At 36.8% G+C, this 114,099-nt stretch overlaps 2 protein-coding genes and 1 non-coding gene across 24 annotated transcripts; 2 read left to right on the top strand and 1 right to left on the bottom strand.

The window, feature by feature from the left end:
- Window positions 1-16,745: 16,745 nt before the first annotated feature.
- Hepacam (hepatic and glial cell adhesion molecule) lies at window positions 16,746-28,479 on the bottom strand. 4 transcript variants are annotated; one of them, XM_058575275.1, is made up of 7 exons: window positions 28,008-28,479; window positions 20,824-21,165; window positions 19,637-19,918; window positions 19,287-19,386; window positions 18,381-18,454; window positions 18,024-18,091; window positions 16,746-17,495 (listed from the first exon to the last, which is right to left on the bottom strand). In XM_058575275.1, the coding sequence occupies exons 1-7, from the start codon at window positions 28,090-28,092 to the stop codon at window positions 17,193-17,195; spliced, it is 1,254 nt and encodes a 417-aa protein (XP_058431258.1). In that variant the 5' UTR covers window positions 28,093-28,479; the 3' UTR covers window positions 16,746-17,192. The 4 variants fall into 4 exon arrangements, with proteins under 4 accessions (XP_058431258.1, XP_046288753.1, XP_058431259.1 ...); XM_046432797.2 differs by having other exon boundaries at window positions 18,024-18,094; window positions 28,008-28,474; XM_058575276.1 differs by lacking the exon at window positions 16,746-17,495 and adding an exon at window positions 17,535-17,803.
- Window positions 28,480-49,896: 21,417 nt separating this feature from the next.
- Window positions 49,897-113,473, top strand: Ccdc15 (coiled-coil domain containing 15). 19 transcript variants are annotated; one of them, XM_046432706.2, is made up of 16 exons: window positions 49,897-50,106; window positions 50,430-50,618; window positions 55,794-55,943; window positions 56,975-57,166; window positions 66,419-66,532; window positions 69,884-70,006; window positions 70,245-71,015; window positions 71,243-71,398; window positions 71,899-71,955; window positions 73,868-73,990; window positions 74,432-74,554; window positions 85,112-85,204; window positions 86,822-86,925; window positions 110,986-111,162; window positions 111,486-111,634; window positions 112,715-113,473. In XM_046432706.2, the coding sequence occupies exons 2-16, from the start codon at window positions 50,439-50,441 to the stop codon at window positions 112,834-112,836; spliced, it is 2,634 nt and encodes an 877-aa protein (XP_046288662.1). In that variant the 5' UTR covers window positions 49,897-50,106; window positions 50,430-50,438; the 3' UTR covers window positions 112,837-113,473. The 19 variants fall into 19 exon arrangements, 16 of the variants coding, with proteins under 16 accessions (XP_046288662.1, XP_046288660.1, XP_046288661.1 ...); XM_046432704.2 differs by having other exon boundaries at window positions 71,899-72,012; XM_046432705.2 differs by having other exon boundaries at window positions 49,897-50,132; window positions 71,899-72,012.
- Window positions 101,528-101,600, top strand: Trnav-uac (transfer RNA valine (anticodon UAC)). Its single transcript has one exon. It is a non-coding gene; the product is annotated as a tRNA-Val (tRNA).
- Window positions 113,474-114,099: the final 626 nt, after the last annotated feature.

The following is a 114,099-nucleotide window of genomic DNA, read 5'->3' as shown; positions in this document are numbered from 1 at the left end:
CCAGCTCCTGTTTACAGGTCTCTTCCTTCCAAATCTGGAATCTCAGCCATTTCCTGGAGCTGCTCACGGAAGGCCAAGGCCAGGCTCTAGGCCTCAGCGGAAGAGCGACTAGGCTTTGTTCTCCATTGTTCTGAACAGCTTCTCCGCAGGGCCCCTAACCCAGCTGGCTCCCACCCTTCCTCCCCTTCCAAAACAGCCAGGCTTCAGGGCCAGCCTCAGCCCTAACAGCCTACCCAATGGAAGGCCTCTTTCACTTCTCCTCTTTCCCCTCAAACTGAGACCAAGATCAGTTAAGACTGAATCAGAGCAACAGAACACCATGGTCTCTACGAACTAGGGGCTTCCACAGCATTAAGAACAGACAGAATGAATGTAACAGAGTGACAGCTAGAAGGACAGGCACTAGAGCCAGAGAACAGAATGTGAGATTTCAGAAGTGGAAGTGGTTAAGGGAGTGTGGCCAAGTCCGAGACTTGGGTCCATGTGTGGCCGGCAGAGGGGAGTGGGGTTCACAGGGCCAAAGATCCATAGGGCCAGATTGATAAAGGAACATTCATACAGACACTAAAGTGAGCCATGGAAAAGACAAGAAAGGATGTCAGGGGGAGCAGATGGGCTTACTTCACTAGGGCCAACTTGAAATTTCCCAGCCAGGGAGCCTCCAAGAGTTATTGAGAACCTTGCTGCTCCCTGCAAGAATTTTGCTGTGAACAAAGAGTCACTCCTTAAAGTCACTCCTGTTCCTACATTGTACTTGGGGGAGACCAACCAAGTTCTCTGCTAATGTTTTAATGCCAATTTGATTTTACTCAAGTTTCTATAATCCAGAAAGATGCTATGTGTTGCCCCCGAGGAAAAAGAAGACAGGTCTTAAAGGAATTCAAGTCCACCACTAGCCCTATCCTCAGCCAAGTGAGAATGAACAGGTGAGACAAGGAGAAGTGCTGGTGATATACCACAGGGATGAAACCCCAGAGGTTGTGGCAGCTGAGGAATGGTCCCTATCCCAATAGTCACTTGTCCCATGTCTGGAGGTCACCTTCTGAACAACCACTCCCTGCTCCCAGACTCTGAAGAGCCAAGTGCTAAGAACTAAAGAGGATGATGGAGGGACCAATCACTCTGAGCCCTTCCTGTTAGGCATTAAGGATCCTTCTCAGTCAGTCCAAGCATCCGGGGCACTCAGGGATACATGGAGTAATTGCCAATGGAACTTCCCAACAGGGAGATTTGTCTGGATGGCTCTCAGAGGTCACAATGCCCATTTCCAGCAACCTGTCACATCAGCACCACGATTGTCTCATTTCCACAAACTAAGGAAGAGCTAAATGCATGAGTCATGGGGATGATGTGGATGGATGGGAGCCGCTTCCTCTTGTTATTTCAGGGAAACCATTCTGGGGTTATGCAGGCCCAGTGGCCAGTTTAAATACTACCTTGTGTCACTCCTCGTTGTAGTGTTTTGTTTTTTTGTGAATAACTCCTTAGTTGTTTATAAGAAGGAGGAGAGAGAAGAAGGGTCAGGAGCTCTTCTGAGTGACCCTTCAGAGGAAATTCTTCTTCATCCGGTTCCTGGCTACTCTGGCTTCCTGTAGTGTGTTTTCTGAAGATGCAGCTGGGGGCTCCTGCTGGCCAAGCTGTTTGGGTAAAAGGAATGAGCTCAAGGGAGATGAAGCCTTGCTCGTACATCTTATGGACCAAAAGATTCTGAATAATTTGTATAACCTCTCTGAACCCATTTTGTCATCTATAAAATGTCTGCATGAAGCTTATGGATAGTGGATATGAAAGTGTGTTGGAAACACTAAATCTGGTTGAATTGTCCTTAAGTGTTCTGGGAACAGCATACCCACCTCCCTGACCAGCACAACCACAGCCAGTCTCAACCATACCTAGCCATTTTGGAACCTTGAGATCTAATCCTTTTTTACCTTTTTATTTCTTTTCTTTCCTTTGGGCTTGAGCCAGCTTGGTTCCAATCTCTATATTCTCATCTTTCTTCCAAGTTGCCAAAAAGTGGAGGAAAATTGAGTCAAGAGAGGACATAGTAATTACTTCCTCTTTGCTGGCTGGAAAAAGTTGCCCTGATGGCACTTCACTGGCACAACTTTTATTCCCTAGTGCCTGGTCCCATTCCTGGGACCTGAAATCACATTTAATACCCTAAACCCCACACTTTCTGCACTTTCTCCACAGCAATGATTATGGGTCCCACCTACACGGAACACATGCATTTGAAGATTTCAAAGGCAGCCAACATCAATATTTAACCATCTGCTCACATGTCTAGAAAGAAGGGAAATCAGTTAGAGTACTTTGTTCATCTTGTCATACCCCCCAGCCAAAGACCACCAAAACACACCTGGTGTTGAACAAGTTGGGTTTATTGTTTCTTACCTAGAGAAAGTGCATTCCATGCGGAACTGTGGAGTGTCTCAGTAAGAGGGTTGTTAGAAAGAAACTTATTGGATGGGGGCTATGACTGGATAATTTTGAGAAGGATCTAAGGAAGTTAAGACTTTGCCCTGAATTGGATGCTATAAGGAAAAAAGTATATTCTGTGATTCTTTGCAGAAGAGTGTCTTTAATAATTTCTTTGCAATGTAGTGTCTAATCAAGTAGTTTTTTTTTTTCTATTATGAACAGTGCTGCCCTGCATCTTTATTTTACACATCTCTGTTTTGGTTTGAACATATTCCCCTCAGAAGCATGTGTTAGAAAGTTAATTCTCAATGCAAGTATTGGAAGGTGGGGCCTATTGCCAATTAAAAAAGGGCTTGAGGCTGTGAGTCCATCTCTCATGTTCTCTCTTGTCCTTATACCACTGTTACTATGCAGCAAGAAGACCTGACCAGATATAGACCCCTGGACCTTGGACTTTCCAACTTCCCAAACTGTAAGAAATGAATCTTTATTTATTTTTTATAAATTATTTAGCCTTAGGTATTCTGATTTAGCAGCATAAAATTAACTAAAATAATCTTCTAGTATAATATTAAGTGTTTCTTTAGAAAATAAATATAGGAGTAGAATTTCTGGGTCTTGGGGCATCTGATATTCAACTTTAGACAATACTGACCGATTGTTTTCCAAAGCAGTTGTATGAGACCTTAAAGCACATCCTCAGAACAGTTGGGGGACTTTTTTTTGCCAGTCTAATAAAATAGTATTTTACAGTTGTCCTATTTGCATTGTCTGGTTAAAAAGTAATGACTGAGTGTCTTTCCAAGTATTTATTTACCATTTGTGTTTTCTCTTTTGGTACCTATTTCTACTTTTTGACCATTTTTCTATTGCTTATAAGTCTTTATCTCAGTAACTCTCAGGAGTTTTTATATTCTGGATAATAATTCTCTGGATTAGAGAACTGTTGCAAAAACAAGTTTGACTTGGTATTTTCTTTCTGTACAATATTTTAAAAATTCTTGATTTTCCTCCAGATAACTTTACTAATATTTATTTTTACATTTAGTACACTATTTCTATTTTTAAAAACCTCCTCTACATGAAAGTAAAAATAAGCTTCTCCTATATTTTCTTCTAGAAGTTTAAAATGTTCACATTTGAGTCTTCAGTATATCACTAATGGATTATTTTATATGGCTTGAATAGGAATACACTTTTTAAGGTGGCAAACAATTATTCCAACACAATTTATTGCTTAGTCTCTGTGACCTGTTATGATTCCTTCATCACATATCAAAATATATATATATATATATATATATATATATATATATATATATATATATATATTCATGAATACTGCAGTATCTCAAATTTTGAAGCTGTATAATAAGCTTTTATATCTGGTAGGATGATCTTCTTCTCTCCTTTCTTTCCTTTTTATTTTTAAAATGTCATTTTTTCTTTCATTCTTTTAAAAAATGTGCTTTTAATTTGTCAAATAATAATTGTACATCTTCAGGAGGAATAGTATGAGGTTTTATGTGTTTATACATGGTGCAATAATCAACTCAGGATATGTAGGTTTCCATTATATTAATCATTTCTTTGTGATAAGACCCGTCAAAATCCTCTCTTCAAGCTATTTCCCTGCTTTCTTTTTCAGGGGGGTCTTGGATAGTTTTGGGTCTTCTGCTTATCAAATTCCTTGAAAACCTTGTAAAATTTTTACTAGCATTGATTGAAGATGTAGAAAGAATCAACAGTTTATAACATAGTCTTCTTCTTCATGAACATGTATGCTTCTTTTTTTTAATGTAGAACTTTTTCAAAGTCTTTCAGTAAAGTTATGTGATTTGTTCTATATAGATCTTATACATATTCGTAATTAACTTGTTAAACCTGTGCTGCAGATTAGTTGCAAAGATAGCTGTAATAATTCCTACTGTCCTTTATGCTTGTCCCTTTACAATGTTTATTTTTCTCTTATCAAGAAGAAAATGGTTTTCTCAACCCCTTGAAGCGGGGCTGGCCTTGTGAATTGCTTTGACTGACAGAAAATAATAAAATGATGTTGCAGAACTTCCAAAACCAAACCTTAAGAGGCCTGGAGGCTTCTGCTTTTGCCTCTTGATACACAACTCTGAGACTTCCATGTGTAAAAGCTTGGGCTAGTCACAGAAAGCAGAGACAACTTGTAGCTGGGGACTCCTAAACTTGCCAGCCTGCAGCGTCACCAGACATGTGAGGGAGGCCATGTAAGCTTCTGGCTCCAGTTCAACTGTTAGATGATGATACAGTCTCATAAGTGACCTCAGGCAACAATAGCAAGTGAGTTGCTTGAGTCCAGGCCAAATTGCTGATACTAAGAACTGCAAGCAAATAAAATTGTCATTGTTTTAAGTCACTCAATTTAATTTTGAGGTGGTTCGTTATACATAAATAGAGAACTGAGATATCTTGATATGCCTAATAATTTGTTGATTGTTTTAAATTTGCCATGTGAAGATCACATAATAAAATATAAAGACACTTTGGGCTTTTGTTTCCTATATTTATACTACTGTTTCTCTTGCTTTACCAATATGATGTTGAATACAGGAGTGATTGCATCTTTATTTATTTCTTCATTTTAAAAGGAATACTGCTAACCTTTCACCATTAAGTATCTGTTATTTTTGTAGACACTATTTATCAGGCTTTAAAATTTTCTTTTTTTATTTCCTTTTACTCTAGTTTGGTAAGAGCTCTTAATCACAATTAAGCATTTGATTTTACAAATGATTTTTGTTTTTTGGCATCTATTGAGAAAGTTTGTCTCTTTTTAAATTTTGTTAAAATTTATGAATTTTCTAGTGTAAAATTATTTTTGCATCCCTAGCACAGAGCTTGGTCATGATAGATACCCTTTTAATACATTTTTGGCTATATATATATATATATATATATATATATATATTTTGTGTGTGTGTGTGTGTGTGCTGAGGATTGAACCCAGGGCCTTGTGCATACAAGGCAAGCACTTTACCAACTGAGCTATACCCCCAGCACAATTTATTTATATCTTGTTGAGATGTTTTACATCTTCTGTTGATGAGATTGACTTGCAATGTTTTTTCTCTTTGCTTGTCTTATGTTGATGTCAAGAGTTTTGCTGGCCTCATTGAATGAATTCCAGAATATGCTCTTTTTATATTTCCTAGAAAAGTATGTATAAAATGGAAATTATCCATTCCTAGGATGTTTGGTAAAACTCATCTATATAACCATTTAAGCTGATGTTTCCTTTCTTTCTATTTTTTCAAGGAACATTTAATTTAATTCAAGAGTGTAATACATTAGGCCCAAATACAATGAAGGAACACATTCTCCCATTCACACCAATGACAATGCTCTTTTAACATGTGTCTCTTGAATGCAAAGGGGGTTGCATAAAGTTCACTACTGAAAAAAAAATGCAGTGAGTCTCATCACAATATCTTTATACAATCTAGTAGTGAAATGAATGTTTATAATGCTTTGAACAGTTTAAACTTGAAGTTTTATATCACATCTTTCTTTATGTTTGTACAGTCCTCACAGCTGATGTTTTCTTTGTAGTAAGATTTTAATTTCTGTTTCTGATTCAGTTTCTTTGATAGAAGATCACTCAGGATTTCTAATTCTTTTTGAATCAGTTTTGGTAAGATAATTTTTTTTAAAGGATTTTTTCCATTTTTTCTAAGTTTCAAATTAATTTTGTTCACATTGTCCTCTTATTCTCTTTTTCATATGCATTGGATCATTTTCCTCCTTTTTATTTTTTAATATTTATTTTTTAGTTTTAGGTGGGCATAATATTTTTATTTTTTAATTTTTATGCTGAGGATCGAACCCATGCATGCCAGGTGAGCACTCTACCAGTGAGCCACAATCCTAGTGCTGCTTTTTATTCAGAATATTATTTATATTTGTTCCTTCTTTTCTTACATCAATATTGCCAGAGATTAATGTTTTAAATAGTCTTGTCAAATAAATAACATTTGGTTTTGTTGATCCTCTCTACCATTGCTTTTTCTAATTTTACTAATTTCTACTTTTATCTCTATTTTTTTTCTATTCTACTTCCTTTGGCTTTGTTTGGTTGTTGTAACACTATGTTGGATGCTTTACTTTTAAATTTGCAGCCTTTTTTCTTTGTTAACATAAGCATATAAGGCCCCAAACTTTCCTCTTAATGACATTTTTGCTGCATCTTACAAATTTTTTAATCTTATGTTATAATACATAGTATTTTATTATGGTTTATTTAAATTTAAAATTTTCTGTTGTGATTTCTTCTTTGACATATAAATTATTAAGACATGTGTTCTCATATATATATGTGTGTATATCTATATCTATATCTTTACTTCATTTATTTATTTTTCTGTGGTACTGAGGATTGAACCCAGTGCCTCACATGTGTGAGGCAAGCGCTCTACCGCTGAGCTATAATCCCAGCCCCAAAGACACATATTCTTAAATACAAGTAAATTTAATTGAATTTTATATGAATTTTTAGTTATTGATTTCTAATTTAATTTGTAGTCAGAGAATATAGTCTTATGATCTTAGTTCTTCAATATTGAGCCTTAATTTGTGTCCTAACAAATGATCTAGTTTTGGAAAATGTTTTATACGTTTTTCAGAAGAATATATATTCTTTAATTGATATTGATTTTTACATATTTTTAGAAAACCAAGCTTGTACTTTGAACTATTAAAATCTGGTTAGTCTTTACTATCTTTTTAAGTCTCTTTGACAAATTGGTAATTGAGAGAGAGACACTAAAACCTTTCACTGTAAAAGTAGGTTTGTGGATTTTCTTCTACAATGCTACCTAAATTTTTTCTTTTTTTTTTTTTGAGGCTAATTACAGTTGCCTCTAAGTATATATGGGAAACTGAGTCCAAGAACCCTTTGGGTTAAGAAACTCTGAGACTGCTCAAGTCCCTTATAAAAAATGGTATAATATTTGCATATAACCTACACACACTATATGCTTAAAATTATTTCCTGATAGTTAATGCAATATAAATGCTATGCAAATAGTTTTTATGCTGTATTGCTTGGAGAATGATAACAAGAAAAAAGTATATACATATTTAGTACAGATGTAATCTTTTTTCTGAATATATTGAATCTGCAGTTGGTTGAATCTGCTGGTTGTGGAACCCATGAATGCAGAGGGCTTATGTGTTGGAGGTTTAGTCCTCAGTGTGGTAATGTTGGCAGGTGAGATCTTTTAAGAGGTGGAACCTAATGGAAGATCCTTAAGTCTTTAGAGTTATTGCTTTCACATGGGAATGCTGATCTCCTGGACTGAGTTCTCCTGAGAGCAAGTTGTTACAAAAACCTGAGCCTGACCTCTGAGTCTCTTTCTGGCTTCCTGTTTGGTGATATACTCTCTCACTCCTGCAAGCACTGTCACCATTGTGATGCCATCCATCATGAAGTTCTCGCCAGTGCTGAGTGGATGTTAGTGACATGCCCTTGAACCTCAAGAACTGGAAGCTGAATAACCTCTTTTCTTTATAAAGCCTTCCTCAGGTGTTTTATTATAGTAACAAAAGCAAACTAATGCAAAAGGCATGTTAGTAATAATAATGGTAGAATGATAGGAGTAAGCCAGCACTTTCTCAGACAAAAAAAGAAATAAGGTCATGCTGCTTCTTATCCTAAAGCCTTTTTGTCTTATGTTAATAGTTATCTGAGCTTCCTTTTGTTTAGTATTTTCCTGGCATATCTTTGTCCATTACTTTATTTTCAACTTTTCCAAATCATTATTTTAGATGTATGTCATTCAAATAACATACGGCTAGATTTTAATAAATATAATCTGACAGATCTCTGCATTTTGATTGGCAAATTTAAGCCAGTTGTAATTTAGCCTTGTTTCTACCATTTCATTTTTGGCTTTGTATTGCCCCACTTTTTCTATGTCTTTCCTTTTTCTTGACTTGAAGATAAATGGATTGAGTTTGTGTTTGTTTCCTTTATCTATTTTCCTCTATTGGTTTGGGACCTATATATTTTCATTCTATTCTTTTAGTGGCTACTGTACTAATTTCCCCTGAATATTTAATAAAATATGAAGTTAACATCTTAACTACTTTCTTCCTTCCCAAAGAATTCAAGGACCTGATAGTTCCCCTCCCAATATAAGTCCTATTATTTTCCTGCCTTTTATTTCACAGGTTTTGAAAAATCCAAATTAGGTGTTATTATCATTTTATAAGGTATTATTTAGATTTGCCTATCTACTTACTAATTTATTTGGTTATAATTCTTTCTTACACACCAAACCTTTCTTTAATTTATTTTTTATTCTGATTTGTTATATATGACAACAGAATGTATTACAATTCATATTACATATACAGAGCACAATTTTTCATATCTCTGGTTGTATACAAAGTATGTTCACACCATTTGTGTCTTCATACATGTACTTTGGATAATGATGTCCATCACACTCCACCATCATTTCTAAATCCATGCTCCCTCCTTTTCCCTCCCACCCCTTTGCTCTAACTAGAGTTTGTCTATTCCTCCCATTCTCCCCCTCCCTACCCCACTATGAAACAGCTTAATGCTGGTTATTTTGATAAATCATAATAATAGCCATTATTTATCAGGTGGTTAGTATGTGCCTAATACAGTTAAAACACTTCATAAACTAGATTTCTTTTTAAAGTCATGTTTATTGAGATATAATTTATATATGGTACAATTTGCCCTATTTAGTTTTACAGTTATATGATTTTGATAACACAAATATAAAAAATGACAACATATAAATATGGATATATAGTACTACAGCGAAGATACAGAATATGTTACTTTGTTCTCCTTTACTTCTTTTTTTTAAATAAATAGATAAATTAATTTTAATATATTTTCTGGGCTGGGGATGTGGCTCAAGCGGTAGCATGCTCGCCTGGCATGCATGCAGCCTGGGTTCGATCCTCAGCACCACATACAAACAAAGATGTTGTGTCTGCCGAAAACTAAAAAGAATAAATATTAAAAAAATTCTCTCTCTCTCTAAAAAAAAAAGGAAAAGAAAAAGAAAATATTTGGGGGACAAAGTGTGTCTGTATTTAAGATGTACAGACTTTTAAAAAAGTAAATAAATAAAATATATATATATTTTTTCTTTAAACCCAATGGATTGCCAACATAATTTGCAAAGAAAATAATTGTTAGTAAGATATGTTCATTTTCTTTGTCCTAGTAATTCTTTGGGATCTACTGTCTATTTAACACATAATACACCCCAATTCAGACTAGACACATTTCAAATACTCAGTAGTCTCATGTAACCAATGGCTGCCATATTGGCTCCTTTCTCCATCTTTCACCTTTTGGTGAGAAATATGCTGTAGGCTGCATGATAAATCCCCTTGTTATGTGGTTTCTCATTGAGTTCCATCAGAAAGGGACACCATAGAGATGAACTTAGAATATACAAGTGTAGAGCGAGGTGTTTTATTCCTCCCTATAAGACTTTATTAGACTGTGAGTTGGTTTCTTTTTGTTTGTTTGTTTGTTTTTAAAATAATTTTTATTTTTAAAAAGTAAATTGTATATTAAAGGAAAAAAAAAAAACACAAGCAAAGAACAAAGTCATCCAGTCACAAGAAGCTTAGTTTGGACATGTTCCTTTAGGTTGTATGAATATATACACAATATCCCATTTTGTGTGATTGAGATTGTCTGTGAGTTGGTTTCTACATGCTTTTGGTGGGAATAATTTCAGTTAGATCACCTTCTCCTACAAATTTTTCATAATGGCTCTCTCTTCTTTCACCTCCTACCTCTCCAAGTTTACAGAGGAAAGGTGCTTCACAAAATTTGTTAGTTTCCCTCAACCTTGCCCTTACCTTTATAAATACCTTATTAAACAATTTTTACTCTGATTGATCTTTTTTAATCTTTGAATCTTGAATAAAGGATTTTTAATTATAAGAAAGTAAGATATACCTCATCTCATATCACAGGCAATATATGTATACATATCAGATTAATTATGTATTAAAATATAATGTATAAAATGCTAAAACTTTTAAAGAAAATATTTGTGTAACTTTGTGAAGAGAAATAGAAAACAAAAAAAAACAAAATAAACAAAAACCTAAAAAAATTAGATGATATTGTAGTTAAAATTTTTATGTGTAAAATTTTATCCAAAAGAGTTGAAAGAGACATGAATTGTGTTACCAGTCATTTTTGTTTATTTTTGGCATTTAGCTTGACTTGGTTTCTCCTTTGATTGGGTTTTCATTTATTCAAGTTCTTCCCTTTGCAGCTTTTCATTGTTGTTTTTCATTTCCTCCTCGTGGAATATTTTGCCAAGAATGTTCTGTAGTGCAGGCTTTCTTGCTGTAAATTCTTTTAGCTTTTGTTTGTCATGGAAGGTTTTTATTTCATCATCAAATTTGAAGCTTAATTTTGCTGGATGTAAGATTCTTAGTTGGCATCCATTATCTTTTAGAGGTTGGTGTATGTTGTTCCAGGATCTCCTAGCTTTGAGAGTCTAGGTTGAAAAATCTGCTGTGATTCAACTTGGTCTTCCCTTACAGGTAATGTGATTTTTCTCTCTTACGGCCTTTAAAATTCTGTCCTTATTCTGTATGCTAGGCATTTTCATTATAATATGTCTTGATGTAGATCTGTTGTAATTTTGTACATTTGGTGTCCTATAGGCCTCTTCTATTTGATTTTCCAGTTCATTCTTCATGCTTGGGAAATTTTTGCTATTATTTCATTGAAGAGATTGTGCATTCCTTTTGTTTGAATCTATGAACCTTCCTCTATCCCAATAAATCTTAAATATGGTCTTTTGATGGTATCCCATAATTCTTGGATGTTCCGTTCATGGTTTCTTACCATCTTTACTGTGAGGTCAACTTTATTTTCAAGATTGTATATTTTGTCTTCATTGTCTAAGGTCCTGACTTCCAAGTGATCTAGTCTGTTGGTGATGCTATCTGTTGAGTTTTTAAATTGTCTTATTGTTTCTTTAATTTCAAGAATTTCTGGGTTTTTTGTTTGTTTGTTTGCCCAGTATCTCTATCTCTTTCTTGAAGTAATCTCTTGCAACCTGTATTTGTTCTCTTATCTCTTTGTTAGAATGATTGATTTTTGCCTGTGTCTGCTCACTTAGGTTGTTCTTTAATTCCCAAATCATTTTAATTATGTATATTCTGAACTCCTTCTCTATTTAACCTACTGAGCTATCTATGGATTCTATTATTGTAGTATCTTGGTTTGTTTGGGGCACTTTTCTCTCTTGTTTTTTCATGATGTCTATGAGTCTTTCTCTCTTGCCTTGTAGATCCAAGGTATTACAGCTTCTGCTCTATTGTCTTTTGGTGTCCCTATAAGTTACCAATACCTCACTTTTAAGGGAGAGATCAATATTACAGCATTCAATGTACCCAGTGTGCAGCCATATATCAGTTAGCTTCTATTTTTACATTTACAGTTTCGTCACTATAATCAGAAATGATGAGTTCAGTTATCTTCTACCATATAGTTAATAGGTTTGTGTAATGGTACAGTTTCTAATGGTAGAAGGGGCTCTGGAGGGTTGGCTGAGATGTTTATGAGGTAGGATGTGAGAACACGGAGGTATTAGATTATACGAGTAGTGAGAGGGTAAGCATAAGAAGTTGGCTGTTAGTGGGAGAAACAAGAGATAGGGAACCTCATGCAAGACTCCCTGTTTCCTCAGCAACAGAATAACTGTTAGTACCTCTAGTAGAGAAACCTCTGGTGCATCCAGGCCCATAGGTACCTTGGTGACATCTTACCACATCTTTATTGTTGTCCCTTAATAGAAGCAGCGATATCCCCGTTTCGTGGCAGTGGCAGCCTCAAGCCTATACATACCTTGATGTTGGGCTGTGGAGCCATGCTGTGGTGAATAAGGAATCACAGGGTGAGGTGGCTCACCAAATATCTCTGGGGGGAAGGTGGGCCTCTTCTCTGGATCTCTGGGCAGCTGGTGTAGTGGGCAGGCCTCTCTTCCAGAACTCCTGGCCTCAGTGTGGCGGGCCCAAACCTTTCTTTTGTAATATTTTTTCTTGTTCTTGTCATATATGTCTATTAGAAGTTCCTATACTGTTAATATAAACTCCTATTTTTAAAATATTATCTTTATTTTATTCTCACATTTGAAAATTTGTTTTGTTAGTACAATACCAGTTATTTTTGCTTTGAAGATATTATTCTTCCTGATGACTATTTTACTTCCTGATGATTTTCACCATTATTGTCCTCTAAATGTACAAGATCCACTTTTCTGTTTAAGATTTTTCTTTTTGTGTCTAATGTAACCTAGTTTTAGTACATGTTGTGTAGATGTAGACATCATTTTATATTTCTTGTTTGTTAACCTTCCTGTGTAGGTATTTTTGTTTGTTATGAGTTCTAGCAAATTTTCATTCACTAAATTTAAAATATAGCCTTCCTTTCATTATTTCTGTTTCCTCCTTGGAGGTCTTGATTAAATGTACCACTTTTTCATTATACATACAATACCCTTAACCCCTTTCTAAAAGTATTTTTTATTTCCTTGTCTCTGTGTGCCTTATTCTGAATAATTTCTTCAGACTCATTCTAGTTAACTGACCTCTCTTTAGTCATATTTATAAAATATAACTAAATGTGCTATATAACCTTTTCAGTTACATTCGTATTTCATTATTTATATTTTAATTTATAAAGGTTCATTATTATTCCTTTTCAAATTTGATCACTTTTTATAGTATCCTATTGCTTGTTCATTTTTTTTGTAATTTTGTCTTCTATTTCTTTAAGTATTCCATAATTAGTTTCTCTGATAATTTCAATATCTCAAGGCTTCAGCCATTTAAATCTATTGCCTCTTATATCTTCTGATGCTCATTCATAGTGATTTGTTTCCTTGTGTGTTTAATGACCTTTACTTGTAATTTATTTTTGGTTGGTCTTAATCTGTGAAAATTTTACGAGTTTTTCTTCAGGGAGGGTGTGTATTTTTATTTGTTAAGAATGTGAGATGATGCCAACTAGGGACCCCTTTTTGGATTCCATCTTAATCTAGGAGACTTAGTTTGATTCTCCCACCTTGCCATTATACTGCAGGGAATGTGGCTAAGTGGTAGAGCATTTATCTGGCATGTTTGAGGTGCTATGTTCAATTCCCAGCACCACCACTACCATAAAAAAAAAATTAAAAAACCCAACTGCTTTGCCATCTTGCTATTGCTAAAGTCTAGTCTTCCATTCCAATGACAATATGAACATATTCCCCAGGTGAATCCCTCATTTAAAAAATATTTATTTATCTTATTTTTTAGTTGTTGATAGACCTTTATTTTATTCATTTATTTTTATGTGGTGCTGAGAGGCAAGCGTTCTACCACTGAGCCACAATTCCAGCCCCTGAATCCCACATTTTATAAATACAAAGTACTCTGAACTTGCTGTACTTCTTAATTTTGTTTTGTTTCTGGCCTCTGGGAAATTTCCCCCATCTCTCAAAGGTCAATAATACAAAACAAATTTAGTTTAATCAAGACCTTGAAACAGAAAGACCTCTCAGGTATTTAGCAGAACCGCATATGGATCACTTCTCATCTATTGCAATCTAGTTCTAACTCCCACTACATGACTGAAACTACTTATTGATCAATTGATCAAACTGCTAAATTGATCAATGATCCCCTTGCTGACAAATTTAATGTGGTAATTTTAATGTGTATGTCTGTGGTGATGGGAACCAAACTAGGGGCCTCCTGCCTGCCGGGCAAGCACTCTACTGGTTAGCTATATCCTTTCCTCCTAATGTGAACACTTTTAATTCCTTTTCATATGTGACCCTCCTCCCCCCACTCTGCAGTCCTGGATGCTCCTTCTTTCTGGAAACCCTCTTCTTTGATTGTGTGATGCCGCTATCTCCTATATTTCCTCTTATCTCAGGGGCTATGTCTTTTTAGCCTTATTGGTGAGGTCCTTTTAACATCTTCACATATGATGTCTTTAGAGGAATATATTCAGCCTTCTTCACTTTCCACTTTATACAGCCTCATAAAAGAATCTTATCCACTGCCATGGCTTAGTACCCTAAATTCTCTATGTGTCTTATTCCCACCCCCCACAACTTTTTACCCTTTTTTGGTACTAGTCCTTTTTATTTTTTATTTTGAGACTGAGTCTCACTAAGTTGAGATTGGCCTCAAATTTAGATCTTCCTGCCTCAGCCTCCTATGTCACTGTGATTACAGGTATGCACAACCAGACAGTTTCCCAAGCTTTTATATTTGCTTCCCCCTTTGTTTGAAATGTGTCCTCTCATCCTTTTTATTAACCTGACTGGCTAACTAATCCTTTTAAGACTAAGCTCAGACTTGTTTTTCTCCAAGATATCTTTGCTGACAACACCTAATGTGGGTAGGATGACCTTCCCACGTTTCCAGAGCAACTTGGATCTCCTTGTGTCATTGCATCTTACACACTTTATTATAATATTCTACTTTCTTATCTGTCTTTCTCCATGAGATTTTCTTATGGGTAAAGGCCATGGCATAGTTATGCCATTTTGCCCTATTCTGTAGTACAGGGTCTAGTCCATGCTAGATAAATAAATATTTGTTGAATAAATGAAAAACACATGAATGAAAGAATGAGTGATAATTTTGAAGTAGATAATTTGGGATTTGAAAAGAGGGTAAAGAATGATGAAAGAGAAGAAAAGAGAAAAAGGAAATATATGTTATTCATTTTGTTCTCCTTGATTACGCAGAATAAAGTCATTTCATCAAAAGTTTATTGAGCATCCAGTATGTGCTAGGCACTCTGCTAGATGCTAGTAATACAAAGATGAAGATCAAAACAAAACACAAACACAAAAACAAACAAACAAAAAAATACTTCCTTACTTATCCCCCTCCCAATTTAAGGCAGATTTGGCTTGAACCTGGCAAGCCGGCCCCTCAAGGATTCAGCACCAGGGTGTGGTGTGCTCTCATCCCATCCTAACCTCCATCCCTGTGTCTCAAGGCTGACCAGCAGGTACCCCCTTCTTCAAGTCTTGCATTTCCCACCTACCTAAGCAATTTTCCTCTACATGCATTATCTCCTGATGGATGAGGCACTGGGGAAGGTAAAGGGATGGGTTCTGGCTAAGGGAAGCTGCAAAGACACACCTGCTCACATGAGCCTGGGGAAGTGCACAGATACAGGAAACTAAGAGGAACCTTGTTGAGGTGAGAAGTGAGGAGCAAGAAATCTTATTGCCCTTGGGGCTAGGGCAAAGTGTGCCCCTGGGTGAAGGTCGTGGGTATAGGGATCTTGGGACTGGGATGGTGGAGAGTCAGAGCTGGATTTTAGGAGTTGGAAGGGGCAGAGGATGCTAGAGCCCCTCAGATCATTAGGGAGGAGAAGGCAGAATACCCAGGAGAATGCCTCCTTCTCTTTCATCTTTTTCACTGTCTTCTCTCCTCACACAGTAGATTATTATTGTCTCTCTCTCTCAAACTGTTCTAAGAGGCAGTGGCCTGGGCACGGCCTGGCTACACAGTGGCTCAGCTTCTCTATATTCAGATGTTAGTATGATTAAGGAGTTTGCCTTGTCCAGTGACTGGGATCTGAGCATCTGGGAGCCAGGTAGGCGGGGCAGGAGGACAAGACTTGGATCGCTGTTGCTCTGACATGGTGGGAAGCAACAAGCTTCTCCTCTTCACCCCTCCTCACCTCCTCCCTGCCCCGTTTTTTCTGTAGATAAGAATCTTATTCTCTAATAGTTGGAGGGAGCTCAAGAACCTTCCTGGATGATGATTGTTTGAAAGGCTTGTTTTGTAAGGAAGTCAGGCAGAAGGCCGAGTGTGAAGTGTTAAAAACCCCACTTCGTATAGCTACTGGGTCAGAGGAGTGAGCATGTACTTATCTATAGGAATGAACCCACCCGTCTCCTATTTTCATGAACAAGAACAGAAAGAATGTTTGGCATGGCATTCTGCTGAGGGAGGTTTGGAAAGAGGCCAAGCACGCGAGGCTTGAGTGCTTTGCCTTTACTAAGCCTCAGGTCCGGGGTCAAAGGAGTGTACTTGGGCTCCTCCACTCTTCCTCACCAACTTCAGGGACCCAGGAATCAGGCACCCAGAGGCCGTGCTCTAAGATGCTACCTTTGCAATGCTTCCTCCGTGCTCAGAGTTGCCCTTGTACACACCAGGAACCATCATCAGACTCCCTGCCCCCCATCGGACTTCTTAATTAAGGACTGTCATGCGTTTTGGGCAAATTGCCTCTCCAATCTGGGCTGGTCAAAAAAAAAAAAAAAAAAAAAAAAAGCGCGCCATCAGGCGCTCTTTTGGAGGAAAGGGAGGTGGGTGGAAATCAAAAGATCTCCCAAGAAATAGCACAGGACAGTCATGAGGGATAGGTTACTATTGTTAGTTTTCATAAGACCCTTTCGGGAATTGGGCCAGAAATGTAATTATCTATATGGTCCTAAGAGGGCACGACTCACACCCACTGAGAACACAGCCAGTAAATCCAGAGCAAACGCAACCGAGTTTTACCCTCAGACCAACCTTCACCGTTCTGCGCCGACCAACCCCCATCTGCGCATGCTCACGTACCTCCGCACCCAGTACACCTGCCTCCCCGCCCAGCCTTCCCTTTTGCCCTGGCCCAGGGCACCTGGGCTTTCCGGCCCCGCACCCCAGGCAGTAAGCTTCAGGGGCAGGACGCGTTGCCGAGGTCCCTGCGGGGCTCAGGCGCTGATCTCCACCTGGCCGGCCTCGTCTTGCTCACGGATTATGTGCACTCCCGCAGTCCTTAGAGTGCGCGAGGCGCTGCGCGAGCGGCCTGGCGAGCTCGGAGCCCGCGGTGGCGACGAGTGTGTTCGGCCCGCGGCCGGGGAGCGCGCTGGGGAGCGCGGGTAGCGGCGGGCTGAGCGGATGGGCATCCCTGGCGAGCGGCCCGGCACGGGAGGCGACACCGAGTAACCCGGAGGGCCGGGTTCTGTCGCGCTCCGAGGCTCTGGAGAGGGAGTCTCCTCGGGCTCCGGGGAGTCCTGCAAGGACACGCGCTGCAGGAGTCAGAGGACAGCTGGCCCAATCTGGGAGTTAAGAGGGCTTGGGGCTACCAAGATGGAGTCTCAGTTTCCTCCACACCCTTAATCCCTGGAAGGCGGCATACATGATTTGGTTTTTCTTGGAACACTTCACACTTAGCATGGGATCTGGCACATCATAGGTGCTCAGGAAATGTTGACGTGCGTGAATGCTTTGTCCCTTTATTTTCCCCTTTCCATCTGTCTTGGACAGCCTGGGGCGTAGTCGTGGAATAATGGGGAAATCTCCAGAAGTGGTGTCCAAAGACCTACGTTTGAAATCGATAGCTCCTACTTAATTTACTTGTTTAATACTGTGTACATCATTTCACCCAGTTCAGCCTTATTTTTCAATCTCTAGAACAGGCATGACACAAAGATTTCACAAGTATTCCAAGTACTATAAAGGTATACGAATATGGTAAGGATCTCGAGAATGTGGTAGGAGTTCACTGCATGGGATGGGGCAACCACCCCAGAGCTGCTCACCTTGTCTTTCAGAATATAGAGGGCCATGGGGTTTTTCCGTTCCTGTTCTCCACTTCGTGGGAGGGTGTCTGCTGCACAGGGGAAAGAATGGGGTGGCTGTCCAGGTACAGACCCTCTCCACCAGCCTGCTATGCTCTTTTTCCCTTGTGGCTAGTCAAGACCCACCACAACCTCGACCAACACATCTGAATACTTGAGGTCCTACCTTGGCTGTGCCTCTCCCTACTCTGAAGTCTTGGAGCAGTTGGTGGAGGAAGTTGTGCAGAGCTGGCTTCTTGTTGCCCATTTCTGCCTTTTCCCAGCACCCTACTGCTCTGAGTGCCAATGGCATTGGTGAGTGAGTGGCTAGGAACTCACCTTCTGGTTTTAGGCGGTCATCATTCTGATCCATGTATTCCAGGGAGTTTTGCTTTTCCAACTTCCTCTTCTTCCTATGAAGCAGTCCAACCCCCACCAAAAACAGAGGTATTGAATAGGAGCAGGAAAATATGGGGAGTACCAAAAGATGGTTCTGAAGGCCATGAAAGAAACCTTATGACAGGAAGATGGGTGTGGTGGGAATAGGAGGCAGTCCATGAGCTTTTAAATGGGTCACAGCTAGATTTGCATCTTGAGGCTGTCACTAGCATTCTGACCAGGCAAGCCATTAGTCCAGTCTGAGTCTTAGTGTCTTTATCTGTAAACTGTAGGTAATTAAACTTAAAAGGTAGCTTGCTAATACCAGCCATAATGCCTGGCCCAAAGAAGATGCTCAGCAAGTGAAACTATTGTGAATAGTGCTGGGTGGTCAGAAGTGGTGAGCACAAGATGCAGATTCATGCATAATAGAAGAGCACATCTCCTGGGAAGAGGTGCACAATCCTGGTAGGCAAGTCATGTAGAGAGACTTAAGAAAATAGGCAGGGAGCAGTGGCCTCTCCAGAATAAAAAATAAAAGTAGGGCTGGGGAAGTGGCTCAATGGTTCAGTGCCACTGGGTTCAATCTTAATAATAATAATAATAATAATAATAATAATAATAATAAATTACTATTATTATTATTATACATTACCATTTCCTAGTCATATCAAAACCTCCCCTATCCTTACCCCAGACGTATGGAGTATCTTCCTAGACCTTCCAGTGCAGAACAGTCCTGCAATTGGGTCAGTAGTTTGGGAAATTCACCCAATAATAATTATTATTATTACATAAATAATAGAGCTTGAGGTTGGAATGGACTAATGGACCAGGGAGCTCATGGTGTGGAACTTGAAGAGTTACCTAGACTTTTTGGAGGGTTTCCAGCAGGCACAGACTGTCACCAATGTCACAAGGAGGAAGATGCCGCCTGTAGACAAGATGATATACAGGGAGCTTCTTCCTATGTGTAGACAGAAGAGGAGAGACTTCAGAGGGGCAGCAGATGTGGTACAGAGAGCAGTGGAAGGAAAAGAGACGGACCCTCAGGTAGCATGGTTAGCTGGTAGTGGTACTTGCATAGAGCCCTCTTCCCACCTGTTGTTGTTCTCCATGGATAGCTGACCCAATCTCTGTTCCCTCTCCCTCCAGGATCACTCTCTAGGATGTTCTTTGTCAGTGGGCACCTGCCTCTGGGGGGCAGAGAGACTCACTGTACACGGTGATCTTGACAGGCAGACTGCGGACCTGGCTGATGGGGTTCTCCACCACACAGCTGTACAGGTCGTCATCCTCCATGAGCACGCGGGTGATAGTGAGCACCTTCTGATCGGGGGACAGGAGCATTCTCGAGTCATTGAGGAGAGGCTTGCCATCCTTCAGCCACGTGTAGCTGGGCTTGGTGCCATTCTCATGGGAGCAGTTCAGGGTGAAGGCCTCACTAAGCTCCAGCACAGTGGTTGAAGCCACTAACACCTGTGGCCTTGAAATGGGCACTGAGCCCCAAAAGGTGGAGGAAACAGTAATGGGTTAAAAAGTTTTTCCGTTTTCCTTCTATACTCTCTGTCTTCCAACACACCATACCATAACTCATTCTGTGGGCTAAGTAGACCTTTCAGGAATCATCAGCAAGTTCTCTTCCATCATTCATTCATTCATTCATTCACTATTAGATACCTAGTAGGACCAGGCGAAAACAATGCTAAATGAGGTAGCCATGGTGTCTGCTTTTATCCCTGTTTCCAAATACATTTCCATCACCACTGGTATTTTGTGTGTATTTGTTTTTGGCTTTTCTTTTTAGATACTTGAGATTGAGCCCAAGGGCACTCTACCACTGAACTATGTCCCCAGACCTTTATATTATTGTTTTGAGACAGGGTCTTGCTAAATTGCCAAGGCTGGCCTTGAACTTGCCATCTTCCCATGTCAGCCTCCCAAGAAGCTGTGTTTAAAACCCAGTGGTTGCTAGATGTGTGCCACTGCATCTAGCAACCACTGGGTTTTCATGTCTTAAACTGACTCCACCTGGAAAATATTTTATTAGAATAACTGAGGCCCAACTAACTGGGTTCAAATTTTGGCTCTATTAGTTTTGTTAACTTGGGCAAGTTATTCAACCCTTCTGTGTCTCAGTTTCCTCCATCTGGGAGAATGACATTAACTATCCTTAGATTTTTATAAGCATTAAATGAGTTGACACATGCAAAACACTTAATATAGTTTCTGGCACATAGAAGGATTCTATCCATGTTAGCTGTGCCTGTGTTTAACTTGTAACAACCAGTGGCTCTCTCTCAGCTCCTCAAGACCTTTTGTGTTGGTTTTTGCTGGGTCTAGCTAGTGTGCTGCCCCAGTCCCAGTCTCCTGCCCTGCCTCCTTCCCTGCCAGAACGCTTTACCGTCGACAGTGAGGTTGATGGTCTTCTCCCCGGTGAAGGTGTCATCAGTGATGGAGATCTCCACTTCATAGGTGCCCTCGTCAGCCAGCTGCAGGTCGCTGAGAAGCAGGGAGCCATTTTCAAAGAGCCGGATCCGGTCTCGATAGTCAGGCCGTAGGGTACCAATGACCTCTGTGCCAATGGACTGCACCACGGTCACAGGCTTGTCCCGCTTCAGTTGCCACTTCACTACAGGCTTGTCGCTGCTGGTGCTGCTGTATTGCACGGAAAGCAGCGCTGACTTCCCCACTGTGCCATGGATCAGCCGCACGGGGCTGGTGATGTTCACCCCCTCCAGGGGGTCTGTGAACAGAGGCCACAGTGAAGAATACAGAGTAAGGCTCTCAGCTACTTAGCCCACTCCCACCTTTAAGCTCTCTGATCTCCCAAAGCCTCACCCCTTTGGGACTGTCACTCGCTGCTAGTCCTTGCTTCTTACTATCATCTCTTCTCCCGCAGGAACTCTTGTGTCCCTCTGCTCCTCCCAAGGCCCTTCATTCTTCTTTCATCTGGCCCTCTGCCTCTCTGACACTTTTCCTTATTGCCTCCCTCTTCAAGAAGATTCCACCTAGTTCACACTCCATGTGCTTCATTTGAGGAAATCTTTATTGAGCACCTCCTATGACTTTAGGATAAGCCAAGAGCAAGACAGACAGAAATCCCTACCCCATGAGGTTTGTAGTTCATTAGACATCAAGGTGAATTTGTCAGATCTTCTTGATCGGGGAGGGGGATGGTGGGAGAGGGAGATGGAGGTATCATGGGAACATAGATTCATAAGGAACGGAGTTTATCCTAAGACAGTGTCAATAAAGAGGGGGCTTAAGGGCCTGAAGACAACATTACCATTTCCTAGTCATACCAAAACTTCCCCTATCCTTACTCCAGACACATGGAGTATCTTCCTAGACCTTCTAGTGCAGAACAATCCTGCAACTGGGTTAGTAGTTTGGGGAATTCACCCAAACTCTGGCCCAATCTGTATTCCCTACATAGGAGGGATTTGGCTGGATAGAACAAAGAGTTTGGAATCAGAAGGACCTTGCAAGACTAGGCCCTAATCACTTATTGGCTGTGTGGATTTGGGCAAGCAATCTTTCTAAGCCTCCATTCTTCTCTTCTATAAAATAAGAATAACAATAATTCCCTTATCATATTCTTAAGATTATAAAAGTACAATATGTGTATCATTTATCGTTATATAGCGAGAACACAAGATTAGGCCTCAGTGATTGAGGCTTATTGACCTACGGGACTTTCTCTTTGGGGATCAGATTCCCCAGAGGTAATATGAGTAGTAGGCTAGATAGTCTCACAGGTTCTAATGACTACAGCTCCCATAGATGTGAGTATCTGAATGCTGTATACTTGTTATTGAATGGAAGTCTTAATTTTGGGACAGTAGAATGAACAAAATTAACTATTTTCAAGTATTTTTTTGTAAAAGTTCCTACAAAATCTCACATAAAAATGAAAATAAATGAAATATGGTTCAAGTTCACCTACTTTGGTAGAAGGGGTGGTGAGGCTCTGACCTCTGTCTTCCCTGATAACTTGGGGAGCTAGTAGGAAGTCCTGGGTCTCTGTGTCTCAGACTGAAATATATTTGGTCACATGATCCATAATGTTTCTTCCAACTTCTAGTTTCTGTGATTGTTTAAATGGTATTCCCTGCCTAGCAACTGTGAGGTCCCAGATCTGCTTGATTTGGAAAAGCAAGCTTTAATATTTCCCTGAGTAGGCAAATAGGCTCTAGTATGCAGGCTTTTGACTTGAGGTGGTCCTGAGAAAAATCGTGGAGCTTCACTAAATGCCACAGTGGTGGTTGGTGATCAAATGGCTGAGGAGCACCTATCCCTGCCTTACTCAAGACCCTGTCCAAAACATTGTGGTATATACATCAGGCTTATACATGCAGAGACCTCCCAGAGTTCAGCAAATCTGTGTAATGATCCCATTGTGGTCTGGATGTAGTTTGTCCTACAAGGGTATATGCATTGGATACTTCATCATCAGTGTGGCAGTATTAAGAGGTGGTGAACCTTTAATAGGTGGGAGTTGGATAGCTCTTTGGTGGTACAGACCTTGGAAAGGATTAAAGTAGGTATTGTGGGACCCTGAGTTAATTCTGAATAGTTGTTACAAAAGAATAAAGCTAACTCCTCCTCACTTTCTGGCTTCTCTTCTTACCATGTGATCTCTCCCTCTTGCATATACTCTCTGATTTGATATGTTATGATATATGATATAGTTGGGGAGGGGCAGCTACCAGAGCTGGCACCTTGCTGTTTATACTTTCTGTCTCCAAAGTCATGAACTTTGTAAAATACATAGCCTCACTTATTTTATTATAGCAATAGAAAACTGACTAATACAGATCTCAAGCACCAAACTTTGATGTTTCTTATTTCCTTCTTCCAGGAGGCCGGGCAATGACATTCCAGGTATCAAGGACAACTGGAAGGTACTTTTCTTTCTCTTCTGTAATCTCTGGCCTCCCTTGAGTTTCCCTGGCTTCTACATTTTTCTATCCCATTTCAAAGTTCCAGGAACCCTTTTGTGATGTTTTTCCCCCCTCAATTCTGATCCCCCCCCCCCAATTTATACTTGATTTACTCTCGGCGGGGGAAAAATAGGGGGAGCTGCAGCCTAAGGATTGCCTTAGACCTTACCCTCATCTAGGTGGGGTCCTCCATATGCCTGCGAACATGGGGGTACCCTTGAGTCAAAGGGATGCATGCACACATTTGTAAGTGAATGGAGCAGTCTTTCTCAGATGCTGACAAACACTGTTTTGCTGAACAAACACTGTTTTCCAAAAACTCTAGCCAGAATCAAAATTCTGTTAAGTTCAGGGTTCCACAACTTTCAAGGGACACAGAGAACTGGGACAAGAGCCAAAGCAGGACACAGAAATGAGGAAATGGCTAACAACTCCCATCCAGAGTGGAAATAAAAGAGACAAGAACTATTCAACCTGTAGAAGCAATTAACTTTCAATCATTGTCTCTGAGGCATCATTATGTAGAAAGTCTCCCGTTCCCACCAGAGGCTGAACAAAGGGAAATTAACATCTCAGCAAGCTGTTCCAATCAACATAAACAATGCTGTGTTGGCTTAGGTCAGAGGCATCCCCTCAAGTAGGATTTTGACCTGCTGTGACACGGAGGAGTGCCAAGCTTCAAAATATAAAAAAAAAGTATGTACCTGCACAGAGTTCCCATTTTAGCTTCCTCCCCTATGGGAATCAACATCTCCTCTGTTTTATGGACTCCCTTCGTTTCCTTTTACCAGCGTTTGTCTTAAATTTAACTTTTAAGAAAAGTGCCAGTGGGGATTTGTTCTCTATACACCTCATCCATACTAACACTGACGACAGCAGTTACGTCCCTTTTATCGGAAGGATTTTTTGTTTGGGTCTATTCTCCATGACAAAGTCCCTCAAACCCTTTAGCCATCATAGATACTCCTGCTTGGGCTCTTGCCAACTATATTATCTTCCTTTTAAAGTGTAGTAGTTCTGGGTCAAAACTGCACATAATAATCTAAGGCAGCACATGGCTCTGTCTTCTAAAAGGAAAAATATGTTGTTTTTTGTTTCTCTCTCTCTCTCTCTCTCTCAGTACTAGGGATTGAATCCAGGGACACTCTGCCACTGAGCTACATGCCCAGTTCTTTGTATTTTTTTATTTTGTGACAGAGTTTCTCTAAGTTGTCCAGTCTGTCTTTGAATTTACCATCCTCCTGCCTCAGGCTTTGGGATTACATGTAGCTGTATCCCACAGTAGCTGGGATTACAGGTGTATGCACTGTACCAGGCTCTGCTTTTGGTTTTTAATATCCTCACTAATTAATGATGACCTGAGAAAACAACCTCCCTCCTCTATTATTACTGTATAGGTACATCACTTATTTTGTAAATGTTTGTGTTATTCTTAGGTCATTATCCTGTTGCAGCCTACAAAGGACCACAAGAATGTGAAATCATTTAACGTGTCAATCACTGAGGGATGTAGGAGAAATACAGGGAACAGAAACTATGAAGAAGGACTTTGAGATCCAGAAAGAGAAAGGCCACGGTTTTTTAAATCTATTCCTCAAGAAAAGTAGTTGTCCAGGAGTATGTACCTGGCTGATATGTACTAAGATAACACATGGAGGTTTACTATGTTTGTGGATTAAAACAATCACTATTGTTAAGTTGTCTCCCAAACTGTTCTATGATTTAATACAATACTAATCAAAACCCATGAGGTTTACTTGGTAATATGGCATCAAGACAGATAACAGAACAGAATAGAGAACAGACTTAAATATTATTTCTCAACTTATGGCAATTTCTCTCTCAATTTATGAGTGTTGTGGAGTAGGAAAAGCCCCTCCCTCTCCAATAAATAGTTCTGGGCCATGTAGAAAAAAAATGAACTTGATCATCACATCACGTCTTATACAAATATCAATTCTAGATGGAATGTAGATCTAAATGTGAAAGGGAAAACAACATTTAAAAAAGAAAAAATAGGAGAATATCTCCATGACTTGAGGGAAGACTCAGATCTCTTAAGACACAAAAGTAAAAGAAGCAAATGATAGACTGGGCACATAAAATTAAGAGCATTTGTTCATTAAAAGACATAATTTCACCATTTAGGAAGTGAAAAATCAAGCCATACCACAGAAGTTATTTCCAATACATTAATCTTATAAAAGGACTCATACTAAAACTGTATTTTAAAACTCCTACAAATCAATGATATTTTTAAATTCAGATAAATCCATAGAAAAATGTGCAAAAGACTTGAAATAGACACTCACAAAAAGGATATCTAAATGGTAATAAAAATATGAAAAAAATCTCAACCTGATTAATTATTATGGAAACACAATTTTAAGCCATAAAAGTACCATTAACATACTCACTAGGATGGTCAAAATGAAAAAGAGTAAATACTATTGTTAGTGAAGATATGGGTCACCTAAACTCTCATGCATGTAGAGGAAGTGTAAATTGATACCACCACTTTTGAAAATGTGCTGTATCTACTAAAGCTAAATTTATATATACTCTATGTTATGATTTGGATATAGTTGAAGAGCATTCCCTCAAAGGTGCATGTTTTGGAGGCTTGTTCCTCAGTGTGGTGATGTTAAAACAGTATTGAAGCCTTTGGGAGATCCTTAGGAATTGGGGGTGTGCCCTTGAAAGGAATTAACATGATTCCCATGGGACCTCCAGTCATTTTTTTGGCTTTCTGTCTCACCATGTAATCTCTCCCTCTTTATCCTCCCATACTCAATGATGCCCTCATCAGGGCTGAACTGATTCCGGAACTATGAGCTAAACCAACCTATTCATTTTATAAAGTTACCCAGCCTCAAGTATTTTGTCATAGTAATGGAAAATGTACTAATATACCCTAGAAGTCAATAATTCTACTCTAAGGTATATCCCTAGAAGATATGTGTATACCAAAAGACATATACAAGAATGTTTTAACAACTGTATTCATAAGTCCAATGGGACTGAGTTGGTTGGGTTGGTTTAGAAACAACCAAAGTGTTTATTAAAATTGAATAGATAGCTGAGCATGGTGGTACATGCATGTAATCCCAGCAGCTCAGGAAGCTGAAGCAGGATAATTGCAAGTTCAAAGCCAGTCTCGGCAATTTTGCAAGGACCTAAGCAACTTAGTGAGACCCTGACTCAAAATTTAAAAAAAAAAAAAAAGGACTGGGGATGTGGCTTAGTGGTTAAGTGCCCCTGGGTTCAATCCCTGGCACCAAAACAAAATAAAACAAAAACCCTAAAAACCCGAACTGAACAGATAAATAAACAAATTGTGGTATACTTTTACAGTGGAATAACATTCAGTGGGAGCATCACCCCATCAATACCTTGATCTTCGATTTCTGGTTTTCAGAACTCTGAGACAATGAATTTCTGATGTTTAATCTATTCAGTTTATGGCACTTATTATAGCTGCCATAGAAAGCTAGCAATAAGCTTTCTTTCTTATTTGCTTCTAGTTTCCCCTCCAATGCCCCCTGAAGATCAGGTAATATACCTGAAAGGTATATACGACCCAACCCATCTTTTAATTAAAAGCCACTTAATTCCCCTGCCCAATCCATCATTTGTAGATTATATTCCAGGCTTCTGAATATGGTACAAAGATTTTTTTTTCTAACGAATTTCACACTTTTCTCTCCAGCATGATGAACTTCTAGTCTGTGCCTAAACACATGATGCTATTTCAAGCTATTGCCCTTTGCCCATTTTCCCTACAATAATATCCACTCCCACTCCCACCCATTTTTCTCATCCTTTAAAATTCAGTGCAGACATTCCTTCTACCAGGAAACCACCATGATATTCCCCCACCCTCATCCTGCACCACCAGCACCAGCTTCCTGGATGGGAGTGACTGACCTTTCTGATTCCTGTGCATCATCTGTATATCTGACTCACAGTGTTGCCTGCATTTGATTAAAACGATCTTTGCATCTGTTTGCTCCACTAAGTTGTGCATTTCTCAGCTCTTTGGAATTGTGCATGTGTGCGTGTGTACATATAAATATATCTACGGTATTTAAAATAAGATCAATTCTCCAAGGAGATGGTAGGGGGCACAACAGGAAGTAAGTGTCTGGCCAGGAGTGAATTATGGATAGACTGGTATTTCTATCCTGAAGCAGGAGGCTTATTATCTCCAAAGCTTCTTTCATCTTCCATGCTGTTCTATACTCAGAAGCTGGAGTAGGGGTTTCAGGAGGCTCAAAACCAAGATTTCCCCTGCCCCTCCCTCCAAGCCCCACCATAATCCCTTGGAAAGAATGTTGGACTGGCCCACGCCAGAAAGTCATCCCATAAGAAGTGGCAGAGTGCCCTCCATCTAATGCCGTGGGAGCTTCAAAGTCATGCAGCCTTTGGGGGTAGCGGGCCAGCGAGGCTGTGCAGGAGGCACAGGGAGTGAAGAAATACATTCAACACTAATGCCTGAATTCACTGGGATGCTTCCCACGACCGCTGAGCTCTCTCCCCTCCTCCCACCCCAAAGACATTCAGGCCCTTCACTCTCCCCTCCCTCTCCTTTGAAAGCCCCAGGGTCCCTTCTCCAGACCTTCTTACCCTTTGGGTCTCCTACCTGGCTGAATCAGAAGTAGGCAGACAAGAGGAGCGAGGTGCAGGGCCCTGGAGGCGCTGGACAGGGCTCCCCTTTCTCTCTTCATTTTGGGTGGCGTTCTTCAGCTCTGGTGCAGACAATTAGCATGATTTCTCCACTCTGGGCACGTCCCTTTGTACCACTCGGAGTTTCTCTGCCCGAACACAACCCTGCCAACTTCCCTCTGAATACACAGAGCTCTGTGTATTGCTGGGCTTGTTCTTTCCTCTCTCTCAGACCTGGCATTTTCTAGTTTCCAGGCCCTACATCCCCAGTTTGGATGGGGGTTTCTACTTAGGACATAATCTCCAGCGCAGGTTCCATTGTGGGGGGCGCGCTGGGTGGGGGGGCAGCAGTATTTTTGCTTGTCTGCACTGAGCCCCTCTCCCAGGGCAGATGAGGATCTGAGCTCTGTGAGAGCACTGGGCTGGAACACAAACTCAGCTGGACCTTGTGTCCCAACCTAGCCTGTCTCCACCTCGTACTTCTTGTTCCTGAGGAGGAGGGTCCATGGAGGACAGACCTCCAATAAGCTCTGAAAAGGGAGGGAGAGGAGTTTACAATGCTGCGAAATGAAATACTCCACCAGATTGCTGAAGAAATGGAAAAGCCCTGTTCTACCCCAAAGGAAGATTGGAATATAGCTTGAATTCTGTTACTTTCACCCCTGTCCTCGTCCTGCTTAGGATTCTCTCTATCATAGAATCACATAGATTCTGGGGAAACCTTTCCAGAAGCTTCTCTGTTTATATTTCTCTGCCTTCAGCCAGTGTTCTAGAACATGTCAGAGCAGAGATGAAGGTAATAACCCTACAGCCTGCTTCCTGGGCATCTGTTACCAGTGCAGCCGCCTCTCCATGCCCTTCTTTCACAGAGCTGTACACCCTAGCTCTGTCTTAACCCCACTCATGTGGCCACACCTTCTCCTGAGGGCTTCCAGTGAAACAGATGCTTAATAAACTGTGCAATCTGGAGATGGGCTTATGCCTTTTTGAGCCTTTGATTTCACATGTATAAAATGGGGGAATCAATAGCCTCCTTGGAGAAATTGTTGGATTGGTGAATATTTGTACTGAAGAATGCCTGGCAAGTTTTTTGTTTGTTTGTTTGTTTTTGTTTTATAGAAAAAACATTTAAATACTTTTAAATTTATTTATTTATTCATTTAGCAGTATTGAGGATTGAACTCAGAACCTCATGCTTGTTAGGCAAGCTGTCTATTACTGAGCTACACCCCTAGACCTTTTTATTTTATTTTGACTCAGGCTCTCAATTAGTTGCCTAGTCTGGGTTTGAACTTGTGATCCTCCTGCCTCAGCCTCCCAAGTAATTGGATTTACAGGTGTTCACCTCTACCTATTCTTTTTATGCATCAGACAAAGCTTGACTATTCCAAGTTTTTGGGACTGAAGCATCATTGCATAAACCATCTGTGCCCAAGCCGGGGGAGAAGATTTGGGAAGTGTTGATTTTGAACTTCATGGAAGAACTCCAAAAAGTATTCTAAAATCCACCAATAAGATTTTTCTTTTCATTTTGAATTTCCTTGTCTATGACTTTCCCCTAGACAACTCAAGGCACCTGTCTGCCTCTGGAAGACTGTTGTTACAGCAGGTACATAGAGCAAAAGAAAAAGTCAGCATTTAGCTTCTGACCTTTAAAATCATATTTTAGAGAGACTAGCAAGATGAAAGGCTTAAGAGCCAGTCTTTGTAAAGGACAAAAGGGTATTCTAATTTCTTCTGTCTTTCTCTTTGACATATTGAGGAGCAGCCTGTGAATTAAATCAGAGTTCTTCTATGGTATAGACAAATGGACACTTGCCTGTAATAGGTTGGCCTTGAGAATTATTGAATGGGGGTAAAAGGTAGATATGATCTTCAGGAAGTAGAAAGCCTGAAGTCTACCTGTTTTAGCCTGAAGAGCTATGGAAAATTAATGTGATAGAGGGAAACCAAGAAGGATCTAAGTTCTCAACACCGTTTTTCCTCATCCTATGAGTGATACTTAGGCTCCTTATGCCTGCACAGAATTTGCAAGTATCCTCATGTGCCCACAAGCCCTTGAGAGACTCAGAGGTGCTGAGAGGGTAAAGAGCAAAAAGCAGAAGATGGAGCAAAGGGCCACAGTATCCAGGGATTTAGATGCCAGTGGTGATGGCTGGGAGGCAGCAGGGAGCAACCTGGTGGGAATCCTGAGAATGCCACATAGGTCTGTGGACACTGTCTGTTCTTCTTATTACAAGGTCTTCTTAGTCATGCCACCTATACTCACCCACCTATTCGCACAGAACTGGGGTTGGAGGTAGAAATTGGGAAGTTAGCTTAAGCTGTCCTAGTAGAGACTGAGCCACCTGGAGGAATGCAAATATGGTTGGACTTAGCAGGTTGGATTGACCTTGAGTTTCTCTCACAGGAAAGTGAATAAAAACAGAAAGGTACTACCTTTCCTTGGTTAAGTCTGAGCATAGAATGAAAATTTTACGACCCCTTTTCTGGTTGGTTTTGAGATTGGTAGACTTGTAGAAGCTTATAATCATCAGCTATGTGCCTGTCTCTCTTAATAAAGAGAGGGCTCTTTGATTTAAGGACAATGTTTATGTCAGCTGTCCTGACTTACCTTGTATTATCCTTCTGTGTGTTCTTTGGGTTTTTCCCTCTGTGTGTCTGTTGTTGATGTTGATGATGCTGGCTATTTTTTTTAAAGGGATATCTTGATTATAAATATTATGTATGTATTTTTTTCTCCCTCTTTTTGGCACTGTTGAGGATCACACCTAGGGCCTTACTCATGCAAGTAAGTAAGGCAAGCACTCTTATTATTGAGCTCTATCCCCAGCCTCAATATTACCATGTCTTTAATATCAAAAATATGTTTACACTTGTTAGTCTGCTTGTCCAATTCTCAGGTCAGGTATTGCAGATCATGTGGCTGTCTCCTCAGGCTGGGTGGTTCTCCCAGGTAGGGATTGTAATTCTTCCTATGGGTCTCCTCACAGGGCCCAATTTTGAGCTCTGAATAATGTGGCTTCCAACAATGGAGTAGACTGCCTGTCTTGCTGATGGCAGTCAGACCCTTACTTAGCCAAGGCCATGGCCCCTGCTTCCTGTAAGCATTTCGGCAGATTCATTTCCGATGGCATTGTCCTCTTCTGAGCAGCGTGGCCCAGTTTTCTTGGCTCCTGTGCTGAATGGGGTTGCTTCAGGCCCCTCCTCATTTGGCACCACCTCTGGGGTCCTGGGATCCGGATTCCTCACTCTGTACCAATGGCTGCCCAGGCCTGCCTCAGATAAAGCTCTGCCCTGTGCTCCTACATGGAGCCCCTGCAATATGTACACACCCACCAGCTAAAACTCACAAGTGTGTGTCTCAAGAACAGGAGAACTGAGTCACCATCCTAAATGGCTGTTTTGGGAATTGGAAAACAAACAAACAAACTGAAAAGCAGGCTGGGGAATTATAAAAGCAAGATCTGTCTTCTACAAGCTGAAGGTCTGGTAGGAGTGGTAGGAAAATTACAGAGCAGTAGACTCACTCTACAGCAAGAGATGGCCTTGTCCAATTTATCCATTTTTGTAAAGAAGGATAGGGGACGGGCAGTCTAAGTAATGCGCCCAGAGTTGATCTGCTGTCTATAGATGGATCTAGACTCTCAAGTTACTTAAAAACAAACAAAACTATAAAAGAAAAGATAGAGTTACTTAAAAGTAGAAAGCAAGAAAAGGTGAAACACCACACCAATTTCCTTTTTAAAATTTTTTATTTGTTCTTTTTAGATATACATGACAGAAAAGTGTATTTTGACATATTATACATACACGGAACATAATTTATTCTAATTAGGATCCCATTCTTACTGTTGTACATGATGTGAAGTTACACTGGTCAACACACACCAATTTCTAATAACTACCCTCAGATGTAAGAGCATCCCCAGCAAAGTCTGTTTGTCCAAATCTAGGCCCTGGGAAGAATGATAATACTACTAGAGAGGTTTTAGAATTGCACTTACTAACACCATCACATCAGTAGTTATTTTTATATTTAGCACTCTCCCCTTCCTCCCCTTCAGTTACTTCCTGCTATTATTTGAGTCATATCTGTCTCTTTCACTAAATTGTAAATAATCTTTGGTTAAAAAAAAAAAGACAGAGAAAAAACAATCTTCCAAAAAGTGACACCGAAATTCCCAAGAAAGGAAATTTTCTTTAGAAAAAAAGAAAAAAAATCTTGATATGCCAGATGGAAAAGGTGAGGCCTTGAGCGTAAGGAGTAAAGGGATAAAGTAAAGGAAGTAAAGGGAGACAAATTGTTCTGCATTAGAAATAAATGATTTGGGGTTGGGGAAAGAGCAGAGAGGAGAGAAATGAAGACATTTGATGAGAGAGCAACAAGGTAAGGAGCTGAAGAAAATTTAAGAACAGTTTCCATCTTGTTCAAAACTTTCAAATGCAGTAGGTGTGCATGCTTCTGGCCAATAGAATATGACCACAGTAACAGGCTAGACACTCCTTGATTGCATCATGTTATAGAAGATCAGACCAGAGAGAAATTGTCCTGCTGGTTTTGAAGAAGTACACTGCATGGTGGTGAGGGCCACATAGCAAAGAACTTGTGGCTGCCTCTAGGTTGAAAGCAACCTATAGCCAGAAATAGAAGAGGGATCTCAGTCCCACACCCACAGGAATTGAATTCTTCCAAACAACCATATGAGCTTAGAGGAGAACCCTGAGCTCCAGACAAGAACATGGAGCCAGCTGACACTTTATTTGGAGTCTGGTGAAACCCCTGAGTAGAGGATAGATCTAAGCTGTCCTGGGCTTCTAACCTGGAGAAAATGTAAGATAATAAATATATGAGGTTTTAAGTTGCTAAATTTGCAATAATTTGTTATGCAGCATAGAAAATTAATACAGAGTAGTGTGCATGTGTGTGTGATGCATGTGCTCATGCACATTTATACTGAGACAAAGGACAGTTTTAAGAGTCTGGTTCAACATGGTACGAAAAAGGGATAACATGTAGTACAGTAAATGATCTCTAAAATGTATTTAGCTGAAGCAGCAGTATGGTGTCAGAGGCAGAGGATCATAAATTCAAGGATAGCCTAGGTAACTTAGCAAGACCCTGTCTCAAAAAAAAAAAAAGATAGTATATCAAACAAATTATTATCATGGATAGCTTAGAACTTAATCTTTTTGAGAACTCTGAGAGGTGGTAAAGAATATGCCTCAGAGTATCCCATCTGGGTCATGGTTGCTGGGATACTTATCTATGAACTTCCCTCAGATATGGACTACAAGCTTTTTTCAAGGAGTATGGGGAGGTTTGTATCCCAGACCTGTAACCTGACCCTCACATGGAGGTATCCTGCCCAAACCTTTGTCTAATTGGTATGTATTTCTGTGGGTGTAAGCTAGTCTTTGTGTGTGTGTGTGTGAGGGATGGTATTGGGGATTGAACCCAGAGATACTTTACCACTAGGCTACATCTCCAGCCACCCTCACCCCCCATTTTTTTTCTGTTTTGAGAGAGGTTCTTGCTAAATTGCTGAGGGTCCTGTTTAATTGGCCATGCTAGCCTTGCACTTGGGATCCTCCTGCCTTAGCCTCCTAAATTGCAGGGATTACAGACATGTGTCCCCAGGCCTGTTGGTAAGATACTCCTTACTTGACTTTGTCAGGCATTTTGCATATATTTATTTGTCCATTTAATTCTTCCAATATCCATTTTAGGTAGAGATTATAGCCCCATTATATAAACAAGAAAATCTAAGCTTTCAGGAGGTTAGCTATTTACTAAGATCACAGAGCTACTAAATGGCAGGTTAATTCCTGGAACACAAGCTGATTAACAACAAATTTTTGACCACCCCCTAACTCACCCTGTACAGGAAGTCCTCCTCCTGTGTGCTTGAGCCTCAGCCCTGGTCCAGCCTTTTACCTCCAGCACCTACTCTGACTAAACTCAGGATGTAAGGTGGCCCTCTCTGTCCACTCCTTGTGTGCCTGCTATTGCGGAAGGTATTTTTGCCTTTTTTTGTTTTTTTTTTGTTTTTGTTCTAAAACCTGTATATAAAGATGCTGGAGCTGTCCCTACCATGAGTCCAACTGGCCCTAACGAAGAGAGGTAAAAACCAGTCAGAGGATTTGTTGAGCTGTGGACCATTGCCTGGGAAACGAGGAATTTGTATGAAGCTTTGTATTGTGAGGAGGCAGGGCACAATTCCTGCAGCAATTCTGAACAAGAGGCAGATTAGCTAGCTCCCTCTGGAACAAAACAAGCTATTTTGTGGGCCTGACAGTGAGAAATAGCCCTTGTTGGGGACATTTTTTTCTTTTCTTTTTCTTTCTAAAATTCTTATAGGTGGCCCTACTTGAGTTGCTTATAAGAAACATCAAGTAGAAAAAGTGAAGATAGGGGTCAAATGGCACCTACTACATTTCCAGAGACTTCAAACTGAACTTGGTTTTGCTACCTGGAGATTCACTAAGAGGAAGAGGGTTCCGTGAAGATGTGTGTCCCCAAAATGTGAGGTTTATTGGAAGAAATCTGTGGTCCCTGGGATGGTGTGGGGTCCTGGGTAAATTCTGAGGGGGCAGGGAGGAAGGGCTCCCATTTCCATACTGTTCAATGAAAAACTATCAAAGCCTTTTATGCTGAGAGTAAATATTTGATTTCTAAATAGAATTCTCTCCCCCTCAGAAACTGAGAGGAACTCAGGCTGTGTCCATGGTTGCTAAACGTGCCCTATTCAGCAACTCTCCAGAGGAAAAAAGAGGAGAGATTAATTGGCCTCAAAAGGTTGGAAAGATCCTGCTTTTACTGGCCTATTTAAGATGCCATGAAGGCATTCTAGAGAGCATCTCTGAAGTTCTGTTCTTATAAAGCTTCAGTGCTCAAATACAAACAGGTTGGGAAATCACAGGGAAGCCACAAATGACCTAATCTTGAAAGGCTCCATTGTTTCCCTCCTCCTAGTTTCTCAGATGGTGTCCACCCACCAGCTATGTCCCAGAGAGGGATTTGCTCTGGTCCCCCTGCCCCCACCCTCTTCCCAAAGAGGGAGGCACAGAAATGGAAATCAGCTGGGCAGCACCCAATAATTGCCTACTGTGTGAAGAGCACTCTATGTTCCAGACATTAAGAATGGTGGCATGTGGAAAAAGGGGGAAAGCGGTATGTTCAAAAGCAGTGGCAGGGCTGGGGCTGCAGCTCAGGGGTAAAGCACGGCTTAGCATGCGCAAGTCCCTGGGTTCAATCCCCAGCATCAAAAAACAAAAAAGTTAATAGTTAACTCCATTTGGTCTCCGTGCTTAAATAGAGTCAGGAAAGCTGCATCTATAAGCAAATGTATAAGCAAGTATTATTGATAGTACATTTGCATTATCCTTTGCAAATTATTATTATTATTTTTAAAATATTTATTTTTTAGGTGTAGATGGACACAACACACTGCCTTTATTTTTATGTGGTGCTGAGGATCGAACCTGGGTCCCGCCTGTGCTAGGCAAGCACTCTACCGCTGAGCCACCATCCCAGCCCGGCAAATTATTTTTTTTAATATTATTTTATTTAGTCTTCTAACTACTCTGTGTGGGAGGATTTTCCTTCATTTTTCATGAATACACATGAGGCTCAGAGAGTTTAAGCAACCTACTCAAAGTCACATGTTTTGTAAGTTGACAACTTTAACCAGGCCCAGAAGAAGGCAAGTGGGGAAAAGAAGGCCTGAGACAAAATGTGACAGAAAAAAGAAAAAGGTAGGTAACAAGATCTTAACAAACAAAGCTTAATCAGTAAGAGAATGATCAGATTCCAATAGTGAGGCCAGGACACTAAGATTTGGATACCTAGAGTCAATGTAAAGGAAAACAATGTTTCTATGAAGAACCCAGCTAAGTTGGTAAGGGAGGTTCCCTTGCAGACAAGTCCTAAATTTTCACTCCTGTGGCAGAACTTACAGGATTCTGCTTTGACTTGCCTTCGGTTCTGGTCACAGTCAGACCTCTAAGATTCTGCCACTAATGTGCTATGCAAGAAGCTAAGGAACACAATTTATCAAGAGCCTTTGGTTGCAAGTGATAGAAATTTAACTTGAACTATTTGAAACAAAAACAGAGGAATTTCTTGCCTTGCTCAACAACATTTTGGTGAGAGCAGGAATAATTGGAAATAAGATACTTAAGTGCCATCATGGCTATCACTCATTTTTTGATCTTGGTGTCAGCTTATTTCTCAAACTTTCTTACACATTTGTGATGGGGGTCATTGGTGAAGGTGTTCATGCCCCTGCTTGCTGTCTGACAGGGTCATAGTGTGGGGGATGTTGCGGCAGGGCCAACACATCTGGAAACCAAAACCATGGGGTGCTATGGCTGCTGTGATCCTGGGAATATTAATGTGGTAGCAGGAAGCATGTCAATACAAACTAAAAACATGTTGTATGGGAAATTTCCCAGAATGAGACTAAGAATATGACAAAAAAATGTCCTGAGATTTAAGACCAATATTACCAAGAATATAAGTAAACACAAATACATAGTCCCAGACCAGGATTTTGGGGAAAATCTTAGATTACAAGAACTCTTTGCTCCACAGTTGACATTTTCTACTAGGTCTCTTGATCCAGAAGCGCAACCTGTGAGTAAGGCTAATTACAGGAAAAGAATTGTTGTGCCAACAGTGCAAGGCCCACTATTTATATCTCATTTAATTAAAGGAAGACTGTGGTACCCTCATAGGGCCAGGGAAGCTAATAAGAATATGTTCCGTTCACCAACAGACCCTCTCTTGCCATTTACAGGGATGTATGATGAAAATGGAAGACATATAGTTAATGTAAATGGAAAATGGACTGACATGCAGAATCTGCCCTTTAGTCAGAGGTTACAAAGGTTCAAAAATTGGTGTACCTTGACAAAGGAACAAAGACACTCTTTAGCAGTTTAAAAGATCTTTTTAAAAGATCAAAAGGAAAAGCAAAAATAGAAGCGTGGTCTATGTTCCATGTAAAAGTAGAATGCATGCTAAAAGGTTGTGTAACTCATAAGGAAAATATGTAAATCAGGAAAATCAGGCCATAAGGCCACCTGTTAACCATCTGAAAAAGTGTATTTAAGAATAAAAGTCTCCACAGGGAGCAGCAGATCTTTCTGAAGACTGCCTGAAGTTGCAACCACCACAGTGTTTTGTCTTGCTTCTTTTGCTGACGCCATTCTTCCTTCAGGACTCCCTGGCTCTTGCTGGGGCAGGACCTCAGCAGGTCATGGTTGCTAGACACTATGGTATCAGTGCTATTTAATATAGATTCCTGAGATAATGGGAATATTCTATATCTGTGCTGTCAAATTTGGTAGTTGTTAGCCCCATGTGGCTAGTGGGACTGAGGAAATAAATGATAAATGTTGCTTTGTTTTAAATAATTAAAATTTAAGTAGCCACATATAGCTGGTGGTTAATTTATGAAAGAGTGAAACTTGTTATCCAGGAGGAGAAGACTCCTGATGGAGCTAGTTAATTTTTTTTTTTTTTTTTTTGCAGGGGAGGTGAAGGACTGTGATTGGCTTAGCTTGGGTTATAAGTATAGTTTCGTATCAATCACTGTAGCCAGGAGAATAGAATACTGCATCCTGTGCCTAACCCCACAGTACACGTACAGCCATTACTATAAGATACGGGAGAAGCAATACTAGGTGATTAAAGGGTTTATACATATACACATATATACATCTATATACATATAAAATGTATAAACATAGATCAGTATATCAAGTATATTTATAAATGTTATATTTAGATTTGCATAAGCACATAAATATATGTATAAACATATCAATGCATATTTGTATATTATTTCATAATTAATATATTTATATACAAAATAATATGTTTGTTTAATATATATATATATATATATATATATAAATTACTTTTTTTTTTTCAGTGTTGAAGATCAAATCCAGGGGCTCACTATTGCTAGGCAAGTCCTCTACCACTGAGATATATCTCCAGTCAATGACTTCTATTTTGCTTCCTAAAAATAACATAAGTAAGCATTTACTGAAAATCTATTATGTGTTTTGCTATTTAGATATGTACCTTAACTTTCACAACAAATAAACCTTGAAAAGTCAGTTATTAGCTCCCATATTGCCATATAGATGCAAAGACTCAAAAAATGTGACTTGATCACAGATAGTAAAGTCAAGAGTATAAATCCACATTTTTAAAAATATTTATTTTTAAGTTGTAGTTGGACACAATACCTTTTATTTACCTATTTATTTTTATGTGGTACTGAGGATTGAACGTGCCAGGCGACCGCTCTACCACTGAGCCACAACTCCAGCCCCCCACGTTTGTTTTGAAGCCTCTGTTTTCTCCACTGTAATATGCTGTCTCTAGTGATTTAAAAAAAAAGAAAATTACTGTTCATAGTAGATAATTCTAACAACCATAACTGAACATGCACTTGAAAATTTTCAAATAGTTATCTAGAAAGCCTTGATACATATTCTAGAAAACATTTTAAAAATTCCTCTTTTGACATTGCTGTTAGAGTCTGCAATGTATTTTTAAAGTACCTTTGATGATTGCAATTTTTATACTTTAAGAGTACATTATTTAAAGTCAAAATTATGGCAAATAACATAAGCAATAAGGCTAAATAAAATCATTTTTACCCAAACTAAAGGCTGTTTCCTACCTTAGTCAAACTTTTGGCTTCAAAGAACAGATTATGCCAGTGAACACCCATCAGAGGAAAGGCATATTGCCTGGATACATAGGATACATAAGACCTAGATCTGGAATTGGAAAACCCAAACACTGAAACAGCTCTTGGAATTAATTTTTGTGGGTAGTTCTGATACTTTTTCCTCATCTCCTTCATTCTTCTATATTTACTGAGTGACTTCCTCTGTCTTGCTCATCTCAGGTCTATGTTACAAGTAACTTAAAAACAAATACAAATTAGCATTAATAATAAATAACTTTATTGACTCTATATTTAGAAAGTCTAGAGGAGGGAATTAGAGCAAGTTCAATCTAGAGACTCCTATCATCAATAGAGAACATGAAGAACCATCTTTCTTTCTTTCTTTTTTCCTTCCTTCCTTCCTTCCTTCCTTCCTTCATCTTTGCAGTATTGGAAATTGAACCTAGGCCTCTCATGTGCTAGAAAAGCACACTAGCCAACATCCTCAGACTTATTTATTTATTTGAGACAGTATCTCAATAAGTTGCCTAGGCTGTTTTTGAATTTGTGATCCTCCTATCTCAGCTTCCCAAGTAACTGGGATTACAGTTGTGCATCACTGTACCTGGTTAAGAAGGAGTTTAAATTAGTTATACCATCTCCTTGAAATATTGAAGATCTCTCTGATGAAGAAGAATCATGATAAAAAAAGATTTCTACCCTGAAAGTTACATGGCTTGAAAACTGCCAGTGCCTCAGTGTCTGGGACCTACAAACACTCAGATGGTGTTGTAGCTGGATTTTCCTGGCAGCAGACTCTGTGACAGAATTTCATGTTCAGGATTTTTATAAGGGAGTGTTGCTATGGAAAGAAGGTGGAGGATGCAGGAGTAGACAGAAGGAAGAAATTGAGCTATGATGGAAGCCTGACAGTCTCACTCCCAGTGAGCTCAGGGGTTGAAAATGATGGCACATAAGGGCAATTCCAAGCTGAGCCCAGGTCTTTACACCCCCTTACTCACTAATCACTGGATGTAGCTACTCCTCAAAGGAATGGTGAGGCAATAAAGTAAAGCTGAGAGAGTCCCTAAAGGAGTTGACAGCTGAAGGGACTATAATTCTCCCCAAAGGTGGGTCAAAGGCCTTCCTTGAAGGAGGATCTAGGCAACAAATCTTTCATTTCTAGATAAATATTTGGTAATGTGGAGATACACTGAGACCCATGTTATTTTTTTTTAATCATACACCAAGTGAGAAAAAAAGACTTCTGTGTCCATGATAAAATTAGACAATCTTGTGCAAAATGAACTATAGCAGATGCCCTTGAGAAACTAGGCTTGAAAGGAACAATCTGTGTGTGTGTGTATGTGTGTGTGTGTTGCTGGGGACTGAACCCAGGGCCTTGTGTATGCAAGGAAAGTACTCTACCAACTGATCTATATCCCCAGCCCTGGGAACAATCTTTTATTGGTGTCATTTACAGTGAAATGCTACCATGGAAAGCTGGTCTGCATAGGCAAGTTGAAGGAGCCCTTTAGATATTCCAGTTAGAAAGGTGATTTTGGAGGTGAACAAGGAAGAGGAAGATCAAAGTACTGTGATCTTCTTTTTGGAGATAGCCCAGAATATTGTTCAGCCCTGGAAAACCCTGTTCTAACTTGGAGAAGGGGTAAAAGTGGGTCTGACTCAGTGCCTGTGGTTGTTTTCAACATCCAGTACCCCTGAGAGTAGGGATAGGCAGGTTTCTCACTTTTATACAGGATCTCCTTAGGACAGGCTCTGAGGACTGACATGCGACCAAGTTTCTAATTTGTCACAGGTGTGACACCCACAAATAGAAGAGTTGTGACCAAACAGCAAATTGCTCCCTAGTGCTTTACAAACAATCAGTTCTGTGTGGAGTGGACTGCTGCCAAGGATCCAGTGACTTGGGGCTTTGTGCAAACATGACCAGGGATCCCCAGCCACAGAAAAAGGCTTATCCAACTTCAGTGAGGACAGCTTAGGAGCAGGGCCTCTACACTAGGGTGCCAACAACACTCATTAGTTTAACTTTCTGAAGAAGACAGACATTTCTAAGCAAACAGTTCCCTTGCTGAGAAACCAACTTGGGTCATATAGAATACAAGCCTTGTTGAAGATATCAGAAAATGAGAGTAGGGCCTTAGATGTGAATTCTATGGATTTATAGAGAGCATAGATTCTTACAAAACCACTGGCCCAGCTACTACTGGGAAACAGATCTGGAGAGGAAGGGTGGGAGAGAGCAAAGAGCTACATAATAACAATTTTTCAAAGTATTGTGAGGTTTGCAATTCAACCTCCCTCTGGTCCTCAAATGATGGCTCTTTTCTGTTCATTGCCTCCCTGGGTGGAGTGGGATAGGTTTCCTTCTTGCTACTCAGTTGCGCAGTGCTATTTCTAAACCATCTCCTCCCTTTTCCTTAATCTCACCTGTAACTTTGAATCTTACATCATCAGACTATATCATTCACTGCTTTCCAAGTTATACTCATCTACCAACCTCCAAATCTTTTCCTGAAATTCCTTGAAGATTGTTGTCCTTGGCTGTCACCAAAAATATTCTTTCCCAAAATCAGTTGATATCAGTATTATCTTTATGGATAACCCAGCTGATGCTCTGATCCTTTATTTCTATGATCTCTTTTTCTCCAGTGACCTTGGTCTTTAACCTACCTCAGCACTGTCTTCATTGGTCCTACCACATGCTCTTTTCCTCTCTAGTTTCTAAACATGACTTTCTGAGTGTGCCTTATTTTGCTTAACATAATGCTCTCAAGTTCCATCCATTTTCCTGCAAATGACATAACTTCATCCTTCTTTGTATCTTAATAAAAATCCATTGTATATATACACTACATTGAACCTACAATATCTTGATCCTACCAACTGTTTTTTACCTCCCACTTGTCTTCTCTTCCATCATTACCTACTGCTATGGTTTGTCCTCCAAGAGTTCATGTATTGAAATCTTGGTCCCCAGTGTGGTGATGTTAAGAGATGGAAGAGCCTTTAAGAGATGTGGTTTAATGGGAAGCAGTTGAAAGATATATTGGGACACTGGATCCTTCCTCTCCTTGTGTCTTAGCTGCCATGAGGCAGCCATTTGCTCCACCAGGTGCTTCCACCATAATGTACTCCCTCACTATAACTCCAAAAGCAAAGGGGCCAAATGACTATGAAACTGCTGAAACCATGAGCCAAGATAATTTTTTTTGTGTGTGTACCAGATGATAGGGAAAAGATACAAGTGGTGGGAACACAAGGTTAAGGTAGCAATGTATTTTTATTAATATTTTATTGTTGTCAATGGACCTTTAATTTATTTATTTATATGTGGTGCTGAGAATTGAACCTAGGGCCTCACACATGCTAGGCAAGTCCTATTCCACTAAGCCACAACCCCAACCTGCAAGGTAGTAATTTATAAACTGGGCTTACTGTGCTGACCTACGCCATTTTTTTTTCTAAAAAAAGTAATTTATCTGCAGTCCTGACTGACTCAAGTGGACAGAATATGTCACATTCCTCAACATGTGAAATGCAGGAGAAACAATTTGTTCTCCAAAGGTTCACCTGTTACTTGCAGAAGAAATGCAGGCTGAAATACTTCTGAGAAGAGGAACACAAGTTACCCTAAAGGCTGGAGTGACAGAGGGGGGACTTTTGTGATACCTACACAGACCAGATCTCAGAATCCAGGGAGATAATGATAATCCTTTCTAACCATAAAATCTGGTAAGAACTATGGTTAAGAATCCAAATAGAACCAGTCAGCATGGGCCAAAGTGACCTAGAATTTCATGGTAGTGGGGACTTGAAAGTCTCATGTCATCCTGCTATTAGTCAAAAGTTAAGAAGTGGACCTGAGCAGAACTCTCTGGAAATTTCTCTGGGATTCCCCAATAAAACTAGAATGTAGGAAAGATACACTGTTCCTTTCCTCTCTGAAAGGACCCACTCTCTCCCTTGACACTGTTCCTTTTTCCCCTTTCCCATTTCTTCTAATAAACTCATTGCCTGTTACTCTGAGTGACATGTCTGAAATATTTCTGACTTGATTGCAAGAACTGGGATTTGAAAAGACATCTTCATGCTGCCTCAATTTCTCAGAAGGTTCCAGCCCTGTAATATGGAGATTGAACACAGGGGTGCTATACTATTAAACTATATCCCCAACCCTTTTTATTTTTTAAGATGAGGTTTCACTAAGTTGCTGAGGACCTCATTAAGTTGCTGAGCCTGGTCTCAAACTTGTGATCCTCCTGCCTCAGCCTCTTGAGTCACTGGGATTACAGACTTGTGCCAACACACCCAGAAAATCCTTCCTCCTTTTAAGTTGATTCTCTCAGGTATTTTGTATCAGCAATAAAAAGCTAACACAACTGGTCTCATTTTAATTTGTAATTATGAATTTTGCATGGGTCCAAATGCCAGCCAGCCATTGTACATGTCTCTAGTTCATAATCCTGTTTTATGGAAAACTGTATTATACCTTCTCTTCCTTACTCAAGTCTCCAATATCTCTTCCTCTGTTTTATTAGCTGGTGAACTTTATTCTTATGTCTTGCTGTGTAACAAATCACCCCCAAATTTAACATCTTAAAATGATAAGTATTATCTCACACACCTTCTAATTCAGTGGACTGACTTAGAGTCTTTTATGAGATTGCAGCCAGGTTGTTAGTCAAGAGTACAGTTCCTGAAGTGCTGGGAGCCATTAGCCAAGTAGGTATGACAATTTCCTTGCCAGCGTACCCCATGTTGCTTAGTGGAAGGACTCGTGGAAATAGGACATTTTGCAGTGACATTGCATGTAGGTGACCTTGCTCAAGGACCAGGGCGGATCCGGGTTTAGGGTGTTCCCGGTTTATAATCCGGGTTTAGGGCGTTCCTGGTTTAGGTTCCAGGTTTAAGGTTATTCCTGCTGGGAATAGAGCGTATCCTGCTGCCTGAGTTCCCCTTGAGTTCTCACGGGATTCAGACAGTATTTTTTTGGGAGACAGAAGCCCAGTGGGGGTGGATTTGGGCAGAGAACGTGGATTTCCCCAGAACGTGATTGTAGACGGCTGGTGTGAGTTCGGGAATAAAGAGTTGCTGTTTGAATCTACAAGCTGTGTGGTGGCTCGTGATTTTGTGCCCAGCCAGACTGCGGCACTGAAGATTTGATTAGGTTATGCTGGATGATCTAGTTCCAAGCGAATTCATAGGGATGTTGGCAGGAGACTTCAGTTCCTTGCCAGGTGGCTCTCTTTATAGAACTGTTCATGGAATACACAGCTTCTTTCAAAGTGACTAACCCTCAAAGTGATATGCCATCACATTCTGTTCTTTTCTATACATATCTACCCAGGCCCAATGTAGGAAGGAATAATACAAATACCAGGAGGTGTATTTGTTCAATTATTAGTATGTATTAAACTGCTGTAAACACTGATGTGGCTATGTCATTGCAGTATGCTGATTTTAAGTCCTTTGGGTATAGACCAAGGAGTGGGACAACTGGTCAAATGGTGGTTCCATTCCAAGTTTTCTGAGGCCTCTCCATATTGTTTTCCAGAATGGTTGTACCAATATTCAGTCTCACCAGCAGTGTATGAGTATACCTTTTGCCACACATCTTCCCAGCATTTATTGTTACTTTGTATTCTTGATAATTGCCATTTTGAGTGAGATGGAACTTCAGTGTAATTCTGTCTCTTAAATAAAACTTATTGAGGGGCTGGGATTGTGGCTCAGCGGTTGAGTGCTCACCCTGGGTTCAATCCTCAGCACCACATAAAAATAAATAAAGGTATTGTGTCCGACTACAACTAAAAAACAAACAAACAACAACAACAACAACAACAACAAAAACTCACTGAAGGAGTTGTATAAAATCATTGTCTTCAATTATTTCTCCCATTCTCTCTTACGTCTATCCCATCAGGCTTTTGCTCTAATTGCTCCAAAGATACTACTCTTTTTAAAGAGTATGACCTCCATATTGGTGAATCCAATAGTCAATTCCATCATCTTATTTGACCTTTCAAATGGATTTAACACAGATGGTCTGTCTTCCTTAATGGAATCTTTTTTCCCCCCACTTAGTTTTGAAAGTCAATAAACTCTTGGTTTTCTTCCTTGGATTACTGACTGATCCTTTCCAATCTCTCGGCATTCTCCTCTTGGTCTATGTAATGTTGGACTAGGCGTAAGAACCTATTTTCTTATCTATACTCAGCTTATTGATAATTCCATCCAATCTATTGGTTAATAACTCTCAGATTTATACTTTGGCCCAGACCTTTCTTCCAGACACTTTTCTCTTACTAGTTTCTTGGAAGTTGGTTGAATAAATAAAACTTACTCTGTCCCAACTGAACTCCTGGTCTTCTAAAACCTAGTTCTTTTTAAAAAAAATATTTAAAATTCTCTTTATTATTGAATTATAATTATACATAATAGTAAAATTCATTATTACATATTCATACATGCACACAATATAATTTGGTCAATTTCATTCCTTGGCCTGCACTCATTTTTGAAGAGAGTAAAAAAAAAAAAAGAGTCAGTTACTTTCTCACTTTCAGTAAATAAAACCAGTAAATACTTCACAAAAATATAGAACCTAAAGTTTCTGTGACTATGAGAGATTGTAAAAAATACAAAAATAAAAGAAAATAAACTCCCACTGCCTTAAACAAAACAGAACAAGTTCTGGGGCAAAGCATTATATTTTAAATCATCAGACTCTTTAATGCAATATTACATTCTCATGTGAAATGTTAGAGTAAACATACTGGACAGTCCATATTCAGGAAGTCAAATTTGAAGTAAACCAAAAATTTAAAGGTAAGTCTTGAACTAATGTTATTTTTAAAAATCAAACTTTGCCTCATTCCTGTCCCCTGGATGAAAGGGAAGAGAAAGAGAAGATCCTTGTCAGAGTGACCGTGCCTCACACAGTGTAATGTTCTCTGCTGGGTCTTGTGGTATACAGTAAGTGAGCTCTCAGTCTGAGACTTCCTGTGTGGTTTTAGTTCAGATACCCCAGGTAGCTTCAGCCACTTCTCTTCCTTTGCTGGGCTAGATGTGTTGTTAACCTGTCAGGAAGTGTCTAGGTCTATTTTTATGTTTTATTTTTATAGAGCATTGTGTGGACTGTTTTATAATGGACTTTGATTCTCATGATGTTAAAAGCTGGGTTGGCATAAGCAAGTAGCAGGTGGTATAGAGCTTGCTCATGTGTTATTTAATTTATTTTATGTTTTTCTATTGGTTTGAATATGCTTTGACAAAACAATATCAATTGATGGCATATGCTGAGTTTTAACAATGAATATCCAGTAAAAGTAGGCCAAGAAGGGTAAGGTGCCAATGGGAAGCTAGTTGGACATGAAAAAAAAAAATACTATGTAATTCCACTAAGTGAAGCCTTTGGAATATATCACTGAAAAGGAGTTCAGAGCCACACCTCTTTATAGGCTATGAGTTGACCCCCCTACCAAGTAACTATGCCTACTTGTGGTATTTTTACCTTCAAGTGAGGGGTGATGCTCTAGCCTAGACCTGGAGATTATCTTTTTCAGATATCAAAAGTTGGGATGAAGGCCAAGTGCTGTGGAACATGCCTGTATTCCTGGAGGCTTGGGAGGCTGAGCCAGGAGGATGGTGAGTTCAGAGCCAGTCTCAGCAACATAGCGAGACCCTTAGCAACTCCTCAAGACCCTGTCTCTAAATAAAATATATAAAAAGGCTGGGGATGTGGCTAAGTGGTCAAGAGCCCCTGGATTCAATCCCTGATACAACAAACAAACAAACAAACATAAAAAAATAAAAATAAAAATTGGGATGAAGGAAGAAACATATACTTTAGTCTGGTTTTCATTCTATAAAAAAATCCTGCTACTTGAGACAACATGGATGAAACTGTAGGACATTATACTAAGTTAATTAAGCCAGGAACAGAAAGATAGATATTGTGTTATCTCACTTATATGTGGAATCTAAGAAAGGTGAACTCATGGTAACAGGAAATAGAAGGATGGGCTATCAGGGGTTGGGGAAAATGGGAGCTGTTGGTCAATGGCTAGAAAATTTTAGTTACAAGATGAATAGGCTCTGGAGACCTAATGTTTAGCATGTTGGCTAGTTATAATAACATTATATACTTGAAATTTGCTGAATGGATTTCATGGGTTCTCATCACTCACATAAATGGTAGGTGAAGTGATATGTAAGCTTGATTGTCATGCTCATTTCATAATATATATGTATACCAAAACATGCACACTGTAAATATACAGTTTTTTGGTTAATCATACCTTAATAAAGCTGAATAAAAACAATGAACCATCACAAATATGAGTCAACATATTCCCATTTTGTATTTAGGTTAAAAAAGTATTTTACATCCAGCTACATCCTTACTTCTCAACGATCGTCAACCTCTGATATTTAAATTGATAGTTTCTCAATTTTTCATTTGTTCCACAACAAGGTTTATGTTAAAGTTTGTGTTCTTCACAGCTGTGATTAATTTGCTTCCAGTGCTCATACCAGTGGATTTCTAACTTTAGTTTGCATTAGAAACACCTGTAGAGCTTGTTAAACTACTGGTGGGTCCCTATCTCAGTTTCTGATTCAGCGATTTGCATTTTTAATAGTTCCCGGATGATATTTATGCTGCAGTTATGGGACCACACTTGAAGATCCTCTGGTCTATTTTATTTTCCATTATTTTATAATGAAAGTACTGATTAAACTTACCAATACCTTTTAGAGTCTGTAAACAAGTCAGGATGGCACCTGGCATTTTGCCAGAGAAATGTTAGGGTTTGTAAACAAGTCTGGATGATGCCTGGTATTTTGCCAGGGGGAGTGGTTTGTGAGGTGGCGCCAGCGAGCCATTAAGTGTGGACATTTCTTATTGGTTGACTGCTTTATCTAGTTTATGTTAATTAGATAAGCTGTGTGGAATGTATAAATACCTCTGTTGTCCTACAATAAATGGCTCCTACTCCTGCTGTATCAATCTACACAAGTTGTGTCCCCCGCCCCCGTTATTTTGCTGCAGCCAAACAAACTGCGGCAAATACCCTTTGGTCAATCTGAGAATTCCTTTGTTGGAATTGTTTTCTTTGTCAGGAAATGAGTACTGTTAATTTCCTTGAATTCCTAGTTGGCCTTTTCTTTTCAGAGCCATAATTCCTGGTCAATTTTTTTCCCAGTAGAATCATCTCTCTTCCCTCATTAGGGTTCTCCCTTCTTCTGCAGTAGTGACAGAGGAGCCCTGTTGTCTGTGTATAGAGGAATCCCATTCATGAACAAGGAGTTTCAGTTCAGTTCTATCCTGGTCAGGGGCAATTTGTGATTCCCAATCCCACCTGGGTGTCCTAATTTCCAACATTCTCTCCAGTGGAGGTTAAAAGTGTGCAGAACTATTAACTGGGACATTGTCTATGGGCGACAGATAGAAGGTAGGAAATGTGTGACCAGGACAAGTGGGCTGTTTCCTGCTCTCTAGAGGTTCAACTATGTTCTAGGTTTCTCTGTTAGTCTCTGCTCCCACTTCACCCCATACTCTGCTTCTCTGCTTTTCCTTTCTGGAGTCTCTGGGAAGAAACATCTGGCTCAACAAGTGAACATCTACTTCAGACTGGTTTCAGAGGTCTCCATCCATAGATAGCCAACATCATTCCTCAAGGCTTGAGGTAAGGCAGAACATCATGGCAGGAGACTGTGGTGTAGAAAAGTGGCTCAAGACATCACACCAGAAAGCAGCTCAAACCTAGCCTTTAGCATCTCTACCATCTCAGTAGTAAATAGTATTCCATCCTCTTGGTTGCTTAAAATGAAACCACTAGAATTTCCCTTAAGTCCTATCACATGCACACAATACACAGTCCATATCCACACATTCAGCAGATCCTGAAAATCTTGCCTCCCAAATATATCCAGAATCCAACCTCTTCTCACCATCTTCATTACTACTTGCTGATCCAACACTTCATAATCTCTGGATTATTGGCCATAGCCTCCTAATTGGTTTTTCTTCTATCCATACCTCTTCTTTTCTCAATACAGCATCTAGAATATTTTTTTTAAATGCAACTCACATTATGGCATTCCTCTGCTCAAAACCTTCCAAATGAATCCCTGTCTCAGAACTTTATGGTGGCTTATAGTGTTCTAATATGTTCCTTAGCCCAGGCCTCAAATTTTGCCTCTTGTCTCAGCTCTTCTCCTTTCACTCTGCTTCAGTCATGCTAACCTCCTTGTTGCTCCTCAATCAGGCAATGCTCCCACTTTGGGGCATTTGTATTTGCTGTTCCTTTACCTGGAACACTGTAAAATCCTCCCTTAAATACCACAGTGGTTTGTTCTATTATATCATTTAATTCTTCACTCAAAAGCACCTTAGTGAAACCTTCTCTAGACATCCTATGTAATATTTCATCTCCCGTCCTCCCCTAAAACATTCCCTATCCTGTCTCCTTTCACTCCAAAACACTCACTAGAATCTGACACATTTATTAACTTTTCATGTTTATTCGGTTACTTCACTTTATTGTAAATCCCCTAACAAAGGATATTTGCTTGTTTTGCTCGCTATTTATCTTCAGTGCTGAGAGTAGCAGTGGTATATAAAAAGCATGTAATATTTTGAATGGGAATGGGTGTCCCACAGGGTTAATGAAGTGTATATATTATACTGCATTACGTTAGTGTGGAGCAGAGAGGGAGACGACTCATGAGGCTGCGATGTTCAAATACAAGAAGTATGAAACAGCTGCAAACATAATGAATTATATAAAATAATAGTATGAATTATTGCTGACTAGTCTGTTTCTCTAGGAAATCCCGCCGGGCCCTTCCATTCTTTTCCTGTACTTTCCTCAACTGCAACTGTGGCCAACCCAGTCGGTCAGATCACCAGCTCAAAGCTGCCCTTTCCTGAAGGTTTTGGAACGGTCTTAGGTCCACTGATCCGCCGCGCGTTATCTCGCGCGTTACCCAGCAACCCCACACATCTACCAGTCGTGCTAGTCAGCAGGACAGGAAGCGGAAGTGACGGACACCGGCACATGAAAACCCGCCCCTCACACCTCCCCATCCTCTGGGCGGTGACGGGAAGCCCGGAAGGGGCGGGCACAAGGCTGTGGAGCGGTGGGGAGGGGCGTCCGCCGAAAGTGGCGGTTTACTTGAGGTGGTTTCCTTAGTGTCCAGCATAGTTTGACTCTCCGGCCGAGCTCAGGACTCGTACTGCACCAGTGCTATCTGGGCTGGAGTGGGCTCCCGCGTCCTCTGAAGCAGGCTTTTATCTGGCCCAGAACTTGCGGGTTCAACGTTTCTCTCCATATCCGGATACCGATTACGGTATTTGGACTCTGCCTCAGACCCAGGTTCTGCCCTTCCAACTCCCCGCGCTGTGTTTACCCCTAGGCACAGTCTTAAGTTCTCCGTTTTCGAACCTTGTTTCTCTTTCCTCTCATCCCCATTTCTTCCAGAAGGCAGTTTTAAAACCTTTCCTTGCGTCTTTACTTTTTCCTTCGGCTCTTTTTCTTTCAGATTTCTCTAGAATCCCTAGTTTTCTGCTCCATGCCAGGTTTCTGCTTCCTAGGGCTTCTCTCTTCCCCAGAGATCTGTGACTCATGTATTAGGAGGTTTGAGCTTTTGACGCGTTTCTTTTTTCTCATCAGAAGTCACAGATGCAAGGACGTATGGCTCCCCTCAAGAAATCTCAAAATTCCACAAAGTTACCCCTGGCTTTAAACCCCACGAAGAGCAAGGACGTGTTAGCAGTGCTGGCCGAGAGGAATCAAGCTGTAATCCCAGTTGGGGTATGGGTGGAACCTGCCTCCCCAAATAGTTTGGAAATCCCAGCATCTGTGAGTGATAGTTTGATCCAAACATGATTCCCCCTTTGTTTTTATTAGTCTTTTCTAGTTTTTGGTGCTTAAAGACGAACAGTTGGAGGATGTTGTTTCTGTTTTGTTGTAAATAGATTATATTTTTGCTTTAGGATTATAGATCAAGTATGTTTTTTGCCAAAACTTGCTGGAGCTTTAGTTGGTACAATCAAAATACTATTTAAGTCAGACCTACTGTGCAGGTGGTAATACATGGGACAGGATGTGTATCAGTTTACTTTACAAACTTGATTGCTTGCAATACAGTAACCTATGTTTTAAAATGGAGATTCAAGCAAAAAGGAGAAAGAAATTAATTGATTGGGATTTTGAGACAGTTTTAACTATAAATTCCCTGAGAACAGGAACCTTTATTTCTTGTTCCTTCCTGCTCTTGCACATAGTAGATCATGAGTGAGGAAATATGGTCTATTAGCCCTGAAAGGAGGTGCATTTCAGATGAAGGAAAACTTTTGTAAAATTTACATGTCCATGTTTACATGATGGTTCTCATATGAACTGGCATAAGGACAATTTTATAAGAAGGTTTTTTTAAAAATCGTTTTTTAGTTGTAGATGGACATAATACCTTTATTTTTTTATTTTTTATGCTTCGCTGAGGATTGGACCTAGTACCTCAAGTGCTCTACCACTGAGCTTCAACTCCAGCCCCCTAAGAAGGTTTTTGATAGTGGTTCCCCAAACTGTGCGCCTTAGCTTTTTGTTAAAATTTTATTAAGGTAAATACGAAGTTGTATTATAGTAAATCATTATGTATCTTCTTTTCCTGATGGAGTATAAGCTCCTTGTTTATAGGTAGGAAATCTTGTTTATCATTACCTCACTTTTATCTTAAATAAATATTGCCTAATAAGTATAGGCATTCAGTAAATATTTATGGAATGCACAAAATGTGTAATGATCTTCTGTATAAATAGATTGGGTACTGAACATGTACCAGAGTAATGAGGCAGGAGGGCAGGAAAAGTATTTTCCCTTTTCACTAAAGTATGTACACTTTATCCTAGAGGAGAAATGAGACATTTTGAAGTAAATGTTAAATGACAAAGCAATGTAGCAATGTAGTATATTTACTAAATTAATATTCATATGTATATGTATACATTAACTGATTTATTTCTACCCTATGTATTTTCTGAAAGAATTTTTAAGAGTCTCACTAGTCCATGATTAAGTGCTAAGAGATGATTGGGTTTATGTGAACCAGGAAAGTTTAAAAAGACTTTGGATAATCTGGGAAGAGAGTGGGATGATTCTCCTAAGGGAAATTGGGAGAGATGGAAGTAAACAAGGTGTGTTCAGGATTCTAAGAGTTGATTCTATGGATTGACATGGAAAGTTAGGGGAATGGTGGTTGGGAGGACTATGGAAAATAAGGGTGGTAAGGAACTATAGGACATTTTGGAGAAGGGATTGACTTTATTGTTTAATATTTACAAATGAATTTCATTATCTGTGTTTTGGTTAAATTAATTGCTTCAAACTTTTTAAAGATTAGGGAGAGATTGGATCCAGGGGGACAGGTTAGGATATAATTGTAACAACTTAAGCATGAAGTATACCATCAAAACTTTTTAAAAATATTTTTTAAATATTTATTTTTTAGTTATACGTGGATACAATACAATATCTTTATTTTTATGTGGTGCTGAGGATTGAACCCAGTGCCTCACACATGCTAAGTGAGTGCTCTACCTTTGAACCACAACCCCAGTCCCCATCAAAACTTTTATAGTGCTAAGAAATAAAAAGGAAAAGCCTCAAAAAAGGATGGTTGAAGTGGAGATGAAAAAAGATATATAAAAAATATCCCAGAAGAATCAGTTTTGATGCAAGTGTCCTTCATTATTTAAGTTATTAATACAGCTTTTTAATGGCTTAGATTATGACATCTTTGTCATGTCACATGTCAGCATTATCAAACTGCCTAAAGTTTGACACCATTAAGCTCTTTTCTAGCCTTTTTTTTTTGTACCAGGGATTGAACCCAGGGGCACTTAACTGCTAAGCAATGTCTGCAGTCCTTTTTATTTTTTTATTTTGAGATAGGATCTTGCTAAATTGTTAAGCCCAGCTTTGAACTTGTGATCCTCCTGCCTCAGCCTCCCAAGCTCCTGGGATCATAGTTGTGTGCCGCTGTGTCTGGCTTCTTTTTGTATTTTAAGAAGAGTTATATCTTATCCTGGGTGTGGTAGCGCACACCTGTAATCCCAGCTATTTGGGAGACTGAGGCAGGAAGATTGCCAGTTCAAGACCAGCCTGGGTAACATGATGACACCCTGTCTTAAAAATTAAAAAAAGAGCTAGGTGCTGCAGCACATGCCTGCAGTCCTAGTGATTCAGGATGTAAGGCAGGAGGCTAAAGGAGGAGACAGAAGGCCAAGGATAGCCTCAGCAACTTAGACCCTGACTTAAAAAATAAAAAAAGGTGGGGGGACTGGGGATATAGCTCAGGAATAAAGCACCACTGGGTACAATCCACAGAACTCCCCCAAATAAAAATAATAATAAACAAAATAAAATACAAAATAAATGAGGGGCTGGGGATGTAGTTCAGTGGTAGAGGGCTTGCCTAGTATGTGTTAGGCCCTGGGTTTGATCTCCAGTATTGGAAAAAAAAAATTGAATCTTAAGTTCCTACACATTAATTCAAAATTTTAAGACTGGAACATGTATAAACATGTCTTCTTTCCCTCATTTAAAAAATTCGAATCAATTTTAGCTGAAGGAAGTTTGGTCAAGTATCTAATACAACTCTTTATTACTTTAGCCTGTCTAGTTTGGGAATCCACTCTTATTTACAGAATAGCACTGTTGGTTCAGAGTAGATGAAAGTAGTTACTTCTAAAACTTGTTACACTAACATCATGTCTACTCTAAAGGGGAACTCCTATTCATTCCCCGCCCCCTAAATTTCAAGGAGTCATCAGGGTTCCTAAAAATGTCAGAGCTTAGATCTCCATTCCCTCCCAATAATTAAGTTAGCATTAAGTGACACTGCTGTCCTATTATCATGTATGGCTATTTACATTAATATATTTTCTAGTTATCTTTTGCTGAGAATCTATTGACAAAGCAAAAATATTGTGTCAGGAATTTAGGCAGAATACAGTGGGATGGCTTGTCTCTGCTTTTCAAGTGTCTGGGGCCTCATCAGAGGTAGCTTAATTTGTCTGGGACAGCTTGACTAGGTTCTGGTTGTTGGTTGGATTCTTTGGTGCTTCTTCTTATGATGCTTGATAATAGGCTGTAATATCTAAGATGGCTTTCTTGCTCACATTCTGGCACTTAGGCTAGGATGACTAAAATGGCTGGGGGCTGGTTGTATATCTTTCTTTTTTCAGAAAGCCTATTTGGCCGGTTTGTATTTCCTCATGGCATGGTACTCTCAGAGTAGTGAGAATTCTTATGGTGCTGGTTTCTCCCAGAGTGAGCGAGCACTCCAAGAGCTTCAGGTAGAAGTTGCTTTATGACCTTGCTTGGGAAGTCACAAAGCCAACGCTTCTACTTCATTCTATCATATGTTCAGGGCTGGATCGAATTTGGTGTGGGAACATACTAAACATGAGCATAAATACTAGGAGGCTTGATTTATTGAGGCTTAAATTTGTCTAGACTTGGTCTAATCTGTGTCAGTTCAGACTTTATTATGTAAATAATTCTCTTTTGGAATTATTTTACTCCGTTGTTTCTTGCTACTTGCATTGTACATTCCACTCTAGTTGACCATATTCTTGTAGAATAGTTTATGGGATAGGTTTCTTGAAAACCTTAATTTTATTAAAATTCATTTTATTTTTGAGAATTTAATAGGAGCTTATAATATAAACTGAGATACTCTTTTTTAAAAAAATATTTTATTAGTTGTTGATGGATATTGGTTTATTTATACGCGGTGCTGAGGATCGAACCCAGTGCCTCACACATGCCAGGCCAGTGCTCTACCACTGAGCCGTAACCCCAACCCTTGAGATACTCTTCAGATTGAAATCACTGTGGTATAAGAAACAATAGGAAGCAGGTATCATGACGATTTAATTTAATTTGAAAATTCCTTATGAAGGAAGACCATATAGTCAGGAGAAAAGCAATATAGGATAGATAATAAAAGTTTTAAGAGTAACAGAAACTTCTAGCTCTGCTAGTAGCCAGCTATAGAATCTTGGGCTTCTGCTGAAGATTAATCTTTCTGAACACCAGTGTCCTCGTTTGTACCAAAGAATTACCTTATTACTGAAGGTAGTGTTGAGGATAGAGTGATATAATATAAAGTGCTTGCATATAATAGATCCTTAAAAATGAGAATGGCTGTTATTTTCGTTCCTGTGGTTATTCAGAGCACTTAGAGGAAGTGAATGCAAATCAGGAACTCAAATGTGATGAAATATTCTAGATTGCTTAGAATTGTTGAGGGATAAAGCTTTTTATAAATATTTATTCAGTACCTTTATAATCAGGGCTCTATACTATATTGTAGGGAAAACAAGTAGATATTAAATGCATTTCCTGTCCTTAAAGAGCTCATAATCTGATGGATGAGTCCATAAATGTTGAACTCAGTAAAATTAGTAAAATGAGAGATGCCGTAGCATAAGAGCTCAGTGTGTTATGGGAGGTACTAGCGATGGATTTTAGATGGTCTTGAAGATTGAGCAGGCCCTTTACTAGGTGGGTATGAAAGTAAGAACATACTGTGTTAAAAATGGAGAATAATTCCGAGTATGAAGGAGTTTTACAGTAGGATATATCTGGTGAGATCTGAGCAGTCTGGTGTATCAGTACCATTTACTCCATTTAGAAAATGTGTAACAGGAGTGGGTTTAAATTGGTTCTTTAAGAATCAATAAAATGTGGGGAAAAAAGAAAGTGGACATCTTTATTTTCAGTTTAATAAATAAATAAAATTTGAGTACTTACGAATTCTAATTTTTAGTTTATGATTTGGTTTAAGTACCTGGTATTCACTATGTAGATCATTGTCTCTGAACACTCATAATTTCCTTACTCTTCTGGCAATTTTGGGTTATAGAACTGAATTATTTTTTCCATGATTATATCCTGACTTTTTTGTGTTTGCAACAGCCCTAATGGACAAAACTTCTGATAGGCAAATTAATTCTTTTATCTTTGAAGACTTCAGCACATATGATTGAAGAAGAACTAAAGGAACAACTAAGAAAAAAACAAGAAGCTTTGAAACATTTTCAGAGACAAGTCAAACACCGAGTCAATCAACAAATTAGACTGAAAAAACAGCAACAGCTTCAGAAGTCTTTTGAAGCAGTAAGTTCAAAAGTGAACCTGGGGGCTGGGGTTGTGGCTCAGTGTTAGAGCATTTGCCTAGCATGAGGGAGGCCCTGAGTTCTATCCTCAGCACCACATAAAAATGAATAAATAAAGATATTGTGTCCAACTACAACTGAAAAATAAATATTAAAAAAAAAAGTGGATGGGAGGGGAAGGGAGGAGAAGGGGGATAGAAAGGGCAGCAGAATAAAATAGACATTATTATTGCTGTATGTATATGGGTGACTGTATGACCAATGTGATTCTGCAACCTGTACAATCAGAAAAATAAGAAATTATACCCCATTTGATTCAAATGTATGAATTGTCAAGATCATTGAACTGTCATGTGTAACTGATAAAAAAAATTTAAAAAAAAAGTGAACCTGAGTAATAATTGAGTGCAAAGTATGTATACTGTAAGATAAACTATTAGGCAGTAACAGTATCACTTTCTTTTAATTTCATGCTTTATATAATCTGATTTTCTAGTGAGTGCACAAGATTTTTATATAGAGAAATCATGTTTTATTGCTGTGTGTTCTGATGTGTTCTTTGTTTTCATCAAATAGTTAAAAACAATGTCAATGGGGCCGGAGTTTTGGCTCAGTGGTAGAGCACTTGCCTATCATGTGTGAGGCACTGAGTTTGATCCCCGGTACCACATAAAAAATAAGCAAATAAAATAAAGGTATCATGTCCATCTGCAACTAAAAAAAAACCAACCAAACAAACAAAAAAACACCAAGAATTTTGGGTTCATACTTGAGTTTGAATTCTGGCTATTTTACTTTTAGCTATGTGACCTTGGGTTACTTAACTTTTATGGTTGTACATATCTATAAAATATGGATATGATCCTTCTCTTACAAGATTGTGTGAGAATTAAGTGAAATAATATAAATGTTATTAATACAAACAGGTAACTGGTAAAAGTTAGTTCCTTTGCCAGCTAATTTCTCCCAACCATTATTTGATTACACTGGATTGGAGTGGCATCTCATATCCCTCCTTTTTCTTTTGTGTAGGCAGAAAAAGAAGGCTCTATAGCCATGCAATCTTCAGATCCAGCACACTTCACTCCTAAAGGGACAAGTATTTTTCCAAGCAATTTGAATGCTGCAGTTGGAAGTTCTGGGTTACCTGCTTCCCAGATGTTTGGGAGTGCAATAAAAGATGGAGAGAATCAGAATGAATTATTCCAACAACAAGCCCAAGCTGTAAGTGCATACTCGTTTTATCTTATATCTGATTTTTCCCCATCCTCTAAACTAAAAATATGACATTGATAGAATATGAAATGGGGATATATTCAACTTTACTTTTTATCACTTTTTTTTACTCTTTGTAAAAATGGAGACCAGTGGAATAATGCTTATTTTTACATGTATTTTTCTAATTTACATTTTAGTTTATTTTTGAATGACTTAGAATCATCTAAAGAAAGGTGCTCAAGTATTAGAATTCAAAATTTATTAGAAAGAGCTTCAGGCCAAAGAACATAGATTTTCTCAATTATAATGAAATTATTCTGTGTAAGTTACTATTACATTGTAGCATACAGACAGAAGTGATTCTTACCTTTGTTGCAAAGATATTCAGTTCTTCTAAAGAGTATTTCATTTAGTATTTATCTTTATATGTTTTTTCTTTTCTGTCTTAATCTTGTTATCATAATAAATGGATCTATGGTTGTAGGTAAAGTAATAATATAGGAGTGCCTAAACATATCCAGAATTTTTGTAAAATATGTACTTTTATTTAATAACTCATTTTATATACCTAATTAAGAATTATGAATAGATTCATGTATTCAAATACTTGACTCCTAGACAGCTCCTTCCTTAGTGTACCTGAGCTTTTGTTCATTTGGTTTGTTCTTCACCTCTACTTTGGAAGTTGTTCTTCATCTTATTAAAAAAGTACTTTCCTGGGACTGGGGATGTGGCTCAAGTGGTAGCGTGCTTGCCTAGCATGCATGAGGCACTGGGTTCAATTCTCAGCGCCTCATTTTTTCTCTTTTAATATTATGAACAATTTGGCAAAAATTTATTGTGCCAGGCACTGTATAAGATACAGGGATAGAACATTTACTCAGACACCTTCAGTCTTTGCTTTTGTGGTACTTATGGCTATGGACTTCATTTGTTTAAAGCATGGATTGAACACATTAGTCAGCATGTATTTGAATGTATTATACTTATTAAGCATTGTGGGGATACTAATGAAATGTGAAATGGAACCTTCCATGGACTTATATTTCCAGGTAGGTATACAAAGCTAATAGTCCCTAGTCTATTAAATAATATTATGGACCCATTTCCTGTATCTCTGGCAATTAAGTTTTGCCATGGGAGTTAAGAAATATTTAAATTCTGAGGAAATAATAGGGGAAGAATTCATGAAAGAAATGGATGGGGTTGTATATTTTGAATTGGTAAGCTGAATTGATAAGAGAATTTTGAAATGAGAGAAACAGTTAAAGACTTAGAATCTGCAGTGTGGTTGGTATATTTGTGAAGAAAAGAAGAAGGCTTTCTAATTGATAGTTTATAAAGAACCAGAAAATGAAGTTAGATGAGTAAGAAAAATCAGGTAATAAGAAGCACTAAATATTACAAAATTTTAAAAACTTTTTATGCCTTGTTTTAATTTTTTTTTCTTGGAAGAAGATGAATTTTCTAAAGAATATTTAGTGACTTAACTATTTTGGGCATGTGAACTTTTACCCATACAATTTAACAATAGATGCTTTTTAATCTTGCTTTTTTTGTTGCAGTTTTAATCCACTAGATGTCACTATGAAGCTAGGCAATAAAACTGTCAGGCTCTAAATCCCTAGTTAACTAGGACTGATTGAGCGCATGGTGAACATAATTCATTTTCTAAATGTTAGTGGACTTTTCAGTTTATTAGTATCTTGGAACTACAGAAGCAGAATATTGAATTGGAAGTGGCTTTTTTTTTTTTAAACTTTATTATTTATTTATTATTTGTATGTGGTGCTGAGGATCGAACCCAGGGCCTTGTGTGTGCCAGGCGAGCACTCTACCGCTGAACCACAACCCCAGCCCTGGAAGTGTTTTAAAGTTCATCTGACATATGAAATATGACATATGAAATAAGTATACTTCAGAATAATATAAGAGTGAGCCAGAGAAGGAAGTTTATGGATAAATAGTATTAAAACTGGGTAATATAGTCTTCTGTTTATTTCTGTTTAAAGTTTTCTATATGTTTAAAGTTATTTAAGCTTTTAATTAAATGTTAAAAAAAGATATTGGGCTGGGTGTGGTGGCACACATCTATAATCCTAGTGACTTGGGAGGCTGAGGCAGAAAGATTGCCAGTTCAGGGGCAGTCTTAGCAACTTATCAAGAGTGTGTTCAAAGAATAAAAAGGGATGGGGATATAGCTAATTGGTAAAGTGTTCCTGAGTTCATTCTTTATTATTCCCCTGCCCCCCAAAAAGATATCTGATTCAGTTTTTCTCTCTGTAAAGAGTTCTTTTATATCATCGTGTGTGTGTGTGTGTGTGTGTGTGTATTTATATTTATATGGGTGATATATATCAATTTAATTTCTGCTAAAACACTTATATTGGATATCTTACTACTTTTTCAGAATGTTCACTTCATTTTTAGAAGACTTGGAATTATTATAGCTGTTTTTTCAATATAATGGTCAAAAATTTCCTATCACTTTTTTTAAATAAAAAAAATTTTTTAAGTTGTTGATGGACCTGTATTTTATTTATTTATATGCGGTGCTAAGAATTGAACCCAGTGCCTCATGCATGCTAAGCAAGCACTCTGCCACTGAGCTACAACCTCAGCCCTTTGTATCACTTTTATTTGTTGGTCTTAGTTTTGCCCTCTCAAATAATAAAAAATAAAATACTTTCTAAAAGGACTTCAAGTATTTAATTATAGTTATCATTTTTCTTCTTTTGGATTTCTTCATTCTTAAAGCCTTTTGATTTTTTTTTTCTAAATGCTGCTTAGTTTTCTAATGTTCTTTTCAAATATGGCCCCCAAATCTGAACATAGTCTTATTATTTCAGATGTGGTTTGGCCAGAATCTCTTAATACTTAGTATTACCTACTTATTCAAAGATCGGATACAATTAGGCCCCTAAAATTAAGAGCTAGAGTCATAGAACTGGAAGAAATTTCAGCCCATCACATAAAATAGAACCAGCCATTTCTTTTGTTAGAACTGATATCTATCCTTATGAATTGAGTTTCTATGGTGTCCCTTGATTACTTCATTTTGGTGGGGAAGTGAAGAATAACTTACCAGTTTCATTCTTACTATATAATATTTTTTAAATTTATAGACTATTAAGTTCGCCACTGTTTCTTTCCTTGTAAGGTTAACTCAGCTTTTTATTTGTTTCTCATTGAACCTTTTATGCTCTTGTTTTTATTTTTATTCTCTCATTACAGTGCTAGTTTTCCAACTTTTTAAAAATACCTTGGGAAAATTATTTTTTGTGAAGTTAAAGTTTAAATGACATGAAACAACCAGCTAAATTTTCCTCTTTTATTATTGAAAAAATTCGTTTTTCAGTTACACTCTTTTGGCTGCAAGAATTTAGGCTAACCAAGCAAGGGGAAGTTTATTTCAAGCATCAGGGGTTAATAAAGTTAGAATCCAAATCTTACACCTATCCCTAGTCCTTTCAAGAATGTATAACTTGAAAGTTTTTCTGGATCTAAGGTAGTTCCAATGACCCCAAGAGTGTGGGATCTTTGAGCTTCACACTAGTATTTAATTGTTAACTTGAATCAGTTGATCCTATCCTTCCTTCTTTTTTCAGTATTGAGGGTTTTTCCCAGGACATGGGGTTTCCAGTGCTAAAATTGGAACAGTTCCAGGCAAACCAGGATAGGCAAACCTGGGTCATCTTATTTCTACACTTGTGCTTCTCTTATTAACTTATTTTTCTACTACTAACTGGTGTTCACTTATTACAGCTTTGTAATTTTGGCACACTTGAGGCTACTTTCATGTCTTTTCTCCAGTATAGGATTTAGGGCCTTTTAGGCTCAGGTCCTATCTCTGATTTTTCTGAGAATATTTGCTAGTTCATTATCTCTGATAAGGTATCTTTATTGTCCAGTTTGCCTTTTTTGCATTAGATCTAGGTTACTGGCCATCCTGTAGATTGTTAGTGACAATTACAAAAGAAAGCTAATGCAACTGATGCATTGCATGGGGGTTTATGGACTATAATAAAGGGCTTTTGTAAGTTTTAACTCTAGTATTTTTGACCACTGTAAAATTTTTTTTTTTTTTAAAAAAAAAAAAAAAACAGGGATTGAACTCAGGGGCATTCAATTACTGAGCCACATCCCCAGCCTGATTTTTATATTTTTTATTTAGAGACAGGGTCTCACTGAGTTGCTTAGCACCTTTTTTTTTTTTTTTGCTGAGGCTGGCTTTGAACTTGAAATCCTTCTGCCTCAGCCTCCCAAGCTGCTGGGATTATAGGCATGCACCACTGTGCCAGCACTGAAAAGTCTGAACATTTAAAAATCAGTATGATATAATTTGCAAAAAAGCTACATTGTAGTTGAATAGAATTCAATTTTGGGTAGATCTTAGCTGTGCTTTATTCCCATGATCTATGTAGTATTATCGTTTTGTTTATGTAGTTACATAAATTCCACCTTTCTAAATCTTATTTGGCTAAAAAAAAGCATGAATAAAAAGAACTGAAAAAATAAGAACAATGAAAAGAGTCATAGTAGATTATCTGTCAAATTTTATCTTATGTACTTGCCTGATATTTTAAATTTTAACATAAAATTTTATTTGCTTTAGATTTTAAGATTTAAATCTTGAAATTTGCTTATATAGTAAAATTTTTGTTTATCAGATAAAAATCCCTTTGCTCATTGTTGAAATTATGTTTCTGTGAGTGGTTCAGACCTTTTGTTGTAAATGTATAAGACATTGCCTCAAGACCTGTATTTATTTGCTAACATCACTGATGTTGTTGCTAATCTAATCAGAAAAATCTAGGGATGATGTTGCCAAAGGCTGTCCCTCTATTAGGGTTTGTGGGGGTGACAGTTTTCCTTAGAAGGTACTATGATTAATTATCTAATATATCTGGGATATTGTCTTTAAGGGTCAGTGTGAGCCAAGTTTTGTTGGCAGTGATTCTTCCTACTGGATGGAAGAAAATACAGGCGTGTGTTCTCTAGAATATTCCTGAGGTCTGAAATAATTGCATTTATATATGCATTATGAAAACCCCAAATGATTCTACATGCTTATGTTGTTCATGGAGAGGTAGCTTTTTGTGTTAAAGGAATCTTTTTTTTACATTTTATGTTTTGTTAAAATTATATATGCATATAGTTTAAGCAAGTAAAAGAAGTAGATATGTACAATGTTTACAGTTTAAAAACAAATGTCTTTCACATTTTATCATTCCCTCCTCAAAAGGGAATGTTGTTGTTGTCGTATCATTTAGTATTAACTTTGATATTTCTAAGTAAGATGCTTGTGGTGTTCTTTCTTGATTTTTAAAAACAGTTCAGGCATTTTTATTGGTGCCTCTGAAACATGAGGATTTGGCTCTTTCTATCCCCTCTTGTTATTACACATATACCTTTTCCACCTTCACCCTCTCTTTATAGTTATGTAGTAATTTTGCTTAGATTGATATTCCACATTTGCATTGTTATGACTATGTAAACAGTACAGTTGAGCTAGGTAGTAAACTGTGATTACTTTTCCTTCTGTGTATGGCTTTTTGTTTTATTTGGAGTTATATTGATTTTTGATTTGCTAGATTTTCTATGCAGTTTTGAATGACTTATCTCTATAAGGGAATCTTTAAATTTTGGTCAGATTTAGTGCCAATCTTTGTTAAACCATTAAATTCCACTGTCGCAGATGTGGGATACCTATAAAAACTTAAATTGAGCAACAAATGTATCACTTATGGTAACTTTTGAAATACAAATTATGAATTTAGAGTTCTATTATTTTGAGAAAAGTAATAAATGAATGACTACCACGTTTGAAAAATAGGTATATGAAATATATTTATGTGTATATACACACACATCAATATAAGCTCTAGATATGGATTTCCAGTCTATTTTTTAAAATATATTTTTTAGTTGTAGTTGGACACAATACCTTTATTTATTTACTTATTTTTATATGATGTTGAAGATGGAACCTAGGGCCTCACACGTGCTATGTGAATGCTCTACCACTGAGCTACAACCCCAGCCCCTTCCAGTCTATTTTAATGTACTTGTGTCAGATTCATTGGAATAGTTGCAAAACTGAAAACTTGTGACTTAGTGGGTTAATAACAATGGCTATAAGAGAATGAATAGTGTGTCTGAGTTTCTAGTATTAAAAAGACTTAATTAAATTTTATTTTTTGAGTGTTCATACACCCATAGCATGTGCCCATAATACACATGTATTTTTAAACATACACTTATAAATATATGTTGCATGAATTAATATATAAACCACACAAACACTTAAGCATATAATGATTAGCATCTTGCAGTGAGAGAGGTACACTTATTTTCTTGTTCATTTTATTTAGCACATAATTTTGCATAATTTTATAGTAATATCTCTTTATTGTTTCATTATAATTTTACATAATGGTGAGATTCATTGTGACATTCATACATGCACATAATTTGTTCCATTTCATTTTCTAATACTTCCCCTTTCCTTCTCCTCCTCTCTCCCCTGATCCCCTTTATATACTCTACTTGTCTCCCTTCTATTTGTTTATTTTTTTAAATTGATACATTATCATTATAAATAAAAGTATGATTCATTATGATATATTCACATATATACATAGCTAATTTGGTCAATTTATTTCCCCAGTACCTTCCATTTTCTTCCTTTCTTCCCTCCTCCTTCAATCCCCTTCCTTTACTCTACTGGTCTCCCATCTATTTTTGAGAGATCCCTTTTTTAATTTCTTTTTTCTTTTTAGCTTCCACATAGAAGACAAAAATTTTGACCCTAAACTTTGAATCTGACTTATTTCACTGAGCATGATGTTCTCCAACTTTATCCAAATTCTGGAAATTGATATAATGTATTCTTTATGGTTGAGCAGAACTCCATGGTGTATTGTACCACATTTTCTTTATCCATTCATTTATTGATGGACACTTTTGGTTCTGTAACTTGGCTATTGTAAATTGCATTGCTACAAACATGTATCACTATAGTATACTGATTTTAGTTCTTTTGGACAAATGCCAAGGAGTGGAATAGCTTTTTATTAATTCTTATTAATATTAATTTTGATTCTTGCTATATTAGTTACATTTCTGGTAGCTTCTGTAATAAAATCACCACAAATGTAATGGCTTAAAATGATGGAAATGCATTTTCTTACAGTTCTGGAGGCCAGAAGTTGAAAATCAGGTTCACTGAACCAAAGTCAAGGCATCAATAGGGCCATGCTATAATATAAAAAAAAATTTGTTTCTTTTGTCTTTTCCACCTTTAATTCTGCTGGCATTCCTTTACTTGTGGCCACGTCATATCAGTGTTTGCCTGAATCTTTGTATTGCTTTCTCTGCTGTAGATTGACTATCCCTCTACTACTCTCTTATAAGGACACTTGGGATGGCATTTAATGCATATCTGGATAAATGAGGATCATTAAAGATCTTTTACTTAACCACAACTTTACAAAGGCCCTTTTCCTCTACAAAGTAACATATATAGGTTCTGGGGATTGAGATTTGAGACCTGATTTCTTTGGCTGGCCATTGTTCATCCTTCTGTAGTTCTCATAGTAGTCATTGGAAAGACCTGTATAAGACTGAGGTTCGGTGAAGAATTATGGTGGAAAAAGAAATAGAAAAGCATAAAGTATATTTTTATTGCCTGGCCAGTTGAAATATCCTACTTAAGGAATTGTAATCAATCTGAATCTAATGGAGATTAGGACTTTGATAGGAAATGAAGATTCTGAAGCCCTATTTTAAATTTATTACATTGGAACTTTTGAATCCTGTTTACAAAATGTGGGACAATAAAACCTACCATACGTGGTGGAGAAAGAAGCAGGCAATTCATGGCTTTGTATTTTTTTTTAATATTTATTTTTTAGGTGTGGTTGGACACATACTTTTATTCAGTTTATTTCTATGTGGTGCTGAGGATCGAACCCAAGGCCTTGCACATGCTAGGCGAGTGCTCTATTGCTGAGCTACAATCCCAGACCCTGTATTTTTTTTTTTTAATAACTTCAGCTGCATGTATGTCTCTTTTTGCATTGTGAATAACTCTGTCTTAACCCCTTTAGTCATTCTGCAGCTAACCTAATTTAGAAGTCCTGCCCTTGGTAAAATAAGGAGTAATGTTTCAAGATGATTTCTCTGGTTAGCAGTATGGATTTCTAGAAGCAAGGACTAAGCAGAGATGATATAATTGTTAGAAAAACTGGGCTAGTAATGAGAGTTTTTCCTTCTTAGCTCACTTTTAGTTAAAAATACATTAAGTATTTGTTACTGACATCTGTTAAGTCTTAGCCATAATTTCCCCTCAAGGGAGTATAGATAGCATTGATCTTTCAATGAATGGCTTACAAATGGTCCTGACTTTGCCAAAATGTCCCTAAGAATATGTAGATTTGCTTGTTCACCATGAGTTGCAGTGCTCATCCTAAAAAATGGTACATGGTTCATTTGTTTCTTTTCCCTAATGGGGCATACCTTGCAGATTTGAGAGAGGTAAATAGACTGTGCTCCTCTGAAAAAGATATCAAAATAGGTATATACTGAAATTACTAGTTAGAGACAAGGAATGAAAATAAAGTCAATGTATTTAATATTAATAGTCATTTATCAGAGATTATTTAGTGCAGTTGAAACAAATTGATTCTTTTGAGATGTGTTCTAAGTTAATTTAGGAAGGCATCTTTAAGGAAAGGAGATCTGAGAAAATACTTTAACTTGGTCTTCAAATGTTGGGTGTACAGAAGGGATTCGTATCAATAGGAACCAACTAAGAGTCTTAGGGCAACTAGGAATAGAGTCTTCTAGCAAGGAATGATGAAAGCAATTAGGCATGCAAAGACCAGTTGAAGAAATAACTCCTTATTGAAAAGATGGAATAGAAGGGAGTTAAGAATGTGTTTGTGCAACAATTTCTAAGTATATTGATTCAGACATTTAAGTTCTGATTTTGGCATTCACACTTAATATAGTGTATATATTGATTAAAAAATTATGTGAATCACAGCCCCTACATTATAAAGTTCAGTCTTTTTAGAATAATGATAATAATATCATAAAATACTATACAGATCAAAATTTCCTTTTTAAGTAATCCTCTTATTAGGTCCGTATTTTTAATAATGGGTACCTGTTTTCCTTTTGGAATACTTAGTGTATTTGGTATCAAGACTTTAACTTGTTTTTGCTTTCTTTTTTTCCTCCATTCCCTGGCAGCTTAGTCAAACCATGAAACAAGTACGTCACCGGCTGGCATCCCATAAAACTGTGAGTAAAAAAAAGTCATCACTGTTTCCAGATGGTATGAGGAAAAGCTTTTCTACCCAACAGGTAAATTAATTTCCATTATGTGGTTTTTAAAAATACAAATAAAAAATTTACTTATATCTCAGCATAGCTTAGAACTGTAAAATATTGGAAATAACCTGAAATATCCCACAGTAGGGAATGCTTGTGATGCATCCATATACAGCCATTCTAAAATATAATTATGTTTTCAAAGAATATCTGAAGACAAGAGAAAACTTGAGGTAAAGTTAAGTGAAAGAAGTAGGATACAAAATTTTGCATTGTGAATAACTCTGTCTTGACCCCTTTAGTCACTCTGCAGCTAACCTAATTTTGATTGATTACAATATGATCTCAATTTAAAAATGTATGTATTTGTTCAACAAATGTTTATGGAATGTCTATAATTGGTAGATATGGTTCTAAAAACAGGACTTACAGTGGTAAAATAAAGACAATAAGCCTTCAAGGAGTTTCTGTTCTGGTAGGGAAGTATATAATAAGTAAATAATTATAGAATATAATTTCAAATAAAAAGTGCTATAAAGAAAAGTAAAGCAAAATAAAAAGAAATGGCAGAGAATGCTTTGTGCTTGAATGAACCCCTATATAAAAATGGCTTGAGAGGCTAATGTTGATTATTTCTGGACAGTATTATTACAGGCGATTTTTCTGTTTTCCTTATTTTAAAAATTTCCTATTGTGTGTGTATTACTATTATTTTTTTAAAAAGAAAATTGTTTCTTAACATAAAGTTAGAGTGAAAAATTGGAGTCTAAATGTAGAACTAGACCTAAAAGGATATTTAAGCCTATAGTTGTAAAATGACTTTTTTTGGTGTCTACTTATTTTAGAATTCACAAATTTGGATGCTCAGTTTGTGTATCTTCCTGTGTTTACTTAATTTTGGCATTAATTTCAAGTTTTGTTGGTCAGCATCTAATAAAATAGCCCCATTAGTCCTTTTTTTTTTTTTTTTTTTTTGCTTTATTATTTTTTTGCTACCATCAACTGTCTCTTATTTAGGTCTTTCCCAGTTTTATTTTCTTATGATATATTGTTTTATATTTTCATGGATCATATACATTCATGTGTTAATAACAGGGATACTTTCAGAGAAGTATGTCCTTAGTTGATTTCACTGTGTGAAAATCATAGTGTATTTACACAAACTAGAGAGGGTTATAAAATCCTTACGTGACAGTCTTAAGGGACCATCATCAAATATGTTGTTCATTGTTGATAAATGTCATTGTGTAGCACGTTTTATTTTTATGTTTTTCCCTTAAATATCTCAACAAACCATTAAAACATTTGCCTTTATATGTTTGCAACTTTATATGGTTGAATACTAAACTATAAATGTCTCCCTCTTCAGTAATAATTTTAAAATTTATAAACTAACTTTAAAAAACAAAAGGTAGATATATCTAAATATGAAAATCCATTCTACATGCAGTCAGTTTGGTTGACTTTTTCTAGCATTGTCTTGTTGTGACTTTTTGAAATACAGTTTCTTTTGTACCTCAGTTATTCTTAGAAGCTTGGGTGTTTTTTTTGACAATTTTCATACCTATTATGGGGTATTATAAAATTGATTCCAGGAAACTGTTGAAAAGTGGTAATTGGACACTTTCTAATAAACCAGAGAAGAAAGGGTTATCAGGTCCTAGAGAGTGATATTTTATATTGTCTGGAATATGATCAGATCTTATGAAGTTGGTATTTTTCCACAAAGAATGCTGTTCATAGATCTGACTGAAATAGTTATAAGGGAGGATTAATTCTGAGATAAGATCCTTGTATAAACCAGGTTTATACGTCAGAGGTGCCATTTAAGTGTAATTCATTATTGTTATGATGATGATAATGAATTCAAGCTGGCCATTTGCTTCCAATGAATGCATTTGGGGGACAAGAGGTAAAATAGCAAAACAGATTCTTCTGTATAATTGGGAAAGATCTAATATTCAGAGAAATATTCTGATCACTTATATCAAATCTTTACCTCAAATCTGAACAGTTTTCTATTCTCTCAGCTGCATGAAGTGGGAATCTGCCCGTTGGAAAAAACAATCAGTAATCCAATTGAGCTCTGCTTTCATTTCTTTGTTAGTTTTTAGCAATTAGATTCTTTCTGGTTGTAATTGTTCAAGGTGCAGAGATCCATGTAGAACATATATTTGATTGACTTCTGTCAGGTTTCCAGGACTGAATTCATGAGTGTTTTGAAATTGTTAGTGGTTAGGATGGTGGAAAGTTGTCATTTACGAAGTTTTTATGTTCCCCTACCAGTCATTTCATCTGTGATTTGTTTGTATATTTGAAATTGAAATAACTATTTTTTTTCTTAATTCTATATAGGATTATTTTAATTTACTCAAGATCATTCCAAATCTTTCACAAAAAACTCAATTAGTATTGTGAGGATGTTGCCTTCCCTAGACCATTTATATTTGTATGGATTCTCACCCACCAACTCCCAGGGAGTACTTTGTAGGAAACCAGCATCCATCATGATAAATATAGAAACAAGAGAAAAGTACCCTCTTAAGATCCATCAAAGTTTTTTTTAACTACTGTATATTACTAGAACTTTATGGAAAATCAGATAGGGAGATGAGGTTCAAACCCTTATTGCCCATTTGACCTTCTGTTGAGAAAAATGTCTATTCAATTGTGTTGCCTATATTTAAATTGGGTTGTCTTTTTATTGTCAAGCTTTATGTGTTCATTATATATTCTGGATATAAATCCCTTATTAGAGAGTGGTCTTATGTATATTTCTCCTATTCTGTAGGTTGACATTTCACTTTATTAATGGTGTCATTTGCAGCACAAAATTTTTAATTTTGGTGTAGTGCAATTTATTAGGAAGAATGAAATCCCCAACTTCTTAATATATTTTTCAAGAATATTTTGTTATTATGGATCTCTTGCATTTCCACATGAATTTTTTCTTGTTAATTTCTATAAAAGAAAAAAAAGTATTTTGGTAAAGATTTTTGGCTCTCTAGAACAATTTGGGAAATATGTCCATTTAAAAAAAAAAAATTGAGATGGGGTCTTACTCTGTTACCTTGCTGGTTTCAAACTCCTGGGGTGACTCCTCAGCCTTCCCAGTACAGGGACTAAAAGTGTGCATTACTACACCCTGCCATCATAACAGTATTTTCTTCTGATCCATGAATGTGAGATGTCTTTTCACATATTTGGATCTTTTTTTTTTTTCCAACAATGTTTTATAGTTTCTGTGTACATTTATCGCAGTCATTTAATACTGTTTGAATATGCTGTCTTCAAGCCTAGGATTTCATTGCAGTCACATTTTTTCTATATGTAATAGCTATATTTGGTATTATTTTTTATTTATTTTGTTTTGTTTCCTTTTAGGAATCTGCCAGTGAGGAAGTATTATCTATTATAACAAATGAGAAAGGGAGAGACGATTTATTTTGGGGAGACAAGCAGAGTCTCTTTTCTGAAGACAATGATAAGCCTTTTAGCAGAGTTCAGGTAAAGCAATAAGAGTAAGTGAAATAATTGTGATTTGGAATAGGGATTGCCAGTATTGTTATACTGGTTTAGAATTGTAGAGTTAGATTCTTTCAAGTTGGGCGACTGTGATTTCACATTTTATTTTAGTAATTTGTTGAATACTCTTGCCATTTTAAGATCATTTTAGGAATCTCATGGAAAACTAAGTGTTACTGTTTTATAACATTCTATATTTGTTGTTTATGTTCACTTTTAGAAAGTAAAATTCAAAAATCCATTATTTGTTGTCATAGAAGAGAAAGAACAAAAGCAGTCACATTTTCAGGGCCTTGAAGCCCAGGATTATCCTCTGGAAACCAAAGGTGATTTGATAGAAGTTCAGAGTATTGAGCCTGAAAAGAGTATTGAGCCAGATGTCCAGGCTGTTGATCTGGAGGTTCAAGCTATTGAGCCAGAATGCCAAGCCATTGAACCAGAAGTCCAGGCTTTTAAGACAGAAACTTGGAGTATTATGATAAAAGCCAGTAGCACTGAGATAGAAGATAGGAATATTGAGTTGAAAGCACAGGATTTTCTATCCGAAAACCAGGCCTTTCTGCCCAAATGTGAGGACCAAGATTCTCTACCCCAAAACCCCTATGTTCTCCCTAAAGACCAGAATATTCTACCCAAATATCAGGACCAGAATTTTCTGCATAAAGACCAGGATTTTCTCCCCAGAGACCAGGATATTCTACCCAAATGTCAGGACCAAGACTTTCTACCTGATAAAGACCAGGATTTTCTATCTAGAAACCAGCATGTGTTCCCTGAAGACCAGAATATTCTACACAAATATCAGGACCAAGATTTTCTACATGATGACCAGGATTTTCTATGTAGAGACCAGTGTGTTCTTCCCAAAGACCAGAATATTCTTCTCAAATGCCAGGACCAGGATTTTCTCCCTAAAGATCAGTACATTCTCCTCTCAGATGAGAATCTTCTATACAAATGTCAGGAGCAGGATTTTCCACTCAAAGATCAGGTAAAATGGAATGAAAAAGAGAGATAATAAGAATAAATAAGCTATTTAGAGTTTGGATTGGGATTTATAAGGATTATATTGCAACTGATTTGGAGGTCCATAGTTGGAGAATATACTTTCTTTCTTGTTTTTTTTCAAAGCTCCAGTGTTCATACTAAGCATTAAAATATTATCAGCATATTTTCCCTATCTGGACAATTTACTTTTTTATTTTTAATCTTCACTAGGAAAAGTATATCTGGCAGCCATCATTGGCTTTGACAGTTGAAAGATGGAAAAAGGAGTGGCCCACAAGAACAGAACCATATCTTTCACATAGGTTCCAAGGCCAGCCCTCTACTGGGGATCAGTCAGAGCAAAAGGAGGAAGAGGATCAACAGGAAGTAAATTACTTAGGGTTGTGGTTGGGCTTTTATGGAATAGAGTAGTTTTTTATTTTATTCTCTAAGATTCCTAGTCATATTCTGACCTCCGTGAAATCCAGAGTTCTCATTGAAGCATAAAATCTAAGTTAACCTGTCATTTTTAACTGATATTTTCTGTTTTTGTTGTTGTTTTTTTTTTGTTTGTTTTTTTAAGAAATCAAATTTGAAGCAGCCAGCATCACTTTTGATAGGTAGGCAAGGAAGAGAAGAGTTTCCTGTGGATGTTGTATATCAGGATCTTCTATGCAGTCATCATCAGTCCTCCATCAGGGCCAAGGTAGAATGGAGAAAAGGACAGAGACCAGCAGGAACTGAATGTTTAGGGATTAATTTGGAGCTTCAGATTTTATCCTCAGCTAAACTGTAGAACTGAAAAAAGCCTGGTTTTGGGTTTTATTTCATAATATTTCATATTACTCTTACTGGACAGTTTATAGTTTGTGTTTTTTCTCTTTTAGAAAGTACATTTTCTGGAGCCATTTTCTGATGAGGAAGGGAGAGAAGACTTTTCTCTGGTGGGTTATCAGTGTCTGCCTCCCCAAACCCAATTCCAGGACCTCATCAGAGAGCAGGTAGAACAAAATGAAAGAGAAAGAAAGAATTGGGAGATAAAGTAGCTGTTTGTTTTTTTTTTTTCCTGCTGTTCATTTAAAAAAAAATTTTTTTTTATTAGCTACACATGACATTACAATGATCTTGGCAATTCATACAAGTAACTGGGTTTTACAAATGCTGAACAACTGGTAACTTAAAATATAGAATCAGAGACTTTGGAGCTGTAAGGATATAATATCTTTGCTTCCTTCTTACATTAGTGGGATTATAGTTCTAAGTCCTATCAGAACAATACTTCTGCTTCAAGAAGGATAGGCGTAGAGTGTTAAAGCCCAAACAGTTTGGTTTCCGCTGGTTTCTTTTTTTCTTTTCTGCCTTGAAGCTAATGATAGAAAATACCTTTGTCTACACTGATCAAATCAGTTCTTTCATTCAAAAGATTAATACATCAGTTAGACTCTTAATTTATCAGGATTATTCTCTAACTCTTGCTGAATCCCACAGTATTATCACAAGTGTACTGCCCCTACATAAACAATGTCGGAAGAAGTAGCAGATCCTAAATTACTATAAAAGATTTGATGAATTTCTCAAGACTCTTTTTTTTCTGTGGTTTGGGATTAAGAATTAAAGTTTATAGAGTTGCATTAGAAGTGTAGCATCCTTATTCTTACCAAAACATAATTAGGATATTCTTACTTGATGCTGTTTTCTTAGAGTTCTCATGAAGCCTGAAGGATTATCACTAACATATCATTCTGTTTTAGATAATTTTTTTCTGTTTTTGTTGTTTCTTCAGAACATGTTTCTCAAGTAACCCACCTTTTAGGACAGAAGAGAGAGGGTAAGGGAGGAGTTGCCTCTGAGTATCATTAGTATGTTCCACCTAAGATCCAGGACCAAGCCTCCCCTGGAGAACAGGTGGAGCCGCATACAAAAAAAAGGGCTATCACTTTCTAAAAGAGAAGACCAGTTACTTAAGATTGGACTGAGGTTTAGCAAGCTAACTTGTGTGGGGGATACATAGACTTAAGGTCTCCAGAGTTAGGCTAAGAGTAAAATGTCTCTAGTTATTTCAAAATGTACCAGAATAATTCTTTTTTTAAAAATTTTTAGTTGTAAATGGACTATTTATTTATATGTGGTGCTGAGGATCGAACCCAGTGCCTCACACATGCAAGGCAAGCACTCTATCACTGAGCCACAACCCCAGTCCCAGAATAATTCTTAATTTGCTTTAAAATACTCCTAAAAAAAGCTGGAGAAGAGATAGATGAAAAAGCAAAATGTTACTGATTGTTAAAGTTGAGTGATGGGTACCTCATTTTTTTCCTTACTTTGGTGTTTTGAAAATTTTATGCTAAATACATGCACACATAGACCCCCTAACTGTTCTGTTATCCTTACTTAGTATCATACTCTGGGATTGTTACTGAAGTCTGTAATGTAACTAACCCTTGATTCTGTTTGGATAATCACTTTTTTCTTTGATTGTTCATTTAGAAAAAGTATATCAAATAACCTGCGTCTTTGGAGAAAATGGAGATTGGGAGAGGAATTGCTATTGGAGTCTCATCAGTATATTTTACCTAGTGATAGAGACCAAGCCTTTCAAGTAGTACGAAATACAGCGAGAGTAAATTGTTTAGATTTGGACTCAAGATTGACAGGGCAATGTATAATTGCTTCAAGGATTTAGTGTTAAGGTTGGTAATAATGGGCAAAGAATATAATGTACTCTTGTTCTTAGGTGTATCACACACGCCATTCTCATTGGTTTACTTTAGGCTTTTTCACTGAAGCTTTTACTTTTGCCACAGGCATGGTGCTCATCCTTGGGTAATTTATGTCAATGTTTATGTTGTCTTTTAGCACAGTAACTATGGGCAAGCATCACATGATATGACAGATGAGAAATGGAGAAGAGAGTTGCTTCCAGAGTACCACAGATATGGTTTACATAAAATCCAGGATCCTGGCTCTGCCAGAGATCAGGTAGAACACAGTACTGTAAAGAGTAAGCAGCAGAAAGCAAATTAGAGTTTTGTTTGGACTTGTCAGAGGTATATCACTAATGAAGATGATGATAGTGTTATTTTTTATTAATATTAGAAACATTATTATAAGTAACAGCTTGTATTCACAGAGCATTTATCATAGCCAAAATGGTTTTAGAAGTTTGTATGCATTATTCACAATGTCTCTGGGAGATAGATACTAAGATTATCCTTGTTCTATAGATGCGATGTAAGATTGCTTTGTGGATAGTTAAGACCCTTAAGAGCGCAAAGAAATATAATATCTACTTTTATGCCATAATATATGAGAACATTTTGAACTACTTAGATTACTTTAGGGCTATTCCTAAAGCCTACAGTACTATCACTATTATTATATCACTGCTCACATAATTTGATATGTATTATTATCTTTTAGAGCTTATACTTTAGGCAGCAGCCATCTGTTGGAACAGCTGAAAGATGCCGAGAGGACTTGCTTCTGAATCACCATCAGCATCTTCCACCCAAGCATCAGAGAGACACTTGCAGCAGACGACAGGTAGAGGAGACCATAGAGTATGAACTATGGAATTCAGGCACCATTATCCATACCTCCTAGGCTGGGATGATAAAGGTTGATAAAAAGGCAGATTTCTGTTTTATTTCATAGTGTACAAACCCAACCTTAAGATTATTTTAGAGCTTTTACTGAAATCTAGGAGATAGTTAGGAGCATTTTGTGCCTGTTTGGAAAAACTATATTTCATATTGATATTTATAAAAGTCCATTTCAGGTGGCCATTGTCTTCTTTGTTTGAAAAGGGAAGAAATGAGTAGTTTTTTGAGAGGGTTGCTGTCCAGCATTTCCACACAATGACCAGGTCTAGATCTCTGTCAGTAAGTTGGAAGAGCAAATATCATCAAGAAATAATCTTGTGAAGTTTGGGCTGGAACTTGTTAGGGTTATGTTGTCTAAGGTTTCAGAGTCTCAAATTAAGAATTCTAGTTATTCAAGTCTTTTACTCTTCTAGCGTTCTGCTAAGATTTCTTCATGACTTAACTGAAGTCTAGTTCATTCCAATTAAAATCTTACCACTCTGCATAATTTCTGTTTTGTGCTTTCATATTATTTTAAAAACAAAGGCTTCAGGTAACTAGCACTGTTAGGCCTAAAGAGGTACAGAGAAATTTCCTCTTGGCCTTTTAAGATAGCAAAAATGAAGCACAAGCCTGTAATCCTTACTGAAGCCTGAGGCAAAAGAATCACAACAAGTTTTAGGTCAGCCTGGGAAATTTGGCAAGACCCTGCCTCAAAATAAAAATAAAAAGGACTGGGAATGTAACTCTGGTGGAGTGCCCCTAGGTTCAATATCTAGTTATGCACCCCCCCCCAAAAAAAAAAGAAAAGAAAAAACAGAATGAAAAGAAAAGGCAGAAAGTAAAATTTGGGCTGAGGTTTCAGGACTGAATTGCTGCTCTTTTGTGACTTTTAGTTTGGGTTTATAAAGTTGGCCTAAAGGTATACTGTCATGTTTATTCAACATTGTCATTTATATAACCTGAACTGTGCCAGCGTCTTGTCTACCTATTATCTTTATATCCTTTGCATATATTTTTTTCCTTTGCCTGGATAGCCTTCCCTTTTTCCTTCACAAATCTGATCTCTTCCTGTCCTTCAGTTTCAGTTTAAAGGTACCTCCTTAGAAGAGGCTGGCCTGAACACCTTCTCAAAAATAGATTCCCTCTTCTTCTCTGTCTTTCCATTGTTTGTTTTCTTCTCAATGCAGAAAAACTTGTAATTATTTGTTTATTTATTTATATATGTTCTTATTGTCTAGATATTTTCCACTGGTCCATAGACTTCATGGAAGACGTGCCGCATCTTTTGTTTTTTTTTTTTAAACTGTTGTATAAATAGCATTTGGCATAGTGCTTGGTACCTAGTAGTAAATATGTTTCAACTGAATTAGCCAGTCAGTCAAATATTTGTTAATCATCATTAGGTGTTAGCCATTAGCTAAGTGCTAACTAGCAAAGATGCAGCTGGGAAGAAGACACAGCCAGCACTCAGATCTAAGACAATCTGAAGAAGAGAGACTGACACATAAGCAAATAGTTATGAGGCAACATAATAGTGATAGAGGATACATGCATAGAGTATTCACAAAACATGTGAGAGGGGTTCCAACTTGTGACCATTCAATTCATTGTACTGCTTTGATGGTCTGAACCTCCTCCTCTTGTCCTGCCATATAAGCCCTGAAAATTGCCAACTCTGGAACAGTCCTTCCCCTTTTGCATTCCCAAATAATCCAACGTTATTGGAGAATACATTTTAAGAGTGTAGATTAATATTGTGTTCATTCGTAGCGTTTTCCATAGCTGGATTCTCAGTACTGCTTAGCATTTTTCTTACTTCTTCCCTGCCAGCTTTCTTTCCAGCACCACATTGTCTATTCTAAACCTTAAACACTCCTGAAACTTCTGCTGCACTTTCATATTCTCAGACTTTCTAAAGAAAATAGAAGCATTCATATCATAAATGCTTCAACCATTTTCTTTCCTTCTTTCCTTCCCTCCTTCCTCCCTTCCTTTTCTTTTTTCTTTTCCTCCCTCCCTCCCTTACTTTCTTTTTTTCATTTCCATTATTACCTATTCTTAACCATCTCAAAGGAAGAATTGTCTCTTAAAATTCTTATCCTGGATTCTCTTGCTTTTATTCTTAGAGCCTTGCTCCATTAAGTGTCTGCTCCACTAAAAAAAAAAAAAAAAAGAAAAGAAAAAGAAAAAAGTTTTATAGACGGTGATTTTGAACATGTATAATTTCTTCATGACTCTTCCATTTTTTGCTTTTTTCTGGTGCTGAGAATCAAATTTGGAGCTACACAATTGCTAGGCAGCACTGTACTACTGAGCTAAATACACCTCCCACCCATAATTATTCTGTTTTTGATACAAATGTGATCATGTTATAAATAAAATTTTATGTGACCACTGCCAATTTCTTGAAAGAATAAACCCTGTTTACTATCCCCACTTAACTATCCACTGGTTTCTCACTTTACTATAATCTGACATCTATCCCCACCAATACTCTTGAACTGTTCTGTTTTTTTCCCTTGACTGTCCAACATTGCACAGGTGAGGGATTGGGTGTGTGAACTGTTCTTTACAAGGTTACCACAGGGTCTTCCTCATTAATAAAATGAGAATTTTCACTTTTTATGTTAGTGACTTCTCTATATTATTTGAAACTGTTGACTGCTTATTTCTTCTTGAAATGTTTCCTCCTTTCCTTTTTGTAACACCAGTCTCCAAATAAATTCTAGATATTCTTTCTTAGCCTTCTCTGCCTAAGTTTCTTTCTTGTTGGTGTTCTTTAGACTGTTTTGTTCTTCCCATCTCTTCTAACATTTTCTCTTTTTCAGTGATATTTTCTTTGGCTTCCGCTACTCCTTATTATGGTGATTTTGAAACCTGTCTTTTGGATAGATCTTTCTTTACAACTCTAGGCTTCCTGCTACCTGTTGCTTCTCTAAACACCACAAATTTGTCAAACTGAAGGTGTTCAAAACTGAACATATCACCTATTCCAAAGGAGTTTCTCTGCCCATTTAATCACACAAGCCAGAATCCTAGGCATTATCTTTACATCCTCTCTGCCTCAGCCTTAAGGTCCTGTGATTATACCAGGTTCTGGCAGTGTCTCATCTTAAACCTTTTTTTTCTTGCGGGGGAGGGTTGTACCAGGGATTGAACCCAGGGGTGCTTAACACTGAACCATATCCCCAGCCCTTTTTTATATTTTATTTAGAGACAGGGTCTTGCTGAGTTACTTAGTGCCTCACTTTTGCTGAGGCTGGCTTGAACTCTCAATCCTCCTGCCTCAGCCTCGAAAGCTGCTGGGATTACAGGAGTGTGCTACCACACTTGGCTGCAAAGTTGACTTTATTGGTTAATTATCTCGTAAATAAGGCATAGAGGAGTGAAGAAAAACAGAAATAGTGAAAAATAGACTAATTAGTGCTAAGAGCAAGTTAATCCATTTATTGGCTTTAGGTTTACAAATACCTGTTCGAGTCACTGCTTTAAATTCTTTTTGAGTATATAACCAACCATATATGAATTATTAGATCAGATAGGAATTGTTTTTAATTTTTTGAGGAATTACCATGCTGTTTTGCATCATGACTGTATCATTTTACATTTCCACTAGCATGTACAATGTTTTTTTTTTTTTATTTCTTTACATTTTCACAAACTTGTTATTTTCTGAGATTTTTTTCCTTTTCTCACATAATAGCCATCCCAACAGAAAAGTGATTTTTTTACTGTGATTTTGATTTGTGTTTTTCTAGTGGTTGGGAAAGTTGAACATCTTTTCAATGTTATTGGCTTTGTACATTTTCTTTAGAGAATTTCTATTCAAGTTCTTTGCTTACTTGCTTATTTATTCATTTTCCAGTACTGGGGATTTAACCCAGGTTATTATACCACTGAGCTACATCTCTATCCCTTTTTATTTTTTATTTTGAGACAGGGTCTGGCTTTGCCTAGGCTGGCCTAAACTTGTCATCTTCCTGCCTTAGCTCATGAGGGCCTACAGGTGTTTGCCACCATGCTCAGAGCCTTGTCTTATTTTTAAGTCAGGTTGGTTGGTTGTTGACATATAGGAGTTCTATATGTATTCTGGATATTAACCCTTTATGAGAAGTATGATTTACAAATATTTTCTCCCATTTCCTGTGTGGCCTTTTCACTCTGTTTTAATGTACAAAAGATTTCAATTTTAGTGTAACCCAGTTTATCTACTTTTTCTTTTGTTATCTGTGTTTTTGATGTCTTATTCAAGAAATTGCCAAATTCAATGTCATAAAACTTTTCTCCTGTGTTTCCTTTTGAGAATTTTATAGTTTCAGCTCTTATGTTTGTGTCTTTGATCTACTTTGAGCTAATTTTTGTATATGGTATATGATAAATACCTAACTTCGCTCTTTTGCACATGAATATCATTTTTCCCGATATCACTCTTAGTAGACTGTCTTTTCCCCCACTGAATGTTCTTGGCTTCCTTGTCTAGAACATTTGATCGTGTATGCCAGTGTTTATTTATGGACTTTCAATTCTATACCATTGGTTTGTCCATCTGTATCATATCAGTACCACCCTGTTTTTATTACTGTATCTTTGTAATAAGTTTGGAAATAAGAGGTTGTGGATTTGTAGCTTTCTTTTTCAAGATTATTTGGCTATTGGTAGACTGTTGAGATCCTGTATTAATTTGAGGAAGGATTTTCCAATTTACAAGAAAAAAAAAAAAATTGGAATTTTATTAGGGATTGCGTTAAATCTGTAGAGTGCTCAGAAAATTATATGCCATAATATGACATTTCAGGCCTCAGAAACAAGCCAAGCCCTGCAAAGCAAGTCTTTAATTTTTTCTGTCTCCAGTTTGCCCTTTCTGTTCCCCCAGGCAAACCATAGAAACTAGAATTTCTGTTCCCCAATGCAGGTCACAGAAACTAGAACTACCTTTCCCAAAAGCAAGCCAGAAAGCCTAAAATTATTACTCTAATCTTTGCCTGCCTTTCTGTCATTGAGCTGATGACCTCCCGTGTCTTACAGTAAAATCATAAGACTTCCATTTCAGAAGGGGTTCTGCCCTATACTTAGGAGAATGAAATCCTACACAGTGACCAGGAAGAATCTGAGCAGATAGGCCTTTCTGGGTTTCCCCACTCAGTCTGTTAATTTTAGGTCATATTCTTTGTCTAGTCATTTCGATACTTCATTGAACCTAAGCATAAAAATTGATGGTTCACCCTAGGTCTTTGAGTCTTCATTCTGAAGGTTCTTGTGCACATAAAACTTTGATTAAATAAATTTGTTATGCCATTCTCTTGTTAACCCATTTTTTTTTTTATAGAGGCATTGGCCATGATCCTATGACAGGTGAGAAAAGATATTACCACTTTCCTCCCATCATTTCCATATGACATCATAACAATAGTAGTAAGTCTTCTAATCTGTGAAAACAAGTCGTCTTCTTTAGCAATGTTTTCTAATTTTCAGTGTAAAAAGTCTTTTGGGGAGAACATGGGGTGCTCTATCACTGAGCTACACTTCTGGCCCTTTTCAGTTTTAGAGACAGGGTCTTGCTAATGTCTTGCAGAGGCTGGCCTCAAACTAGTGCTCCTCCTGCCTCAGCCCCCTGAGTAGAGATTTGCTGTTATTTTATTTTTTTTCTTTAAAGAACTGACTTCTGCTTGGAGGACTCATGAATGGGCTGACAAAAGGGCAAAGCTTTTGTTTTGTTTATAGCAAAATGTTGATGGTCTGAGACTCAGGGCCAGGTCCAAATCCAGGCTCCATCCCTTTCTTTGTAAAAATTATTTAACCTCCCATGCCTTTATTTCATCTACTGAGTGCTTGTAACAACACTGTAAATATGAAGGGCTATTGTGAGAATTGAATTATTTACTGACTGTGTGGCACAGAGTTAAATGATCATTATTTCTGTGTTCCCAGCCCTAGAACATCTTACCTTACTTGGTCTGTTGGTGGGGATTGAAAAAAATATTAGCTGAATGAATGAATGAATGATGAGAACAGTCCAGTAGAGAGAAATCTAAATGGACAAGTGTACATAATTAATACCAGGAGAGATTATAGATAATGTAGATGCTTGGGTCCTTACCTTGGCTTCTTGACTCCTTCTCTTCCTGGTCCTCTTCTACCTTACTCTGGAGTCTATTCTGTTTCTCTTGAGCTCCTCCTTCTCTGCTTAACCTCCTAATATCAGAATGTCCCAGAGATTAATTTCCTAAATTTTTTTTTCTCTTTAGTACTATTATAAATGTTCTTATCTTCTTAAATTTTGTTTTGGACCCTTCATTGTTACTGTATAGAAACAACTAATTTTTTAAATTTTTGTGGTACTGGGTATCAAATATAGGGTCTCACTTTACACTGAGCTAGATCCCTAACACCAATATAACTGATTTTTATGGTGATTTTGTAATCCTGCAACTTTGCTGAACTTGTGTACTACTTCTAACAGTTCTTTTGTGAAATCTTTAGGGCTTTTATAGGCACATTTTTATCAACCCCTAACCTTTTTGTCAAATGATTAATATACATAACTTTGTTTTATAGATATCTCTGTTTAAAGACACCTTTCTTAATACATACCGTTGATCCATTAAGTTTGATCTCAGCTAGTAGCACTATTACTCATGCCTGAATGCAGCTTATCTAACACACATTTTCTCTGTAAGCACATCAGAGCCTTTGTTGGGTGCTGTGAATTTAAACTACATCACAGCCTTTTGTGCTTAGGAATATTAGTATGTCAGCACTATTTCTGGGACCTTCTTAAAACAGTGGAATCACCCATAAAAAGCAAAAAATACAAAAAACATGGCACTAAGTAGAATGTAAAAAAGGATACTTGTGGCCTGGGCATGTAGCTCAGTGGTAGAGTGCTTACCTAGCATGGGCAAAGCCCCAGGTTTGATCCCTAGCAAAAACAAACAAGAAAAGACACATTTTTTTTTTACAATATGAAAACAGAATCTCCTATTGGACTTCAGTTGTCAACATGCTTGTTGGATTACTCAGATTTTCCTGGCTATTCATGTCTGCAAAGGTTTGCCTAGCATTCTGAGTACTGGTATTACATATAAATTTTAATGAATAGGAAAAGTTAGCAAATATGCAAAAAATGATGATTAACTGCAATTCATAAACCATACAACTGACCTATTTAAAGCATACAATTCAGTGTTTTTAGTATATCCACAGGGTTATGTAAATATCTCCACAATCAATTTGGGAACATTTTATATTTTATTTTATTTTTTTGATAGTGGGGATTGAACTAGGAGTGCTTTACCCCTGAGCTATATCCCCAGGTTTTTAAATTTTTTTTTTATTTTGAGAGAGGGTCCTAATAAGTTGCTGAGGCTGATTTCCAACTTGCAGTCCTCCTGCCTCATTCTCCTGAGTTGCTGGGACTACAGATGTGTAACTTGAGTTTTTATCATCTCCAGAGAGTCCAATTCCCAGTATCAGCTATTACAAGTTTCCCTTAGCCCCACCTCTAGCCCTCACAACTACTAAGCTATTCTTTTTCCATAAATTTCCTTAATCTGGTCATTCCATTTAAATGAGAACATGTAATATTTGGTCTTTTGTGACTGACTTCTTTCACTTAACATAATGTTTTCAAATTTCATTGATGTTATAGCACATAGCAAGACTTTATTCCTATTAATTGCTGAATAATTCCATTTTGTTTATATAGCACATTTTACTATTCATTCATTGATTACATTTGGCTTGTTTCTCTTATGAATAATGTTGCTGTGAACCATTTGCATACCTGTTTTTCTATGGACTTATGTTTCATTTTTCTTGAGTATATACTTAATAGTAGAATTGCTGGGGCAAATGATAATTCTGTGTTTATTAACCTTTTGAAGAACTAGCAAACTTATTTCCAAAGTGGCTGCAACATTTTTTGTTTCCATTAGCAGTGAATGAAGGTTCACATTTTTCTGCATCCTCACCAGCACTTGTTTATTTTTTTGTTTCTGGTTGCAGAGAACTGAACTCAGGAAGTCTTGCTGCCAGGCAAACACTCTACCACTGATTTATACCCCCAGTCCCCATATCTTCATTTAAAAACAAATTTTTATATATATATATATATTTATATTTATATATATATATATATAAAAATTTGTTAGACACAGTACCTTTATTTATTTTATTTTTTTGTGGTACTGAGGATCAAACCCAGTACCTTGCACATATTAGGTGAGCACTCTACCACTGAGCCACAACCCCAGCCCTCCATGTCTTCATTTTAAATTATTTTTCATTCATATGGGTGTGAAGTGCTGTCTCACTGTCCTTTCAGTTTACATCTTCCTGATGGCTAATGGCATTGAGCACCTTTTCATGTACTTATTGACCATTTGTATATTTTTGGAGTACTGTTATTAGATACTATATCCATTTTGTAATTGGGTTATTTGAGTTCTGATCATTGAGATATGAGAGTTTTAAAAAAATGTTTTATTAATGCATTATAACTATACATAATAGTGGGGCTAGTTTTCTCCATTTCTATCCCCAGTACCTTCCCTTTCCTTCCCACTTCCCTCCCTCAATTCCTCTTCCTCTACTCATCTCTTTCCTGCTTATTTTTTAATTGGCATATTATAATTATACATAAAAGTGGGATTCACTGTGATATATTTATACATGCATAATTTGGTTGGTTTCATTTCCCAGTGCCTCCCCTTTCCTGCCCCTCCATCTCTTTATTTTATTCTACACTCATGAGAGTTATTTTATTTTATTTTATTTTTGGTATTGGAGATTGAACTCGGGGGCACTCGACCACTGAGCCACATCCCCAACCCTATTTTATATTTTATTTAGAGACAGGGCCTCACTGACTTGCTTAGCATCTCACCATTGCTGAGGCTGGCTTTGAATTTGTGATCTTCCTGCCTCAGCCTCCTGAGTTGCTGGGATTACAGGCGTGTGCCACTGTGCCCAGTGAGAGTTCTTAATATGTTTCCTTTTTAGATTCAAGTTTTGCAATAAATTCCACCACTTTGTAGATTGTTTTTTCACTTTTTAAAATGGTTTCTTTATAGCACAAGTCTTTTTTAGGTCTAAGTTATTTACTTTGGCAGCTTATACTTTTGGTTTCATATCTAAGAAACCATAACTTAACCTGGGGTCTTGAATATGTACTTCTCTTTGTTTTTCTAAGAATTGTTTTAGGTGTTACATTTAGGTCTATGATTCTTCGAGTTAATTTTTGTATGTGGTATAAGGAAATGGTTCAACTTTATTTTTTGGCATTTGAATAACTGGTGTTTCAGCATCATAATTGAAACACATTTGTTTAAAAGACTGTTGTTCCCATTGAATTGTCTTGGCAGATTGTAAAAAATCAGTTGATTGTAAATATATGTGTTTACTTTTGAACTGTCAGTTGTATTCCATTGATCTGTGCCTATCCTTATGCCAGTGAAATCTGTCGTGATTACTGTGGCTTTGTAATGAGATGTTGGGAAGAGTCCTCCAGTTTTGTTCTTTTTCAAGAGTGTCTCAGCTGTTCTGGGTCCTTCACATTTTCATAGAAATTTTAGGATCACCTTGTGAATTTCTGCAAAGAAGGCAGCTGAAATTTTGGTGGAAATTATGTTAGATTTGTTGATCAGTTTAGGGAGTACTGCCATCTTAGAAATATTAAGTCTTCTAGTCTATGAATGTGGAATGTCTTTCCATTTATTTAGGTGTCTTTTTAATTTCTTTCAACAATGATTTGTATGTTTCAGAGTATAAATTTATATTTCCTTGTTAAATTTATACCTGTTGTAGTCTTTTTGATGGTATCGTCAAGAATGTGTCCTTAATTTTGTTTCCAGATTATTCATCACAAATATAGAAATTCAATAGATTTTTACATATTGATCTTTTACTCTCTAACCTTGCTGAAAGATAAATAACTTTTAAACTAAAGAGATAAAAATTTTAAACATTATTTCTAAAAGGTTAGAGATCACAGTTTGGCACATATAATGTCCAAGTAAGTATACTAACTTATAAAGTTTGGCTAGTAAATATGATGGGAAATTAGGCCCAGTGTTCTCCATGCCATCCCAATCAATTGATATGTTTCCAGACTCTTATTCTGAATTCAAGCTCATCAAGAGAGTTATGTAGATTGAATGTGATTATACATTTGAGATACTAAGGGATCTGGCTTTATACCTGGATTCAAGTCCAAGCATAATATGATAGTATGATTTCAAATGACCACTTTTAAAGAACTTCTATTCTGAACCTTTTGATTTGTTATTTGTTCATTCATGATTTTTATCTGAAGCCTTTTGTCTATTATTTTTCCCTTTTTCATTTTTTGGTTGGTTGGTTAATTCATTCTGAAACTATTTTCTTTCCATCCTTTTTGCTTTTACTCTTTTATAGCTGGAAGTTTGAGGAGAAAAGAATCAATAGATAAAAATATCAAAAGGGTTCATATGGCTAGCTTTTGGTAATTTTGTCACTGTGTGACTGGATTCTTTAACAGGTTTATAATGATTATCAGTCAGGACTAAACAATGAATTCCAAACTCCATTGGCATTTCAGTCTGGAGTAGATAAAGAGGAAGACAAGAAAGAGGTATGTAACGATGTTGCTTTTGAACATTATTATTTCTTCAGTGATGCTATATATGAAATTAGAAACAGTTTCTGTGTCTTAATAGAGCTAATACTACAATTCCAAAGAAGTTGCTTGAGTATGTCAAGCTTGTCTTTCAAGTTCCTAAGATTTAGGGTGCATTGATGTGAAGTCAAAGAGCTGATCCAAGTAAATTTCTCCAGCTCTTATATATTTGCCACTATAACTTATTTAAATGAACATTTTAAATTTATGATTTCCTTTTTTTTTTCCCCTTTCAACTTAAAGTTATTTTAAACTAATTGTTCTTAACCCTATCCTTGTACCAGAACCAGATATGGACCTTTTTTCCAAATCCTTATGCTTGTTGGGCATGGTGGCACGTGCCTGTGACCCCCAGCAGCTTGGGAGGCTGAGCGGGAGGATTGCAAGTTCAAGGTCAGCCTCAGCAGCTTAGTGAGACTCTGTTTCAAAAATAAAAAGGGCTGGGAATGTATCTCAGTGGTAAAGCACCCCTAGGTTCAATCTCCAGTAGCCCCGCCCCCCCCCAAAAAAAAATCATATGCCTGGATTTGTAGATATACAGAATGTAGATATGTAGTATGCAGAATCAGTATCTGAAAAGGTAGGGGTTTTTTTGTTTGTTGGTTTTGTTTTTAATGTGTTTTAAAAAAATACCAATGGTGGGGCTGGGGTTGTGGCTCAGTAGTAGAATGCTTGCCTCACACGCATGAGACACTGGGTTCTATCTTCAGCACTGCATAAATATAAATAAATAAAATAAAGATATTGAATCTATCTACAACTAAAAAAAACTTTTAAAAAAAATACCATTGGTGATTCTGATGCATCTTCAATTTGAGAATTGCTATTTAAACTTTATTTTTTCTTTCTTTCTTTTTCTTTTTTTTCCTTCCCTTTGGTACTGAGGATTGACCCCAGAAGCAGTCTCTTTCTGAGCTACATCTATTGCCCATTTTATTTTATTTCAAGACACAATCTTGCTAAGTTGCTTAGGATAGCCTCAAAATTTTAATCTTCCTGCCTCAGCCTTCCAAGTAGCTGGGATTATAGGCATGCTCCATCACGTCCAGCCTATTTAGACATTTAATAGTTGATACCAAAAAGTTGTACACTGCCCTACCATATGCATAGATATGCTTTAGCCATTTGAGTAGCCTGTGTCCTTAAAAGAGAATATATAAATTCAGAGCTATGAACAGATCCACACAGTATAGTAGCACTTACTTTACTAAACTTGTTCAATTTATGAGTGTGATACTCTGATGTACTTCAACCCTTGTATTCCCCTCTCTGCCATGTCACGCTGGGCTTAGAGTATGTTTTTGTGGTGTGATTCTAATTTTGAAAGGTTAAAGGAACCTTGTTCTGTTACAAAATAACTCCTACTTTCTTTCTGTTGCCCTGCTTTTATGGTACTTAGTACTTGGGAATATAGGGTAAATATGCTATCTATTAAATATATTAAATGTAATCATTTCATTAAATATTTCGTAAATATGGCTTATATTAAATATAATCATTTCATTAAGTACTATTAACAAGGGATTGTACTAGTGGCAAACGAAATTAGTGTTGCTATCAACTTCTTTTTAGCGTCAAAAGCAGTACCTGAGACACAGAAGACTTTTCATGGATATTGAGAGAGAACAAGTAAAAGAACAAAAAAGACAAAAGGAACAAAAGAAGAAAATTGAAAAGTAAGTTCTTTGATTTGATCCTCATTCTGAGTCTTAAATTACCTGTTAAGATGTTTTTGGAGACTATTTTAGAAATAATCAGGTATAGATTAGCGATGTACCTCAGTGGTGGAGCATGTGTTTAGCATATACAAGGTCCTAAATTCAATCCCCAGCAACATACCCCAAAGGAAAAAATAGAAAAAATTAGGCAATGATATTGCCTTCCGATTCATACTGGAAAACGACGATTTTTGATCTGGGTAGAGTACCTAAGATGGTTAACAGCTTTGCAGTTTTTGTTTGAGTTTTTGATAGATTTATTCTTTTAGAGCAATTTTAGCTCATAGCAAAATTGAACAGAAATAGAGTTCCCATATACCTTCTTTTTCCACACATGCACATCTTTCTGCACTAGTACAGTTTGTTACAATTGATGAACCTTTATCAACACATTATTATTATTACCTAAAGTCCATATTAGCATTAGGATTCACTCTTGGTTTTATATTTGATAAATATATAATGATTATGTCCATATACATCATACAGAGTAGTTTCCTCTGTGCTCTGCATGTTTCTCCCTGTCTTTCTCTTATATCCTAGCAACAACTTATCTCTCTACTGTCTCTGTGGTTTTGCCTTTTCCAAAATGTTATATCAGAATGTTATAATGGAATCATATAATATATATAAACATTTTCAGATTGGTTTTTCTACTTGGTAATATGTATTTAAGATTCTTCCATGCCTTTTTATGGCTTGCTAGCTCATTTCTTTTTAGCACTAAATAATGTCCCATTGTCTGGTTGTATCATAGTTCAGTTATCCATTCACCCACTAAAGAATATCTTGGTTGCTCCCAAGATTGTCAGTTAAGAATAAAGCGACTATAAACATCTATGTACAGGTTTTTCTGAGGCCATGTTTTCAGCTCATCTGGGCAAATTCCAGGGGGTATGATTGCTAGATCATATGGAAAGAGTATGTTTATGGAGAGAATGTGTTTTAGCTTTGTAAGAAACTGCCCAACTGTCTTCCAATGTGGCCCATTTTTGCATTCCCACCAGCAATGAAAGAGAGTTCCTGTTGCTCCACATCCTTGCCAGCATTTGGTATCATTAGTATTTGACTGTTCTAATAGGTGTAAGAATAGTGGTATCTCATTATTGTTTTAATTTTCACCTGCCTCAGGATCTATGACATGGAGCATCTTTTCATAGGCTTATTTGCTATCTGCATATCTGTGGTGATACATGTAAGGCCTTTTGCTTATTTTTGTTGTATGTATATATTTATTATGTATGTATTTATTATGTGGTACTGGAGATTGAACCCAGAGCTTTGTACATGCTAGTCAGTGCACTACCATCCACAACTCCCTCTTGCCTGTTTTTAAATTGTGTTATTCGTGTTCTTATTTTTGAGTCTTAAGTTCTTTATATATTTTGAATAATAGTTCTTTATCAGACAGATATTTTGAAAATATTTTCTCTCAGTCTGTGGCATGCCTTTTCATTCTCTTGACAATAAATATCTTTTGCAGAACAGAGGTTTTTAATTTAATGAAGTCCATCTTATAATTCTTTTTCATGGATTGTGCCTTAAGTGTTATCTTTAAAAAATCATTGCCATAACCCAAATCACCTAGATTTTCCTCATATATTAATTCTAGAAGTTTTATAGTTTTGCATATTACATTTGTCTATTCCTTTTGGGTTAATTTTTGTGAGAAGTGTAAGGTCTGTGTCTATAATTTTGTTTGTTTGCATATCTATGTCTGGTTGTTCCAGTACCATTTCAAAGATAAGTTGACTATGTTTACATGTTTCTATTTTATAAATCTTTTCTGTTCTATTCGTCTGTTTGACCATTCTTTTGCAATGCCAAATGTCTTGATTACTGTGACTGTGTAGTAAGTCTTTAATTCAGGTACTTTCAGTCCTCTTTGTTCTTCTCCTTTAATATTATGTTGGATCATTTGCCACTGGAGATCAACTTGAGAATCAGTTTGTCTGTTCTACAAATTGCTGGGATTTTTATTGAAATTGCATGAATCATCAGATCAAGTTGGGAAGAACTGACATCTTACCAATTTTTAGCCTTCCTATCAGGGATCATGAACTATCTCTCCATTTGTTTTCTTTGCTTGTGATTTCTTTCATCAGTTTTATAGGATTGTTCATATAGATCTGATACATATTTTATAGATTCATACCTAAGTTTTTCACTTTTTTGGGTACTAATATAAATGATATATTTTTTTAAATTCTGAATTTCACCTCCTCTTTTTGTATGTTAACCATGCTGTTATTGTGGGATTTTTTGTTTTATTTCTTTTTTTTTGTGGTGTTGGGGATTGAACCCCAGGGCTTTGTGCATGCAAGGCAAGCACTCTACCAACTGATGTATATCCCTAGCCTTCTTATTGTTAATTGTGTTTTTTAAGTCATTCTTTTGGAATTTCTAAGTGGCCATGTCATCTGTAAACAAAGACAGTTTTATTTCTTCCTTCCAAATCTGAATACCTTCTATATCCTTTTCTTGTCCGATTGTATTATCTGAGTCTTCAGCACAGTGTTGAAAAGGAATGATGAGGGGTGGCATCCTGTGTTGTTTATGATCCTAGCAGGAAAATTAATAGTTTCTCCCCACTAAGTGTGATGTTAGCTGTGAATTTTTTGTAGATGTTTTTTATTAAGGTGAAGAAATTCTTTTCCCTGGTTTCATTTTTGTTTTGTTTTGATGCTGGGGATTAAACTCAGAGGCTCACACATGCTAATCATGTTGATTATGCTTTATCACTGAGCTACATCCCTAGCCAGGTGTTTTGTATTATACAGATTTTTTGCTGAATTCCTCTCAGAACTCAACCCCAGTTGCCTTCATAGGACAACTTGACTTTGAAACAATGCATAAAAAGTTATAATAAAGCTGGGCATAGTGACACTGTCTATAATCCCATTGACTCTAGAGGCTGAGGCAGGAGGATTGCAAGTTTGAGGCCAGTCTTAGCAACATAGTGAGGCCCTAAGCAACTAAGTAAGACCTAAAGGGCTGCAAAGTAGTGGTAAAGTGCCCCTAGGTTCACAATCCCCAGTACTTCCTCTCCCAAAACAACATTATAATAAAATCTCATGGGTTGAATGTGAAGATTCATGTGGTCAGATGTCATTTACCTATTATGCATAAGAGATTAAGTAATTGCCAGTATGTGAAAATACTCCAAAGGTTGTGAAGTGCTTTAAAATATAAGACAATAATATTATTATATATAATATTTAATAGAAATTGCTATTCAGTTTCTTGTGAAGTGTTAGAATGGATTCAAATAGCCTGATAGGTAGTCTTTGGACCTAAAAGTTTCCTAATTTTTTTTAATGCTATTTTCACTCAATGAAAGGAAATTAACCTTTTATTTAGTAACCTTTTTCTTTTCCAGTATTAATAAGTTTTTCTTCATCTTAGTGGATGAATATTTTTGTAATAGAAGTAGTCTTTATTTAGAAGAATTTTTTTTTAAAAAAAGAAGTACTGCCCTTAATGTTGCAACATGGCAAAGGAAATGTTTATTGAATTATTTTTAAGTACTTTCACTTTTATTTTCATTTATTTATAGTTTATTTACATGATCATTCAATCTTTCCTTTTAACATTTGTAGGGCTGGGCTAGAAACAAACTGCAAACTTACATAATTACATCTAAGTATTTAAAGGTCATAAACCAAGCCATAAACTGTTAAATGAATTATGTTTTCCTACCTTGACAAATATGATTTAATTATGACCTGGAAGATCAGGTTTTAATTTGTAATTATTGAAGGCCTCTGAATTACATGCAGGAACATGATAGTATAAGAAGAGACAGCCTCAAGCCCTCCCCATTTTTCTTTCTGCTCATTGCTTTATTTCATACCTTAAAGAATCTTAAATACATGTATGTTAAGCCCAGCCCACATATCCAAGTTCTGAGCACATGTCCTGCAAATATTCATCCCTTAATATTCCACTGAACCTAGGTATTCACATCAGAGATGCAGTCTGCTCTCAGGAAGACCTATGTGGGGAACAGGACTATCTAGGCCTTGAAAATGGAAAGTTGAAATACAGAACTCCAGGGGCCTCAGTACCTGGAGCAGAGTCTAGAAGAGTAGGCATAGGCTTCAGGTAAGCTTTTCCCCCTACCTGATGAGTCTCTGTGGCCTATGTAAAGTAGTGTGGCCAGAGGAAGGCCAAAGCAGGACTGTCAAAACTACGTGCTCCAAGGCAGGTACTCCTTTCTTATCCAGGTCTAAGACTGATTTTGCATTTATTTAGAAAACATTAATTTCACATTTTCCTTATCATAGGCACTCTACTACACTCAGTTGATATAAAGATAAACAAAATATATTTGCACTTCTTGAAACACTCAAATTTTAAGTTTGGTAAGATGACTGAGAAACATGTATGCAAAGAAATAATATAATTTGTACAGCTGGAGAAGTAGGTACAGGGTCCATAAGCACATAAAAGAAGGAATTACTGATTCTATCTGGGGAGTTAGAGAAATAATTATATTTCAGCTGGGTCTAAGTAGATAAATATATGTTTACTGGTGATGAGGATAAGATTAGTAGATTAGAAAACCAACAGAGTCAGGGTGAAAGGAAATAACATGAGTATTTCTGCAGTTTTGGAACTTAAAAGGGCCTTTATATGTTATCTTAGTCTGTACTTTTCAATAGCAAAAACCTTTAATTGAGAATCTACTACATGCCAGACACTCTACTGTTATTTTGAGAAAATAAAACATGCATACATGGCAAAATAGTGGTTCATAGCATGGATTAGAGACAAATCGACTTAAGTTTGGATATACCCTTTATTGGCTATGCAACCTTAAACCTTAATATTCTTAATTATAAAATGGGGCCAGATATGGTGGCATATACCTTAATCCCAGCTCTTCAAGAGGCGAAGGCAGAAAGATCTCAGGTTTGCAGGCAGCCTGGGCAATTTACCATTTCCCTGTTTCAAATAAAAAAATAAAAAGGGAGGGCTGGGGCTGTGGCTCAATGCTAGAGAGCTTGCCTTGCACATGTTGGGCACTGGGTTCAATCCTCAGCACCACATAAAAATAAATAATAAAAAAAGCATTAAGAAAATAAAAATAAAATAAAAAGGGATAGAGATGGCTCAATGGTAGAGTGCCCTTGGGTTCAATCTCCAGTAGTGCAAAAAAAAATTTTTTTAATAATATTTAAATAAATAAATAAGTAAATGTATGTAAAGTTCTTAGCATTGTATCTGCATTTAATAAAAATCACAATAAGAAGTACTATTACTACCATGATAGTGGAGGGGGGTGATGATTAATAGGATGAGCACCAAGGGAGAATAGAAAAATGAATATATGTAGGCCAGATTTATCCTACTATTACCTAAAAATCCTTTAGCCATAATTTTGATCTGATCTGCATTTAAAAATTCTTTTAATTCTTTATGCCCTTTATAGAAATATTTTCAAGCTCATCAGGTTAAAGACAGAATGGAAATTTAGTTTAGTTCATTTAAATGAAGCTAATACACCCCTACTGAGGGTATTTTATGTCGAACCTAAATTTTCTCATGACATGCCTACCACACGGCTCAGTCAGTGGGGGATTCTTTAGCAATACTACTGATCTTTGAAAGCTTGTTTGCTTAAGGCTTTTTTTTTTAATTCCCATTTCTTGCTGGATAATATTTTTCTTTTTAGATTTATATTCTTGACCTCAGAAAAAGGTCTGATTATTACAGAAGGGCTCTGATTATTACAGATGGTATCAGAAGACTTAAAATTGTGTTTGATAGTTGGCAAATAATTAAACTTTTTACTTTTTCCTTCTTGAAGAAACTAAATCACTTATGTCTTCTTTATATGGAGGTTATATGATTTAATTTGAAAACAAAACTCATTTTACCAGTATTTAAAAATATTAGTAAATAGGAATGATAACTGCTTTACCTCTTTCAGTTATTATAAGAAACAACATGGTTTCATTAGTTTATTAAGTAACTATGATTGGGTTTTCTACTACTTGGTAGACGTACTAGATTTAGGATGTAGAAGAAATAAAAAGCATGATCCCAGTCTTCAGGGAACTGGCTAAATAGATTTGATTGATTAGTGGAGAAGAAAATAAATAGATAATTATAATACTTTATATTAAAGTCCTAGCTCTGCTACCTGACAGCTATGTGACTTTGGGAAAGCTAACTCTGCAATCCTCAGTTTCCTCTTTGTAAAATAAGGGTAATAATGCTACATACCTCATAAAGTTGCTGTGAGGATTAAATGAAGTAATATGTAAATGTGGTTAATACAATATGTAAATGTGCTTAACTTATCTGGCACATAGTATATGTTCAGTAAATGTTAATTGCTACTCTTTTCATTAGAAGAAAAAATTCAAGAATATGTGGGAGAATGTGGTTAGAAACCAAATTTGAAGGTACATAGTGTCAGAAGGAAAGGCAAGACGTCCTGAAATGAGTTTTGAGCTATTAATAGGAATGGCATAAGACAAAGTAGGGATTAGATTGAAGAAAGAATGAACAGAAAATTCTAGGCAAAAGAAATAGGCCTGCCAAAAGCAATGATTTGTAAGAGAAAATGACACTTCTGAACTTGATGTGATTAGAACTGAAGAAATGGCAGAAGTGAGCCTTAAGAAATAAGGAAAGAAAAGATCATAAAGAGATTAGTATGTATAAAGAAGGAAGTTGGACTTTATACAGAAAAGGTTCAGAGCCCATTAGAAAGCATTGTAGGAATAGATGTGACTAAATGTGAGGAGATTATTGAAGTAATATCCTTAGAAGATTTTATTGTTCTTTTTTATTTTATAAATTCGCAAATGAGCTTCAGAGAAATTAGGTAATGGGATTTAATCTCATATTTGACTCCATCACCTTAACTTTTAAAATCTGTAATGTGTCCTGTCACATAAGTCAAGCAAAAGTGGCAAAGAATGGGAAACAGTTTTAAGAGAAGAACTGCTAAGAGAGCTAATAGGATTTTGTCTGAGGAGAATTTAAGGATAAGTCCCAGATTTATGGCTCCTGCCACCAGATAAATGGGGTACTGCTATTAAACAGATTTGCTAGGAAGGAGGTGGAGGTGGAGAGGATAAGTTTAGATTGGAGCACATTGGGTTTGAGGTACTTAAAGGAAATCCAAGTAGAGAGTCCAGTAGAAAATGTTTAATTATTCTTAGTAGTGATTTCTGAAATCACTAAGGAATAATACTGTCAGAATCAGGGATCAGGAGACAGAAACAAGACCAGCAGGCAAAGATTTAGACTATACTAGATTAGGCCTTAATCCTATTGTGTTAACGAGGCAGATTTCTTCTTCCTCCTTGAGAAGTCGATTTTCTGACAGAGCACCTCTTTCACTATTAATGTATATGAATCAGTTTTATATTGTTCACAAAGGAAGAATCCATGGAATAAAAAGATAGCCCTCAGTTTTGGTTCTAGTCTCCATTTTAGTTAACTTTGGAAAGGGTAGTGTTATGGCATTCTATGGAAGATGACTGAAAAATAAGAAGAATTTATAGGTTGTTGGAATTATAGGAATATATTTTTATATTCTTTTATATACAATTTCCCAGTGATATCATTTTGTTTACAGGATTCTCTTCAAAAATGCAAATATTCATGTCTATTGTTTGATTGTGAATATCTAGAATACTAAGTTTTTATAAACCAATTTGCAATCTCTTACACTCTTACCTCTCTTTTATTGAAAAATATGTGCTGGTTTCAAAATACCTTTTAGCATAACTAGAGAAGTTAGAATAGTATTTCTGTCATTACTCTGAGAGAAACAGTTGTATTGACATGTTAATTTCTGACCTAGGCTGGTTTCCATTATGTATCAATAGAAGGTATATTTACATAAGAGAATAGAAACTTGTTTTTAGAGTAATTATTTGTATCAACTTTTGTAGTTAGAACTGTCATTTTGGATTTTATCGTCCCTTCTGAAACTACTCTAAAAGACAGTTGTTAAGAACAACTTGAGAATATGACCAAAGCTGTGGATTCTTTTCCCAAAAAGTTTCTGTGAGACATTAAGTTGAGATGTCATTTTTTATTTGTCTCAAGAAAGCTTACAATTATTTATTGAAACATTTTTATGAAAACAACATTAATATCCATGTTAGGTAATTTGACATTAGTTTCATCTCAATTGTGGTGTCTGTTTGCTGCTTTAAAATTTTTTTTTTTTATTATCAATAAATGAGCCAAGGACCTGAACAGACACTTCTCAGAAGAGGATATACAGTCAATCAACAAATATATGAAAAAATGTTCATCATCTCTAGCAATTAAAGAAATGCAAATCAAAACTACTCTAAGATATCATCTCACTCCAGTCAGAATGGCAGCTATTATGAAGACAAACAACAATAAGTGAAGGCGATAATGTAGGGGAAAGGCACACTCATACATTTCTAGTGGGACTGCAAATTGGTGCAGCCAATATGGAAAGCAGTATGGAGAGTCCTTGGAAATCTGGAAATGGGACCATCATTTGACCCAGTTATTCCTTTTCTTGGTCCAAAGGACTTAAAAACAGCATACTGCAAGAACAAAGCCACATCAATGTTTATACAGCACATTTCACAATAGCTAAACTGGGAAACCAACCTAGATGCCCTTCAGTAGATGAATCAATAAAAAAAAAAAAAATCTGGCATATACACACAATTGGAATTTTACTCAGCAATAAAAGAGAATAAAATCATTGGCATTTGCAGGTAAATGGATGGCATTGGAGAAGATAATGCTAAGTGAAGTTAGCCAATCGGAACAACAACAAATGCTGAATGTTTTCCCTGATATAAGGAGGCTGATTCATAGCGGGGTAGAGAGAGGGAGCACAGGAGGAATAGATGAATTCTAGATAGGGCAGAGGGGTAGGAGGGAAAGGGAGGGGGCAGGGGATTACCAAGGATGGTGGAATGTGATGAACATCATTATCCAAAGTACATGTATGAAGACACGAATTGTTGTCAACATACTTTATATACAACCAGATATATGAAAAATTGTGACGTATATGTGTAATAAGAATTGTAATGCATTCTGCTGTCATTTATTTAAAAAAAATTTAAAAAGAAAAAAAATGTTTTCTTCATTCAAAAAAAAAAAAAAAAGAGAGATGTCAAATTGGCAGGTAGAAAAGTAGTTTTGACTCTCATGACCTGGATTGGAGTATAGCTTTATAAGTCAGTTACAGGTGGTTATGCGTGGGAACTGGAACAGAAAGTATATATATTAAGTCATCTATGGAGAACGTATAGGTAAGGAGAGGAGAGTGCCTAGAATTAAACTTTGGTTAGATGGGCTTATAAAGGAGACAGAGAAGGATGGTCTAGAGGATATATGAGGAAATCCAGGGGAAAATATTGTGTCACAGAGGCTTAGGAAGAGGAAAATTACAAGAAGGAAGGTGTAATTAACAATGTTAAATATTTCTTTTTTTTTTTTTTTTTTGGTACTAGGGATTGAGCCCAGAGGCACTTAACCACTGAGCACATCCCCAGCCCTTTTTTTATATTTTATTTAGAGACAGGGTCTCACTGAATTACTTAGGGCCTTGCTAAATTGCTAAGGCTGGCTTTGAACTTGTGATCCTCCTGCCTCAGCCTCCTGAGCCACTGGGATTACAGGTGTACGCCACCGCACCGGCTTAATATTAAATATTTCTAATAGGGCCAGTAAAATGAAGACTGAAAAATGCTTCCTCAATATTTCTCAACCTTCATTATGATGCCTTTACAGAGCTTTTTAAAGACTTTTTTTTCACATTGCTCCCCTTAAAATTTTAATACACAGATAAAATGCATTTCTGGTTATGTACTGTGGCTTTTTGGAGGGCAGCAAGCTATTTTCATATCTAAGATTCCCCCCTCCTTGGGAACAATATTGTTCCTGTTGAGAAGGTAAATACTAAATGAATTAAATGTTTGTAGTCCACCAGTGACCTTAGAGCTGGTTTGGTGAAATAATGGATCTTAGAGCTATTTTGGAATGGGTAAGGAAGTGTGAAACTAAAGACAGAAAATCTAGATAACTCAATCATGATGTTTGACTACAAGGAGAAGAATAGCTGTGAAGAGAGGAAGGGGGGCTGGAATTGTGGCTCAGCGGTAAAGCGCTCATCTAGCATGTGTGAGGCCTTGGGTTCGATTCTCAGCACCACATAAAAATAAATAAACAAAGGTATTGTGTCCAACTACTTCTAAAAAATAAATATTAAAAAAAAAAGAGGAAGGGACTTGATTTCATCATTTCTAGTAACTGACTGTCCCAGTACCAAGATTTAAGGTTGACACTTAAAAAAACAATCCTCTTAGTTTACTGATGTAGAGAGTAATTGGTATAGAGAATTATTCTGGTAAGTAAGAACTTCATATGAAATTGTTTATGCTTTTGCTTGTAGTGTCCAAATTAAAATATATTTTGAATTTGATGGTTCATCTTTTCTGTTGTCATCCACTGGGTTCCATTTATATTTCATTATTGAAAACCTCAATTAGTTCATTACCTTTTTCACAAGGTCAGGAGTTATTAAATTTAACAAATATGAATGTCCTCAAATATTTTTCCTTTACTGGCTTTTTGGGATAAGATCTTTGTGTGTCAGACTCCTAGCAAAGAGTAACTGTGATCTTAGGCTCAGCTTTAAAATTCTGTAGTCTTTTAAACTTTTCCATTTATTCTCTAGCTTATTTTAAGAAAGCAAGGCAAAATATATTTTAAGGTTAATTATAAAATATATCTGCCTATTTTGGCCTTTTTCCACATCCCTTTCTCACATTCCTAGTACCCTGCCTTATATGCTTTTAAATCTTGATCTTTACTAGCATAAAAAGATATCCCTCTACCCTATTATAATGTTATGTTACATTTGAGTTTGAAATATGCCATAAAAACTGTTTTTATGTTCTATACTCTTTGAGAAATACTCAATTTAGGTTTATAGTTGTAGCTTAGGAAATACTAGCAAGTATGGGGAGGGCAGTTGTAACAAAATCCTTATTTAAGATGGCCTTGTTTCTCCCGGAGGTGGCCAGTGATTAGCTGTTGGAATATGGACAGATTTGGTTCCACAGTTATCATAACTTACCTGATCTTTCAGCCTTTGTAGGATGTCTTCCAGATTTTTACTTATACCTTGTTAATCTAACAAAATGGAAGACTGATTACCCTGGAGTTCATGGCCTGCCACAAATGGATGAAAACCCAGAATTCTCAGTAGTCCATGCTTCATTGAACAGGTATGAATGAGAGTTGGTCTCATAGTATTGTTTAGGAAATAGTAGCTCATTTGTTTCAAAATAACTTTTAGTACTTGGCCTTTTCAACATGTATTAATAAGTTCTAGTCTTTAATCAATTCTGTTTCTTTTTGGTGTTAGGAATTGAATCCAGGGCCTTGTGGATGCTCTCAAACAGCTTCACAGCGCTCACAGGGAAATCTTTTGTGAAAGGAAGAGTCAACTGATAAGGCAAATTTCATTATTGTCGTATTTTAAGAAATTGCTACAGCCTCTGTACTATAGCATGCACTCCACTACTGAGTTACATCTCTAGCAAATCATATTTCTTCACAAAAGCTCTTTTCTTATGCCTTTTCTGAATTACTCATTTCCTATCTACTCCTAAGTAGGTATTTTTAATGAGTATAATGAGTAGATACATAATAAACTATATATACTTAAAGTTTTGGCATATGTATACACACATGAAACCACCACTAAAGTCAAGAGAGTAAATATATCTAACATCCCCAAAAGTCTTCTCATGCATCTTGCTAACCCCTCCTTCCTGCCTCCTCTACTAAGTCTTCTGCAGGCAACTGTTTTGCTCTCTGTCACTGTAGATTGGTTTGCATTTTTTAGACGTTAAGTATAGGAATACCTTGGAGATATTGTGAGTTCAATTTCAAACCACTGCAATAAAGTGAATATCGTAACAGAGAGTCCCATGAATTTTTTGATTTCCCAGTGCACGTAAACTATGTTTAGGGACTGAGGTTGTAGCTCAATGGTAAAGCACTTGCCTAATATATGTGAAGCACTGGGTTCAATCCTTCCACACCACAAATGGATACAATACTAAATACAAATAAAAAATTTTTTTAAATACCATGTTTATACAATACTGTAGTCTATTAAGTGTGCAATAGCATTATGTCTATAAAATGTATGTAATTAAAAATTCATTGTTGCTAAAAAATGCTAAGGTTTATCTGAGCATTTAGCAAGTCATGATTTTGCTGGTTGAGCATCTTGCCTCACTGTTGATTGTTGCTAACTGATCAGAGTGGTGGTTGCTGAAGGTTGGGGTGGCTGTAGCAATTTCTTAAAATAAGACCATAATGGAATTTACCATATCAGGTGACTCTTCCTTTCATGAAAGATTTCCCTGTAGCAATGTGATTTTTTTTAATAGCATTTTATCCACAGTAGCACTTTTTTCAAAATTGTAGTCCATCCTCTTAAACCCTGCTCCTGCTTTATCAACTAAATTTGTGTTATATTCTAAATCCTTTGTTGTCTTTTCAACACTGTTAACAACATTTTCAACAAAAGTAGATTCCAACCAGGTGCAGTGGCACACTTCCTGTAATCCCAGCGGCTCAAGAGGCTGCAGCAAGAAGATTGCAAGTTCAAAACCAGCCTCATTAATGGCGAGGCTCTAAACAACTCAGTGGGACCCTGTCTCTAAATAAAATACAGAAAAAGCCTGGAGATGTGGCTCAGTAGTTGAGTGCCCCTGAGTTCAATCCTTGGTATCTGCTCCCTAAAAAAAGTAGATTCTGGTTCAAAAAAAAAAATTTTTTTTTGTTTGCTCACCCATGAGAAGCAACTCCTCATCTTTTAAAGGTTTATCATGAGATTACAGCAATGCAGTCATATCTTCAAGTTCCATTTTGAATTCTAGTCCTCTTACTCTTTCTACCATATCTGCAGTTACTTCCTTCACAAAGTCTTAAATCCCTAAATATCTACCACAAGAGTTGTGATTATCTTCTTTCAAGTTCCTGTTACTGTTGATATTTTGACCTCTCCTGTGAATCATAAATGCTTTTAGTGGCATCTAAGAAGGCTTACAGTTTATTTTGCTCCAGTGCAGTAGAGTAATAAGTATATATGACAATCATAGCCTTAAAAAATATATTCTGCAAATAATAAGACTTAAAAGTTGAAATTATTCCCTTTGCCATAGAATGGATGTTGTGTTAGTAGGCATTAAAATAGCATTACTCTTATTGTTCGTCTCCATCAGAGTTCTTGGTTAACCAAGTGCATTATCAATCAGCAATAATATTTTGAAAGAAATATTTCTCTTTGATCAGTAGTATCAACAGTGGGCATAAATTATTTAGTAAACCATATTGTAAACAGACATGCCATCATCCTAGCTTTGTTCCATTTATAGAACACAGGACTTTCATTGCTAAGAAAAGCCAGTGCCTGGTTTCAAAGCTTCAAAGGACAGGCTGTCTTATCTTGTTAATGGCTAATGCAGCTGGTGACTTATGCTGAAACCAGTGCTCATCTACCATTCCCAAAATTCTGGGGGCCTTAAGAACATACTAACATTTTAGCATTTTATATTTATATTTTATATTATAGCAGTATATGAGGGTTCAAGTTTCCTTACATTCTCACAACTCTTGTCATGATCAGTCTTTTTTATTTTAGCTATTTGAATAGGTGGTTGTGCAGTGATATCTCATTGTAGTTTTAGTTTGCATTTCCCGAGTGATGAATGACATTGAACTTATTTCCATGTATTTCTTTGCCATCTGTGTGTTGGTTTTGGTGGTCTGTTGAAAAATCAAATTTTAAATTTGGATTGTTGTCTTACTGTTGAGGTTCAAGAGTCCTTTACTATAAAGTGGATACAAATCCTTTATCAAATATATGCTTTGTGAAGATCTTCTTCCAGTCTATGGCTTGTTTCTTAATCTTCACATTGTCTTTTAAAGAGAAGTTTTACATTTTGATGAATTCCTGTTCTTCAGTTTATTCTTTTATAGATTGTGTCATATTTAACAAATCCTTGCCTAACCTAAGGTCACAAAGATTTTCTTCTATGCTTTCCTCTTGAACGATTATCCTTTTAAGTTTTATATTTAGGTCTGTGATCTAGGTTGAGTTAATTTTCATACATGGTGGAAAGGCTATTTTTGTATGGTGAAAGGCTGTATTTTTTTCGTACTGCATTGCTTTTGTGTGTTTGTCAAAAATCAGTTGTGGGGGGGCTGGGGTTATGGCTCAGTGGTAGAACACTTGCCTAGCATGTGTGAGGCACTGGGTTCTATTTTCAGCAGAACATATAAAGAAATAAAAATAAAGGTCCATCAACAACTAAAAAAATATTTTTTAAAAAAATCAGTTGTTCAACAAACAATAAAAAAGAAGATTGATAAATTGGACATGATCAAAATTTAAAAATAAAGTGAAAAGACAACTATGAAATAGTAGAAAGTATTTGTAAATTTATATCTGATAAAGGACATACCTAGAATATATAAAGAACTCTAACAGCTCAATAATAAAAAAGACAAGGCTGGGGGTATAGCTCAGTTGGTAGAGTGCTTGCCTTACATGCACAAGGTCCTGGATTCAATCCCCAGTGTCACCAAAATAATAATAAATATAATAATAATAAAAAAGACAGTTAATCTAACTTAGAAGTAGGCAAGAGGCTGGACATGTAGCTTAGTGTAGAGTGCCTACCTAACATCTATTTTTATCCCCAGCACTGAAAAAAAAAGTGGACAAAGATTTAGATTGATATTTCTCCCAGGAAAACATAAAAATAGCTAATATATACATGAAAAAATATGCTTAACATTATTAGTTATTGGAAATGGAAATCAGAACCACAGGATACCAGTTCACAACCATTAGAATAGCCATGATAAATAAAAGATAATCGCAAATATTGGTCAGGATGTGGAGAAATTGTAATCCTCCTACATCCCTAGTGGGAAATTGCAATAACATAGGCACTTTGAAAACTAGCATCCACAATGTCTGAAAACTGATAAGTAGAGAAAATAACATGTAGTATAGTCATACATGTAGCATAGTCATACAATGGGATATCAGCAGTAAAAAAGAAGTACTATTATAACATGGATAGATTTTGAAAACATTATGCCAGGTGAAAGAAGCCAGTCACAAAAGGTTAACTACATATTGGATAATCCCATTTATATGAAATGTCTAGTGAAGGCAGATCTGTAGAGACAGGAAGGTTAGCGGTTGCTTAGGTTTGTGGGAAAAGTAGAGAGTGACTACTCATTGGTACAATATTTCCTTTTGGAATGATGGAAATGTTCTCTAATAACATTATAGTGGTGATGAAATTAGTGGTATGTAAATTATAACTCCTGTAAATGTGTTTGAGAATGAGTTGTCTGAGTGTGTATAGGGGGATTATTTCTGACTTTCTCTTCTGTTTCATCAATCTGTCTGACTCTCTTTATATTAATACCATGAAATTCCAATTAGTGCAGCTTTATAATAATGCTTGAAATCAGTATTAGATTTCCAATTTTTTCTTTTCAGTTATCTTGGGTATTCTAAGCCCTTTGCATTTCCACGTGAATTTAATAATCAGATCAGTGTTTCAAATTCCACAAGAAAATCTTCTTGGTTAATTGGGATTGTGTTCAATCTCAAGGGGAAATTTTAATATTGATTTTATAACAATATTGAGTCTTCCACCCCATGATCAGGCATATCTCTCCGTTTATATAACTCTTTAATTTTCCTCAGCAATGTTTTTTAGTTTTCCATGTATAGGTAATTCATGTCTTTTGTCAGATCTATCCCTAAGTATTACATATTTTTGATCTATTTTAAATGGTACTGTTTTAAAATTTCACGTTATGATAGTTGGTACTATGTAGAAATGCACAATTGACTTTTGGATATTAATCTTGGGCCCTGTGACCTTACTAAAGTTATTTATAAATTCCTCTTGATTTTTACATAGCTATCAACTTCAATTAAAGACTGTTTTACCTCTGTCTTTAAATTGGATGTATTTTATTTCTTCTTTCTTGCCAGAATGCACTGGCTACAACTTTCAGTACAATGTTGAACAGAATCTATGAGAATAGACAGTCCCTGATCTTGGAGAGGAAGCATTTAGTCTTTCATCATTAAGTATGACATTCGCTGTGGATTTTCAATAAATGCTCTTTATCAAACTAAGGAAGTTCCCTTCTCTTCCTAGTTTTTTAAGAAATGGGTGTTGGAGATAGACATGGGGGCACGTACTTGTAATTCCAGCGATTCAGGTGACTGAGGCAGGAGAATCGCAAGTTTCAGGACAGCCTCAGCAACTTAGTGAGGCCCTAAGCAACTTAGCAATGTCCTGTCTCAAAATAAAAGATAAAAAGCATTGGGGATGTAACTCAATGGTAAAATGTCCCTGGATTCAATCCCTCATACAAAAACAAAGAGAAAAGGTTGTTGGATTTTGTAAAATTCTTTTTCTGTTGAGATAATTGTAGTTTTTCTTTTTGTATTTTGTTAATATGTTGAATTACGCTTTTTGACTTTTGAATGTGAAACCAACTCTATTCCTGGAGTTTATCCTACTTGGTAATAATATATTATCCTTTTAATATGTTGTTTGATTTTATTTCCTAAAATTTTGTTTAGGATTTTTTTGCCTTTTTAAATTTTTTTTACTTGTTTTAATTATATATGACAGTAGAATGTACTTTGACACATCATACATAAATGGCGTATAACTTCTCATTCGTTTGGTTGTACACAATGTAGAATCACACTGGTTGTGTAGTCATATATGAACATAGAATTTTTACATCTATGATTTGAGAGATATTAGCTGGTACTTTTTCTTTCTTTCTTTTTTAAAAAAATATTTATTTAGTTGTAGAGGAACACACAGTATCTTTGTTTTCATGTGGTGCTGAGTGAGGATCCCAGTGAGGATTAAACCCTTTGCTTTACCACTGAGCTAAAGCCCCAACCCCAGTACTTTACTTTGTTCAATATCTTTGTCATGTTTTGGCTTCAGGGTAATTCTAGCCTTATAGAATGATTTGGGAATTATTATCTCCAATTTTATTGAAAGACTTTATATACAATTGGTATTAATTTTTGCTTAAGTATTTAGTAGAATTTGCCAGTAAATCCATCTGGTTCTGGACTTCTCATTGTCCAGAAAAATTCTTAGCTATATTTTCAATAGTCATGAATATAGGGCTATTTGTGTTACTAGTTTTTTTCTTAAGTGAGCTTTTAAGTATTTTGTGTCTTCCAAATAATTTGTCATTTCATCTAAATTGACAAATTTAATATCATAAAATGTCCTTAGTCTTCTTTTAATATTCATAGAATTTGAAGTAATATCAACTCATTTTTTATATTAATAATTTTTATCCTTCCATAGTCCAACTAACTCAAGATTTATAAATTTTATTAATTTATAATTTATAATTTTATTAATCTTATTATAATGTTTTTTTGGGTTTTGATAATCATACTAGCAAACACCACGCCTACCTGTATAGGTTTGGAATATCTGTAGGCCTTAAACTAAAAAATACTCTGGCAGTTCCTCTTGATAGTTTTTTTGTTTTGTTTTGTTTTGTTTTGTTTTGTTTTTGATAGTTATCAGGCATTTCTGCCTAAGAATCTCTTTTGTAGCCTCCAGTCTTACTTCTTAGGGGCTAACACAAGGTATATACCTTAAGTTACATTTAACTATTATTATTTTTAAATGCCCCAAAATGGCTGTGTTTTGGTTTTAACTGTTTTTGCTAGGTGTTTAAGATGAAGTAGTCAAACTGACTTTTGTTTCTGTCTATTGTTAATAGTCAGCTGAGTTTCCAGGGGAGTCATTCCTGGGGGAACTTTAGAGCAGCTTCTTAGTTCTGCTAGTGCCATTTGCGCTAGAATGGGTCCAGGTCTTGCTTGACCATGTGACTTCCCTTGGAAACATCAGGGATGTCTCCCTTCTCTAATGACCTTCCTCTTTATAGCAAATGTACTGATGGCTTTCTGTTCTCCAAGGATCCCATTAGTCTCCCTGATCAGGAGGTTATGTGGCCCAAAAATGCAAAGCTCTTTAGAGAATTCCTCTCTTCCCTAGATTCAGACTGACTCCGAGGGCAAGAGCCAAATATTGATTTTCTTGGCCCTTTTAATTTAACTTTAATTTTTAAGTCTTGATCTTAAACATCTAGCAAATCAGTCTCACTAGTCTTAAATTAAGTACTGGGCTTTAATGTCTCTCTATCCTGTAGGTGATGACTTATTATCTTAAATTAACCCAGGTTGTGTGTTCTTAAAGCAATACCTCTGTAAATATTAACATGCAATCTTTAGACCGTTTATAAGAAAACTACAAAATAAAATTAACAAGAGTAAAAACATATTTAGTTCATGTAATAGCTACCTTGAATTTTGGCTGAGTTATACATTATATCCTCTGTTTGATATCCTAGTAATCTTGACAAAAAACAACTTTTGAACACAAGTTTAAATAAACTGAAATCTGGCCTACTTCTTTCGTAGTCATTCTTACATGTAGTAAGATGGGACACAGAGCCTTATCTCAGGTAAGGCGGGGCTCTTCATAAATCTTAAATGCTCTAATTCTGAAGCTGATCTTTGCTTCTTAAATATCATTTTACAAAGGTTACATAAATTGTTTGAGGTCACATGAATATTAGCTAACACAATATGATATCACATTTAAAACATGAATTAAAGAAAGGCTGAAGCTTTTAACCTTCTGTGGAAAAGTAGCAAAGTACTTTTGTGTTTTACAATATTAACCTTTACATAGATTAGGCTCTCATTAACTTAAAAAAACATATAAATTGTACCTCAGTGTAAAAAGTAACATAAAACTTTATATATCTTATTGATAACAGGTCCAGTTATAGAACATTAAATGATATAAGTACATCTCCAATATGTTTTTCTTTTAAGCCTAAAATTACCATACAACTTTAGAACACCAGTTTGATACAACGCTCTTTTAAAGCTTCTCCCTTACAGACTTGTATACCTGGAATATATGAGCACATTAATAGCACCACAATTACATTGATGTTTTTATATTAACGGAGTTTAGCTTTTAAAGAAATGACAGTACAATGCTCTAAAATAACAGTTCTTGTTTACCCAGCTGTTTAATTTCTTTAAGATTACTTGCTCTAGAAAAAAGAAACAAAACTTAACTTTTGGGCCTTTGTATATAGAAATCTTCTATAAACTTTTGTATATAAAATCATGTCTGTTTACCATTTCATGAAAACACAATGTCTAAGTATATAGAACCTGTTGCGACTTTAAATTTCAATAATCTTTTCAGTGATGACAAAGCAACTTTAAACCTTTTTTCTTATTTACCAACCTATGAAAACATCAATAACGTTACCCAGTGCAATTCAAGGAGTTAAGAGTACTCGATGGTATATTTAACATTTAGCATTTTAACCTTGTAAATCAATCAGATATCTAACAAAATTACTCATAAATGAATAATCCCATGTCAAATCTACTTTTACTTATTTTATCAAAATATCAGACAAGTGTATTGAACAGTTTTTTAGCCATTTTTTCCTTGTTGAAGGAAAGTCCTAGAACCAAGGCATATCAGGAATTTCATAGACATCAACATTTTATTAATTTTTTTTTGAACACCTAGAAAAACTTGTAAGCTTAATTTTAAAGACATTTTATTTTTATCTGTTCACCCAATTTAAATCGAACTGTTTAAATCACGTGAATTAAGATATTTGGATCCATTTTTTTAAAAATTTTATGATCATTCCTTATATATCTGCCAATTTTCATATCATGTACATGATATATGGACATACGCACATCCAGACATATAACACATAACACAAGTGTGCACACATAACACAATAGTAAAGGCCTTGTAGCTTTTCACAGGTGAAATCTCCATTGCAATGTTTAAAAACTCCACAGTTGAATAAAAATAGAACTTATCAGAAAAACATTAACCTAAGTCTGTAGTATCAAAATCATGAGCTCAAAAAAAAAAAAAAAAACAGAATCTAAGAAAAAGCAAGAGTCCTGGAAAAAATGACTGGCCAGTAATTAGTATATAGCATACAATTTACTTTTTGGTTTAGTCTAGTTTAGTCTAGTTTGAGTTCAGGTAAAAGACACTTTTTTTTTTTCCCCTTGGGCCTCAGATCAGTCTCCTACTGAGCTTGCAGGCTTCTTCCATTTGCATTTCAATTTAAGTCTTGGCTGAGGTCTGGAAGGAGCAGGGGAAACTGCTATTCTGAGGGGAAACCTCATGCCTAAGGCATTTTAACCATTTTTAGTCCGTAATTAGACAGGTTTGGATGTTGAAAACTATGATACCTTATTTTCTACCATGCACTCCTTATTATTTTATCTCTGACAACCCAACTGTTAACTGCAATGCTTCAAAAACCCATTCAGATACCAGATTGTTAGTAAAACATCATCTTTTAGACACATTTACATTTGTAGGTAGCCCATTCAGCCAAGATCATTACCAAGAAACAATTTATAATATCAATACATTATTGCCCATGTCTTAAAGGGCCAGAAACAGATACAAACAAAGACAAAATGACAGACAGAAAGGAGCTCCAGACTATGGCTGATAGATAGGAACCTTTAAAACAGACTAGATAAGAGAAAAATCTCCCCAAGTTTCCAACTCCCATTTAATTATGACTCCTATACCAGTGGCACCATAGATGTTCTCACAGAGGGGCAATCAGAAGTGTAAAATCAAGGATCTCGGTGTGGCGACATTACTGCATTTAGTATCCCCCTTTTTTTAAGTAGACAGAGGTGGAGTAATCCTTACAGTGCAAGAAAGGAAGGTGGGAGTTCCCCGAAGCAAAAGGGGCTTTGGCAGCTGCTGGGAGTCCCTCAGTCCTTCCTTTTATTTACAGGATTAGCTCCTCTGGTTTGGTTCAACCCCAGGTACACTCGCATATCTCTTAACTTTCCAGTAGTCAGCTCTCAAAAAGTTCATCTTACATCCTCAGCATGCAGTTGTTTGGAGTGCTAGGCTTCCCCAAGAAAGCGGAGCGGGGGCTCCTCTAGAGTCCCCCCTGGGGTGTCAAAATTTGTAACTGAAAGTTTGGTTCCTGCCCTCAAGCCAATTAATGCCAATTTAATAATGAGGACAGGATTTTGAGAAAAAGAAAAAGGGAGATTTATTGCTTTGCTAACAAAGGAGAAACACAGGGGACTCCATCCCAAAGGTTGTGACTCTCTTGATCTGGAGGGACAAGGGAGTTTTAAAGGAGTTTCACTTGTTAATTTGGAAGATATACAGTTCTTAGATCCCCAGCAGGCATTTCCCTCTGCAGTGGGTGTACTCAAGGCAGCCAACTAGGGGAAGAAAAGAAAACATTGCTTCCCTAATCCCGCTTAACAAAAGGGGTTAAAGTTTATCAAAGTTCTTTAAAACACAACTCAAAGGGGTGTAAGAGGTGAGAACAGGAAATTGACATTTTGATTTACAGGGAAGCTAGAGAAGCATACTAGGGACATTTTTAGGCTAAAATTTGGGTAAAGTTACCTCCACACATCTAAAGTAGATCAGAACTCGGGACACTGCATCAGTCCAAAGTAAAACAATGCCATTACACTTAACAGAGACACAGACAAAAAGCCAAAACACAGATTCCCTTTTCAGATTGCAGACAAATACGGAAGTAGGGTGCTGGCCACAAGCTAACTGTGGCGGGAGCAACTCGCCTTCCCCTAAAATCAGAGGAACAGATTTGGGGATTCTATATCCCCCTCTGATTGAGTTGGAATACTCTCTGATGGGGGCCTTGGATGTCTTCCAGTAGCCCCAGCTGGCAACCCTATAGCAAGTCTGCCAAGGCCAGTTGCCAGCCCAGAATACAGATTCTATGGGCCGTAGTCAGAACAAAGCAGACAACAGACACACCAATAATAAGACTCACGGGTGTTAGACTCTGGTTTGGAGGTCCTGGGGTCTGGGAGATCCCAGATGAGCCCCCAGATGTAATACCACATTTATGGTACCCCAGTAGACCTCCAGGAGCTGAATCCTATGCAATCACACAAGAGTCTTTATTGCAAGCTTGAGCCTGGACTCACAATCATTTCCGACGCAGCAGTCCCGGGAGTGGGTCCCCGTCCTTTGTTCAGGTTTTGGGGGATACTCTAAGCATCACACAGCAAATCATTCCACACCGTGGGAAAATCAAACAACAACTCTGACATTGATTAACACATTCACTGACAGGAACAAGTTGGGTAAGGGTGATTGCTTAGTTCAAGAGGTGGATACATTTGAACTGTTTGGTTTAAGCCACAAGGGGTATATGTGCTAAACTACATGGTTTCCTAACATGTTGTCAATCACCGAAACAACTGGGAAGGTCCCCTGGCATTTCAGGTATTTTCCCTGTCTCACGCTGATTGGTGGTTGCTAGGGGGTTGCTATGGGTCACGGTCAGGCATTAGGCCCCATTCTTTGGTCTTTCCAGGAACTAGCATAACTGAGTCAGGGACACCTGGCCGCACAGATCTCTTCTGTTATTTACAGAGAAACAACTCAGCAGGGTGGCTAGCGCCTGGGAGTGCTCTGTGGGTTTTTCCAAGGACAAGGGTCATGCCCCCTCCTCTGGACAGGCCTTGAGGTAGAAGCTGGCTTCTCAAAAATGGGATTCACATCAGTTTCTCACCTTTAACACATTGGGTCTATGGGGAACCTTCTAGATCCAGACAATAGCACTGGCTATCTTTTTATTCCTATAAAATTTCTTGAGTTTTGTTTTGAGAGGCAGTCAAAGTACTTTGAGGATTCATTTTTACAATTTGTTAAGTGGGTCTAAAGCAATACTCAGTCTAGGACTAAATATTATTGCCCATTATTGAATTAAGATCTTCCTGAATTATGAGTTTTTCAAGTCTGACTGGTAGGAAAAGGCATTGTGCAAACCCTAAGCACTGTTCTCTCTTATTGTTTTGAATGGTTATTTCCCTAGCCTCAGGTCATTTCCTCACATGCATGCACTAGCCAGTACTCTGCTATATATTAGGCGACTATCTCTGGGTTTCTCTGAGCAGCTCTGTCCCCTCTGGTATTTTGTCCGGAAGCCCTAGTTGTCTTTGTCTACATTCTGAGCTCCATCTTCTTAACTCAGGGAATTTACGAGGCTCCATTTGAATTCTCCTGTCTAGTACCACTGTATGGAAACTTTCAAGGCAGAAATGCCCGGCAGATGTCTAGAATCTTATAATTCATTGTTTCTTGTATTTGTCTGGTTTTCTCCCTCTCCCCATTCTTATATAACAAAATTTTCATGGTTACGCTATACTGATAATAGTAACATTCTCATGGACCATTCTTACAGAGCTTTCAACTTCAAAAAGACTTTACAAACGTATGTCATTTGATTTTCACAACTCAATGCAGTATTGATTTTTATTAACATGCATTAATTATACAAATTAATGGGTTTCACCATGACATTTCCATACATGCATATATTATGCGTTGATCATGTCCAATATCTCTCTACCCTTTCTCACCCTCACCTCTCTACACTCCCCCATCTCAGTTCCTAATAGTCACTCTTCTACTTTCAGGGCCTCTTTTTTGGTTTGTTTACTTTTTTGCTTTTTCAGTTTCTTTGGTCATTTAAGGTGGGAAGAGAAATCCAGTCCCTATTACTTCACTCTAACCAGAAGCAAAAGTCTTGTCTACTTGTAGTTTTAACTTGAGAGGTCTCTTGTGCTATAATTCTTACAGAAAATAATTTAATAATAGCCACTTTTCATTTCCCTTTGAAAAGCTGTGTATACCGATGACTGTAGGATAAACTCAAATCAGCAGTATCTTGAAGATACTGATTATTAAACTGATTTCCTGATTCTTGTTTCTGGGAGTTTCTTGAGTTATTCGGATGTGGAACCTAACTTTAAATAACAAATTTATGAAATTCCAAATTACATTATGATTTTATTCTCAGAATTAAGAAAAAGAAAGAGCAACAACGTTATGCTGAAGAGCAGAAGATCGTAAAAATGAACTTTAATGAAGAACCATGTTCAGGGGAAAAAATGAGTGATATGTTAGCCCAGTTACAACTTGAAGAACTGAAAGAAACTAGAGAAAAACAACAACAGAGAGAAAAAGAACACATAAGGTAATTTGAAAAGTTTTGCATGAAATTCTGATTTTAGAGGAGACTTAGTAGGAAGTTAGTTCTCTTTTTCATTAAAGAAAATGGACTGTGTTTTCTAATACTTGTCCCTATTTAGGGTACATAACTTCACTAAATATCTTAATTGGCTAATACCGCTTGTGAATAGCCATATAGTTTTCCTAGTGCTATTTCCCAGTACAACGATGAAGAATCAAGGTATAGAGATATGAAATAATTTTAACAGTTAAAGCTGGTTGTAAAATCAGGATTCATTCTTACTTTTTTCTCAGTAGTTCACCTTGCCTGATCATACTGTTTTATAGATATGTGGAAGCATTACGTGCCCAGGTCCAGGAGAAAATGCAGCTGTATAATATTACTTTACCTCCTTTGTGCTGTTGTGGTCCTAATTTTTGGGATGCTCATCCTGATACCTGTGCCAACAATTGTATTTTCTATAAAAACCACAGAGGTAAGTTTCTTAAAGGAATATTTAAATGGGGCCTAGTAGCAATTAGCAATTTAAAAAACCCAATAAAAGTAGTAATAGTAGTAATTTAATATTTATTGAAAACATTATAACACCTTTACAAAACAAAGGTGATGAAAATAATTATAGTGAGTTTTTATTTCTCTGTGAAGTTTATTATCTTCTTTCTCTCTGTCATGGTGGGGAAATATTTCCAGTTCATTCCACTGTAAAGGGACTTGGATTCCAGGTCCTTCTTTAACTGAAGACTATTAGAATTTGAATTTGTGTTTTATGTCCAAGTTAGGACTCTGTCCTGTTGAATTTCAGAAAATGATGAACGCTAACAAGAGTTCCTGTTAGATAAAGTGGCATCATTCCTGTAACAATAATGTTTCTGTTTCTTGTCTGTCCTTAAATATATTGATTTACATAGTAGAGAGATTATGTAGGTCTCACATAGGCACTAAAAAATATGCTAGTATTTGTAATACTAGTGTGTCTCATATGTGTGTTAAGAGCTTATTATCAAATCTGTTATATTTTCAAAAACAGATCTGATAATGCATTCCTATTCTGAAACCTCTAGGGCTCCTGTGACAGTAGAAAATGCATGGCGTATTTTGCATATTTTCTCTCTGGCCTCAGATCACACTCCTATTTACTATTTCCAATATTACGTATTTTTTATACCTTTTACATTGCATACACTCTTCTTTACTCCTGTTAATCCTTAAGACCATCTTAAGTGGTACAACCTCTGGAAATCTTTTCGATCCTCCCTAGAAAGTTATTCATTCTGTGATGACATTTTATATAAGCCACTGGTTTAGAAATATTACATTACTATTTAATTATTTTTGTGTTCATCTGCTCTTTTTTCTGTTCTCACCATGTATTAAATACTCAAAACATATTTAAATATTTTATTAATATGTATACATTATTAATGTTAATATTTACTCAGTGGAAAAAATTAATACTTACGAGACTCTGGGTAGAGAAGCAGTACTAAAAGAACAGGGAGTGGGAGAGTTGTTTAAAATTTGACTTTATTCACTGCTGTGCACACCTTTATTGTAGCATATCATCGGGCACTGCATTCAGTCATCAGTTCCTCTGATATCTCCGAGGGAAATTCAACTCTTCGAAGTGCCATTCATAATTTTGCTTCTGCACACAGACGGGCTTTGAAAAATCTGTAATATGAATTTGAAATCAGCTGAATCAACTGGTGGTATTTGAATCTTCATTTAAAATCAACCTTGAGAAATTGTTTAGGAAAAACCATTAAATTGTATCAGCTGAATTGTCTGGAAAGAAATAATATTCTGCATAATAACTGTCTCTATAATTAGATATGTGCCTTGGGACCAAGGTTGAAAGTTGACTTCTAAACTTGTCTCTTCTTTGGTGTGAGCCAGAGAAACTATTATTTTAAAAAATGATCAGACAAGGAAGGTCTCTTTGTTTACTCTGCTCTGATCAGAGCAGAGTCTTCGAGAGTGTGAGAAATCTTCGAGATTATCTTATTTATGATCTTTCAAAAAATGTATCTTTGAGTTTTGACAATATTGCAAATGTCTGAATGAGGCAGAAAAGAATGAAATGAGCATCTGAGCACCAGTGGCCATCTATACCATTGGCTTTTCTAGTTGTGTATAGCAAGTAGATATGAGAATAGTCTGAATTTTATGCACGTTTTCTTCTCAGAATTTTCTCTCTCCTAGTTTTTTGTTTTGAATTATTACCTCTTTCCCCATTCAGTGACAATGGACATGGGTGTTTTTTAGTTATATTTTGTATTACAAAAGAAGTCAAATAAACTATCTTTTGAATATCTTTTATGTGAAATAATTATGAGTGACATTTCAAAATGTGAATCTGAAGGCAAAGTAACTTCAATCCTGCCTTATTTTCCTATCTTTAGATATCTGGTAAATGATATGCCTAGGCAAACAAAGTAAAAATTGCCATAGTTGTTATGAATTTGTTATTTTTTCATACTATTTCTTGACACAAAATATGAGAATGTTTAATAATCTAAATTTAAAAAATTATTTTTCTTGCTTTCTCTTTTTTACAGTGCTGAAGAAATCCTTTTTATCTCTAAAAATGCCTGATCTTCTATCCAGGCCATTGAAAATAAGAGTCAAAATTATCTGAATGACAAGACTGACTGGTTATTTATTTAACAAGATTAATTATCCAGTTCAGTCAGAATCTTTGAAGTAATTATATACTTGATTCAGTCTTTTTTTTTTAAATGTTGTAGTTGTAGGTGGACATAATACCTTTATTTTTATTTATTTTTATGTGGTGTTGAGAATTGAACCCAGTGCCTTACCCATGTTAGGCACAACACCAGCCCCTTTTTTCCCTTTCTTTTGGAGTACTGGAGATTTAACCCAGGGGGACTCAACCAGACCTTTTTATTTTTTATTTTGAGACAGGATCTTGCTAAGTTG

This window comes from Marmota monax, unplaced genomic scaffold (genome assembly GCF_021218885.2).
Source record: "Marmota monax isolate L192 unplaced genomic scaffold, Marmota_monax_Labrador192_F-V1.1 WCK01_AAM20220418_F8-fsc00062, whole genome shotgun sequence".
In the NCBI taxonomy this organism is placed as follows: domain Eukaryota; kingdom Metazoa; phylum Chordata; class Mammalia; order Rodentia; family Sciuridae; genus Marmota; species Marmota monax.
This window is presented reverse-complemented; position numbering and strand designations above follow the sequence as displayed.

What these genes read in the sequence shown, in the direction of transcription:
- Hepacam (XM_046432797.2), bottom strand. Translation starts at nt 28,092, where the DNA reads ATGAAGAGAGAAAGGGGAGCCCTGTCCAGCGCCTCCAGGGCCCTGCAC. An exon ending in CATCAACCTCACTGTCGACG is followed by an intron (nt 19,919 to 20,823) that starts GTAAAGCGTTCT and finishes TTTGGGGCTCAG; the next exon opens with TGCCCATTTCAAGGCCACAG. An exon ending in TGTCAAGATCACCGTGTACA is followed by an intron (nt 19,387 to 19,636) that starts GTGAGTCTCTCT and finishes GTCTACACATAG; the next exon opens with GAAGAAGCTCCCTGTATATC.
- Ccdc15 (XM_046432704.2), top strand. Translation starts at nt 50,439, where the DNA reads ATGCAAGGACGTATGGCTCCCCTCAAGAAATCTCAAAATTCCACAAAG. An exon ending in GTTTGGAAATCCCAGCATCT is followed by an intron (nt 50,619 to 55,793) that starts GTGAGTGATAGT and finishes TTATCTTTGAAG; the next exon opens with ACTTCAGCACATATGATTGA. An exon ending in TTCAGAAGTCTTTTGAAGCA is followed by an intron (nt 55,944 to 56,974) that starts GTAAGTTCAAAA and finishes TCTTTTGTGTAG; the next exon opens with GCAGAAAAAGAAGGCTCTAT.